Source organism: Sinohyriopsis cumingii, unplaced genomic scaffold, assembly GCF_028554795.1.
Source record: "Sinohyriopsis cumingii isolate HCF-2022 unplaced genomic scaffold, ASM2855479v2 utg002262l, whole genome shotgun sequence".
NCBI classification, from domain to species: Eukaryota; Metazoa; Mollusca; class Bivalvia; order Unionida; family Unionidae; genus Sinohyriopsis; species Sinohyriopsis cumingii.
The window spans coordinates 178,429-300,324 of NW_028316173.1; the positions used below are offsets into that span (position 1 = coordinate 178,429).

At 37.3% G+C, this 121,896-nt stretch overlaps 1 protein-coding gene across 1 annotated transcript; it reads right to left on the minus strand.

The window, feature by feature from the left end:
• Positions 1-33,818: 33,818 nt before the first annotated feature.
• Positions 33,819-121,634, minus strand: LOC149770838 (uncharacterized). Its single transcript, XM_089949056.1, has 14 exons — positions 121,079-121,634; positions 120,463-120,636; positions 89,473-90,966; positions 84,148-84,296; positions 82,466-82,699; positions 58,476-58,697; positions 50,750-50,834; positions 48,408-48,533; positions 47,621-47,686; positions 43,821-44,000; positions 39,765-39,944; positions 34,991-35,157; positions 34,343-34,487; positions 33,819-33,946 (listed from the first exon to the last, which is right to left on the minus strand). Exons 1-14 carry the CDS (start codon positions 121,632-121,634, stop codon positions 33,819-33,821), a joined length of 3,906 nt encoding a protein of 1,301 aa, XP_089805182.1.
• Between the last annotated feature and the right edge of the window lie 262 nt (positions 121,635-121,896).

Genomic DNA, 121,896 nt, shown 5'->3' on the forward strand with positions numbered 1-121,896 from the left:
GAGAGTGTCAGCACGTTCTAGTACCGTATATGAACGGCAACCGAAACATCATTTTTTGGTGATGTGGAGGTGGCCGTGGTAGTATCGGTGCTGGAACGTGCAGGCAGGCGATAGTTGTCTTATCTCGCATTCAGAGGTCCTAGGTTCGATACCAAGCAGAAACCCAGTATGGAGCGAATTATTGATATGCTTGTTTAGCGGTAAGGTTGGAATAGTCCTAGTACTATTAGTGGTAATTAATGTCCTTACATTCGTCAAACATAGGGATCTTGACATACATCCTCGTAATAAAATATATATATATTTATAAGTATATAGTCTTTAGAGTAATTCTCCTTAGGCCAGTGCTTGGAGTAATGCTACATTACTCCCTTATATAGATATAACCTAACTTTGCCAGTGCCAAGGTATCTTAGGACATACGATATATATATCTAAAGTTTCGAGAGTGTCTGCACGTTCTAGTACCGTATATGAACGGCAACCGAAACATCATTTTTTGGTGATGTGGAGGTGGCCGTGGTAGTATCGGTGCTGGAACGTGCAGGCAGGCGATAGTTGTCTTATCTCGCATTCAGAGGTCCTAGGTTCGATACCAAGCAGAAACCCAGTATGGAGCGAATTATTGATATGCTTGTTTAGCGGTAAGGTTGGAATAGTCCTAGTACTATTAGTGGTAATTAATGTCCTTACATTCGTCAACCATAGGGATCTTAATATACATCCTCGTAATAAAATATATATATTTATAAGTATATAGTCTTTAGAGTAATTCTCCTTAGGCCAGTGCTTGGAGTAATGCTACATTACTCCCTTATATAGATATAACCTAACTTTGCCAGTGATAAGGTATCTTAGGACATACGATATATATATCTAAAATTTCGAGAGTGTCTGCACGTTCTAGTACCGTATATGAACGGCAACCGAAACATCATTTTTTGGTGATGTGGAGGTGGCCGTGGTAGTATCGGTGCTGGAACGTGCAGGCAGGCGATAGTTGTCTTATCTCGCATTCAGAGGTCCTAGGTTCGATACCAAGCAGAAACCCAGTATGGAGCGAATTATTGATATGCTTGTTTAGCGGTAAGGTTGGAATAGTCCTAGTACTATTAGTGCTAATTAATGTCCTTACATTCGTCAACCATAGGGATCTTAATATACATCCTCGAAATAAGATATATATATTTATAAGTATATAGTCTTTAGAGTAATTCTCCTTAGGCCAGTGCTTGAAGTAATGCTACATTACTCCATTATATAGATATAACCTAACTTTGCCAGTGCAGAGTGTATGCACGTTCTAGTACCGTATATGAACGCCAACCGAAACATCATTTTTTGCTGATGTGGAGGTGGCCGTGGTAGTATCGGTGCTGGAACGTGCAGGCAGGCGATAGTTGTCTTATCTCGCATTCAGAGGTCCTAGGTTCGATACCAAGCAGAAACCCAGTATGGAGCGAATTATTGATATGCTTGTTTAGCGGTAAGGTTGGAATAGTCCTAGTAGTATTAGTGGTAATTAATGTCCTTACATTCGTCAACCATAGGGATCTTAATATACATCCTCGAAATAAAATATATATATTGATAAGTATATAGTCTTTAGAGTAATTCTCCTTAGGCCAGTGCTTGGAGTAATGCTACATTACTCCCTTATATAGATATAACCTAACTTTGGCAGTGCCAAGGTATCTTAGGACATACGATATATATATCTAAAGTTTCGAGAGTGTCTGCACGTTCTAATACCGTATATGAACGGCAACCGAAACATCATTTTTTGGTGATGTGGAGGTGGCCGTGGTAGTATCGGTGCTGGAACGTGCAGGCAGGCGATAGTTGTCTTATCTCGCATTCAGAGGTCCTAGGTTCGATACCAAGCAGAAACCCAGTATGGAGCGAATTATTGATATGCTTGTTTAGCGGTAAGGTTGGAATAGTCCTAGTACTATTAGTGGTAATTAATGTCCTTACATTCGTCAACCATAGGGATCTTAATATACATCCTCGTAATAAAATATATATATTTATAAGTATATAGTCTTTAGAGTAATTCTCCTTAGGCCAGTGCTTGGAGTAATGCTACATTACTCCCTTATATAGATATAACCTAACTTTGCCAGTGCCAAGGTATCTTAGGACATACGATATATATATCTAAAGTTTCGAGAGTGTCTGCACGTTCTAGTACCGTATATGAACGGCAACCGAAACATCATTTTTTTGGTGATGTGGAGGTGGCCGTGGTAGTATCGGTGCTGGAACGTGCAGGCAGGCGATAGTTGTCTTATCTCGCATTCAGAGGTCCTAGGTTCGATACCAAGCAGAAACCCAGTATGGAGCGAATTATTGATATGCTTGTTTAGCGGTAAGGTTGGAATAGTCCTAGTACTATTAGTGGTAATTAATGTCCTTACATTCGTCAACCATAGGGATCTTAATATACATCCTCGTAATAAAATATATATATTTATAAGTATATAGTCTTTAGAGTAATTCTCCTTAGGCCAGTGCTTGGAGTAATGCTACATTACTCCCTTATATAGATATAACCTAACTTTGCCAGGGCAGAGTGTCTGCACGTTCTAGTACCGTATATGAACGGCAACCGAAACATCATTTTTTGGTGTTGTGGAGGTGGCCGTGGTAGTATCGGTGCTGGAACGTGCAGGCAGGCGATAGTTGTCTTATCTCGCATTCAGAGGTCCTAGGTTCGATACCAAGCAGAAACCCAGTATGGAGCGAATTATTGATATGCTTGTTTAGCGGTAAGGTTGAAATAGTCCTAGTACTATTAGTGGTAATTAATGTCCTTACATTCGTCAACCATAGGGATCTTAATATACATCCTCGAAATAAAATATATATATTTATAAGTATATAGTCTTTAGAGTAATTCTCCTTAGGCCAGTGCTTGGAGTAATGCTACATTACTCCCTTATATAGATATAACCTAACTTTGCCAGTGCCAAGGTATCTTAGGACATACGATATATATATCTAAAGTTTCGAGAGTGTCTGCACGTTCTAGTACCGTATATGAACGGCAACCGAAACATCATTTTTTGATGATGTGGAGGTGGCCGTGGTAGTATCGGTGCTGGAACGTGCAGGCAGGCGATAGTTGTCTTATCTCGCATTCAGAGGTCCTAGGTTCGAAACCAAGCAGAAACCCAGTATGGAGCGAATTATTGATATGCTTGTTTAGCGGTAAGGTTGGAATAGTCCTAGTACTATTAGTGGTAATTAATGTCCTTACATTCGTCAACCATAGGGATCTTGATATACATCCTCGTAATAAAATATATATATATTTATAAGTATATAGTCTTTAGAGTAATTCTCCTTAGGACAGTGCTTGGAGTAATGCTACATTACTCCCTTATATAGATATAACCTAACTTTGCCAGTGCCAAGGTATCTTAGGACATACGATATATATATCTAAAGTTTCGAGAGTGTCTGCACGTTCTAGTACCGTATATGAACGGCAACCGAAACATCATTTTTTTGGTGATGTGGAGGTGGCCGTGGTAGTATCGGTGCTGGAACGTGCATGCAGGCGATAGTTGTCTTATCTCGCATTCAGAGGTCCTAGGTTCGATACCAAGCAGAAACCCAGTATGGAGCGAATTATTGATATGCTTGTTTAGCGGTAAGGTTGGAATAGTCCTAGTACTATTAGTGGTAATTAATGTCCTTACATTCGTCAACCATAGGGATCTTAATATACATCCTCGTAATATAATATATATATTTATAAGTATATAGTCTTTAGAGTAATTCTCCTTAGGCCAGTGCTTGGAGCAATGCTACATTACTCCCTTATATAGATATAACCTAACTTTGCCAGTGCCAAGGTATCTTAGGACATACGATATATATATCTAAAGTTTCGAGAGTGTCTGCACGTTCTAGTACCGTATATGAACGGCAACCGAAACATCATTTTTTTGGTGATGTGGAGGTGGCCGTGGTAGTATCGGTGCTGGAACGTGCATGCAGGCGATAGTTGTCTTATCTCGCATTCAGAGGTCCTAGGTTCGATACCAAGCAGAAACCCAGTATGGAGCGAATTATTGATATGCTTGTTTAGCAGTAAGGTTGGAATAGTCCTAGTACTATTAGTGGTAATTAATGTCCTTACATTCGTCAACCATAGGGATCTTAATATACATCCTCGTAATAAAATTTATATATTTATAAGTATATAGTCTTTAGAGTAATTCTCCTTAGGCCAGTGCTTGGAGTAATGCTACATTACTCCCTTATATAGATATAACCTGACTTTGCCAGGGCAGAGTGTCTGCACGTTCTAGTACCGTATATGAACGGCAACCGAAACATCATTTTTTGGTGATGTGGAGGTGGCCGTGGTAGTATCGGTGCTGGAACGTGCAGGCAGGCGATAGTTGTCTTATCTCGCATTCAGAGGTCCTAGGTTCGATACCAAGCAGAAACCCAGTATGGAGCGAATTATTGATATGCTTGTTTAGCGGTAAGGTTGGAATAGTCCTAGTACTATTAGTGGTAATTAATGTCCTTACATTCGTCAACCATAGGGATCTTAATATACATCCTCGAAATAAAATATATATATTTATAAGTATATAGTCTTTAGAGTAATTCTCCTTAGGCCAGTGCTTGGACTAATGCTACATTACTCCCTTATATAGATATAACCTAACTTTGCCAGTGCCAAGGTATCTTAGGACATACGATATATATATCTAAAGTTTCGAGAGTGTCTGCACGTTCTAGTACCGTATATGAACGGCAACCGAAACATCATTTTTTGGTGATGTGGAGGTGGCCGTGGTAGTATCGGTGCTGGAACGTGCAGGCAGGCGATAGTTGTCTTATCTCGCATTCAGAGGTCCTGGGTTCGATACCAAGCAGAAACCCAGTATGGAGCGAATTATTGATATGCTTGTTTAGCGGTAAGGTTGGAATAGTCCTAGTACTATTAGTGGTAATTAATGTCCTTACATTCGTCAACCATAGGGATCTTGATATACATCTTCGTAATAAAATATATATATATTTATAAGTATATAGTCTTTAGAGTAATTCTCCTTAGGCCAGTGCTTGGAGTAATGCTACATTACTCCCTTATATAGATATAACCTAACTTTGCCAGTGCCAAGGTATCTTAGGACATACGATATATATATCTAAAGTTTCGAGAGTGTCTGCACGTTCTAGTACCGTATATGAACGGCAACCGAAACATCATTTTTTGGTGATGTGGAGGTGGCCGTGGTAGTATCGGTGCTGGAACGTGCAGGCAGGCGATAGTTGTCTTATCTCGCATTCAGAGGTCCTAGGTTCGATACCAAGCAGAAACCCAGTATGGAGCGAATTATTGATATGCTTGTTTAGCGGTAAGGTTGGAATAGTCCTAGTACTATTAATGGTAATTAATGTCCTTACATTCGTCAACCATAGGGATCTTAATATACATCCTCGTAATAAAATATATATATTTATAAGTATATAGTCTTTAGAGTAATTCTCCTTAGGCCAGTGCTTGGAGTAATGCTACATTACTCCCTTATATAGATATAACCTAACTTTGTCAGTGCCAAGGTATCTTAGGACATACGATATATATATCTAAAGTTTCGAGAGTGTCTGCACGTTCTAGTACCGTATATGAACGGCAACCGAAACATCATTTTTTTGGTGATGTGGAGGTGGCCGTGGTAGCATCGGTGCTGGAACGTGCAGGCAGGCGATAGTTGTCTTATCTCGCATTCAGAGGTCCTAGGTTCGATACCAAGCAGAAACCCAGTATGGAGCGAATTATTGATATGCTTGTTTAGCGGTAAGGTTGGAATAGTCCTAGTACTATTAGTGGTAATTAATGTCCTTACATTCGTCAACCATAGGGATCTTAATATACATCCTCGTAATAAAATATATATATTTATAAGTATATAGTCTTTAGAGTAATTCTCCTTAGGCCAGTGCTTGGAGTAATGCTACATTGCTCCCTTATATAGATATAACCTAACTTTGCCAGGGCAGAGTGTCTGCACGTTCTAGTACCGTATATGAACGGCAACCGAAACATCATTTTTTGGTGATGTGGAGGTGGCCGTGGTAGTATCGGTGCTGGAACGTGCAGGCAGGCGATAGTTGTCTTATCTCGCATTCAGAGGTCCTAGGTTCGATACCAAGCAGAAACCCAGTATGGAGCGAATTATTGATATGCTTGTTTATCGGTAAGGTTGGAATAGTCCTAGTACTATTAGTGGTAATTAATGTCCTTACATTCGTCAACCATAGGGATCTTAATATACATCCTCGTAATAAAATATATATATTTATAAGCATATAGTCTTTAGAGTAATTCTCCTTAGGCCAGTGCTTGGAGTAATGCTACATTACTCCCTTATATAGATATAACCTAACTTTGCCAGTGCCAAGGTATCTTAGGACATACGATATATATATCTAAAGTTTCGAGAGTGTCTGCACGTTCTAGTACCGTATATGAACGGCAACCGAAACATCATTTTTTTGGTGATGTGGAGGTGGCCGTGGTAGTATCGGTGCTGGAACGTGCAGGCAGGCGATAGTTGTCTTATCTCGCATTCAGAGGTCCTAGGTTCGATACCAAGCAGAAACCCAGTATGGAGCGAATTATTGATATGCTTGTTTAGCGGTAAGGTTGGAATAGTCCTAGTACTATTAGTGGTAATTAATGTCCTTACATTCGTCAACCATAGGGATCTTAATATACATCCTCGTAATAAAATATATATATTTATAAGTATATAGTCTTTAGAGTAATTCTCCTTAGGCCAGTGCTTGGAGTAATGCTACATTACTCCCTTATATAGATATAACCTAACTTTGCCAGGGCAGAGTGTCTGCACGTTCTAGTACCGTATATGAACGGCAACCGAAACATCATTTTTTGGTGTTGTGGAGGTGGCCGTGGTAGTATCGGTGCTGGAACGTGCAGGCAGGCGATAGTTGTCTTATCTCGCATTCAGAGGTCCTAGGTTCGATACCAAGCAGAAACCCAGTATGGAGCGAATTATTGACATGCTTGTTTAGCGGTAAGGTTGAAATAGTCCTAGTACTATTAGTGGTAATTAATGTCCTTACATTCGTCAACCATAGGGATCTTAATATACATCCTCGTAATAAAATATATATATTTATAAGTATATAGTCTTTAGAGTAATTCTCCTTAGGCCAGTGCTTGGAGTAATGCTACATTACTCCCTTATATAGATATAACCTAACTTTGCCAGTGCCAAGGTATCTTAGGACATACGATATATATATCTAAAGTTTCGAGAGTGTCTGCACGTTCTAGTACCGTATATGAACGGCAACCGAAACATCATTTTTTGGTGATGTGGAGGTGGCCGTGGTAGTATCGGTGCTGGAACGTGCAGGCAGGCGATAGTTGTCTTATCTCGCATTCAGAGGTCCTAGGTTCGATACCAAGCAGAAACCCAGTATGGAGCGAATTATTGATATGCTTGTTTAGCGGTAAGGTTGGAATAATCCTAGTACTATTAGTGGTAATTAATGTCCTTACATTCGTCAACCATAGGGATCTTAATATACATCCTCGTAATAAAATATATATATATATTTATAAGTATATAGTCTTTAGAGTAATTCTCCTTAGGCCAGTGCTTGGAGTAATGCTACATTACTCCCTTATATAGATATAACCTAACTTTGCCAGTGCCAAGGTATCTTAGGACATACGATATATATATCTAAAGTTTCGAGAGTGTCTGCACGTTCTAGTACCGTATATGAACGGCAACCGAAACATCATTTTTTGGTGATGTGGAGGTGGCCGTGGTAGTATCGGTGCTGGAACGTGCAGGCAGGCGATAGTTGTCTTATCTCGCATTCAGAGGTCCTAGGTTCGATACCAAGCAGAAACCCAGTATGGAGCGAATTATTGATACTCTTGTTTAGCGGTAAGGTTGGAATAGTCCTAGTACTATTAGTGGTAATTAATGTCCTTACATTCGTCAACCATAGGGATCTTAATATACATCCTCGTAATAAAATATATATATATATTTATAAGTATATAGTCTTTAGAGTAATTCTCCTTAGGCCAGTGCTTGGAGTAATGCTACATTACTCCCTTATATAGATATAACCTAACTTTGCCAGTGCCAAGGTATCTTAGGACATACGATATATATATCTAAAGTTTCGAGAGTGTCTGCACGTTCTAGTACCGTATATGAACGGCAACCGAAACATCATTTTTTGGTGATGTGGAGGTGGCCGTGGTAGTATCGGTGCTGGAACGTGCAGGCAGACGATAGTTGTCTTATCTCGCATTCAGAGGTCCTAGGTTCGATACCAAGCAGAAACCCAGTATGGAGCGAATTATTGATATGCTTGTTTAGCGGTAAGGTTGGAATAGTCCTAGTACAATTAATGGTAATTAATGTCCTTACATTCGTCAACCATAGGGATCTTAATATACATCCTCGTAATAAAATATATATATTTATAAGTATATAGTCTTTAGAGTAATTCTCCTTAGGCCAGTGCTTGGAGTAATGCTGCATTACTCCCTTATATAGATATAACCTAACTTTGCCAGTGCCAAGGTATCTTAGGACATACGATATATATATCTAAAGTTTCGAGAGTGTCTGCACGTTCTAGTACCGTATATGAACGGCAACCGAAACATCATTTTTTGGTGATGTGGAGGTGGCCGTGGTAGTATGCGTGCTGGAACGTGCAGGCAGGCGATAGTTGTCTTATCTCGCATTCAGAGGTCCTAGGTTCGATACCAAGCAGAAACCCAATATGGAGCGAATTATTGATATGCTTGTTTAGCGGTAAGGTTGGAATAGTGCTAGTACTATTAGTGGTAATTAATGTCCTTACATTCGTCAACCATAGGGATCTTAATATACATCCTCGTAATAAAATATATATATTTATAAGTATATAGTCTTTAGAGTAATTCTCTTTAGGCCAGTGCTTGGAGTAATGCTACATTACTCCCTTATATAGATATAACCTAACTTTGCCAGTGCCAAGGTATCTTAGGACATACGATATATATATCTAAAGTTTCGAGAGTGTCTGCACGTTCTAGTACCGTATATGAACGGCAACCGAAACATCATTTTTTGGTGATGTGGAGGTGGCCGTGGTAATATCGGTGCTGGAATGTGCAGGCAGGCGATAGTTGTCTTATCTCGCATTCGATGCTCATGGAACCGGTTTGATCCGGATGGAGCCCGTCAAACCGGTTATAATCAGTCTAAACCAGTCCATTGTGGACTAAAACCATGAACTCTACTTGGATTAAACCGGTTTGAACCTCATTTGAACCAGGATAAACTGGAATGAACTGGTTGGAACCATATGGAAACGGTTTGATCCGGATGGAACCGGTTTAAACCGTTTCTAACAGGTCAAAACCAGTCGAACTGGACTTAAACCATGAAGTCTGCTTTGATTACTCTACTTGGATTGAACCTGTTTGAACCGTTTTAGAACCATAATAAACTGTTATGATCTGTTCTCAACCAGATGGAACCATTTTGACCCGAATGAGACCAGTTTAAACCGGTTTTAACCGGTCAAAACCAGTCCAATGTTGAATAAATCCGTGAAATCTACTTGCATTAAACGGGTTTAAACCAGTTATGGACCAGGATAAACTGGAATGAACTGGTTTGAACAAGATAGAACCATGTTGATCCGGATGGAGCCCGTCAAAAATGGTTCTAAGAGGTCAAGACCGGTCCAAGTTGAACTAAAACCATGAGATCTACTTGGATTAAACCGGTTTTGAAACCGTTTTCAACCAGGATAAACTGGTATGAAGTAGTTTGAACTAGATGGAACTGGTCTGATCCAGATGGAACCGGTTTAAACTGGTTCTGACCGATCAAAACCAGTCCAGCTGACTAAAACCATGAAACCTCGTTGGGTTAAACCGGTTTGAACCGGTTTTGAACCAGGAAAAATTAAAATGAACTGGTTTGAACCACATGGAACCGGTTTGATCCTGATGGAACCCGTTTAAAACGGTTCTAAGGGGTCAAAACCAGTCCAAGGTGGACTGAAAGCATCAAATCTACTTGGATGAGACCGGTTTGAATCGGTTTTGAACCATGATAAACTGGAATGAACTGCTTTGACCCAGATCGAACCGGCTTGATACGGATGGAACCGGTTTAAACGGGTTGTAACCGGTCAAAAGCGGTCAAAAGTGGACTTAGCCAATCAAATCTACTTGGATTAAACCACTTTGAACCGGTTTTGAACAAGCATAAACTGTAATGATCTCGTTTGAACCACATGGAACCTGTTTCCGGTCAAAACTAGTCCAATGGGTACTAAAACCATGAAAACTACTTGGATTGAACCGGTTTGAATCGGTTTTGAACAAGGATAAACTGGATTAAACTGGATTGAACCAGATAGAACCAGTTTGATAATAATGAAACCGGTTCTAACTAGTCAAAACCAGTCCTAAGTGGACTAAAACCATCTAATCTATTTGGATTAACCCGGTTTGATCCGGTTTTGAACCAGGATAAACTGGAATGAACTGGATTGAACCAGATGGAACTAGGTTGATCCGGATTTAACCGGTTCAAACCGGTTCTAACTAGTCATTACCTTTCCAAAGGGTACTAAAACCATGAAATCTACCTGGATTGAACCGGTTTGAACCGGTTTTGAACCAGGATAAACTGGAATGAACTGGATTGAACCAGATGGAACCAGTTTTATCCGGATGGAACCGGTTTAAACCGGTTCTAAGTAGACAAAACCAGTCAGAAATGAAATTAAGCTATGGCAGAAATAAAATAGGAAAGATCCTCTCGGCCTTGTTATAGAGTTCTTTTTCTCTTGCCCATAACGCAAAATCCTCTTTCTGCTAAGTAATATGGTTTTTATACAGTTGAAAAAGGTAAAAGTGACTTAAATTATAAAATTAACACTCCTGGGAGGCGATAATTCAAACAACATTGCCATATAAATATGTTAAACGAGTATGTTCATAGGGAAAGCCCTGTTAAGCATTCAGTCAATTTAGTTGTATCTATCCCAAACAGTGTGAATGTAAACTTTAGTATACCAAATCTTCATAATTCGGAAATGTTGAACACTCTTGACTAGAAACTTTCACATCTACAGCCACAAGAAAAATGTGAATAAAGCAGATATGAATATGAACAAAAGTTTCCACATCTACCATGACATCGAAATTGTAGATTCTACACGGAATTCGGAGATAACATTGTCTCTGAGTTAAACTTGAGCGTTTCCCACAATATGTCCTGAAAGTGTAACACACGCACAGCTAAACTCACTAACCCTTCACTGAGTCAATCAAAGTATTTAAGAATGGTTTTCAAATCATCTTTTCAGATATCACTGCAGATGCTAACATAATCATAGTTATATAAACGAGATACAATCATGTTTATTGAACACTGTGAAATCGAAGGCGAACCTTTCATATCAAATGGAATCATTTTATAATGATAATAATCCATCAGGAGTTACAAATGCGAACATTTTCTTTGCTCTCTCCATGAGTGGAATTTGCCAAAATTCTTTCAAATGGTCAAACATGGTGACATTGTTTTGCATATCCAGTTTAGTTAATTTAATCATCAAGTCTTGGCATTTGGAAATGAATCTGGTTTGGTGATACTGTTCGCTTTCTGTAGTCTGCACACAAGCGATAGTTATTAACTAATTTCTGCACTGGAAAACATGGTGGATTTCAATTCATTTTACTGGTTCAATGTAATTACTCTCCTGCTAATGTTGAATTTCTTTTTTCATACAACCCTAAATGTTAAGGTTGAGTTTGATGTTGCAGAAATACAACATTGACCTTAGACGCTTGAATGGAAAGCATTTAATTACAGGTGCGCTTTCACATCTATAAAAGAACTATTTTACTTCATGCATATTTTGTGTCAGTCATAGGACATCTACCTACGTTATTTGTATTATAATATTATCGTACATATAAGAAAGCTCTATTGTATAAATATTTTTCATGAACTGAGGTGTTATAAACATCTAATTTGTATTGTGTTGGCTTCTTTCCATGATTATATGCTGTTTATATTTAATTTGCTTTATTAAATTGACCAAATCTCCATCAATGAGGGTGGGAGTTCACCCGCCCGTCACCTTTTGTAAACAACATATTACATTGATATTACTTGTCAATGATAGTTGATTATACATTTTTATTATTATTATTTGTAACTTTTCAGTATGAGACCTGAATTTGTTTACAACTTGGAATCTTCTGGACATGAATTTGGTGGGGAAAATGACCCTCATCCTGGTTCTGTTATTGTGTTTTGTATATTTTGGGAGAGGTAAACTGAAATTCTTCAATCCTTTCTTAACATACGTCTTTTGAGGATTATATTTTAGCTCTGGTCGGTTTTAATTTGATAAGATTTATTTTAATTATTTACTGGAATTAGAAAGTGCACATTATTAATTTTTGGACTTACGCACGTTCCCAAACATATTGTGATTTCATTCAAGGACATTTTGGATTATTATGACACTCCAAGACTGCTTGCACATCAAAACATTCTGGGCTATTGGTACATGAGTGCTTTCAAGATTTGAATTCATTCAATACACCACTGCAATTCATTGGAACTCCATACGTTTCCACTTGTTATAGAACCAGAGCCACATACAGATCAAGACAACTAGAATGATATTTTCTAGACCCACAATGTTTTTGTGTGTAATTCATAGAAACATACTGGAGAATTTTTCCTAGGCACACAAATCCTGTCCACAGCAAAAACCACGGAACCTTTAGCATGTTTTGATAATTAATTTTTAAAACAGCAAGTTGTTTTTAAATTTTCACTTTGTATTATAGAGAAATAAATTGTTTGTGGAATTTTACTAAACTAGTTAGTTTTCACTCTTTTCTGTTACGTAGTTTAAGACCATAAATTTATAACAAATGCAATTAATTTTACATCTAAATGACTGATGTGATAAATTTAATTGGCATGTCATTTTGCTTTGCTGATATTGCAGGTAATGTTCGTACCCAAATGACTTGTATTCAGGCTCCTGTTGTTAAACTCTTTTCAGACATGATGTAAATATAGGAATAGCGTACATGTAGGTCTTAAAGAGATAAAGGAAACAAGCTGCATAACATCTCTTCTTAGATAACCTTACGTTTGGCACATTGTTTAAGCATCTCCACAGAGATATACTGTTCTCCTTATACCATACCAGACTGGACCACTGTGGTGTGTTTCTGAACAAGAGAATCTTTACTTCAGCTGCTTCAGCACAATTAAACCATTTATTGTTAAACACCAATAAATCAATCAATTTGTCATGTTGTATCTTTATTAGATATATCATCTACTTTTGGCATAAAATGTATAACAAATACAACCCATTGGCAAATTCGTTTTGTGAATTTTTGAAAGCTACTAAAGCCCACTCCAAAAATAATAAATTAAAACAGAACAATTTGCTCTGTGAAACTGTCTTAAAACCTTTTTCTCAGAGATCAGTATGGTGTTGGTGGTGGTGCAATAATTTCCTGAAATGAGTGAGAGATGTAAACAATACAAACTTTAGTCTAAGGTAAATCAAAGAGTCTGTTATTATGAATTATTTCCACGACAGAAATGATACAAAATTACCTTGGATGATACAAAAGTGACCCCTTCCCATGATCTAAACGATTTGCAAACATTTTTAAGCTGAACATGACAGTGATGAAGAATGAGAACCATTGCTGGTGTTTTGTAATTTACAGCGGTATCAGATGTGAAACAGTCATTCAAATCAAACTTACATGAATAAAAACCCACACATAGATTAACTCGGACTCTGTCCCATCACCTTTCGCACTGAGTATTTATGTGAAAAGGCGTAAGTTGAAGCCAGAGTAGACGTATATCTGATACTACAAAGAATGAAAAAGTTAAATGAAAGTCCCTCAGTGGGACTGACACTCCTCTGTATAAAAAGAATTTCTAGGAATTTAAGACCATTTCTTTTTTAACTGATGAGTGCTGAAACCAACTGGTATATTTTAATAATAGGGTTTTCAAATTGGACACAATGGCTGCCATATTGGATATAAGATCAAACCCATTTTCATTACTATGATAAACTAGACACCATAAGAAGACTTTTCTTGAAAACCCAATTTTAATATGGCCATCCATTCAAGAAAATTAGTTACAAGACGTTTAATATGTATATTGTGACAACCATATTTGAAGTCAGATTGGCAGCATTTTCATTCAGAATCAACTATATATCATAATCATTCTGGTGAAAACCCCATGTCAATACGACTTTCCATTTAGGAGTATCAATAACAGGAATTTTAAGATTGTTTTAATGGGACCATACTGGATATCAGATTGGTACCATTTCCATTTTGTACCAACTAGACAGCACAAGAAAATTTAAAAAAAAAGTGTTATGACTTTCTATCAAGCAGAAGTAATGGTAAGATTTTTAAGACAGCAGCTTTCATGGCCATACTCGATATCAGATCCACATGGACACAGTATGAAGTCATCCAGTGAAAGAGGAGTAGTAATAACAAGATTTTCAAGATGGTTGCTGTAATGGCCATATTGGTCATCACATCGGCAAAATTTTTATTTAGAACCAACCAGATCCATAAAGTCTTTTAGTGACAACCCCATGTTACTATGACCATCCATTCAAGAGAAGTAACAATAAGATCGTATTTTCAAGATGGCAAATGTGGAGCAAACAATATGCTGTCAGATTGGCAGCATTTTCATTTAGGGTCAGCACACATAATAAAAGTCTATTAGTGAAAACTCCTATGTATATATGACCATCCATTTAGTAGTAATTAGTAATAAGATTTTCAAGGTAGACACAGAAACAGTGATGCTGGGAATTTGAGAAGCACCATTTTCATTTAGGACCAGCTAGACCATGGGATAAGTGTTTCAGGGGAATTCTTTCAAATATTTTAGGAGGCGTAATGACAACAACCTTTTGCGTGTGGACAAATGTATAAAGAATGAATGATGACCATCACATAAGCTCTTCTGGTCTATAACCATTAGACTTATATAGAGAGATAGTGTTACTTGTATAATTTGTGTATATCTTGATCATCATTTCGAAGTGTAGACATTACCAGAAATTGAAATGAATTTAACATGAAACAGGTCTTTTGTCAATGCAAGATGCGATATACAGAAAGTATACACTGTCAGGCTTAGAGGAAATCACATACACAGAGATATGCTGTCAAAATATGACTATTGTACATTTGGTCCAATATGTCAAAATATATGAGATAAAAGCAATAAAATTGTAACTGTTGGCAGAAAGGAAGGTCTTCATTACTATGGTAAAAGTTGAGAAAAATGTACTGGAAACAATAAATATATTCTGATATCATCCACTGACAAATATCCATTCTGAAATATAGCCCCTCCCCCCCTCAAACAAAAAGCTCTGACAACTATCTAGCATGCGACCAGTAGTTGGATAATTCACCCATGAAAGACGATTTTGTGAGTACAAGTAAAATTTTGTAGGTACAAGTAAAATTGTGTAAGTACATGTCAAATTTTGTAACTACAAGTAACATTTTGTAGGTGCAAGTACAATTTTTATGAAGGTGCCAAAGACTTAGACAAAATGATATTTATATCTTTGCTTCAAGACTCTTTGTACAGGCATCATCTTACTGCCATATTGCAATATACATGTTGAATACCCAATTTCAGGGTTTTTTCTTTTGATTTTATTGGACAAAGGTTGCAAAACTTTTATACCCAAATAATTGGACCAAATTTCACTTTCCAAGGAATCTCTCAGAATTTTAGTATGAATATGGCTATTCTCTTTCACTATAAGTGAAAACTGCAAATATATGAATCTAACACATTTGAAGACACTGTACATGCATTATGGGTGTAGACCGATTAGAACAAGTGACCATTGTGTGATTTGGATTTTTAATGTAGCTTTAGTAATTTTCCAGTCATATCACTACGATGTCTGCAGTGTGGCAGTTTATAGTTATGTCTCGCACTGGGGCATCAGGCCGCAGACAAGTAGCATGATGTCCCACCCAGTCACATTATCCTGACACCAGGACGACCAGTCCTAAAACTAACCTCTTAATGCTGAGCGACAAGCGAGGCAGCTGTTAGTACCATTTTTTAGTCTTTGGTATGACTCGGCCGCGGATTGAACCACGACCTCCCGCATCCGAGGCAGACCCTCTTTCTTACCACTAGGTCATCATAACTTTCATTTCAATCCAACATCATTTATAAAATGATGGGCTCAAATTATCTAAGATAGTTACCTAGCTGGCATCTGCCTTTGGCCAATGCAAGAACATCTGGTAAACGAATTTAGATTAATGGTATGCTTCCCCTAGAACCTAACTTTGAATGAGTTCTTCATGTATTATGATAAAAACTACTTCAAGATTACTCTATTTTCTGTATTTCCATCTATATTTGAAGCTGATCAGGACCACTGATGACTTTTATAAGATGTTTTGTCGAATTTGCTCATCTTCCTTTAGGCATTTTATGATGAGATGTCTTGCAATGGTTCCTATCATTTTTTAACAGTGATTATATTGGAAAAGGAGGGGCATCATTTATATAAAACTCAGAGACTTTTCAAGGCAGATTATTTCTGTCAAATCTGGGGGATTTTGTTGAGTAGTTTGGAAAAGTTTTTCTTTACTTATTAAGAGTTATCATATATGATAATGAATTTGATTTCTAAAAACAACAAACGAACAAAATAACTTTGAGGCCAACGAGTTTTTTTTTTGTTAATTGTGCTGGAGTTCTGTTTACTGGTTGTTTTAAAAAATTATCTACAGTTAACTTTTCTTCTAACCGTAGCAATGGCAACATAAATAGTAGATCATATTATTTGTATCCTACTGAAAGGTTTACATACCAATGTACTTTCCGTCAACTTTAATCAAATTTGTTCAGTAGCTTTTAGGAATAAGTTCTTAAAGGTTTTCCTATTTTTAAGACCAACAGCCATATCTAATCGATTGATATAATTTGCGAAAATATGAAAGGTCTTTATGCAAGGAAGAACTCTGCAAGATTTTCCTGCAAGTATTCCAGTGTTCTGCTAAAATAAACTTGAAGATGACAGGGCCAGTGACAAAAAAGTGCACTACAAATAAACACAAAATCAAGCAGCTATTGATCTCAAACAATGTTCTGTGTTAGGTGTTTTGGTGGAAATTGGCCTTACATGAATGAAAGCATCAAGACAAGAAGACAAATTTCATTCATAAATCAATTTTATTTCAAATGCAAAAAAAAATCACAATATCAAAATAAGCATCACGACAGTACACATTTCCATTCTTATTATATCCTAAACATAAAACAAAGACAAGGTGGGTGGGAGTGGGCACTCGTGTTGAAATAAACGTAGAATTTGTAGAAGGTTTTACTTAAGGTTTCGAACCCATTCCCTGCTTCAGACGGGTTGTTGCATCCCATTACAAATAATTAATTTAATTATGAATATCTCATCAATAAGGTGTGAACACTAAGGAGTATTAACAGAGGAATTATTACTGTTAGGATAAGCACATATATATCTTATTCCTGGTGAAATGATTTCACACTAAATGGTGATACAAATATCCGGTTAATAAAAGTTACACAGAATTGTGTTTGTAATATACACGTATGACCCCAGTTCAGACAGATGTTTAACTTCTATTTCTGAATGTCAAATGATCCATACTACCAATTACAAAATGAGTGTCCCCTATGCATAATACAGTACTTTGCATGATTCGAGACGAAGTGGGTACATTTACTGCATACATTCAGATTATATGGAGTTCTTTTGTCCCTTAATTTATACAATGTATGATTGCATGCAAACTTGCTCCAAACATCAACCCATTTGTTTGAAATTACCATAGTCCAGAGTCAGCTACCTTGGTGTTTCCTTGGCAAAGGTACTTTGCTCCAATTACCTCAGCACTAAATAGCCTACATGTGTCGTTGTGCTGTCAAGTACCAAACCCAACTAAACCAAACCATAGTAAGGAATGAAAAGAAGTCTATCAAATAAGAACCTTAATATGAAACCTTGCACTGACACGTAAAATTATCTGAAAATACTGAACTTATGAACTATAATTTTTGGATCATTATCTTTTTATGATTAATTGCTGCAATCTGGACTTATTTTTAGAAAACATAAATTGTGAAACTCTCCACAATAGCAAGTCTCACTGAAGTATGACAGAAAAACCCCACCTCATTAGGCCCATGAAAATACTTTGAATAAACTTAGTCTGAATACTTGTAGTCGTTCAAGTATGATAAAGATCCTGTACCTCATTAGGTCAATGAAAATTCTTCGGATAAACTATATTTTGAAACCATTGTACTAGGACATGAATTTACCTCCAGATGTGGCTATCAGAAACATCCATACTAACATGTCATCAATGAATAGGTCATTTCCAGTCATCCTGATTTGGCCAAGGTCAAAATTACAGTTTTACCCATGAAACAATCTTCATGTCCAAAACTTATATCTCCAACACCTTCTCAACTGATTGAAAAAATATTCTATATCTACACAAAATGGGACTTATGTATACAAAAATACTAACACCACTATACTGGTTAGTGAAATGAAAAAAGTTGCTACTTTAGTACAAAATCATGGTAATCACAATGTAAACAATAAAATATTTCACCATTTGGAATATGCTTGTCTTTCATAAAGGATATAACAAAACACTTATGTGAGACATTTGACACAAGTCTAGATAAAGGATATAACAAAACACTTATGTGAGACAGTTGAAATAAATTTAGATAAAGGATATAACAAAACACTTAGGTGAGAAATTTGACACAAATCAAGATAAAGGATTTAACAAAACACTTATGTGAGACATTTGACACAAATCTAGATAAAGGATATAACCAAACACTTATGTGAGACATTTGACACAAATCTAGATAAAGGATATAACAAAACACTTATGTGAGACATTTGACACAAATCTAGATAAAGGATATAACCAAACACTTATGTGAGACATTTGACACAAATCTAGATAAAGGATATAACAAAATACTTATAGTTGATTCATAAAAACCTAAATCTCAAGCTAATTGTGTTTGGTTAAGACTGGACTTTATCCTGTCCAGGGCTTCAAGCTTACCTTTAACAGCATGAACTTTAAGTTGTCCATTATAACTACCCACTAATTAATAATTTGTCATCTATTTGTTTAAATGAATACAGCAAGAATAACTTAATGAACAATGGGTTAAGTTTTATAGAGACTGGAAAACATTATTCACTCAGATGATTGTTTGTCGATTGCTTAACAAAACTGCCATATACAGATGTTGGTGTCTTTTATTTCATTGAGGTTTTATAACCATTGCCTCATAATTTGAGCAACATATAGCTGTGAGATGGACTTTGTTGAATATCAGTTACTTATATTAATTGATTTATAAGTTCAGGTAAGAATCTTTCTTCAACTACCACATTTTTGGTGCTTTGCTGTGTGTGCAGTGTAATGAGAAACATATGTCAGGTATTGTTTGAACAATGGTTGTACACAATGCGTTGAAAACAAACACCAAGAAGACTTAATGGCTTTATTGCTCGTTGATCAATAATAATAAGGTTAACCCTTATGAGCTGAAATATTTCATAATTAAACTAAGATCAAAGTTCAGTGATTGACTACTGATACATTTGAAATGAACATTCACAAATATAATTTTTAAAGCTTTATTCCTATAAATAAAGATGCAATCATAAGACACCTTAGTCTTCCAGAATACAACACATCTGACCAAATTACCAAACCAAACTCTTATTTTATTTGGAAATAAACTTCACCAAAATAGTAAAATTTGTATTCTAAAATTTTGGGATCCATGCCACGCTAGTGTTATATGCAAACTCATATATGATTTCTTCCCCTAAATGATAATGAACTTTTTACACATTATTTTTCGTACTTTGAAAAAAAGTATTTATGATTCATGTACAAAACAATTTATGAAATGGTGGAGGGGGCATGCCAGAATTGTGTTATATCCGAATTCGTGCTATAACAAAGCAGGCTAAAGCAGGGGTTCGCTGTATCATTTTCAGTAAAGGCATTAGACGAAAAAATGCATCTACGTATCTTTGGATATTGGATATCATCATGAAACTCTAAACAAATTTTATAAGAAATATTTTGGGATGTGTTGCATAGGAAGTTGACGTTTTTTCTTGCTAAGTCAAAGGTGTTATAAAAGGATACATTTATTGATCCCATAACTGCAGGAAATGCAAATATGCAATGTCAAGTCCATGTTAATATAAGAGAACACCAGTATTCTCTTGCATGTCATTTCCTGTTACTATAATAACAATGCCATGAAGCCTGAGCATTAAATTGCTAAAGCAGAATCAATATAACAATATGTTTATATTTTAAGTCATTTTTTTGTTAACACAGACATACCCAAAGACACAGCCATTTAGCAGAATTGTAAATATCTGTAAAAGTGCAACAAAGTTTTCTTTCTATTTATTATTTTGAACCAGACTATGACTTATTGAAAATGAACACTGCAGACATCTTTCACCAACTGTATTTGTCTTACTGATTCACAATCCCTATCAGTCATGGTAAAAATATAATTGGAAAATGGGGAAAATACTAAGATATTATTTCTAAATTTGAAGAAAACTGGTCATGTGTTTCGGAATCATGTATTTGCATCAACAAATTTTAATGAAAAATATCTAAAGACAAAACAATAATGTCTGGCTCATCTGGAGAATTATATATATATATATATATATATATATATATATATATATATATATATATATATATATATATATATATATATATATATATATATATATATATATATATATATCCAGGGGTTTTCTCTTGAATATTATGATCAGTTTGGCTTGTTGTCTCTGTAAATATAGCATAACATTGTTATTAAATTATTCTGCATTGTGTTGGGGATCTGATGGTTTTGTTTTTGACTATATGTCTTAATTTTTGGATCTATATATCCTAGGGTCTAAAATTAAACGTTCAGACTTGTATAGCTGGACCTGTCGGTCTTGTACTTTATACCACCTTAGAATGCTGAGTTGGGGTAAAACATCATTGGAAGAATTTAATTGTTGTACTCAATTACGGCCATGTGTGGCCGGGCCAGGTGGTTGTGCTTTTTCCTCCATTGTACTGACCGATGTCTATGGAAGAGTTATGCAACTGACCGACTCCCAGGATATGTAAATAATCATAAGACTAAAATCTGGAAACATTATTTTGGCTAGTGGCTTTGGAAAATATATCCCAAACAACAATCAATCGGTATCAACTGCCCATTTGCCCAACACCAGTAAACCTAGAGTACATTTGCAATGACCGTTCACACTACTCAACACTGAGGTAAGTATTATAAGATGAAGAGAAGAAGATTGATTCCATAGGTACGTAACCGGAACTCTTGATGCCACGATACAAATATCAGGATTCGATATTTTTGGACTTTATCTCAGGTATTGGGAACGAAAGGGAAACGTTAACCAATATTCCTGTATCAACACCCAGTAGCTATCAAACAGTGCTAAGACCTCTATCGCATCGTTTATCTGTTGTTTACTAACTGTGGCTGAGGTCGGTTCTGGAGAGTGGGGCAGAGAAGACATATCAGCTAATAAAGAACTCGAGACTATATGTCATTCGGTTATGGTATCGCTGTGGCAAATCCGAGCAAATATCGACTGAGAAGAAATCCCCTTCCCCTCGTACGTCAGGTCGCGAAGCGATTGACTCAGGCAATGTAATTACTAAACAGGTCTAGTAAAAATCGACATAGTCTATGTCAGTAAGAAATTAACCCTATAGCAAAATTACAATCAACCAATAATTAGTTAACCCAGGCAATGCAATTAATCTATTTACATACAAAGATTAACAAATGGCATTAGGAAATTTTTTTATAGCACATACACAATAGGCAACATAGCTGTTTCACAGGTCCATATAACATAAATTACAAACACAGAATCTGTTCTTTTATTTGTTATCGTCAAATTCACTCATAAATATTCCCTATATGGATGAGCTCTATATTACTAACTTTACACTTTTTGACTTTCTTCTCTAAAATGGGGTAAGAAATTGAACCAGTGGTACTCTTGTCTCTCGTGTTCTAGAGAAAATACAGAAAACCCTTATTTGTGACATAGAACACGCCTGTAGTATGCCTTTAGGGCATTTAATTTCATACGTGTATAATTGTAAGTGAAAAAAGAACCAGCTCTAAGAAGATATTTATGAAGGACGTTGTGAGGTCATATCACTATATTTGATTTTCAAGCTGTCCTTATTTTGTACGACCAGATCAACCCATGTTTTACAATATATCATAAGAACTGGTTACAATGGAAACCATATGTAATGAAACTATGTTCAAGAGGTGTAGCAATAATATAAAGACAGACATGGTGGATATTTTATGAAGTCAGATTGGCAACATTTGGTGTGGATTCAAGCGCACAGTGTAATAAATGTTCTAATGGGTTTTGTGTCGAAATGATCATCCATTTAAGAGATATAATCACGTCAAGATTTCAATACCCTATTTGAAGACATGTTGAAGACCATTAAACTATATTCCTGATGGATCATCGAAACATTACAATTAGCAGAAGTCTTTTAGTGAAATAATTATGTCTTAGTGGTTGCACATTGAACAAAAAGTGTTTGTAACAATATATTTAGGATGACTAAAATGACGGCAATGTTGGAGTGGACGACTAGCATTATATTTATTTTATTTAGAAGCAACTGTTATCATAAGATGTCTTTTCGTAAAACTCCTTTGGTAATTCTGCAATCGATTCAGCAGAACTAACAAAATATAGATTTTCAAAACGAATGGCAATATTTACATTTATGACATCTAGATATGATTAGAAAATGTTTTAGGAAAACATCTGATGTTGATACAATAAATCCATACACAAAGTGTTTAAAACTCTATCCTACTCCAGAGATGTTTCAAGAATCATTTTACTGGCAAAAGATAAGAAGCCCTATGAAGAGGTTTTTTATTGTTGGGACAACCTTAAGTACACTTTTAATGCGTGCTCCTACTTCGAAGTTAATACTCATCTTCCGGTTTGGCTAGATTTATTGTAGTGTCGAAGTTGTGGTTGGATAAATATATTCCATATATTCTAGCTATATCAAGTAAACGTATCCTTTAATTGATGCAAGAAAGGCATGGTTGCATGCAAATGTTCTCAACATCATTAACTTATTAATCTCTACATTACAATAATTAGGTATGAAATCAAATTAAGCTAACTTATTGACCTCAGTATGAAATATGAATCCTTTGAATTATATAATAAATCAACTAAATCATCCACCACTTTGTAATCTTTGACCACACCATCAGGTTGAGGTTAAGCAGTACATATAGCATTGGACTATCTATATCAAGAGCATATAAAAACAAAAATAAAAACAAATTCAAACAGCTCAGTGCATACAAGTGTTTGCAAAGAGTATGATATATAAGTCGTACTATCCTACTTTTTCATGGGCATGAAACTCATTTGGATAATGGCATTTTGAACACTAGGAAAAGTGTTAGCCTCTATTCACGCATAATACTAGCATGAGTGGTTATTATGTGGCCATGTTCAAATTATGTACTTATCCACATAGCAACTTTATGTTCAGGATTCTGGAGTAATTACTGAATGGTATGATAAATATATTACAAAGAAGCTTTCTCAAAAGGACTTCTGACAAATTACAACATCGATATACTGATTATTTAAATCAACTGACTAGCTTCATCAGTTCAGAATCATGATTAGTACAACAGAAAAATCAGCGCTTTCTGAAATATTATGGTCTTTCACAAGGGCACAATGAGACACTTATGCAATATACAAAACACTCTTTTTCAGAATTTGCCATCAGTCTGGTTAATAGGGATCCAAATAAGTTTGTTTGTGTTGTCTAAGACTGGCCACATAATGTAGACCTATTAAGGTGATACCAGTTTATTCATATCTAACACATATTTATCATATCATGTGATTTGATACCAGTCTATTTATATCTAAAACATATTTCTCATATCATGTGCTTTAAAAATAGGACAAAGCTTTCATTACACTCTAATTTATATTTGAAAACAAAATTCCTGCATCGTCTTTCATAGCTGGGAATACAGTTATTATCGAAATAATAATATTATCACATATTTCCTCCTGTATTGGTTTATCTATAGTTAATTATTGGAAATAAAGATTTAGAGGCAAGTTTTGAAAACTTATAGAACATAAATGATAATGTTGGGTACTCAGATATAAGAAGCGATAACACTTTGACTTCGGGAACAAGATCTTCAGGACCCTTCGAGACTAACTTTTTGACACTGGGTTCAAGATCTGTGGGCAGCTAACATTCCTATCTTGTATATATATATATATATATATATATATATATATATATATATATATATATATATATATATATATATATATATAAATAGTATGTAATGGGGTTCAGTCTAAGAGAACAACGTGCGTTTTATGGCATGCAAGCTTAAAACTGAAAGACTTAAGAGTTTAGCAAATACATACATTAATAATATTAATGTACTGGATTTTGTCTTAGGCCCTTCACATATCAATTGATTCTTTTGATCTACTGAATATGCACATTTATTATATGGTCATTTTATTTCCCTGTTAACGTTTCATTGTCAAAATGGTGCAGTAATTTTCCATACTGCACGGCTTTATGTTGCACGATTCGTGTCTGAAAATAGTATCGGGTATTAGTAACTACTTTGTAAACAAACAATGTACTTTCGTGTAGCAGACGCTTTCAGTTTTGATTTATTAGATTACTTAGTGGATGAACTAAACGAGCTAATTCCTCCATTTGAAAGTAGAGATGATAAAGATAACGATGCGGACGAGTTGACTGAGTCATAAATGAAACTTTCAAACAAGCAAACGAATTAATATTATATGCACAATGTCCACAAGAAAAGTGAGAGATACAGTATTGTAAATACCATTTTGATCGTTGAAACAATTGTTAGGAAAGCTTTTCGTAACCTTTAGCAAATAGAACGGTTCGGACTGCGTCCAGTACATTCAAAAGTCTATAACAAAAACTAGAATAGAAAAGCATAGAAAGGCAAACGGCTATCTCATATCGGTCAGAAACATACCATTTTAGAAGTCAGTCAAATTCTAGGGAAAAATACAAGTGAAGATTTTGATAGAAATCTAAGAGCATTAGAGCCAATAAGCCAAAACGACGAGGAAGTCTTATTTCTGCTGGCTAAATGGACTGTCACACAGCAGCTGAGTTTCAATTTTCTCCGTTAAACGGCTTTGCTGCAATGTTAGGTTATCTATAGAAGCCTGGGCATGTACATAGGTGGGATGACAGGGCCCCTCTAACAAATATCGTGCATGTGACAGGGCACAAACACTTCTTCTTTAGCTGGTAATAAGAATGGCAATAAACATACTCACATTTCTTGAATATCCTCAAAATGTACTTACGTACTTAGTTCTGCAATTCAAATTACATGACACGGCTCATGGGCTCCAAAACTTGTAATGCAATTTCGACTACATTTCTAACAGATAATACATCCTCTTTACTGCATTCAAAACGAAATAAATGTGGTATTCCCTAAGATTCTTTTGATAATTTAAATTAAAGAAATTCATATTTTCCTACATTATCATTTCAGTCAATCAGTGACTGAAAAGAAACAAAGATGTATTTGATTCCTCAAAGTCGATCCTTCCACTGCACAATCCAGATGTTTACTGTATGAAATTGACCTATATATTCAATCCATCACACGCAGTGAAGCTAAACTGAGTTGGATCCACAGGACAATAACATCCATTCATTCCAGATCAAGGGGAAACGTTGTTTTATTGCGCATTTACTCCCAATATGGCTCTACATTTCAAGTTTAAGTAGACCAAAACGAGATCATTTGAAACAAATGTTGATCGCGCGACGAAGTCCAAAGGTCACTGGGGGTGTATTGCTAAACTGTGTAATAATGGATCTACAGTTGTGTATTCATTTTGGAATACAGCATTAATTCTTTATTTCTTGTAGTGTATTTTACATTATTAAGAATTAGCTAGGAAAAGGAAACTAGTATATAATAAATGGTTACAGCATTTTTTTATGGGCAAATATTACTTCCTTTGATCAGACTAAAAATCCATTTCAAAGGTCGAGCAGTATTGTTCAGAAAAATCACCTTTAATTTTTCCTATATATATGCAATAATCTATAAATAGCTTAACTCCTTTGATATATATATATATTGATTCTAATGATGTACTAAATTATGTCCATATGGATATATACTGTGTTTATAATTATGTATTGAATTATATCTGTATGGATATATATTGTGATTCTAATCATGTATTGAATTATCTCTATAGGGATATATTCTGTGATTCTAAAAGACGTAGCGAATTATGTCGATGTGGATATATACTGTAGTTCTAATGATGTATAAAATTATTTTCATAAGGATATATACTGTGATTCTAAAGATGTACTGAAATATGCCCATATTGATATATATTGTGATTCTAATGATGTTTTGAAATATGTCCATATGGATATATAATGTGATTCTAATGATGTATTGAAATATGTCCATATGGATATATACTATGATTCTAATAATGTATTGAAATATGTCCATGCATATATATGCTGTGATTCTAATGATGTACTGAATTATCTCCATATGGATATATATACTGTAATACTAATGAAGTACATATTCTGCCAATATGAACATATATTATGTGATTCTAATGTTGTACTGAATTATATCCATATGGATATATACTGTGATATTAATGAAGTACTCATTATATCCGTATGGATATATACTGTGATTCTAATGATGTAATGAAATAGGTATATATGGATATATACTGTGATACTAATGATGTACTCATTATGTCCATATGGATATATACTGTTATTCTATTGATGTATTGTATTATATCCACAGGGATATATTCTGTGATTCTAATGTTGTACTGAATTATCTCCATATGGATATATACTGTGACGCTAATGATATACTCATTATGTCCATACTGTGATTCTAAAGATGTACGGAGCTATGTCAATGTGGATATATAATGTGATACTAATGATGTGCTCATTATGTCAATATGGATATATACTGTGATTCTAATGATATGTCAATATGGATACATACTGTGATAGTAATGATGTTCTCATTATGTCAATATGGATATATACTGTGATTCTAATGATATGTCAATATGCATACATACTGTGATAGTAATGATGTTCTCATTATGTCAATATGGATATGTACTGTAATTCTAATGATGTATTGAATTATATCCATATAGATATATACTGTGATTCTAATTATGTATTGAATTATGTCCATATGGATTTATACTGTGATTTTAATGATGTTTTCCATTAGGTCCACGTGGATATATACTGTGATTCTAATGATGTATTGAATTATGTCCATATGGACACATACTGTTATACTAATGATGTACTAAATTATGTCTATATGGATATATACCGTGATTCTAATGATGTACTCATTATGCCCATATGGATATATACTGTGATTATAATGATGTACTGAATTATGTCCATATGGACATATACTGTTATTCTAATGATGTACTGAATTATGTCCATATGGATATACACTTTTATTCTAATGATATATTGAATTATAAACATATGGCTATATATACTGTGTATTCTAAGGATGTGTTAAATTATTTCCATATGGATATATACTGTGATTATAATGATGTATTGTATTATGTCCTTATGGATTTATATTGTTTCTAATGATGTTTTGCATTATGTCCTTGCACACACATACTGTGATTCTAGTGATGTACTGTATTACATCCAATCGGATCTATACCACGATTCTAATGATGTACTGAATTATGTAATGTAATGTAATATAAAGACCGTTTCCAAACCTATCATGTAAATTAATGCATAGAGAAAGGTATTACGTAAATTTAATTGATAAACGTTGAAATCTAGTTGGGTGTGCTTTGATTAATAAGGAATTGTGAATTGTCTAGCTAATGTAACAGAGATGAACCTCTACAAATGGTTAAGTAATGAATCTGTTGGAATCATGGAGAAATAATCTGAAGTTTCAATAAAACAGGAATGTTCAAAAATGCATGAATGCTTCAAATTAGACGCTGTCATAAATCATGAACAGGAAAGTGAGTACTTGTTTAAGCAGTTTATCAACTGGCATGATTAACATATAGCTTATCAACATATATGATAAATGTATACTTCACAGATATAATAACTATCCAGTTCAGTAACATATATGATAAGTGTATAGTTCATCAACAATATAATTAATGTACAGTTTATCAACAAATATAATTAATGTCTAGTTCATCAACAAATATAATTAATGTCTAGTTCATCATTAGATATGATACATGTATAGGTTTATCAACATATGTAATTCATTTAGGGTTCATTAACAGATATAATAAATATATAGACTGATCATCGGCAGATGTGGTAAATGTATACCTCATCAACAGTATGATACAAAATTAGGTTGCCATTCATATCACAAACATTGACTTTAAGGTGAAAGACTGACAACCTGTAATTATCAACAGGAATTATGCTGCCATTTTCAAAACAAATATGAATCGCCCACTGTTGGCACTTTCAGTCACTGATTAAGTCACTGAAATTCATTATTTTGCAATACAAATCACTAAACCATACGCTGTGAGTAACATTGTACACAGCAAGAAAACTCAGTCTATATTTATGTTCAGACTCAATACAAAGACATATTAGGTCAGTGACATATATTGCAAAGGACAATGACATAACTTATAGTAATGACATAAGCACTTCAAAGATTTTTTAAAATAAAAACTAAATTTTTTTAAATAAAATTGTTCAATTAATATTTATTTATTTCTTCTTTGATAATGACTTAGGAAACCACAGGAATTCCTGGAAAATATTAGTTAAGTTCGGTAAAAAAGCATTCGAAATTTGTGAAGAATAGAATATAAAAGATTATTTTGTATGTTTTTAATCATATGCACTATAAATTGACAGAGAGAACAAACAGAAAATTACTCTGCAACACTCTTGACAAAAAGGTATTATTTGAAAGATAATCTTTCAACAGGAGTCTTCACTTATAAGAGTAACAATTGATAGCCTCCAACATACATATCTACAGTATACATTTATCAATTCAAGCTACAGGTACTATTTCATTACATAGAAATTTTATTCATATAATATATCTAACATATATACATGGTCAAATAATTTAGTCAGCAGGATTGGAACAACATTTATAGGTATTATTTTAGATTACTAAGACATACGTGTTCAGAGGTAACATAAATATTATAGCATTAATACGGTGAATAAGCACTATTACAGATGTCTGATTTCTTCAACAGCAGAGCAATTGTGTTAACAAAGTACATATATTTTAAACACAAATTGAAACGAGATATCTATTTCAATTTGATCAACATATTTGTTTATTATTGCAGCCTAATATAGTTTCAGACAATCACGGTCCTAGGGGATTACGAACATAATTTACAACATTAAAAACAGAATGTAACCTCTAAAATAAGTTATGGTTTATAAAGCCATTATTTTTGTTCTAAACTAAAAACAAATACACCAATTGTACTCTGTTAGCTTCAATCTACAGCACGTGACAATTTTGTTCAACTTACTAGCTCTGCGTTTCTCAGACGCTGACACACTGGTATGTCAAACTGTGCATTACTATTGGTTACTCCTGGCTCCAAAAGAAGTATGCATCGTACAAAATTTGATCTCATTCTTTCCTTATGTTTTATGGTGAGACAAAGCAGATTCATGTTTTGAATATCAATGTCACAATTTTACATAATCTCTGAGTGTATATACCGCTCTGTAAAATCATTATTTCAGTTCTAGCAAGAAAATGAAACAAAATGTGGATTATTTACTCTGATAGCACGTTTACCTAGTACACCATCATGGGATATTCTTTCTTAATTATTGATTGATGCCTGTATTGATGCCACACTGTTATGTGAAACTTATTGTGATGCTTGGTGACACGTCTCCAAAATAGACATTAACTGTACAAGATAAATACCTTTTCCTCGCCATGTTTTATATTGAGGGGAAAACAGATTCATATTAGAATATATAGTTACAGTCTTTAGCTTGTTAAAGTTATTTTCAATAAACATAATATAATTTGGTATGAAGTATAAGCCTGTATCACGAATATGACACACAATTGAATTGGTTGTATTGTCTCTCGTAGAGTCATAAGTTATGGGTAGTTACTGACGGTCTTTGGCAAATAAAACATATGTAGCTGCTCCAGCAACTGCAATATCCCATCAGAACACTGGCATGGCCAGGAAAATGTGATGATTACTGCTTTCATCATGACTACAGCAAATAAATACAGAGTACGAATCATTAATGGCAAAGTAAGTACCAGCACCATAGATACTACGATAAAGAAGAAAAACGTCAAAGATTTTAAACATTACCTCCAAAATTTACATAACTATAATACTTTAATTGTGCTTATATTTAAGATATTTTAGCAAGGAAATGAAGGCCAATTCACATGGTTAAAGAGTGGCATTACACTATGCCAGTGGTATTTCTGTGGTGCAGTGGTATTGCGCAAATTACATTAATGTTTACTATTTTAAATTATCTTTTCCAGATTCATATTTTTGGATATAATAATATAAACGAAACTGAAACATAATTAATGTGTACAATGAAACATAGTTCCTATCTACAATGAAAGAGACTACTGTGTACAAAGAAAGAGGTCTGTGTAAAATCAAACAGTGTTAATGTGTCAAATAAAACAGAGGTATTGTATACAATGAAAGAGACTACAGTGTACAAAGAAAGAGGTCTGTGTTAAATCAAACAGTGTTACTGTGTCGAATGAAACAGGTATTGTATATAATGAAACTGTGCATAACGAAACAGAGTTACTGTGTAGAATCCAATATGCAAAATATTGTCTGTCTACCATCGCTGCTGGATACAATACAGTAAAGTCACCATGTACAAGCATAGTCACTGTGTAAAATAAACAGTTGCCATGTGAAATGAAACAGAGTTACTGTGTACAATGAAACAGAGTTACTGTGTACAATCAAACATGCAAATTAACAGTAAAGAATATAATCATACTAGCATCTTTGTTACGATTAAATCATTCTTCATTTCACAGACTTAAGATATGCATATATCATATTTATTTATAAACTATACTAGATAATATATTTACAACTCACCATAACAAATGAATCGAAATGGTGCTGTAATATTGTGGCAGTTGATGACCACACACTACCATTAGAAGCATATACAATAGAGACCCTGATTCTTCAAAACAACTAATGGGCAGTAAGGTTTTAGTAGAGATGCTGGTAGGAGAGTAGATTTATCCAGGACACTTACCATTTGCACCAAACCTCCTGTAGAATCCATGGTTCCTTTTCATTTGCCACTCGATTCTTTTGTTGTTCCAAGTGTCTCTTCTTGGCCTATTGCGTCTGGTACAGGAAGTTGTCCTACACTCGGGACAAATGACAATACATAAGTATATCAAGTGTTGTACAGTTATTACAAATGGACCTGAAGCTGTATATTATAAGGGAAAATGTGTCTGATACTTGAAATCTTGACACGTGATAATATTCGTACACTAATAAACGTGTCTGATACTTAAAATATTGACAGGTGATAATATACAGTCATACTAAGAGAATGTGACCCTTAAGATATCAACACATGATAATTGTTAAGTATATTTAATTTTCATTGTTTGCTAGTTAGCTTTTAATTTTTTATTTCATTATATGCTATTCTAATATAAAAGTGTATCTTGTACATAACACGCCCAAAATCAAGTTTATTTCTCCTTGACATAATTTTTGTTTTAGTTTATTCTGTAAACAGTTACTTCGTAGCTAAAATAGTATCTATGTCTATGTTTTTTTTTTATCAGGATCATTATTAATAGAAGTAAATATTTTCATTTGTGTCTGAATCAAGCTTTTTGGAATTCCTCTGCAATTTACATGTTTTACCTGATATTATTCAGTTTATATATTAGAATTATGACAATAGACTTTCTACAAAATTTAATATTTTATTTTGTAAACTTCAAGACCTATTTAAAACGTTATTTGCCATTAGGTAATGGTTTTTGTTTAGAAAATGTCAGTTGTGACCTGAGGTCAAGTTGAGGACTATATAATTTGGTCACTGGAAAGATTATTCATCTGTGCTTAATATCTAACAGAATCAATTTGAATTTTTGTTGTGTTCAGTGTTTATTTGGGCTGGAATTTATTTCTTCAAGTTATTTTATTCAGTTATTATTTTGTCTGGTAAAACTGAGTACTCAATTTAAAAAGTATATCCTTGGACACAGACATATAGTGGGTTTTATAATGAATTCAAACCTATTACCGTGTTTCAATAAAATACTGTTGGCACAGCAGCATTATGAGAGAAACATCAACATCTTTAGCGTTGGATATAATTTGGATTTCTGCTAAAGTTTATTCAGAACTTTAATTTATTAGGACTTCTGTCTGTAATTTTTGGATTATTTTGGAATTTAATTTGCAATACCGTTCTTTCTTATATTCACTTTGGATTCTATGGAAGTAAATCATTTGTTAATTTTTAAAGGTTGTCGCTTTGACCTGTTACTTATTTTAAGAGCATAGACATAATATACAAGAATACTAATCAAATTTATTTTTAAGCTTAAAATATGTACATGTGATAATGTATAAATAAGCTAAGTTTCATGATTTATCTTACTAAGATAGAGAATGGAAACGAAAATTATATGGTACTACTTCAAATATTGACATGTGATGTTTAACTTGAAATTAGAACACACCTTCTAAACATGATATATAAGTATACCAAGTTTATTTCCTTAATCGCAAATGGTTTTAAAGTTATTAAGCATAAAACTGTGGTACATATTGATGAAAAAGGATGAACCATACAAAATAACCATCATGATATTCTATTCTGACTGAGATGTTTATGTCAAAATTAATTATGTAAAATAAAAATTTCTTCCATAAGCACATTAAAGTTTTAAGTTTCATTTTTGTGCAAGACAATGCATTAGCTAAGCAAATCTGTTTTTGCACTTCTCCAGTCCACAAAAGAAAATATACTATACAGATAGAAATTGATCATATTTTCGTCACCCTTTTAAAATGAAGATGTACTCTGTTTACTTTGGAGTTCTATCTCAGCAATGACTGCATATAATGGTCGGCCCCATTATACTCATTTAGGTGCCTGTTGCATAAACTGGGCAAAGCATAATACTAAATATGGCTGCCATGACATTCGTTCAGCGTGTCATCTTTAAACGATTTATCTTAATATAGCTAAACGCTATGTATTTTAAAGAGCTCACAAGTGCTGACCTCGGAAAATCAGCCAAAAGGAACGAAACGATAACCGTTAAAATATGAATCAGCTAGAAGTGATATATTTAAAATAATGTCAGTCAGAGGCGTCAACATGTCGACAGAACCTATTAATGAGTATGTATAACAATCACAGCATTATGAAAATGCCCGACATGGTGAACATGTTGAATGTCATATGTGTAGACAATAAATAAATAGCTCCAATCAGGTACATATGTGGCTTCTAATATTTTATCTGCAATTGATTAGATGGTCATTGTGAAAGACAAAATTAGGTCTCTGGACTAATTGTTTCTACTTTGATGAAGAACTGTATGTCTTCACCCCTCGATATTTTCACATTGGTTGCCTTCGTGGCATTATGGCCCTCAAATGAAGCAATTATTTATCTTGTACGCAAGGTAAAATATGTTCCAATTTCACTTACCATACAAAATTATTTGCCTACACTATGCAGAATATATACAACGGTTGAAAACTCGTACAGCATTTGAAAGGTTCTACTGACAAACATAGAAATACATGATTATGAATACATCGATGCACAAACGCTACCTCATAAAATTTCTCAAACGTATCGCAATAAAAAAGATTTGTGCTTTCACTTTCTCATGCTGTTTCTTGATCTTACCTCGCTCAATTTTACGCAGATATTTCATGATGTTTTCATAGGTGTCTAACACCTCTCTTTGAGTTCCAGACACCTTGATAACACCTTTCGTCCTGTTTATTGACACCATAACTTTTCCCTGACCCATTCCATTCATCTCTGTGATCTAAAATATTATTGATTTATCATACCTATGAACAATGAGGTTAAGCTATACTTAAGCGATGATCCAAGAGAATCAGCATTAATAAAGCATGGGTGAAATAATGAATTAAACCAAACTAAATATTTCGGCAACATATTGTACCTTTCCTCCTTTGGTAAATTCTAAAGCTTTTTAATTATTCATGATTCAATGGTATCAACTTGATTTCATTACAGTATATTTATTTGATGCAAGATTGAGTTATTTCTCTGTGATCCAACATGGCCTTGGCGCGGAAGGGTTAAATATAATCTTACATACTTATGATACACAAGCAAGTAAAAGGAATTTGCAATCCTCAAAATTATTTGGTAAATCTGGGATTATGCATTCAACATGTACCGAAAATAGAGGAATATCAGAGTCCATCTCATAACGAAGGACTCGACATTTATTACCAAGGTTGCAGAAAGTACGACAGTTTTGCGTGACTAAGAACGCGGCAGTTATGAGAACACACCTACCTGCTTATCAAATAGTTTTGCAATTATTTCCCGAGGAGAATTAATCTCTTTTTCTGTGAGTTCATTCTTTACAAAGCCCTCAAGGTCTCCAATAGCTGCTTTGAAATTCACCTCTGAATCTGTGGTTATACTAAACACCAATGACCCATCTACTTGAAGTTCACTCACTGCAAACACAGAGATAGATTTTTTCCATGACAAAATATGTGCATCATATGTCCTTGAGACAATGCAGCTAGAAGTATCATATATAGTCATACCAAATCCTAACTGATGAGAGCCATTCAAATGCAAATGCACCAGGCACATCAAACTTTGACTTGTAAATTGGAGCAGACTGACTTTTCTGAAATATATACTAAACTATATCGATATAGCAAGTTTCTTTTTAAATTAGTCTTATTGTTATTTACCATGTTGTAAGAGAAATGTGATATTTTAATTGTAGAGTATAAAAAAAAATTCTTCACTTTAATACTCCATTGCAGCACTGGAAAAATAAGGAACAGTCAGAAATATGAATATTGACAGTGAAATAAGATGCTCAATTGGGCACGTGGTCACTCAACTTATGAACATTTGCATCATAACCAAATGCATGAGAAATTGAACAAGATATGTATTTTGGAAGAATTCGGGAGAAATTTCATTCAACGCTGGTGACTGCACCAGCATAATTTGTTCATAAATGAAAGATCTTTATTCTAGTATATCGTTTGTTACAGTTGGTGATATTCTTGTTTGGTTATTTCCTTTAGATAACGTTCTCTTTGTGTGTTTCATTTTAGTAATGCAGCCATATTTGATAGCAGATGGGCATCATGTGCAAATATTTGAAATGCCTTAGATGCAGGGTGAATACTGTTCAGTTTGGTAGCATTCTCTTGGACTATTCTTTTGATAAGTTGTCAAAAGATGTTTTCTGTATTTTAGTAACAGAAGGCATAATTGACAGTGGATAAGCGTCACGTATATAGTTTGGAAATCTCCACATGCCGATGTGCTTTCTTTCACATTTAGTAAGATTCTTTTAAGGGTATGCTGCGAAGACGTCATAAATTTTATTTTATCTGTCATAATGACAGCCATATTTTGTGGCAGATCAGCACCTTTTACATACATTTGGCTATGTTAAGCAACTATTTTGAAGACGTTTACATATTCGTTTTTTACTTTTATCAATGGCATCAATATTTGATGACTGAGCAGTGTAATTTGTGTACATTTTTAACAACCTTTTATACCAGACGCCGTGTGTTAAATATCCTAAACTTCAGTCTATTTTATCTCCAGAAAATGTCAAAAAAGGTTTTCATCAAAGTAGACTATTAACATTAGCGGCCATATTTTTTTAGCAAGATCAGTATACTTTGTTGGTGCTAGAGAGCCCTTTATGACCTGACGCATTCTTTCAAAGTTTGTAACATTCATAGAGTAGTTTCTGAAAATAGGTCATTTGAAGCATTTGTATTGTTAATAAGGGTGGCTCTTTCTGCTGGCACATTGGAATTCGTTAAGAAAAACAAATAGTTAACTGTGCCGCTAAAATTACTGTAAGGTCGATAAATTCATGTTTACAGCGTTTTCTTGTAAAACCAAAAGATCAAATGTGTTTCTGTTTATAGTAATTGTGCATCACTTGTATACAATTATAAAGACTTCATGATGCCACACCACTGACTGTACATGTGGGATACAAGGTAAGACCATAAGTGCAAGGGGCCCAGAGTGTCCAAGTGATCACATGAACACACAGTTTCAGATAATTGGCATCTCACCTCTGTCTGCGTGGGTTTGAGTCTCAGGCTCGGCTAATGTTGGTACATGAGAAAACCTTTCAGCAGTTTTTCGTGCTTCAGTGGTCCTTCCCGGGGTTGGCCCGAGTTCTTCTTCCACCATTTATACCGCCATGTATAATCTAATTTATGTGCTGAAAATGTCAATAATAACAAAATTTATTTCACTTTTCTCCATATCGATCTGTAAAGATCATACAGGTTTTGTTTGTCTAGTGACCTTGTACTCATCACTAGAATATTAACATGCCAGCATGGATTAATCTAAACAGATGTTACATCTCTAAACCAAAGCTCTTTAAACATGCATTAACGATTGTGTTTCAACAGCTAAACGTACAGTCTAATTACAAGCAGTAGTAGAAAGAACTAAATGAACCATAAACATGTAATTATAGCAAAATAGAATTTGCATTTTGAAAGAGTCTGTCAGGAGACTGAGAGTGATGAATGGAGCAGAGTGCAATATATCCTGGTAGAGACTGAGCTGAAAAAAATTAAGTACACACATTATGTATTTTACATCTGAATATATTGCCTAGATCATCAAAACTATAGAATTAAACTGCATACATACATTCTATAAAGAACCATTGTATATCAGCGGTTGAGGTATTGAACTCGTGGCCAAAAGTGTGTAAATTCAGTTCTCACCATCAGAGCAACTAGATCAGTTAATATGGTGTGAACTTATCCAAGGCACTTTACTCAACTTGTGTTATAATATAACCATCCTAGTGTTGCTGTGTTATCAATCGCCCAAAATACCAAACCAAACAATAACACACTGCTGTTTTAATCAACATCATGTAAAACCGTGATTTGCCACATCAAACAAATTACTGATACAAGTAAAACAGTGCTACCTCTTTGTAATGGTGGTCATACATGTGAATGACATTATAAGTGAGGGATACTACTACTACTACTAATAATAATAATGAGGACATTGTATAGCACCTAATCTTTAGAAGCTCAAAGCGCTTTACAACATTATACAACACCTATAAGATAGAAAACATATAATGATATGATTACAAAAACAAACACCATGAAATTAGAAAACATTAAAAAAACATGCTGAGAATATTTAAGGTAGGAAGTTCAGTGGGCAGTTCATTCCACGAAATAATATGTAATAGTAAGGGATGTCCCAATAAAGTGATTGCATTATAATTGAGGGGCCATAAGAATAAACTAAACTACAACCAAAAAGGAATAGTACGTGATATAAAATCAAATTATATTTGGTTTTAGCAGCCAAGAACTAATTCCAACAGCCGAGTGAAATCCACATTTTATTTTAGTGGAATGGTGAGCAATTTTTTCAGGTAAATATAATTCTGCCTCTCCCTCATCCCACCCCTTTTTCCTAATGGTAAAAATATATAGTAACAAAAAGTACATAATTATTATGGAATCAAAATGATTTGCCAGCAAGAACGTCTTCTGATAACGACCATGATATATACTAAGTTTTACAGCATTCCATCAAAACCAAAATGTGTAGGTGGTGACCATAAAATTTACCCGGTTTCAGGACTGTCTATCAAGCACTGCAGGACATGTTATCTAACCAGAATGTGCCATACACTACAAAAAGGATCACGGTTCAAAGGCAATAACTGTACAATAAATTGCAGGATCCAAGTTTGTTGAGGTGAACATCTGCAGGCAATGAACATAATATTTACAACGTTTTATGGTAATCCGTCAGCAGCTGCAGACTATTTGATCGTAAACAGATTTGTTATGCACTGCATTCAACTTTGGGACAAGAATACAAATAAAATAAATACAATTTTGCTGTACCATAGTGACTTGTCGATATATGTAACTTCTGGTGATGACCTTAATACATACCATTACAAGATGTGGGACTAGTCGTGCTAAGGTGACTAAGTTTAACACAGCTACAAAACGTTAACTCTTATAAGAGTCTTATGCAGAAGTTCAAGTCGAACACAAAGTGTGGAAGCCAAGAGGTTGGTCAATATGTGCACTAAAGACTAGTTATGATCATAAGTGCCAGTGATCCTATAGTGCAAGACGATGACTCAGATATGCTTAACATGGAAAGTCGACATCTTACTGCTTGAACCAGCGGTGCCATGTAGCACGTTCTTGTTAATTCAAACTAGGAACTCGAGTCCGCTTTTCAAGAATATCTCACATAGCTGGCAATCAAGAAGGATAGTGTTAAGTATAACTGCTTTATTTGTGCTGTACGTAGTGTAATTCCTTTTTCTATAACTGAAGTATATCTGATCACATTCAATCTACCGAGTTTTTCATACACAGATGGGCATTATTTCAGCTGGTTTATGAGTTATGGTAGCCGAGAAATGAAAACGTCAGTAACTGAAAGGTATCTATTCTTGAACAAAATTAATATGGATAATTATGTTTGGTCAGATGCTCTCAAAAATACTTCTCTCACTAAACCCCATAACCCGATTAAGGAAAAAGGAATTATAGTGAGTGCAACAGTGTAATTTCTTTGAGTTTTCTTGCACATCTGGCCTCTAGTTTGACTCCAAAACATGATGTACGTGTCCGCTTGTACAAGCAGTAAGACATCGACCATCCAAATTATGTATATCAAGGTCAATGCCTTAGATTGTGGGGCTAAACTGCTGGCTGGAGTGATGGATCGATGGATGTGATGACGGACTCGAGTATTACTAAATACCTCCAGTTCCGTACAGGTGCGGCTATAAAATCAAAAGGGATCCAAGACCATACAGTGAGGAACCTCTGTGGTGCTAATGTTTTGCATGCAGTATATATCTTCCTCAACTGTTTTATTGCATAAAACATCAAAGTTAGACCCAACTAATAATTATAATACATCTGTGGAAAAATACACTTCTTTCCCACTCCAACAACTTTAACATTATTATTCTTATTAACACAGAAATTAATACAAATGGAAAGAAATTAATCAATGCCAACATTCTAAGTAACAAATGTCATACATCTAGATTCCTTTTGACCAGATATGCAAGCATTGATGGTTTGAACAAAAGCTGTCAACATTTTCTTTTTGAACAGGACCACACGAATCTTCTTCAGACAGACTGGCTGAGAATTGGCATAATCTGTGCATGCAGAATAAATGGCTTGTGCAATCGTCTTGGAAGAAAGACCCTCACCACCTGAAATCAATGTAGTACAATTTCACCAAAATAACTCAGATTTTCTTTGGAGTCTATATTCATTCAATTTAACTAAACTTCATAGATATTGCTATACATTTGATTTTGGTTTCTAACCCTGCCAGAATGGACGAGTAATAAATTGATTTTGACCTAAAAGTGGACATGATTAATAATCTGCTACACGATAAAACAATTCCTCACTACCATTATTGGCAACTGATATTAACTGTGCAAAGAATCAACTTTCCTGTCAAATATAATTTCTGACACAATGTGATGTCAAATACCAATATAATGAAAGCTTTTATATTCCCAACAGGCAGAATAAGACCAGACGTTATTCAACACAAACAAAAAACACTCAATAGCTGTCCCAAACACATAGAATAGAAATATACTCCATACGTGAGCAATTAATGTGTATTGTTGTCTGGTGCTTATATATGCATTTGGCACATATTGTGTTCCTTGAAAGCATAATAACGATGATCAGGGACAAAACTTCAGTATTTTGTCAGGAATTATGTCAATCTGAATTGAATGTTCATCTTATGTTTTTTAATCACAATTCCCTTTCAGATATTTTCACCCATAAGCTACCTTTTAAAGTCTTAAACGATTCGTATTTTCATGCAAATAGCCTTTTACATAAGACCATGTAGAAAACCATTTTATCCCATTACTGACTATGTCTTAAAGTCTCAGAACGAACTAAAATAGTGATTAAATATATTTCATGATCAAAGGTCCATTCATCCACAAATAGCCCAGATTTAACCAGGAATGTCTCCGCCATAATGCTGACCTGGGTGACTATACTTCTTAACTCCAGGACTATTTTATAGTAATACTGTATTATGATGGCTAATGAAATATATAAAGGCTCTATGACAAGATTTATGGCTATCAAGAAAACATTTAACTGGTAAACCATAACATTCTTCAGCAAAAGTGATAATGGTACAGATTCAGCCACCTTTCATGGTTCCGATCATAATTTGCTCAAAATTGTCAGCAAGTTTTTGTTGCATTCAAAGTCGTGCACTTTAGTCTGGAACTTTGATTTGAGGACTTATTTACAAACACTAATATTTTTAAGATTATTGGACTATTCAGTCATCGAATGCTGTTATTACTGTTAACTTGTAGAAACGAAACACTGACCTTCAGAAAGTTTAATATTTAAGTATAAAAAAATGATAACAAGCTGGAACTGAAATCACACAGTAATAATTAATTAATGGCTTTTAGGAATCTATCTATGACTGTTGAACTGTACATTAGGTCCCACATCGCCATTTTAACCGTTCAGAGATAAAAAAAAAAATGTCAAGGAAACAGCAAGTTAATTATTCCATGGAGTTATTTATATGGCTCTTTATTACATACAGAAGAGTGTTCCAAATGTGAAATATGTTGATATGATAGTATAAATAATTTGTTTCTCATTCTAATTCAAATATAAATGTTAAAAGGTAACTTTAAATTTCATCAGTAGAATGTCAAACCTTCTTCTGTACATCATGGTATACTTTCCAGCCATTTGTATTTAAGAATAACTTAAGAGTAACATAAAATCTAATACATGAAAATTTTCCCCGGATTAGAAAAAATCGGGCTGGTATTTGACTGCATATATTTCGTAACCAAGATTTGATGGAAATGTGTGACTTGCAGGGGTCATTTGTTTCATTAGGTTAGAAGCCCCTGCATAATGTTTGAGGATGTAATTTAGACATTTTAATATACAATTTTATAGGCTTGGGCAAGACAAAGGTGCTACTTAAATCAGTGGCTTCACCGTACTAGTTAATGAAAGCAATGTAGTTAAAACCTAAAAATGTGTTATTCAGTGGAAACAAAATCGGAACTTTGACATATCAACGTAAATTTCGAGACTGTTAATTGACATGACAGTTTATATGGCGAAGCTTCTCAATTGTATGTTTATGTATTATGACATGTGTCGATCATTTCATTGCGTAATTTTAAATAAATACCTTCTCCAGTGCATATCATAGTGACGATAATTATTGGAAGAATGAATTTGGTGAACATTATGTATTAGATTCTCAAGATGTTTAAAACAAAAGTAGTACCGACTATTAAGAATACACTGAAGATTGAACGTTTGATACAAATTTTAATTAGAGAAAGAAATGTATCAAGGGACAATGATTGACTTAAGTAAGCGTTCAATGAATATGGCGGGCAGGGTAATGACTGAAACTAATAAAACATGATATTATTGCTAACTATCATGTATCATGTGAAATGATTGACTTCAACAATGCATTTAAAAATATGGTGAGATGGTTTATAAATGAAACCAATTAAACATGACAGTAATTATAAATGTTTGAAGTTATTTAAGAACAGGAACTTACAGTTAAATCTCAATTACGCATGGTCTGAGTACTTTTCTTGTGCTATTAGTACACAACAAGCCAAGAATCTCTCACTGTTTTGTTCCTTGCATGGTCTAAAGAGCATATAAGGAAGGCTCGAATGGTTTGGGAAAAACACTGCTAAGATTGGAAACTTACAATTAACATCAGAGAAAGATTTTGATCTTTAAAGGCAGGCAAAATAGGTAAACAAGACACCTTTAGTTACATGAATACCAAAATTAGAACAAAGTACATACAACAATATCTGCTTATATTTTAGTTGATTTACTATATGGTTTGCTTCTACTAATATGCGCCTGTCTGAGCAAGATATGGTACCAGGTCAACGGTTAATAGCCACCTACAGGTAATAGAGATGTCAACATCATTTCATGAAATGTGATTTCAAATGGCCAGTTTTGTGAAACAAATTACTGTTTATGTTTAATTTAAATTGACAGTACTGAGCAGTTGTAAACCATTACTCAAGAATAATTTTATCAATAAAACTAAAGTATTTGGGGGCAAAGAACAAATGGGAACATTTGGAGATACCGAATAAACAATGGCAACCAAGATTTTGTAGGTCTGCTAGTACAAACCTGCCGTTCAATTTTTGGCAATGTTTTAGGAGATTCGTTCAGAGCTTTGAATGTTCTATTGTCAGGACAATAGTAAGGAATGAGTTTTAAGACTGCAGAAAATTTCTTTATATATATATATATATATATATATATATATATATATATATATATATATATATATATATATATATATATATATATATGTAGTCAGGTGTTCAATCAAATAAGTGGTCCCACATGTCCACACGTACATCATTGGATGAATAATTAACAGTGGTTATACAAATGACAATTGTTTTGTTGACGAAGTTGGTTCAATATAGTTATCATCACATGACCAAACAAGGCTTTTAATTTGGTAAGGACACTGCATACCTGCCTTCATAACAAACAGTATGTAAACAAAATTCAAGTAAGATTTGATAAATTTGTATACTTCTATCTTAATAAAAAAAAATATTGATCTTTCGGTTCATATGTTTACTCTTTTCAATATATTTCAATCTGGTTTAATAAAAACCTCAATATTAAGAACACCTACCAATATAAAAACAACATTTAGGAATTTCTCTTTTGAATTTCACTTTCTGAATCTTTTCTTAAGGACAACTGTTCATAAATTATGCATACTGTTTTGAGAGTCATTCATTAATATATTTTACTGCAAGAATCTGTGATAAAAATAAGGGTAAATAATGGGCATTAAAAATGTAATTAGCTAGGGAAAGGTGATATATAAAAACATTAACAATCTGATAAACAGTGTACTACACCTTCCTTGATATTAACTTACAAGTATCGTCTTGGGAACATAATTACGCACATGTGTACAGGCTTTTATTTTCATATAATGACACAACATTAGGATGTATATCTTTAATTTATTTAATTTTACAAACCTATACCAAGGGCAGGAAAAGATATGGTCTTGACTTGCAATTGGTTAGCATGATGGAGAACTGATCCAATTACATCTTCCCATTCCTTTTTTTTATTTTGGGCTGCTATGTGAATTATCATTTTGCATGGCAAATTTCCCGCCTTTGTGACCACAAATCCATCCTTCTTTAAGACCTGGGCTACAAAACATTGAAGAAATACCAGAAATGTTATGCTTTATTATTGCAGAGGAAAATAGGGTATACAAGACAATTATATAAAAACAGTCTCTATTATTTTTATTTTAAAGAAAAAAGTTCTATTTGTCTCATAATTAAATGAAATCAAAACATTAGTTTTAACATTATTTCTAGAAAGCATCTTGTTCAAAGTAGAGCTATTAGGCTTCAAGGTTCTTAAGCAACATCTTTGATGAAATTCACACTAAGTATAATTAAGAATGGGTACTTCTCAAATAATACACATATCACATATCACAAGGCGATTTAAACTAATAGTATGAAATAATTCAACTGCAATATCCATAACCACAGTCTCAAAAATGACAAAACATTTTGAGACCCAGATTGTCAGAAAACTACAAGTGCAATAATAAATAAAAGCCCATGTCGTGATTTGCAGCATGAAAAGCATGACTGACATCGAATAATGGTACAGTAGGTGACAATCAGAATGCATGGCCTAATCAGGTTTTAGATTTGGATTAGTGTCAGATTGCTTGGTTTGCTTATATTTTTGGCCGTCTTGCGTCCTGACATTTGCCACAGCCGCCGTGACTTGGCAAGCAAACAATATAATATGTGCAACCCATGGATTATTAATAAAAGAAAGTGAAGACTGTTTTACTAGACATTGATTGTATTGGTACATCAAGGTGATTTCAACGGCCAATTTCTACCTGACCCTTAGCAAAATTATATTATTTCATATAAGGACTTGGAAACACCACTTTGAAGCAGATATTCATTGACAAGTAGAATGAATTTTTGTCAATATTAGCATCCACTGACAGCTGATCCGGCACCTCGTCGATAAATTCTGCAACCTGATAACCTCGGTCAGAAAGCATCAAGTATATACAATGGTAAAATCTAATCTTAAACATAAACACCAAAGACGGTTAAGTACCCTGTCAGATAATCGTTGAGTGTTTTTGAACTGAATCTCATCACCTGCGACAAATGATTTTGATACTTTGTAGGTGATATAATCTTTAACAGTACTATGCTTGTTGATACATGATAATAGTGATAAAAAGCCAACATGCCGTTGATTATGTTTTACCATTACCAGTATACTCCACCCATCCCTATATCTGGTTATGATGAACAAGTATGATTCGGACTTGCGCACCTTTCATATGTGACGTTTAGGTTAGAACCATTAGCATCGAGAGACTGAAATACAAGTCGACCATTTGCTAAGATTGTCAAGTTAGTGTTTACTATCATTCTTTGATCAATATCCCTTGAAACTAGATCCATGAAGTTACTATGCTCGGTGGTTCGGGCGCATCTGAGATTTGTTTATCTGTATATTATTTCATCCCACCATTGATGTATCAACATAGTCTTTGATAAACACAACTGACAAACCAGATTCTAAATTAGTTGCTCGCGAGCAGACCACCAAACAACAGTTATGATAAGATATTAGGACAACTGTAATAAACTCACAGCGACGCAAGTGCGATCTCAAGTGTGCGTGATTCCCAAGCGGAAAGAGGCCTAGAAAAGTCATGCTGGACACAGGTTTCTTCGATGAGCTTGTGATAATCGAGGTAACGCTTTGGGTTGTTTGTACAAGAACATGTTGCATCTTAGTATAGATTTCATGTAAAACACGTAGAGTCTCAATCGCATCAGAACTCATTATCGGTGCACGACCTTCGTCGTTTACGTCATTGAAGAATGGTAAACGCTTCATCGATAGTTGAACAGAACACATTGAGGCTTTGCTTCTCGCGGTGTTGCCACTAACTATTCATTGAAATCGTTTACAATTTCGTAACGCAGTTGACCAGTCAATAGCAAAATCACGTAAAGCCAATCCCACTTTAGCCATGGTAAAATCATATTTAACAACAGCTGAGTTCATCCTGAGCCAGCAGAACCAATGATTAGCTCACGAACCGAACTTGGAAATATATAACCATGCGTGGACGGTATAGGCGTTGCCTGTGCGGAAAAGTTAAAAGGGGAAAACATCTTTGATTTTTCTTTTAACGAGGAGGCTTTTAAATTTTTAACATATTCATATCGTTTAATTTTGAGTGATGCCATTGAATACTACATTATATAACACAATCATTCTTTGTATTGTGTGCTTTGTCGTGCAAAAACAAATGCCACACATCCAACTCGAGTTCAGAAACGTAATGGACTAGCTGAGATTACAGGAACATATGTTTTATATGGAGCAAAGATGTTTAAGTCTATCTAAATTAAAGTCGGCAACGATATGTCTGCTGCATTAACAAAGCTTCCAGAAGCATAGTGGCGTGTATATCCCGGTGAAAAACAGATCCTTGTATACTATTACCATGGGCCGGGTACATGACTGGATATAAGCTTTGATTCTAACAACCAATCAAAGCCTGTTTAGGTACTCCAAATATTGTTGATATATAAACTGATAATTAAATGGTAAAAAATATATTTTAACTTATATTTTGCAAAAGGTAAAGTCACTACAAAGAAGCAATCGTAAATTGCTAAATTTTAAATGGCTAATCCTTTCGTTTATATTTCCTTGTATTTATATCAATATCACATTTTATTATATATCATTGTAAGAAAAAATAATTTTTCTGTAAACAGTTTGTTCAGATTTTTCTTTCATTCTTTCTTCCTTGTGTCAAACTGTTCTTTGCCACAACTAACAATCCCATCAATTACCTCTCCTGGCTTCCTTTCATTATTAAATGGATGTAGCATGAAAGGTAACATCTCTGCATTCTACTGGACAATATAAATAGTTATGTGGCTAGTAATACCTTGCCAAAGGTACAAAGAATCCTCATAATTCTTCAAAGTTAAAAGTAGACACTCTTTAAAGGGAAATGCAATTAACAGTACTGGATTGCAATGTAGCTTGACTTTTGATAAAGTTTGTTTGGAAATGTGCATGTCGTTTAGTCCAAAATCATTCTTTTTAGTGGAAACATCAATGCATGTTTCATGATGGGACAGAAAAATGCTCTCAATATTGAAAATTTATAAAGTCACACTGAGTGTGTATACACTATTTCCTGACTAATGCAATGCTATCTCATCTTATGATTTCATCATAGAAGAGTTCATTCTAATTTTACTAAATGCCTTTATGTAATCCAAATAATGTTGTTCTCATGTTTAAAAGACCTATTTAAACCATATTCACTTAACATGTTTCAACCACATGGGCAATATGAGACTGGCAGTTATTTTCAATTTAATGAACGGTTACAATATCAAAGATAAAGATAAGGAAGAAAAGAGATAAGAAGGAGCTGATGATAGAAAGATTTATAATAAGTATATTTGTGAAGATGAAAAAAAAGGTTTTTTAGCAATCTATGGTCAAGGATGTGAATCATTCCAAAAAGTACATAACTATTAATATCCTTATAAAGTTCTTGAAAACAATAAAACTCAATTGTGCATCACTGAATATCAAAACAAGAAAGCTGTACTGTTGGTTTAATTTGCCACTTGTTGTTATTAGAACATAGTATAAATATAAATTGTATTTTTAATGTTAGTCTTTATATATAATTAAATAAAATTTAACTAAATCCGTTTTAACTTGTATATCTTACCTTTGCCCTGGCATTCTTGTTGGATGGAATTGCCACCAGCTTTAAGAATGGCTTTTGACACCTTACCTTTAAAGCAAAGAATTTCAATTAAATTTAGTTTTAATGCTAAATTTATAAGATATAAATTAAGTATAATATTATAAGAAATCCGGAAAGCGTTTAAGTTGGCAAATTTGCTTTGAAACATTTCTTTGTCACAGAGTGTTTAAAACTATAGATAGTACATACTTTCCCATTGTAAACTAATTTAATGCAAGGATTTAAATGTTGGTAAAATATTATGATGTTATTCATATTCTTTATTGTTGCTAGTAATTGTTACATTTTAATATTGAAAATTTAATATTGAACAATTAGTTTATAATTGTACTCAGCAACATACCCAGAAGGGAAATTATTTACAAGGAAGGTATTATCACAGAGCTGAGATAACTTTTTTCCAAAGCCATTTAAGATCATTTGCCACAGATCACTTCCTTAAATGTTTGTAACTTTTTAAAACAATTTTTAATTCAGTCTAGTGCAGCAATATGCAAAATAACGTATGGACTTCTTGCTGTTATATTCCTTTGGCACTTACACTTGTGTAAACTTTAGTATCTGATGATGTTAAATACTACACAGGTACCGTGTTAAACTGTGCCATCCTGTGCTTGGGGCATTTGTTATACAAATGCAAAGTCCAATATTTATCGGAAGCCACTATAAGATATGTTAATATTTGCCATTCAAGGCTACAGCGTTTTGTGTTCTATGAGTTTGATCTAAGTAGACAAAATATACTGACCTTGAGTCAGATTAAAGTCTGGCAGGACACTGTTTACAATAACATCTGTCATCTCCTTGGTGATGTCTCCCTCTAGTATCTCCAAGACAACCGAGTGAGAAAAGTTGTACATGGGCAACTCATGATCTGCAGATATAGAAAAACAAGATCTTTCAGCACATCTTATTAGAAGCAATCCGCCAACATAATCAAATATAAAAAGAACTAAAACCTTCTACGTATAACACATTTTCCCTGTCACCGGATAATGTAAAGGTCACTGCTCCCAATTTATATAATACTGACACTACATTTATTGCTTGCATAGTAAAATTAAAATATTAAATGTAGAAAATTCTAAGCATCGAAGGGCGCCTCTATAAACAATATTTGACAGGTTAATTCAAATACCTGGAAATTAGTTTCTGAGTTCTGCGCTGTAACAATGCATGCTTATAAACACAAATTCTTTGTTTTGAAACATTATGTTTATTCAACAGAGAAAAAATAATAAAACATTTTAAATATATTCTCCTGTATGCACTAATGTTGGCATGAAAATGCAAGGGATATGTAATGACTGAAGTTGCCAATATAATAGACTTTGCACAACTTGTATAAATTGGTTAAAACTAGGAATTTTGGTGAGAACAAGGTTTAATATTGTAGTCATCATATTTAGAAAAATGAATAATGTTTTGTAATTTAGAATCGCATCGAAAGTCTGTATAGTAGTTGGTTCATACCGTATCACTCTTCAAACAGGGTCTTATACCTATAAAACGTATCGTAGAGTAGTATATAAGTAGTATCATCTATATTCTGACAGGGTCTCATACCCATACAAATATAAGACAGTAGTAGTAATTAATACCATCTCAGTATTCTGGCATGGTTTCATGTCCATAAAAATATAGAAACAGAAGTGCAGCCAAAATATGCAAATAGGGATTGTAATTATATAACTCTTATGAAAACGAATGGGAGACTATCCATGTGCCTTACCAGAATATAAATATGAAAAAATGGGAGTATAATTAATATTTATTTCGAGTCATAACTTTGAACTTGTGGCTCGCTTGTGTCTTCCACCAAAATGCTTTTATAAGATGTGGCTTGGGTGTGATTTCAGCCTGTCATCATGAACATATCGCTTGGTTATGTCTTCAGCTAAACTGTTTTTATGAACATGTGACCTGGGGGTGCTTTTAGCTTTACTGCCATCATGAACATATAGCTTGCTTCTGTATTCAGCCAAGCTGCATTTATAAACACATGGCTTGGTTGAATCTTCAACCTATCTGCCTTTATGAACATATGGCTTGGTTTTGTCTTCAGCCTAGCTACTTTCATAAACACCAGGCTTTGTGGTATCTGAAGCTTAGCTGCCTTCATGACTATATGGCTTAGTTCCGTCTTCAGTCTAAATGCCTTCATATAAATGTGGCTTGGATGGGTCCTCTGCATAAATGGTTTCATAAGCATATGATTTGTTTATGCCTTAGGTTCACTGCTTCCTTGAATATGTGGCTTAATTTTGTCTTCAACCTAAATGCCTTCATAAGCCTTATGACCTCGTCATGTCTAAAGCCTAGCTGCGTCCATGAACATGTGGCTTGATTGTGTCTTCAGTCTAATAGCTTTCATCAAAATATAGCGTGGTTGTGTATTCAGCCTTAGCGACTTCATGACAACGTGTCTTTTTAGTCGATGCGCCATCACAAATGTGTGGTTTGGTTGTGTCTTCAGCCTAACGGCTTTCATGAACATGTGACTTGGTTGTTTCTTCGGCCATGCTGCATTCATTAAAATATGGCTTAGTTGTTTAATTTAGCCTAACTGCCTTCATGAACATGTGACCTGTGTCTTCAGTATACTTGCCTTTATGAACATATAGCTTTGTTGTGTCTTCACCCTAACTGCCTTCATGAATATTATGTGGCTTAGTTGTGTTTTCAGACTAACTGCCTTCATGAAAATTTGGCTTCGTTATGTCTTCCGCCTTACATTAAATGATTACTGACCAACAGCCAAATGAAATGAGGTATCATCAGTATATTCTTTGGAAAGCAAGAGACCCTACTCGCGACGACTGTCTCCAAATAAGTAGTATGATATATTTTGTTCATGTATAAAGTATATCACAAGTTTGTTAGCGTTTACTAGCACACTTATATTCATAATACACATGCCCTCTTTTAACCATTAACATCATGTTATAGCGGGTTTCCTTGTACTTGCAAAAAGTATATATCTAACACAGATATGCAATCTTTCCTTCAATAATATCCACGAGGCTCCTGTTCATTTTACATATTAGTAAATATTTTGAGACCTAATAAACTTCAACACGAAATAATTACCCATAGGTATGTATGACGACAATGTGTCACTCCCTTTCTTGCTGGTAGATGGTACTGTATGTACAGCAAACAGAGCAGTAAACGCCTAAAAAATACACATACAGCATGTGAAAAATTCATATGTGTGCTGCCTTCTAACATGTTGTCATGTAAAGACATGTATCGGATGCAAATTATGAAAATGAGATATGGTCTTGAAAGTTTAATATCCTTATAATAATGTATTCTACACCATCATCTCAAAACAATTTCTTTAATTTTTCATGCAGAGGATATTGTAGTCTTATCATACGTTTGCAAATAGTTGTACTGATATAGAGACCTCTAATGTTATGACCACTTTCCATTTTTGTCTTTAGCTGTAATTATTCATGTTCTACAAAATAGTATTTCAAAAACGAAGGGCAGTGTGTACTGAGCCCATAATCAAAGTACTACTGTTAAAAAATTTCCTTGACCACAATGTAAAAATTCAATTTGACAAGAAAACTAAACTAAAGCCATAATACAAATTTTCCATGACTGTGACCATGTCCACAGTATCTTAGGGGACCCGCTTGTCACAGTTATATTGCCATGGGTTAATACTGATGTATCCCACATATGGAATTATATTAAGTTGTCAATCAAATATAGAATTAAAAGATTTTAAACACAACCCGAATACAGATTTTCTATGACTGTAACTTTGTTCTCCATATCAAATGATGAGTAAGCTTATTGTAGAATGAAATGTCATTACTTCCTAATAATTCATTCCAAATATTAAACAATCCATCAGTGGGTTTAGGAGATATACGTAAACAATAATAAAAACTATCAGCAAAACTTAATGCAAGTTTTGTATTTTGTGACTTTGATCTCAAGGTCAAAGAAGCAAGGTGGAATGTTTTAAAATATATTCATTGTGATTTACGTCAAGTATAATGAAAATTTATCAAGTTGAATTTAGGAAAATATTCAAAAGAAAACATCTAGGTTAAACCTTAACAAATTGATGAAAATAATGATAGCTTTACAACTGAAAAGTGACTACTACATCTAGTTTCCAATAATGTGGGCCCCATAAAAAGCTCAGAAAAATAACAGACAATGCAAACTATTTGTAGCTTGACATCGGGAATAACAAACCTATGATATATTTTATATGATACAAATCAATCTTTATATACAGTGTCAGTGTATCATGATTAAACAATCACCAATTCATTCCTTAGTTTTGCATTTAAATTAGTGAAACAAAAATGCAAAGAATCTTTTATAATAGGGATTTTATGCAAAGCTTTCTTGCTATAGGGTTTAACGCCATTTTTCAGCACAAAATAGGCTATACGTGGCGGCCAGTATTAAGGTGGAGGAGGAACCGGGAAAACCCAGGAAAGAACCACCGACCCACGAGAAGCTACCGGCAAGCTTTCTCACATATCAACATTTGCCGAGCCCGAGACTCGAACCCAAGCAGACAGAGGTGAGATGGCAGTGATCCGTGACGGAGAGCGCTTTAGACCACTCGGCCACTCGGGGCCCCTTTATCCAGAGCTAAACTACGTCATGTGTAAACATTTAGGATGTATGTTGTGATATCTAATGATGTAGGTAAAGTTACTGAATTCGTTTTATGCATGAATGATTTCAACATAATTTGTATCAATATACAAAGCAACACTACTTGGTTGAAATATGCGGAAAAAGAATTATCATTGTACATTATGATACACATGCTTTCTATCAGTCGTATATGGATCTGGAACAGCCAGACAGTGGGACTGATTTTCCTGGTCAGTAAATAGTTTCAATGTTTGCTCAATTTAATAACGTTTAATACAGTTAACATATGCCTATCTTATTTTGTGTTTTACTTTATGTTCCGTGTTTCACTATACAGTACTACCCACCTATTTCGACATCACGTACGTGGACAAGCCGCCCATGATGTATTGCTACTACCAAACGTTGTAGTGATTATGTCGACATCAAGAAAAGAGCTCATTTGTTGACCGAAGCCTTAGGCCACATATTCAATAAATTCTTTGTTTACTTTGTATTCTAATCATTTATGTCGCCGAGCTATATGTTCCGACCCATGATGTTTCCACTTTACAATTAGATGCTTGTCGCCGTATTTTAATGTTGTCGTCACATTAACAAACGGGTATGTGTTTAGCACTCAAAGGTTGACCTTTCGCAGAGACTTCAGCAAAGTTATGTGCCCTTCCTCAGAAAAGCAACAATCTTCAACAAAATCACCGCACCCTTCATCAAAGGAAATCAGAAGCAGTCTTGAGTAAAAGATCTTCGGGTCTGCGAATTTCAACGGATGCGGTGGCAGCCACCACAACCAATGTATTTAAGCTGTTTATATTTGAATACTGTTCCCATTTGATTGAGACAAGGGTAGTACTCATTAATTGGACTCATAAATAAACGATTTTTCATCACCGGTCTAAGTTTGTACAAATACCTTTCACATCAAAACCCCATATTAGGCTTCTCTCTCGTATACTGTCACACTTTCGATGTTAAACTAAGTATAAATTGCCTCCACTATTTCCGGCCGATATACAATGCACCGCTTTTACACGTATTGTTTTGTTTGTATTACATTATAAGGGAGGCAACTCATAAAATCCAATAGATGTCACTAGGACAAAGTACTACAATATCTGCTCGATCCGCCAAGGTCAAGATAGAGTTAATATATTGGAACATTGGTGAGCGAAGATGGTGAAAGATTACAAGCATATCTTTACAGTGCGTTATTATCTATCACGCGATACAGATTATGTATTTCGGTGTACAAGTACAACATTTATATATTTTAACTCTAGAATTACTTTGTCCCATGGCATGTATGTCAACCTGGGCTTGATAAAAACACATTTCGTGGGATACCAGTACTTGCTTGCTTTATTTTATTTGTCTGACTTAGCGTGCTTGTAATGTTGCATATTAAACTTATATCGAACTGACTTGCTTTTCTGATAAGATATACACTACAGCGAAGCAACGAAATCTAGTCCCCGTGTTTTTCTAACCTGTTAATTAAGACACTCGAATACGCATAAAACAAAAAGCTCAAATATTATATGTGGATAAAATCATCGTATTATACATTTAGCAGGCTGACAGAGTAATCAAAGTTTAAAAGATCCATACAGTTTTGCTAACCTAATTTTATTTTAATCAAAGTCATAATACATCTAAATCTTTTAAATATGAGCTTGATTTTGAGTTTTGCCTAAACCACTTCGACCATACATGGCCTGCAAATTAGGTATGCAAGAGTTGAAATCACATTTTGTCACGGTAGTGTCCATGATTAGATCACGATTCAGAGAGATACAAAATTAAATTACATTTTGCTGATAAGTGTTACCATATTATTCAGCTATAAATCCTATAACTATGTTTGGTTCTTTTCTCCAGTCCCATCAAATTGGCAGTTTTAAATAAAACAACAAAACAAATAATAATTTTCAACGCTATATCTGAAATTAAAACACTGTCGAGTCACACATCATGCACTATTTACTCTTCTAGCTCTATAGATTCATGTGTAGAGTGTAAGACTCTTCAACTAAAAACAGATTTTTGAGCTGCAGTTTATAACATAAATTATTGTGACCGAACGTATACAAAATTTAATATACAGACAATATTCAATATTGTTTTTCTTTTCTTTTCTGATGCGAGCGCCTTTATAAGGATAGAGACGATTTGCGGTGCACAAAGATCCTCAGTACGAGATAACATTGCATCGTGAACAAGCACGCGACTTACGAAATCTATAAACAGGCATTTTCACGATAAAAACTAGAGCGATAGATAACTTTTGAACAAGGAAGAAACAAAATCCACATTACTGAACCCAATTTTGAATTTCAAAAGCTTAGGCTTTGATTAGTATGTGTGTGGGCGCGTGCGAAAATGCGTGTTGTCATGAAATAAGGTAAAACTATTGCAAAAGAAATATTTCACTTCCAGGAACAACAGGACAAACACCAATATTTTTGGTCAATAAGAGATCTCAGAAGCATCTAGACCTTGTAATCAATCACATTGGCCATCATTTTAAAAAAGTTCATAACACACAATTTATGATGTTATCAGTTAATGTATTATGTTTACAACCAAACTAAACACAGTTGTATGTTGACTTGTAAGTCACATTTATTCTTCATACGTTACTCGCGTATATTTTAGTCAGTTATTTAAAAACTTAAAATCATGTTTTATGCAACTTTATACCAAGGAAATAATCAAAATAAATTATGTAATTTTTAATTTAGTAAAAAGGTTATGAATATATGTAGGTTTAGAACACCCTCCCATTTGTTTGTACCCGCTACAAATTTTATAAATGAAAGTGTCAGCGATATAAAAAAAATGCACAGGACTGAGCCATTCCATTCGATTAATTTCAGTCATTGATTTATTCTTTTCAACCTGATTGTACCCAATGGGTCCCCAACACTGTCGAATTATTGGCGTTTCAACGCAAACGGAAGCTCTCAATGTAACAGAGCAAAAATAATGCTCGTCGTACAGATTTGGTTTCTATAATAGACTATTTAAGTCAAAACTGTGTCGTCCATTATTTGCAATGTCTTGTTTTAATATTTGGGAAACAAATTAAACAAAGAAATCGAATCCTGTAACTCTTTGATATTCTGAAATCGACATTGGTGCAGGTTTGCAACTTGAGGTGCCAGTCAAATTTAATTGTCAAAATCCAACATTTATTAGTAAAGTAATGCTGTGTACACGAACTAAGGAGAACAGTCAGCCAGGGCCATAAATCCATAATATTATGAAATGCTTGTTAAAAATTCAATTCATGGTCTTATCAATAAAGATGTGCACTAACTTTGGTTGAAATCCAAAACTCCTTACTGACGTTATGCTGCACAAACCAAGTTCGAAGACAAATGAAGGCCATAAATCCTCTAAATGCTGTTGTGGAAATCAAACACACTCAGTGTTTTATCAATAACAAGAGAAATGTCAAATTTGGTTGAAAATGAACATTCCTTGGAAAAGCTACAGAAACTAATGAGAAAGAAAAAAACAATCTGATATCAGTACTCCTGTAAAGGATGGTATGGAGTTAAAATGAACTTCTTCAGGGCTTTGTCAAATTAAAGCTATATTTGGTCATAATCCTGCCATCCTTGTTAAAGTGTATGCTGCAATCAATTTCAGGCAGATGGGAGATAACAGGACATTTATTATGCATAGATTGTTAAAGGACGCTGAAAATTGAATCTATTCAAGGTCTTGTCAACATAAAGAAACAAAAGAGTTCTTCAAAGGGATCAAAGCTCTATTGCGTAAGAACAATTTCCAGGAACCCAAGATAAGTCCATTTCTTCTTTTTGACCACCGATTATTTAAATCATCCCTAATTTTATTGAGAAACACAAAAATATAAATGTGGTTACAAATATATAGTTGTTTGTTTTTTTTGAGTTAACATGATTACACATAAAAATGCAGTGCCAATTAATTTTATGTCATGACCTTTGACCTTGAAGCTGTTATAATAAATACGCAATTATTGAAGTTCTTTCAGCCATCCATTCAGGATAAATAGAAAAAGAATGTTCAACAATGCCATAATGGATCTCTGAGGGATATGATTTACATTTAAGACCAACTAGGCATTGTAAAATGTGAGCTAGTGCAAGTCCCATTAAAAGGTGACCCTCTATTCAGGAAGAGAAGCAGTATCCAAGTCGATCAGTGGTGATAACATCACAATAATGCCAAAATCTGATCATTGTCAAAATAAGAAAAAAACTATTTCAAAAAGCTGTTTTCCAGCAATCATGAGTGAAATTGAATACAAGCTGTGACTGATATTGATACACAATAAGTCCATTAATCTATCCTTTAATTCATTATAATTGCTGAGTACTGAAACCATAGTTGATAGTTATGTAAATCCAAAAGAACAATATGAGCCTAAAATCAGAAGGAATATAAAAGACAAGATTTTTTGGATCATTACAGTGATGGCCATATTGGTTGTTAGATCAATACCATTTTCATTTTAGGCCTATTAGCCATAATGCAATATTATTCAGTGAAATCCCTATGTCATTAGTACCATACTTTCGTAAAGAGTAGCCACAAATGCAGAGATTTGACACCAATGTACATTTACCAAACAAAGACAAACAAGATTTTCGACATGACTGCCATGGCAGCAATATTGACTGTATGATCGGTACTGCTTTTCATTTAAGACCAGCTATATCAACTTAGCTACTGCTGCTCCAGTTAAATAAAAGAGCACATGCCATTATATAAGCGCTTCTTGCTATAGCGAGTGGAGCTAAATATGTATTCGATATTTTGATCATATTAGCCTTTGTACCAAGTCTGATCAAAATCAGGTCAGAAATCTTATCCTAAGAAGCTAAGCTATTCATATGTAAGATCCCTTCATAAGTGGTTAGAGCATCCGCCTCTAAAGCAGGAGGTCGGGGATCGCACACCGACCAAGTCATACCAAAGACATAAAAATGGTAATAGCAGGTGCCTTGCCTGACACTCACCATTATGGGGGCAGTGTTAGGACTGGTTGTCCTAGTGTCAGGATAATGTGACTTGGTGGGACATGATGCTACATGTCTGTAGCATGATGTCCCAGTGCTAGACATGCCAATAAAATGTATACATTGTAGCTATATGAATGACAAACTGTTAAATCGGTACTTATAAAGCCAATCAGATGCAAGATCACCTTAATGATAGTCATAAATATTTTTCATTATTTAACTTTACAAATATCATTAGGTTATATCAAACTCAGATAAATATGGCATCTTTAGTGGTAATAAGCACAACTAATTAAATTGAAGGTCACCTCGTTCATAAGCATTGATCATACTTAATATAAATCTTAAAACAGGATTTCAAGCGGGTAAAAATAGATTAAAATATATGGCTTCCATATAGGGATAGTAAACAATTGCTGAGGGACACAAAAACGGAAGAAACAGATGACAATGGACACTTGACCATACCATAATCTGACCGGCCTCGTGGCTTGAAAATGTGGAAGCTATATTGATTAAAGGCTTGTGCATGGATGGGCAGACAGACATATAAAGTATGTGTCCCCTCACTCAAATACAGGCTGCAATAATTTGATATATCCTTTACAACAAACATTCCTAATAGCTCTTATGGTGTCAAGAGAATGAATATTGTATTATATTGTTGGTCATTTATCACGATAATTATGTTTTCATGGAGCTTTTCTTTTCAATAATTGATACAAACTAAGATGACAATATCCACCAAACATGTGTTAGAACAACATTTGTTTACACCTACATGAATATCATTCTGCATATGCAGCTGTAACCTAAATTAGTGTCAGGATTGTGATTTCAGTATTTTGTATATCCAGGAATATTTTATCCTAGATTTCTATCGGAATACAACCTTTCTATTTCTAGAGTTATCATTGCCCCAAAACTCACATTATTGCTTAACGTAATAGTCACATGCAAAAATGAACACTACACACTTCAAATGTATCCATTATCAAAGTGCATAACATTAATTACTATAATATGTTTAGTGTAACTTTATCATATTCACAAGTATAAACATACACATGTAATAAGACAAAAGGATTATAGATTAGTAAGTCTGTAAAATATAAAACATAACTGCAACCACTATTGCATCATAAATGACTTTGATGACCAACCTTAATATTATTTGCATCTGACGGGAACACCACCAAGGCAATATCTTTCAGAGTTGTTTTAGGTGTATTCTTCCTGAAATTCTGAATACACTGCACTAATAGCTTCCCAACTTCATCAGCGGGAAATCCCAGTTTTCCGGTCCCAATGGCTGGAAAGGCCATGGACTGGAAGCCACTCTTATCTGCTTGTTTAAGACACTTTTGGACAAACTTTTTCATCAGCTGAAACAAAATAATTCATAGTTCTAATGGTCCCTCATTTCTATATACTATGCCAAAGACTAATACATTAATTAGTGGCTAGTCATTATGTTTTCCATGATACCATTGATGAATCACATGAATTACTTTCATGTTGTATCTGGGAAACAGCAGAACATGGAATTTTAACGGTAATTAGGCATGGAATTCCTACATTTATCATGTAGAGGACAACGGTAAAATTGTTAGACATCATAGTAATTTTCACGGAGATGGTAGATTATGTCTGCAGAATTTTAATTTGGTCGAGGACATAGTAAATACCGAAAGTTTCATTCTTCTACTATCTATGGAGATGCTACAACTCAAACTCTGGAATAAATTCACCATCTCAGGCTTCAACATATTAGGAATAAATGGACAGATTATGATGTTATGTATAAATGTTTGCCCAATACAATGAAACCTATCAAGTCGGAATATCCCCAGGAATAAAAATACAAATCTGAATGTTGAGGGACTTCTGATAAATTGAATTTCATTATTTGGTCACAAGAGTGACCACTTACTTGCTTTTATATTATTGATATATGTACAACTAAAATGTTTATGGATGCATGTTTGTATATTTATTGATGTGCATATTTGTTATATATATCTATATTTTGTGTAACTGTATTTAGATCATTATATCTATTTTGTTTTTCTCTTTTGGAATATTGATTATAGGGTTATCAGTAAAGACGTGTTTACACTCCTTAATAATACCATTTATCATAAACCTGTTACAATTTTGAGGTTATTTCACACTGGATGTGTCAGTCATGTAGGTTCTGTACGATGTTGGGCATTGTGAAATGTCATGTAGTCAGTAGGAGAACAATGTGTTTAAGGTCTGGTTTTTTTTTCTAAATAAACAGAGAACTGAGCAATTGATTCTTTCATATTTCGGATTCTTATTTCATTTGTTTTTGTGTTAAAATCAGTCTGCTATTGTGTTTCATGTCATGTCTTGATATAATATGAAAGGGGCTGTTTGTTTAGATTATTCATTAGAATTACATCGTGCACATTGAACTATAAATTTATTCCGAGACTCTTGTGACTTTTAATGCGAAGGAGTTCTGGACAATGCCATTTTGATACAACAGGATGGTTGTCGGACCAGTACATTGAAGGATCTGGAATTCAATCAGAACATTCGATTCTTTAGGTTTCTGGAATGTTCAACTAGTGCTATGGAACTGAAAAACAAATACTGTCAAGAACGAACTGCAAAAGATGAAATATGAAAAAGATGATGCAGTGTCTATTAGACTGGGTTACACTAGTAGTGAATAGGGACGATTCAGCCTCAATGGGAATGAGCATTACAGACCCCCCTGGGACTGTTTAGCCTCAATGTAAATTTAACATTAACCATCCTGTGACTGTTTAGCCTCAAGGGAAATTTAACATGGACGAAAAATCGTGGGACTGTTTAGCCTCAAGGGGAATTGAACATGGGAATATGGAAATTTAACATGGACGAAAAATCGTGGGACTGTTTAGCCTCAAGGGGAATTGAACAATGGAAATTGAACATGATTGGACTGTATAGCGTCAAAGGAATTCAACAGGGTGGGACTGTATAGCCTCAAGGGAAATTGAACATGGGATTTTTTTTGTTTAAAAAAAAAATAAAAATAAACAAATGGGGTAGGCAATGGAAAGTCAATCTCTTTTCGAGACCTATGAGTGGCCCTGAAAAGGGCCTTTGGGTTTATGTTAATGTATCCATTAACATAAGGGGCACCGCATTGGTCTTCTTCTTGTCCTTAGGCTGCGTCTCACTGTAGGACCGTAAATCAGGACTCTTTTGAGGCATCCATGTCTTTCTACGTAGATCCTACGTATCCACAGACTGGTGTCTGACTTGTGGACAACTGTCCACTTGGATCGGACATACATTAGCATGTCCGTCCTAAATATCATTGAAGACACAAGGGTGGATGATTCGACTGTGGTCCACATCTTGAGGCGCCGAGAACAGGCGAATCAATGCAGTGAACTGCGCTTATTTATAGGGGTCGGAAGGATCGAAATGGATTGAGTTCATTGACCAATCCAAACACGCGTTACAAAATTCAGTCAGCCCGTATCCAATCCGAAGAGAGCAGTCTGTGACGTCACGTGGTCTATATAGATTCGCTAGCGCCTGTGTGCAGTCAATCTATGCGACAGTGATTCAACATGACGGAAACTCAGAAAACGATTAACTGGGGTGCACCAGCAGTGGAGACCGCCCAAGGGAACCCGGATTTACTTTCAGAAGAGGTAAATTGGGATTTTGTGGATTTTCTTACCTCGCAAGAATTTGTTCCGGAACCTTCGTCTCCTTCTTCATTACCACACGTGGAGAATTTTAGACAGAGACAGAAAGAAGAATTAAAGAAATTTATGCAACGACAAAAGGAAGCGGAACAACAGCAACATCAGCAAGAAGAAGAGGTAAGAAAAAAACAACAAGAAGAAGTAGCAGCAAAGAAACAAGAGGGTGAAAATCAAACGGTCACGGTACTGTTGGACATTTTAGCGGAGTTAAGAAGTCTGAAACAAATGTATCAGACTTCTTTATTACGACCGAAGAGAATACGACCTTCCCGAGCTAAACACGTCAACCCTGTGATTAAGCCTACCGTACCACCCGAAGTGATTTCAAACAAATCATCATCATCAACAGTACGCAGTCCAGAAGTAGGCCTTGGCCGTGGCAAAGGCTTAAGGCAGTTAAAGTTGATTGCTTAAACTCACCCCTACACCAAAAAAGGCCCTTTTCAGGGCCACCCACGTCTCTCGAAAAGAGATACACTTTCAATTGCCAATAACTCAAAAAAAAAAACCATTTTACACCTATAGTACTTGTATATGAGTACGTGAGTGTAGCTTCTTATTTTAAAATCAAAACTCAAACACACTTACCTTATATAATTAATTTATTCTTTTCTCAATAGTTACAATCCAATTCACAATTCACAACAGAACACTTTAAAAAGTTCATATACTTCTTCTATCTCATTGTTTACTCTCTGTTTTTTCAATTTCTTCACCGTCACAGTCTTTTCCTCTTTTTCCTCCTCACTTTCTTCCCTTCTTCTTTTCTTCTCCTGTTTCTTTTTCTTCACCTGTCTGCTTTCTTCCTCTGAAGAATCCCTCTCTTCTTCTGAAGAATCCCTCTCTTCTTCTGACTCCTCTTGTTTCTTTTTTGCAATCTGGAGACCAATGTCCTGTTTCTTGACAATAATAACAGGTATCTTGACTTTTGTCTTTTCTAGCCCCTGATTTTCTTTTTTGATGGTCTGGACACTCTGAAGACCAATGCCGTTTCTTCTGACAGATATAGCAAGTATCTTGACTTTTATCTCGAAAGGAAGGAGAGTAGTCCGTCGGCTGGTCTGAAGAGAATCTTCTAATGACCCCTCGCAAAGCTCTGATGAAACGTTCGATTTGGCTAGTCTCTTCCATTGTTGTGCTCGGTTAGAGAGTGAAATGAATAGTGAAAGGACAAGACACACACCCTTTTATATACGCTGGTCTGCCATGACTATAAATTAGCCCATGGTGTTTAACCTTGAGTCATTTGACGTTTTTCACTCAAGATGAAACGATCCTATTCATTCGAGAAGAAAGAAGAAGAAAGTAAGAGGCAGAAACGTGATCAATCGCCTCGTACCAGGGCTGAAATCTTGGCACAAATTCATGTCAGTGATTTTCAAGAGGACATGAGTGAACCAGAATCCAAACCCTCTAAACAAAGTTCACCCCCCTTAGTCAACCCTGAAAAGTACTATTCCATTCGAGAGACGGAAAAGCGCTCCTCTAGAAAATTTAGAACCACGGCTTACAAATACTCTGAAGTTTAAAGATTTCAAGGCTGAAGTACCGTTAGAGAAAGCAGAAGGGTTCATCACTGGGGTGTGGGATTCTTTGCTCACCGCACTCAAGCGACAATGTCAACCCAAAGAAGACGATCGCTTGAGACTTTCCATACAAAACGACGGTTTGACATCCCCTGTTTGGATCGAGTTTAGCAGACCCGCAGAATTGACTGCTTCCAAAGTCATGGACAAGATTCAACACGTGCAACAATCTAATGACCAGTTTGACATCACCGATGGAAAAGCCACACTGGACATGACTCACGTCTCTCCTCCTCAAGGGACCGGACAACGCAATAAGGTGTTATTGGTGAACGACCTTCGCAGCACCAAAAGAGTCTCGTCCAAATTCACAATTCTCAAGACCAGATGTGTTTAGCCCGAGCCATTGTTGTGGGACGAACCTATGCCAACAAGAACGACACGACAGAATGGAAAAGATCCTGGCAAACTATTCGACAATCGGACCGAGCCAAACAACGAAACGAAGCAGAACTCCTGTTGCAACAAGCCGGACTGTCCAAAGACACACCCTGTGGCATTCCAGAGATGCAAAAATTGCAAGATGTCCTAGCTCCATTCTACACCTTGAAAGTGCACCCTCAAGAAGTGCGCGGACCTCTGTTGTTTCGAGGGAAAGACTTTAAGGCCGGAAAATACATTCATGTCTATTATCACGATGACCATTTCGATACCATTACCAGTATCACTGCATTCCTGGGATACGGTTATTACTGTGAGAAATGTGACCATGGTTATAATAATCGAGAGCAACACAAACATTGCGGATTGAAATGCTCAGGATGTTTGGCCTCTCCACACTGTCTGAGCGAAGGACAAGAAAGAGTACATTGTCCTGCTTGTCTGCGCACGTTTGTCAGCCCTACCTGTTACCAGCAACATCTGAAGACGCAAGGTTCACAGCAGAAATGTGCTTGTCAACTCCTGAGATTGTGCCCTACGTGTGGACAAGGCATATGTACCAACAGTGCCAAGACACACGTATGTTCAGGAAAGAAAAAATGTCACATGTGTCACCACATCGTGGACTTGGAACACCAATGCTACGTGCAAAGATACCAGCCCCCACCAGAGAAAGAGGACGGTCACAAAAAGAAAGGCAATTTCATCATTTTTGATTTCGAATGCATGTAAGAGACCGGTATTCACATTCCTAATTTCTGCGTGGCTCATCGAGCGTGCGAGAAGTGCATTCAAGAACCTATCTTCAGTCATTGCCCTCACTGCAGCAAAATTCCTGGAGGACGTGAAAAAATCTTTCGGGGACCGAACACGCTAGCCGATTTCGCCCGATAGGTCTTAGACCCCAACGACAAGAAGTGGAACCAAGAGGACATCGAACGTTACGGAGATTGTCATCGTCATGCCACGGTGATGGCTCACAATTTCTCCGGATACGATGGACAGTTTCTTCTCAGATACTATACGGAACAAGGCACCGAGCGTCCTAAAGTCACTTTGAACGGAGCCAAAATCATGTTCATGCAAGTGGGACAAGTACAGTTTAAAGATTCGATGAGTTACTTGGCCATGCCTTTCAGCCGAATGCCTAAAACGTTTGGAATGACAGAAATGGCTAAAGGGTACTTTCCACACTTTTTCAATACGGAAGCCAATCAACACGCCATTCTACCCCATTTGCCTGAGGCTCATTATTACAACCCTGACAACATGCGTACCGAACAACGAGAAGCTTTCTACGCTTGGTACCAGGCTCACGCCTCCGACCCTTTCGACTTTCAGGAAGAAATGCTAAAGTATTGTCGTTCTGACGTGGACATTTTACGACGTTGCTGTGGAAAATTTCGAGAACTGTTCATGGAGCACGGAGGGGTCGATCCTTTGAAGGAAGCTTGCACCATTGCCAAAGCGTGTTCCTTAGTGTACCGCCAACTATTCATGCCTGAAAACACCGTAGCTGTCATCAGTCCTCAAACGACCAACTATGTCAAACGTCAATACTCGGTCAAAGCCCTACGCTGGTTACATTACTTGCACGACAAGGAAGACAAGTGGATTCAGGATGTCCGCAACGGAGGGGGCGAAAAGACCATTGGAACGTATTCGGTCGATGGCTGGGACATAGAAAACCCCAAGATCGTGTACGAGTTTAACGGTTGCTTATTTCACGGATGTCCCGTCTGTTATCCTGACTGTGGCACTAAAAATCAGTTTTTACAACGAACCATGGAAGACTTGTACCAGGCCACTTGTCAGCGACGCCTAAAGTTAAAACAGGAAGGATACCAAGTGGTGGAAATGTGGGAACACGAATACGATCACCGTTTGAAAACCGATCCCGAGTTTAAAAGCCTCGAGGAAAGTTACCAGTTCATGGACCCGCTGAACCCGAGGGATAGTTTGTACGGAGGAAGGACCAATGCCACCTGTTTGCTGTACCAAGCCGACGAAGAGAAAGGAGAAGAAATGAAATACTTGGACGTGTGTTCGCTGTATCCCTACGTGTGCAAATATTGTCGCTTTCCTGTAGGGCACCCACAATTGTTCACGGAACACATCGACCTGAAAAACATTCCAGAATACGAAGGTCTGATCAAGTGTAAAGTTTTGCCGCCCACGGACTTGTACCATCCCGTCTTACCTCACCATTGCCAAGGCAAACTGATGTTTCCTTTGTGCCGTACTTGTGCCGAAACGTGTAACCAAGATCAGCTTTGTCAGCACACCCAGGAAGAACGGGCCTTGACGGGAACCTGGGTCAGCGTGGAATTGTTCAAAGCTCTGGACATGGGATACCAACTGTTAGAAGTGTACGAAATTTGCCACTTTCCCAAGACACAACAATACCACAAGGGTGACCCCACGCAGAAAGGCATTTTCGCGTTCTACGTGGATACCTTTTTGAAACTCAAGCAAGAAGCCAGTGGCTATCCGTGCTGGTGTCACACTCAAGAAGACCAAATAAAATTCAAAGAGAAATACTATGAACAAGGAGGCATCTCTTTAGACCACATCGAGAAAAACGAAGGCAGGCGATCGTTTGCCAAAGTGATGTTAAATTGCTTGTGGGGTAAAATGGCACAACGACCGTGTTTACCCAAGACGGAGTATTTGACCGAACCTTCCCGCTTCTTCCAGATGATTCACGACAAAACCAAATTCATGAAACACGTGGACGTCGTTCGCGAGGATTTGATCTTGGTCAATTACGAAGAAGATCTGGACTTTGTACAAGACGATCCTTTTGGAAATGTCATCATTGCGGCTTACGTGACAGCTCATGCTCGCTTAAAATTGTACGAAGCTTTAGAACTGTTAGAAGAACGCGCCCTGTACTTTGACACGGACAGTTGCATTTACATCCATCACCCGAGTCAACATCACCCTGACATCGAAGGAGACCGTTTAGGAGCCTGGACAGACGAGCATCCCGACGACAAGATTCTAAGTTTCGTCAGTGGCGGTCCCAAAAATTACGGCTACGAATACCGGGACCCACAAGGAGAAGTGCACAGGACGTGCAAAGTGAAAGGATTGACTCTGAATTATATTACCAGTCGTGTGGTCAACTTTGGGGTTCTGAAAGAAGCCTTGCAATCCGGAGAGGATGAACACTTTAAAGTGACCACCTATCAACCGAACAAGATTGTACGTTTACCCACTCACCATATCGTCACTCGACCCTTCGAAAAAGTCTATCAAATCGTGTACCAGAAGCGAGTGCCACTTCCCAATCATTTCACTTTACCGTATGGTCTGTATATAAAAAGGAACTCTGGGCAAGATCGATAGTTCATTGTGACTACCAAGACCAAGCGAACAAGATGAATACTTTGAAAGAGACATCGTTCCAGTTTGGGGATTGTAAAAAAGTTGTATCTTCCTCTAGTGTGACTAGTATTGGATGGATAAGACCCAGGCATTGCGACGGAAAATGTCCGGAAGGAAACTGCGATTGTCCATGTGGTTACCATTGTAATTGCGTAACGGAGTTTGCAGACGAGTACGATTGTGAGCCTTGCGATGGGTACGATGCTGTAAGTTGTGACCTTAGCGATGCCGTAAAGCATCATGGGAACTTTGTTCTCACTACCCCTATCATGGAAAGTGATGCTGTGAGTGTCAAACCTGAGAGATGCGAAAGCGATGCCGCTCGTCCTCTTGGACATTTTACTGGGTTTCGTTTTAAAGGGGGATGTTCACCTTCACGTCTACCCCCCTACGGATGTCATCCAGCTCTGAGCAAACTCCTGTCCATGTCACCCAACCCTCATCGAAACGAACCTGTGAAAGACGAATATTCGTTTCCTGTGCGTTTGTCGGAATACTGCGACTTTGAAAATCGTCTTCAATCGTTCAAAGGAAAATGGCCTAAGTATCTGGGAGGACCGACCCCCGAAGAATTAGCCAGAGCCGGATTGTTCTACTTGGGCGAAGGGGATAAAGTCAAGTGCTTCAGTTGCGGTGTGTCACTTCACCACTGGGAACCGCAAGATTCGGTCTACGTAGAACATGCTCGTTGGTCACCGAATTGTCATTACTTACCCTTAGTGGGACCGAGACATTAAAGGAACTTACCATGTCGTTGACGAAGAAGAAACCAGTTTGGCTAGGAGTCAAATGTTGGACATCACCGAGACCAGTATTTAAACTGCATTTCAAAAACGATATTGAATCATTACCTAAAGAACTACAAAAGAAGATTTACAAGGAAGTGTGGCAGGGACTTGCCAGAGTGAAATCTCAATGGGTCACTGTAGAACTTTTGTGTCGAGAAGTTCATAAGAGGAAAGTGAAGAAAGTCAACCAGTGTGTTAGATTTCTTTGGGTCAAGGGTGCATTCATCGTATTGTATTACTCTAGACCGTTTACATCAAAAGAGTTCAGTGACATTCTTGGACGCTACCCTGAATGGCAGTGGTTAGAAATTACTCACTATGTGGATTACTTTTGCTCTAGGAGAAGATTGTGAATTGTACGAACTGACCTATTCATGGATTCTTTGCTAGAGAACATTCGTGGCTTGCCTGTGGAGTTAAGAGAAAGAATTTACCGAGAACTGATCAAAATACAAGTGAAATGCAAACGCAAAGTTATTCATCCGTTTTTAAATTATGCTCTATTCCAAAGTATAAGAAGACTGATTATGAGTGGATATTTCATCAGTCACATAGGTAAACGAGGCTATTGGCCACCACCCAGTGATTCCAAAAACAGCGTATATACTTATGGATACTTTACAAGAGAACATTTTGGGCTTGCCTGTGGAGTTGAGAGAACGCATTTACCGAGAGCTGGTGAAAATACAAGTGAAACGTAAAGAACAATTGCATCCGTTACGTCACCAGATGTTTAATCACTGGTACCTGAATGGTATAAAAGAACTGATTCGTCAGAAATTGTTTCAGTGGTCAGACCTTGTTAGTGAGTTAGTGAATGAACGAAATGTTCATCATTTTGGTTACTTCGAGATTCACCTAGAGCAACGCATTGAGGAAGACGGGTCAAAGGATTACCAACATATTTTACGTGGAATCTGCTTAGTGGAAGAGAAAACTTCTAATCGAAGTTTGAACTGTAGGTTACAGTATTCTAGATTTCCTACTGGAGAATGAAGATGTCTTGGTAGAATGTATGTGTATTGCTTCCGAAAGAAAGAGAGTATAAAAACCAGAATCCATGCCACGGTTTATGTCACAAGTGATTGAACAGATTCCGTGGAAGGAACTCAATGACCATATTCAAACCGTGGATCATTGCCATCAATTATTACAAGAACTGTATCCATTCAATTTGGGTCGACAAGTGGTGTGTGTCTTAGTGACTTGTTTTCTGGGATTTCGTTTACCAGCCGATTCGTTGTGGACTCTTTACGAACAGTATTTACCACCCCATTCAACATGAAAGTGGTGCCTTTAAATGTTCACGAGAGACTCCTTTTGCTCAAAGCCTTACGTTTTCATCTGGATACTTCTCGACCTCTACGGGAAAAAAAGATTCGTCAACTTTTAGCTACCCAAGACGTGTATGACGATGTGTGTGTCGCTTTTGACTTACACCGCCATTGGACAGATGTCCGTACCTGGAAAAATGGGATTTTGAGGCTTGGACCCAAGAAATGGCCCAGTATGCTCGAGAGTTGTGATCCTTCCTTTCAACGTCCAAAGAAAAAAGTTACTTTTCAACCTGTGTTAGTGATGGTGCCAGAAGAACCCGTCACCCAGGACAGGACTGTCGTGGACAGGCCTGAAAAACCCTTTCGGGAGGACACTTGTGTGACCTTACCCCCTATAGAACTGGTCAGAACTTTACCCAAAACATGTTGTACAGACACTTGTGTTTATTCCACGTTAATGATTTTCATGTGCCTTTTATCGTTGTACTTAAGCCTTTGGCTTTTATGTATTTTTGTCTTTCGTATTCATGTTTAAAACATTCAATAAACGTGTTCTGAAAAAAATTATATAAACTCTTGTCTTGTTTCTTTTCGTGTCACAAGTGACATTCCTGACACTATGGCTACTTCTGCTGTCTCTGCTCCCTCTTCCTCCACTGTCAAAGTCATCGACGAACACTTAGATCGTGCCACTTGGGAGGCTTTGTATCTTCGCCATCCCTTTAACATGCTCATTGCTGGACCTAGCGGTTCAGGCTAAACCGAATTCGTCAAACGTTTGATAGAACATAAACATCATTTGATTGATCGACCACCTCAGCGGATCGTGTGGTGTTACAAAGAGTGGCAATCGGCGTACAGCCTCTTGCGAGAAAGTCAAGGCGATTCCATCGTGTTTGTGGAAGGCATTCCTAAAGAAGACGACGGCATCTTCTCTGACTCCCGTCAAACCCATTTGGTCATTTTCGACGACATGTTAGGAGAAGATGAAGAAGAAATTAAACTGTGGTTCACGCGCAAAGGGCATCACCGTAATGCCAGTGTCGTTTACATTACCCAAAATTTGTTTCAACAAAGTAAAGCCCATCGCACCATCAGTCTCAATGCGCATTACGTGGTCTTGTTTAAAAGCCCTCGAGATAAATCGCAAGTGCAAGTCTTAGCCAAACAGTTAGGAACGCCTTGGCTGACTCAGGCGTACAACGATGCCACTCAAACTCCACACGCCTATTTACTCGTCGATTTGAAACCTACGACTCCCGATGATTTGCGATTTCGTACCCACTTGTTTCACCACTGGTGCCAGGCCGGAGGGCCTGTCCTGTACACGTCTCCGTCCTCGACTTAACTTCACTCCACAAAAAAATCTATAAAAACCTCAGACCCTTTTCGTCTGTCTCACACAGTGTGAACATGACGTTCCTTCAATCACATCTCCCCGTCAAATTGATTCGTGCCTTGTATGGCATCAGTCGAGAAAAAATCCACAAACACGAGCTCGTGTCTTAGAAGCTAGTCTCAAAGAAGTCTTACGATGGTTCACGGTGACGGCACGTCAATTATTCCAAGGAATCATTCAGATTCCTCATCAAACCAAAAGCTTTTTTGATCGAAACAAAGTCGCTTTGACCCAACTGGCCGATCTCAGCATCGACACTCAAACCAAAAAACAAATCATTTTGAAACCTGGAGGGAGCGGTACTCTAGGAGGGGTCATCATTCCCTCTCTCTTAAGATGGGATCCTAATGCCTCAAAAGTTCTCCCCAAGAAAAAAGTCAAACGAAGCTCCATGAAGAAAAAGACCCTCCTCTTACCAGACACCACCCCGAAAAAAGAAAAGAAGCCCCCAGAAAAAGAAACAGAGAAAAAGTCGCCAGAAAAAGAAAAGTCCACAAAAGACTAGTCGCAAGAGAGGCACTTCGGCCAGGACGCAACCTTACACTCGCAAACCACGACCTGCCACGGCGGTGACTGCGTCTCCGGCAGCCTCACTTTCATCCACTTCCCCGTTGATGACACCAAGAACTGAAGAGTACTTGGAGACGTTGATCATACAAAGAACTTCTCCGTTGATGACCCCAAGAACTTCTCCAGTGGCAGGACTCTCCAATTTAGTGACAGTGGCTGCTGCTCACAATGTACCTTCTCCCAAAATCAAAGTCCAAGAAAGATCGGGCATGTTACAAAGTTTACTGCATTTGTCCAAGCAAGAACTGGCTCGATTTAGTCCGTTGCGTACCCCTGCACGACGTGTCATGCCTGTCCTCAAGTTGATACGACGTAAAGACAATCAGTGGCGACGTGTTCCAGTATAAAAAAGGTGTGTGACCAAGTAGGGTATCAGTGTTTTGGTGCTCCTGAAGATGTCACCCTCCAGAAAACATCACTCTTCTAAACAACCCCAAGAAAAGAAATGGAAAGGACTGCCTCCTCGTTTAGTCAAACATGTCCAAAGCTTCTCCACCCCTACGAAAAAAACTTATTCAATCGGCCTCCAAAGGGGTCATTGATACTGTGTGCGAATGTTGTTTGAACGTCTTGAAAGGCACGATCCCTTTGTCCAAACACCAGAAACAATGCTTAGGCAAACATCGTCACGTTCTTCGCCAAATGGTTCAAAAGAAAATTCCCCTTCGTCAAAAGAAGAAGATGTTGGTCCAACGTGGAGGTATTTTACCCCTCTTGTTAGGCCCCTTACTGAAAGGAGTCTTGGGAACCATGTTGGGAGGAATGGTGGGAGCAAGATAAAAAGGCCCTCGGAAGTCCCAAGTTCTCAGAATCGACCCCTGACAATCCCATGGAAGAACGAAAACTAGCTTTAGTGCCTTACAAACGATGAATGGAATACCATCGTTGGCAAGAACAACGCACCCCGCATTTACCTCCCAATCCCCATTTGAGCGAGATGTCCCAGTTACACACGAATTGTAGTCCTTGATGGATCGCCAAGATTTGTCCGAAACAGAAAAATCGCAAAAGTACGGTCAACTCTTGCAACGACTGCAACTCTTTCACCAGAAAGCTTTAGACGAAACAGATCTACCTACTCTGAAAGATTTTAAGACCTTGATGAAAAGTCCAGCACCATTACCAGTACCACTACCACCACCACTACCAGTGACCAAGACAGAAAAAGGAGAAGAAAAAGGGGAAGGGTTTCAAACTCCACCAGAAAAAGTATGCAAGTTAAGAACACCACCTACCTCCAGAATTGGATGGGTTAAAAAGATGATGACCACCCCTTCTTCATCACAAGAAAAAAAGAAAGTGAAGACAGAAGTGAAACAAGAAAAATATCCCCTGTTCCGACATCCTCCTCGACACCTATTGCCGGTCGCACACGCAAAGCATTGCAATCCAAGAAAGTACCCCAAGAGAAAAGGAGTAGCATCTTCCAAGAGTGGGTGCCTTATTAACACACAAACAAACAAACAAATGGAAAAAGTGTTAGCCAGCATTTACTACGATCCCTCCCATCCTGCAGGTTACGCAGGAGTTCAAAAATTGTATCGTGCTGCCAAAACCCGACTGAAAAGTCTCCCTTTACCGCAAGTGCAACGATGGTTACAAGAACAAGCTACCTACACTTTACACAAACCCATTCGACGCAAGTTTTCCAGAAGTCGCACCCGAGTGGAAGGCATCGATCATCAATGGCAAGCCGATTTAGCCGATGTCTCTCATTTGGCCAGCTACAATCGCGGCTACAAATTTTTATTTTGTGTCATCGACGTCTTTTCCAAATTTGCCTGGGTCGTGCCCTTGACTTCCAAATCCAGCAACGAATTAGTGCGAGCCCTGCAACGAGTATTGAAACAAAGCGGTCGTCACCCTCTTCGATGGCAAACGGACAAAGGTACCGAATTTCTGAACCAAGCTTTCCAAAAAGAATTAAAGAAACGTGACATTCATTTTTTTACCACCGAGAATCCCGAAACCAAAGCTAGCATCGTGGAACGTTTTCAACGCACTTTGAAAGAACGCATGTGGAAATATTTTACGCATCACCACACTCTGAAGTACATCGACATCTTAGCGCAACTGGTGCAAGCGTACAACCAATCTTACCATCGAAGCATTGGACGTGCCCCACAAGAAGTGACTCCCGAGAACGAAGTGCTGGTGTTTGAGCACCTGTTTGGTGCGTCCCCGACGAGGGCTGTTCCCAAGAAAAGTGGAGAGTTGACCGTAGGAGATTGGGTGCGCATTGCCAAAACCAAACGCACTTTCGACAAAGGTTACTTACCTAACTGGACGACCGAACTGTTTCGCGTCACTGGACGAGTGCATGGCCGTCATCATGCCGTCTATAAATTGGAAGACATGAACGGAGAAGTGCTCAAAGGAACGTTTTATTTGCCCGAGTTACAACGTGTCACCAAAAAAGAAGACGACGTGTACGACATCGAAAGCATTCTCGAACGCAGAACCCGTAAAGTGGGCAAACGACGTGTCAAATAAGTCAAAGTACGTTGGAAAGGATATCCACCCAGTTTTGATTCTTGGATCGACGCTTCGCAAGTCATCGACTATAAAAAGAAGTGACCATCATGCCCTTTCACACAGACGCAGCTACGTCGACCACTCCTTCACCTATTTCTTCTCTGCAAGATTTACAAAAACAACCTTTGTTGGTGTGCTGCGGAGAACGTGTGCCTAAAACGCAAATCGTCTTTTTCTGCCAAATCTTCGTGGTGTATTGTGTCATCGGGGCAGCCATCGCCAATTTGAGTTTGCAACAAGGAGACAAACAATTGTGGACCATTTTATTGAGCAGTTGCATCGGTTACCTCCTTCCCAATCCCTCCCTGAAATTCACCTCGAACGGGAAAGACGGGAACCTTGTGTCCAGTGCCAGTGCCAGTCACCACTCCAACAACAACAACCCTATTTTGGGCGGAGACACGCCTCTGACGTCCAGTAAACCCTCGGACAGCCACAGAACTCTGGAATTATGAGTCACCAAAACCAATTTTACTTAACCTTACCTAGTGACAGTTCCATGGAGGTGTTTCCCAACAACACGTTGTGCTGTTACACGGCCAAATTACCTCAGGCCATCCCATTAGATCACGAAGCCCAATGGGAAGTGGCTTTAGTAGAAATCATTCACCCGACCCAAGTTCTCAATGTCCTTCCCAATCAAAACTTTTTTGATGTGGAAGTTCATGACAAACAATTGCAACAGTACTTGGATACCCATGGCAAATATGACAAGAAAACCCTTAGCACAAAAAATCAAAAGTGGACCACCTATCACTTGTTCATTCCCCCAGGCTATTATTTTAGTGGTCAACATTTGGTGAGCACCATTGCCTCCAGGTTTAATGTCGTGTTTCTGAAAGCTTTGGAAAGTGTCATAAAAAGTGTCACTATGGAATACCACAAAGCAGCTCGTCGCTTCTTGATGAAATTTGACGGAAGTAAAATCGTGTCCATTTTATTTTGTCCTGAATTGTTTGACATGTTAGGCGGAGACATGGAACTGAGGAAAAAAGTAGAACAACAAAAAGGCGAATCAGCAGTTATTTACGACAACGATTATTTTAGCAAGTTTTTTCGTGTCCCGGTAGAACTGAACCAAGGACTGAATTTGATGTTTGTGTACTCCGATGTGGAGGAGTATAACGTGGTGGGACACACCTCTGTACCGTTACTGTGGATTCTGCCACGGTCGCTGACGAGGAAGGTGGAAACACTTACCACGTCCAACGCGAATTTGTACATCCTCACTATTTGCCTGTCAGCAAGTCGTATTTGGACACGGTCAACATTGCTATAAAAGGAGATTTGGGACAAAATGTTCCATTCACCAAAGGGAAAGTCACTGTGAAACTCCATTGTCGAAAACGGTTCTCTCACGATTCGTAAGTCATGTGTCCAGTGTACCGAGGGGTTGCTCGACAGCGAGGACACGGCTTAGGAGATATGTTAAAATCAGCCTTTCGTTCGGTGGCCCCGGTGTTGAAACCGATGGTGACACGCGGATTGCACGCCTTGAAAGATGCGGCACTGACGCAAGGCAAAGAATTTCTCCAAAATGTCATCATCGACAAAGAAAACCCCAAAGAAGCTTTCTTGAGGGCAGGCAAAACTGTCTTGCTGCAAACGGGCAAAGACCTTTTGGGCCGACGAGAAACACCTATAAATGCCCTGCACGCTACCGAGTCAGGCATTCAGCAAGGACAAGGTAGAAAGAGACGACGAAGAAAACATCCTTTCACCAGACTTCACACTTCTAGAAAGGCAAAGAAAAGAAAAACCGTTCGAGACCTAGACGTTTTCGATTATTGAGAAAGAACAAAAAATGATGCACCGAGAGTCTTGCGCTTGTTCCAAGTCGGAACTGGATCTGTTTGCCATGCCACCCACCATGATGACCATGCAAGAATCCCAGTGGGTGGAATTTCACCCCGTCTGCTCTTTGACAGCCTCAGCTCCCATCGAGTTTGAAATCAAAGGACAGCCCGAAGATTACATCGATCTGAATAGCAGTTACTTGTACCTGAAAGTCAAAGTTGTCGATGAGGATAATACGCCCCTAGATGGTGATGAGGTAATAGCTCCCGTCAACAATTTCATGCATTCCTTGTTCAGTGGAGTGGACTTGTACTTAAATAACAAACTAGTCAGTAGCAGCATGGATACTTACCCTGATCGAGCGTACCTGGAAAATCTCTTGACGTACGGAATAGACTCCAAGAACACTCATCTCAATGCCTGTGTGGAATGGGAAGCTGACGATGCAGCCCAGTTTGAAGAATTCGAAATTAATACAACCAAAGAACACAATGCGGGTTTTGTAGAACGAAGAGACAGAATCAAAAGTGGAGATAGTTTAGATCTGATGGATCGTTTGCATTTGGACATGTGGTTACAAGAAAAGTATTTGCTGAACGGAGTGAATCTCCGCCTGAGACTGAATCGTAGTAGTACCGCTTTCCATTTGATAGGTACTAGTGCTTGCAAAACTGTCATCGAGGAAGCCAGGCTCTACGTACGACGCGTGGAAGTGTTACCTAAAGTGGGTAACGACATCAGTCAGACGTTGAGCAGAACGACCGCCAAGTATCCCATACGACGCGTGGAAGTGAAAACCTTCACCATTCCTACGGGGCTGCGATCCATGATCGAAGATCATCTCTTCCAAGGACAGTTAACCAAACGTTTGATCATTGGTATCGTCGAGAATGCAGCCTTCAACGGAGCTTTGGCTAAAAATCCTTTCCACTTTAAACACTTTGACGTGTCCAAGATCGAAGTCAATCGCGATGGCAAGACCTTGTGTACCCGACCTTTCGAACCTAACTTTGACAAGAAGAATTACTTGAGATCGTACTTGTCCTTGTACGAAGCCACCGGTCAGTTAGGACCCAACACCAGTCACGGGATTACGTACGAAGATTACGCAGGAGGCTATGCTTTGTGGGCTTTCGATTTCACTCCAGGCCAAGGCAGCGACGAAGGATATTTCCACCCTATAAAATCTGGCCAGATTCGTGTGGAAATTCAGTTTACTACAAATCTAACAGAGACGGTGAACGTCCTCCTGTATGCCGAATTCGATAATACCATAGAAATCAACAGTTTGAGAGAAGTCATTCTAGACTATTAGAAGCCATGGAAGACTTTATCCCTCTTTACCTAGTGGAGAAACTTTGGAGATGGAATGTGAGGAGACCGTGGAAGGAGAATCCCACGACAAAGACGAAGAAGTTGTAATGATGAAGTCGAGATGGCCAGAACAAGAAGCGCATTGAGTCTCCTGTTTTGCCAAACACTTGGTGAAAAAAATGACGGAATTGATCAAAAAAGAGTGTTATGGATGTCAAAACGATCATCCCAGTCAAATTCAACACGATAAATGCGTGATGCTGAGTCAAGAAGAAAAATTGGACGAGTATCTGGACGAAGCTTGGAGTCTCATCTCGGACTAAGTCGCGTTGCATCAGTGGTATAAAGACTTGCATGAACATTCTTGTCCACCATTAACTACCCAAGAGATCCAACGTATCGAAGCTCTCCTGAATCATAGTGAGGAGACGAAACGAAGAAACGGTTATTTGTCAGACATTTTCAAGCAAAAGGTCAGGATCGAATTGATGTCTTATTATTACCTGTGAAGAAGAAACAAAAAAAAAACATGGATACCTGGGAACTTTATTACCGTTTGAACCACAGTTCGTACACGGCTTCTTGGAATCCTGTCGTTTGTGCTAAAGATGAACTCCCTCATCGCAAACCTCAAGACCATCTAGCTTATGTGATCAACACGGACGACAGTCATCTCCCAGGAACCCACTGGGTAGCTGTCTACTTTCCTCAAGAAGTATGTGTGGAATATTTCGATTCGTACGGATTGCCCCCTTTGGAAGACGGTATCATTGACTTTATGAGAAGAAATGCTCAGACCACCCGATTCAATAATGTGAAATTACAAGGCACGGATTCCTTGGTGTGTGGACAATATTGTGTGTATTTTCTGCATCATCGCAGCCTGGGCTATTCCTTAGAACATTTAGTGACTCATTTCGATCCTCGTTCTTCTTCAAGAAACGATGTGGAAGTAGATAAATGGTTTTGTGAACATTATGCTTATCTTTTGTCTCAAGCTAGGAAACGTAGTGTCCATCAATGGCCTAATGACTTCCAACAGTGGAAACCACAATTTCATTCACAACGTTGTCAACCCTGTTTAAAGTAGAGTGTTAATTGAAAAAAATGTTTGTCACTTGAAAAAAAATGTTTGATGTTATATTGTTGAATTATTATTAAAAATGTTAGAGTTGATGGTTAGTGTTAAGTGATTTTGAATAAAAAAATGTTGTGTTTTGAAAAACAATGCCTTTGTCTTTTGTTTGGCTATAAGAATGTTGATTCATGCTCTTTGATTTCTTACTATCCCTCTCACGACACTCATTGAACGTTGCGGCTCGAAAACCGTAGAGGGATGTTTTCCTTCACGTCCGCGCTTTGTCTTTAAGAACCGGGGTAGTTTCCAGTCTAACCATCCATTGTCGACTCATCCTCCTACGAAGATGTGCTCCAAACTAGCTAAGCTAAACGAAGCCTACGTGAATTTGCATAGGGTCAGACACAGTCTGACACCGATGCCAGAAGAGATAGAGAATGTGAGAATGTTAAAAGTCACTGAAGACCTGATAGAAAAGCTCTTCAGAGAAGAAGTGAAAAGGGAGAAAGAAGAATGGACAGAGAAGTACAGACTTCAGAGACAGCAGCAACAGCAACAACAACAGCAGCAGCAACAGCAGCAGCAGCAGCAGCAACCTGAACCTGACAGAGGCTTTGTCGATTGTCGTATCGACACCAAAGAGTTCTTCTTCTCTTTCCGAAGAAGCAGACCTATCGTCAGAAAGTCTATACTCAGAGGACGACGCATTCTTAGAGACTAAAAGATTGCCATAGCAAACAAAAAAACAGCCCTTTTCAGGGCTACCCAATACTCTAGAAAAGAAATAACAATCGATTTGCCAGTGTGTGTATGTAGAGTAGTGTGAATATAAACACTGACTCTTTTTTTTATAGTGTTTGTGTTTGTAAGCGCTGACGTAGGTTTGTGTGGATAGTAGATTTGGGTTTAATTTTAATGCTTTGCGTCTGTAAATAGTAGATTAAGGGTTTGTTTATTGATGCTTCACGTATGTGGATAGTAGATCATATGAAATGAGAAAAGTAGGGGATGTTTTCCTTCACGTCCGCGCGTTTTAAGTAATGATCTAGGTAATATCAATTTTATGTCTTGGGGGATGTTTCCTTCACGTCCGCACTTTCACTATAAGAACCCACAAAGTTTGATGTTGGAACCATTCTAAGGAATAATTGATACAAAATGACTCAAGTATCAGTTTTATTTAATCTATTGAGGGACATCTATTTTTTGGATAATGGATGTAGAATATGTTGTAGGAAGAATAGAAGAGGAATGGAGGCATGGATATATGAAAGACTTGGTAACCAGTCAAGTTCAAGGCCTAAAGACAGCAAGAGATATCATAGCAGGGATGATAGAAGAAGAAGTCAATAAGTCAAGAGACTTCATTAACCCACCTTACTTCAGAGTGGGAAGTTTGAAGGAAGCACTGGATCATGTCATCCAAGTCCGGTGCTTCCATGAAAAGATATTGTACTGGACAGAGTGGAGGAATGTAAAATGGGGGTTGGACAAGATGACGACAGGGGAAGATCTGATGAGAAAAGTAATGGAGGAAGAAGTAGAGAAGATTAAAGAGAGATGGAGGGAAGAAAGAAAAGATGAGGAAAACAAAAATAAAAAGGAAGAGTTTGAGAGGCTTAACAACAATTGGATGAAGATACAGACGAAGTTTAGAGAGTTGGGCCATCCGGACTGGTTACCGGAGTCAGATATAAAGAAGAAGAAAGGATTATTAGAAAAGATAAGGGGATGTATGAAGAAGTGGAGGAAATAAAAGAAGAAGAAGAAGAAACCCAAAGGCCCTTTTCAGGGCCACTCATAGGTCTCGAAAAGAGATTGACTTTCCATTGCCTACCCCATTTTTTTATTTTTATTTTTTTTAAAAAAAAAAAAAATCCCATGTTCAATTTCCCTTGAGGCTATACAGTCCCACCCTGTTTAAATTCCTTTGACGCTATACAGTCCCATCATGTTCAATTTCCATTGTTCAATTCCCCTTGAGACTAAACAGTTCCACGATTTTTCGTCCATGTTAAATTTTCATATTCCCATGTTAAATTTCCCGTGAGGCTAAACAGTCCCCGGGTGGTTAATGTTAAATTTCCATTGAGGCTAAACAGTCCCAGGGGGGTCTGTAATGCTAATTCCCATTGAGGCTGAATCGTCCATATTCACTACTTACACTACATAAAACTGTAAAAATGTGGAATGGTTCCTGAGCTGCTTTTGTTCATGGTTAGCAACAAACTTTGAATCTAGTCTTACATGAAACATTATGACACAGGAGACCCAACTGAGACTAATCATCTAGCTAATAATGGCCTCACAAAACCAATGAAAACGAATGCGCTGGTTAAGGGTTAAATCCTGTTTAAGAACAAATCAAATAACATTGTAACATGCATATGTATCACATCCTTATGTAAAAAACATGGTTTTTATTGTAACTAATGTAACATGTGCCAATCACTAAATCAGATGTAACCATGCATACTAACCTGCAAAGCATTTAATGTTTCTCTTTTAAATAAGGGATTTATTTTAGATATTGTTTTTATTGTGTTATTAGGACTATTTCTTATATCATATTGGAACATTTAAGAGAAACAATGAAAGGACTGCCTATAGTTACAAAACTTCTACAGTAAAACTGGTTAAACGTACAGACCATCAGTTAACCAGGCAATTTTATAGTCTGATAAACTTAACATCACAGACATTATTGTGTAAAAAAATCAAACAAAACTGACTTTAACATTGACATCTGATCCATTGGAATGTTGAATGAGCAATGCTTGACTCTGAACTGATGATGGGTAGGTGGAGTCTGGGAATTTGTCAGCCATTCTGTGTTAAGCTTCATGGTTTGGAGGTTATTTTTAGCTGTTAAATATCTCTGCATCCCTTTGGTATTTTGCAGTGTTATTTCCTATGTAAAATCTATCATACATTTAAATGGTTTTTTTTTTCTTCATGGAAAATGTCGAGCTTATACTCTTAATGAGCTGAGGGTTCAGGAAAATGAAACTTTACCTGGGATTTGTGATTTCCTACAAATGGCATGGCTGCAAAGTGAAGAAACAAACCACTATCATCTGTAAATTTAGTGTAACTGTCAAAAGCCACGTGAGTATTTTCTCCGTTTATCTCACTTCATTAGAGGTATGGCTAATGCTCTTAACATTTCACATTTATATGTTTTTATATCACAGCTGAGAAAAAATTGGACATAGTACCTTCCATTGTCTATGGTTCTGGTCTGAGGATGTGAAACATGGGAAAGGTGCAGGCAAAGGTTGCTTGCTCTTCAACTCTCTGGAGAGAAAGTTGACATCAAGTTATGTGCACTTTAAATGACATTTACATTTCATCAGACTTAAACTCTAAGGCTCTGATCTGGGACTGTGGAGCATAGAAAAGGCACATAGAAATGATGCTTACTCTACAACTTAAACATGTCGATAAAGTTGACATAGATTTACGTCTTTCGCCCACGTATATTTTAATTGATATTTACTTCTGATCACAATTAGGAATAATATATGCTGGCTGAAGCAGACGACTACTAAAACATTACTGTGAATGTTTAATACAGGAAAATTCTGACATCAGGGGGTTGTGGGTTCAAGCTACAAAGGCAAAATTGTGTTTATTCCCATGCCTTATTTAAAGCACGGCCACATGATCCATTGCACCAACCAGAAGTAGGATGTGTTTTCACATATTCATATGGCCAAAGATACCAAAAGCTGTCAGAAGAATATTTAAACCATCTGTACCCCAACATAAACCAGTAACATTTGATAGAGACCAACTTGTTAGAGAATTACTTTTTAAGCATTTTCTCCATTAAAAAAGGTTTGATATTACAAAAACCTTCATGACATCATAGCTGGGTTTTTTGAGGCACAAATATTATGGCATTTTTTATTGGAATTTTCAGAAAATAGTAAAAACAGGTGAATAGACTAATACATATATTAATACAGCACTAACATTAGAACTTACCTGATTTCCACTCACCATCATCAATAAACTGACACATACATCTGTAAATTAAGAGTCAACAATGCGCAGCACACTGTTCCCAACTACTCTGCACAGTCAGCAAAGGATCAAATTTAGGTTAAAGTGGTGTACTTTTTGGAATGATCGTTTCATACAAACCACAAAAGGTTCCACTCAGTCGTACATAACCATAAAAGTAACATTGCTTGAGAAACTTAACTAACAGAATAGCTCATATTCCCAATGCATAGAAAACTGGTTACAGTGGCCTAGCTTTGCTGTGTGGATACATAGTCAAAGTCATATGACTGTTCACTCATAAATGCTGGCTATTGTGGCCAGGTTTTGCTATGATGATCTAGTACTTAAGAGTAATGGATACACAAGGTCACATAATTGTACACTAAAAACTGTATGACATACTGTTCAGATGCCCACCCTGGATCTACACACCAATGTTCAAGATACTATAAATACAAGTGCGTCAAATATCCAGCTAACGTACATGTAGAGCAAAGCTAAAGACAATGATAACCAAGGAAACAGAGAGGAAAGACAAAAAAGGACAGTGGGGTGGGCAGGTGAGCTTGCCCGTTTTATATTTACTGCATGTTCTGGATGCAATCAAGAAGTTAGCCTCAATGTAACAGGGAAGAGCATCTCAAAATTTCGACCTAATAGATACAGCTAAAGCTTGAATCTAAAATTTTCCACTACAATGTGTAATAAGTACAAATTGTATTAAAATCTAAAAAGGACTTTGAAATGCTTATAATTCCACAACCTGAACCCAAACGACAAATGTCAACCTTGTGAGGTTATAAAGCAAAGCTTAAAGTAATCTTTCACACTTTTTCTCATACTGTGGACATGAATTTCAAGAAATCATATATAACATAATGTAACTAACAATGGTCACATGATAGCAATTAAAATGCATGTTACAGGCTACGGTGAGCATCTATTTTCTGTGGATGATACATTCTTGCATAAAGCAAACTTAAAGTCAGCCATTATTGTATCATGTGACTTTTACTTTCCATTTCGTCCTTTTATAGTATGGTGACGAAGTCTGACATAGATACATAAAGCTATAGTTTTAAACCCATATCATAAAATACTGACATGAATCTTAATTATCTGCTAATCGGTGTTTGCAAAGTTTGTAAAGAATGTCTTTACCAGTAATTTTATCCAAACCCATTCTAAGAAATATTGGCATTATCTGGTACCCACTCAAAAACATATTGGTATTAATTAGTATCCATTCAAAATTAAATATTTGTGTGTAATTAGGGTTTTACATGTTACCTTTAAGGATTTGCCTTTGCCATGATCATATGCTTTTAAGTAGCCATGATAGACCTTCTTGCAGCTAAGGCTGCCTCCACTTGTGACAACAACTTTTCCAGGATCAATTCCATTGGGATACTGTTGCAGACACTCTCTCTGGATAGTATCACCACCATAATTCAGGATATTATTTGAAATTGCCCCAATGCTGAGGTCTAATTTCTGATTGGTTGAATTAACAATTACATCCACCTAAATGTAAAACATCAAACATATTTAGTTATTTATTTATCTTACAATATTCCAAATAATCCATTCATTTATTCATATATTTGTCAATCAACCAATATATCTATCTTCAAACAGAATACTGTGAATTCATTATTTTTCATAGAGTAACAATTTTCATGGGTTGTCATTTTCATGAATTCTGTGTTTGTTACAATATTGAAAAAACATATTAGTAGATAATTTGCGAGGGGGACCACAAGATGTTGACTGCCTATATATATGTGTGTGTGTGTGTGTGTGTGGTTCTTTATAGTGATTTTGCATTGTTTGTTGGATTTTCTCAATGATTATATGATGTGTATATCTCTATTTTTACTTGACCTTTGTTAAGGTCAACAATATAATGGTGTACCTTACCAGTGGCATTTATTTTGTAAATAACATAATACATAACTAATATTTCTCTATGACTGTGGATTAAATAGTCATATCATTATTAACAGTAAATATACTTACTTCAATTAGAGCTAAAGATTAAGTCTTGATTCTGACCTTGGAAACTTCCCAAATGGAAATTTTCCATTACGTTGACAGGGTATTTCCAGAAAAAAGTAATTGCAACCTAGGGCAACTTGAGGGGTATATAATCATGTCAACTTAAGAATTATTCATTGCCTTGCCCTAACGTCTGAAGCAGAATTATTATTATTGCTGAGTTCAGTTTTTAATTTGGTTGGATTTATCTATTCAAATTATTTCACAGGATTAAGAAAATGCTCAATAATATTTATGGACTTGTTGTTGTTGTTGTTGTAGGGTTTAGTGCTATTTTTCAGCACACAATAGGCTATACATGGCATCCAGTATTAATGATGGAGGAAAAACCTGTAAAAACCCCAGAAAGAACAACCGACCCACGTGAAGCTACTGGCAAGCTTTCTCACATACCCACATTGGCTGAATCTGATACTTGAACCCACACAGAGGTGAGATGTTAGTGATCTGTAACGGAGAGCGCTTTAGACCACTCGGCCACTCAGGGTCCCATCTTGGATTTAAACATTAATTTGGAATTATAGTGAATTTCGACAAGTGCATTTTGGATTATATTATTGTGATAGATCAAAATAATGTTAACACATCACCACCATCCAGGCCATTGGCAAATTAGCATGTTCAAGACTACAGGCACTTCGACGCATTCAGTATCAGAATTGATTTGGAATACCACTGAAATTCAATTGGAACTCTATGCTTTTGGACTATTTCGTATTTAATTCACAATACTGTAAGTTCTTGTTAGAGATGTTCACATTGTACTCCAGGGAAATAAAGAATTTCTGTTGCTTAGTATAAGACCATAGGGTCATAACTATATATATATATATATATATATATATATATATATATATATATATATATATATATATATATATATATATATATATATATATATATATACTGCCTACCCTCTGCTTTGCAAGTTCTCCCTGCAGTAAAGAAAACTTGATCCCACAAGCATCAATACTGCTACCACAAATGTCAGATGAGAGTTGCCAGTCAGTTGGCTCATTACTTTCATCAGCATCATCTTCACTTCTGTAGCCCCCACTGGCCCCTATTATGGAAAAAACTAATAAATATTATGCATTTTGTGTGTGTGTGTGAGGTTTTCAACATTCTTGATTATGTCAAACATGTAAAACAGGGTTGATTTTGAACCAAGCATAGAATGCCCAAATCGGATACTGGGAATAAAGGAAACTCCAAATACAGTATGTTTTAATTAACTCATACACAGGTTTTAGCTTCATTGCATTTAAGATACTACAATAGGTATGACAAAGACCTAGGGTGGTATAGCTCGCAAATGGTTTATTTATTTTCTAGAAACAAAGAGGAAAAATAAATTACTCTTACGCAAATTAATAAATGTAAACCTATTATAAATATAGTTTTGTAAAATAAACGTAAAGTAATGAGAGCAATTGTATAATAGGAGACCCCTCCATCCAAAGGACCCAAATAGTTCAGTTCCAAATTGTTCATCTAACTATATGTAGCCTAGGATACGTTCACAGAAAGGAAACCAGGAAGGAATGTGTTGAACTTTAAGTATATTGAAATTTTAGGAAAACAGAAAGAACTGAAGTAACTAAAAGTTAAGAAAACCAGAAAGAACTTTGTTGGGCATTAAGCATATTGGTAATTCCAAACGTATATGATGCCTTCCAAAGTACATGAAAGATGAAACATGGATGTATACCCATCATTAATGTAAAACATTCAAACATCAAAAAATTTATTTTTCTGGCAAGATAATGTATGTGGTAATGAAAATAATCGATTTTGTGAAATACACTTGCATTGTGAAGAATATGTACTGATATGACTGGCATGTTCTTTGCTGGTCAGAAATGGGTCCAGAAGTTTTAGTTGCATTATAGTTTTGCTTGCAAACGTTTTGGTGTTTTACTTTCTAAATGACGAATTATAATTGTTTATGGTTTTTTCTTGGCAAAAGCAGTCGAGTCAGTTCATGTTAATTTACAGTATGAAAACATCCCCATTGACCCGAACCCTAACCTCTAACCCTAACCCTAACCCTTAATGATATAATTGCTTTGATTTCTGTAAATGATCAGCCTGTTAAGGAACCACAGCATGTATTCCATTGTTTAATCTGTTGGAATGGACAAAAAGTATTAACAAAAATAATAATTAAAGGATAACAAGCCTTAATCATATATATATATATATATATATATATATATATATATATATATATATATATATATATATATATATATATATATATATATATATATATATATATATATATAGATATATATATTGATTTTGAACCATGACTATGACCCAGATTGTAATAATGTATGCGACTCTGCTGACTGGAGTAAGTTTGAAAATTGTGACTCTTTCATTAATTTCAACTGAATATATCATATAAATTTTATTCATCAATTCAAATTAGTTCACACCTGAAAATCAAAATTTAAGCCGTATTTGCTTTAACAACAGTTTATTGAATGGCACACAATATACCTCTCACATAATTTCTTGGTATCTGTGTCACTATAATGAATGGCACATTATACATCTGTCACATGTTTTCTTGTCCTCTGTGTAACTATAATGAATGGCACACAATATACCTCTCACATGTGTTCTTTTCCTCTGTGTAACTATAATGAATGGCACACAATATACCTCTGATATGTTTTCTTGTCCTCTTTGTAACTATAATGAATGGCACACTACATACCTCTCACATGTTTTCTTTTCATCTGTGTAACTATAATGAATGGCACACTACATACCTGTCACATGATTTCTTGTCACATTTGTCACTATAATGAATGGCACACTATATACCTCTCACGTGTTTCTTTTCCTCTGTGTCACTATAATGAACGGCACACTACACACCTGTCACATAATTTCTTGTCAAATGTGTCACTATAATGAATGGCACACTATTTATTATAGCATGATTTCTTGTCATTTATGTCAGTACCATCAATATCACATTAAATAACTGTCACATGTGTCTGTACCATGAATAGCACAATATATACCTGTTGCATGTTTTCTAGTCATCGGTGTCAATACCATGAATGGCACACTATATACCTGTTGCATGTTTTCTAGTCATCGGTGTCAATACCATGAATTGCACATTATATAGCTGTCCCATGTTTTATAGTCCTCTTTGTCACTACAATCAGTGGCACATTATATACCTATTGCATATTTTCTAGTCATCTGTGTCAATACCATAAATGGCACACTACCTGTTGCATGTTTTCTAGTTGTCGGTGTCAATGCTATGAATGGCACACTATATACCTGTTGCATGTTTTCTAGTCGTCGGTGTCAATTTGATGAATGGTACAAGCTACACTTTGCCATGTCTTCTACTCCTCTGTGTCAGTACTATCAATGACACATCATATACCTGCCCCACGTTGTGTCAGAATGTGAAGGACCAGGTCGAGTATTCATTATCGATGAAAAAGGCCTCATTGAGATGGAATTTTGGTCAAGTTATGCTGTCTCGAACTTAATTTTACTGTGCAGATCCCTGGATGTACAGATTTATCTTTATTACCCTAAATGCAAGTCATCCATAAAGCTTGGTTGACCAACTTTATCTATAACAACAGGCCTTCTGCACAGATTTTTTTTGAGCATGCTTGACTATCTTTTTGTACCCTCTGACCCTTTAATGGAAACACTTTTCCATGCCCTAAATACAAGCGATCTACAAACACTGATCATGGTACATGGACTAGAACCGAACTTATGTTGTAAAAGCCTTTCTTGACCTTCACCTATGACTGTCTGACCCCAAAATCAACATACATCTTTCATACAAGACATGTAATTCACAATATTGTAATGCTGAATGAAAGTAAAGGGCCTAGAACTGAATTTTGTATGTAAATCCCATTTTTCTTCCTTCAGGCACTGTGAGCCTGACTTTGACCCTTTGAACCCAAACTATCAAAAGGTTTCTTCCTTACCCCAAGCACAAGCAATCTCTAAAACCTGATCTAGGGCTGTGATGTAAAACTTATGCTATTCGGTAAAAACCATTTTTCATTCACAGTGACCTCAAACTCCGGTGTTTTTACCCTTAAGTTACGATTTCTCATCCTTATTCTAAGTGCAAGCTATCCACCACCTTAGTCCAGGTCTAATGTTATTGTGCATAAACCACTGTTCTTCTTTCAGTCACAGTGACTTTGACCTTTAACCTTTTGACTCCTGACTTGATATGATTCTTTCTTGCACAAGTTCTAGTCTCCACAAAGTTTGGCAACTGTAGAATTGGTAGAGAACATGAGTTACCATGTGGAAACAAATTTAGTAGCACATAGAATAATGGACAATTTAAACCATGCCACATTATAACAGGTGAATAACAATGCCTGCAATGATCTTTACGCTTCAACGTGATATGTTGTGGGGATTCCCTCAAATATACAAATGCGTCAAATAAATCACAGCACTAAGACTGCTTCAGAAATTTAATGAGGGTAAATAGCTATTATGTTCCTATCGGTCTAAGGCCAAACTAATTACTTTCAAAATGCAATTGTCATAGTGGAAGTCGTGTATCAGTGATGTTAAAACATATAAGGAACTGTATGACTGTAACTTGTGAAGCATATCTGTAGTCGCCATTGGTGACCATTGACAAATTCTTCTGAAACTTAATAAAAATGATAACTAAGTTAATCAAAGTTTTTTCCCCTGCAACCAGTCGTTTATTCAGTCACATGTTTTCCTGAGTTTATTTTCCAACTTGCAGTTTAATTCTTCACTGACTTAACATTATTTATCTTAATTACAAAAATGTATGTTACCCATTAGTGATAAGATGCTGGGGTGTCTGTGAAGTATGTGGCATTGACCAAAACTGTTCTAAATAAATGTCTGGCAAGAGCTCATGAATCGTCCACTCAGGTATGTATGTATGTATGTATGTATGTATGTGTGTGTGTGTATCTCATTAACAAAACATCTGAAAGACAATTTAACCCATAGAATACATTACACTACTCCCACAATTCAAAATACCCTTATAACTCATGAACATGCTTATTGCACTAAGGCGAGTGTGAATTCCATTTTTTCATCATAAAAAGGCAACCATTAGATTCATATTTACCTAACTTTAAAAAGAAAATAGATGTTTAATATTTTGTTCATTTGATCTTTGAAAACAGTGGTTGATGTGCACCAGCAACATTAAAGTTGCAAATTTTGTAATAGGAATTCATACTTTTTAGCAATATACCAGTAAGTGAAACTCTTGGGCAATGTCTACTGGTTGCAACAGTGAGGAAACGTTATTAGTCCTTGTGCACGATAACACAACAGCTTCATACAATGCATGAAAGTTGCTGATGTCACAGTAACATCTGTATGTAGGATCATCCTAATTGATTTTTAAATTCAAACATGATACTCCTAAGCACATCATGTTTCACCTTTTCTCTTTCTTTCTTGTTCATTTCTCAGTATGAATCAATATGTAATTATCCAGGCCAAAGCATTTGCTGTGTGACAACCGTTTTAGTAGTACAAACAAAATATGTTGTAAGAAGTCTTGTGCTACAAACTGACATTTAAAGTAGCTATGTTGAGGAATTTATCAGGACAAACGTGATGGGCTTAGATCCTGTCAATTAAAAATGTAATGAACAAATCTGTGTCCTGCATGTCAACAACCAGTTTTCAAAGGCTTTCAGCAATTATTGACTTTAATTTACCTCTTCAGATCTAACCTCTATAAATATTAAATCTATTAGATTTGTACATCTGTAAGACAGTGGAAATTAAAGCTTCCATGGCTATCTCTTACCCTTGCCTACACCAAAGTCAATGTTTATCGACTCCACAGTTCACAAGTTCTTCAAGTTGAGATATACCCTTGACACATCTTTCTACTGGATTCTTAACCAGTCTTAAAACCACAATATTAAATCAATACAATTTGCAACATAGAGTCGTATTACAGACAATGCATTTGCCCTTGATATACTTTTAGTATTTGGGTTTATAGTTCTATATTTGAATGATGTGTGGTATCATTTGAACAAATCTGGTGAAGGGTATTCAAGCCTGCCTTCATGCTATAAGTGGATTCATAAGTTATCAGCCTAGAACTTTTGGCATTATGGATATATGAAACCATCCATGGCAAAACTGTAAGAAACATCAAAAATTATTAACAAAAAAACAAACAATAAATTGAAGATAGGTACCTTCTAGTTGCAAGCTAAATGATGTGCTTGAATCTTTCATCTCAATCAAACATTTCCACCTGCCCTCGATTAAACTGAGTTCTTCTTTCCCTCTAGAACACAGGAAGAGTTCTTTAAGTCCAACTCTGCTGACCATTGCATGTTCCTTAGTAATGACATTTTTTGCCATTTCTGCCAATGCAGTTTGAAGTGCTTTGCATCCATCATTTGTGCTAATTATCTTGATGTTTTGCTTGTCTCCATAATCAATAATAAAAAGCTTCACATGTGAACTCTCACATTTTTTCTGCAAAGCTTTTATGTCTTCCATTTTGAATCTTTTGATAAACTTCATCTTCACTAGATTTAATGCCGAAACAAACTCTTTGACAGAATGTTCCTCAAGGTAGTCTTTGATTTTATTAAATACATCTTGAAATATGTCATCCGTAGCAACAACCAAGATGCTCTTCATGCTGGTTTCTATGGCAACCTTTTGTTTGTGTTCTTCTTGTATCATCTCAGCCAGCTGCAACCACTGTTGCCCTTTAACAGTCTGTGCCATCATATCGTCTAGTAATATTTCCTTCTCAACAAGGCATTCCCTGACAATTTGGATTGCCTTTTCTACCTCTCCCTCATTCCATGCAAACATTCGAACCTTGTCTTTACAATCTACATCCCAAAATCCAATGACCTTTTGAGATTTCATCTTCTGCTTGATGTAGTCTGTAACTTCTTTGGCAAATAGTAAATCCTTAGCTGCTTTACACATATGCATACTCCTGCTTGCAAAACTCTGAAGCTTTGCATGCATTTGTACAACTGCTTTCTGTACAATATCAGCCTGACCAACCAATATTACATTCTTCTCTTTCAGGTTCAGATCAAATTGTAAACCAGGATACAGCTTTTTTATTTCTTGCTTAAAATGGAATTCTATTAGCAAATTAATTTCATATGTCTGCATTTGTTTTATTTCTTTAACCTTCTGCTCCTTACACTTTATTTGAGTTATGACCATATCAATCATGTAAAAGACTCTATTCTTTAGCTTTTCCATACTACCTCTTGCACCAGTCAATATAATGCTACACTGATCTTGCTCTATATTCACCACCACATCTTCAGGATTGTCAACACGAGATGCTCGCAGTTCCTTTAACACTCTAGGCCATGCTATCATTATAATGTTAAACTCAGCTACCTCAATACCAGCTGCAAAATTCTTTACCTTGTCCACAACCCTTATACTCCAGTCTTTCAGAAGTGAGCTAGCATTTTTGTCCTCCACCTTTACAGCGCACTCAATTATGACACAGTCCGTTAAAGAGAAAGGCCATTTAGCAACACCATATATATCGGACAAATTCTTTTCAAACATCTGCCTGTGTTTTTTATTTTTCACAAGAAACTTGAGGATATGAGGGTTCAGATCTTTCAACTCAACTGGGTCTGGCAACTTCAACTTGCCCACTGCATCATCTGCTTCATAGTCTAACTTGGAAAATTCCTCTGTAAGAAGAAGAGCTTGTAAACAGTTTTTACCATAATTGCTTTCAAATTGTGACAGGCAATGTAATTATAATTAGAGGAGACAAAATTAATCATACCTGAAAATGAACGTTTTTCTAGTGCAAGGTAAAATTCTATTGATATTGGAATCAAGAGGGTCAAGGAAATTTCTTATAAAAGTAATTTCCCCATTGCATTTATTTCTTTATAATAAGTGCAATTCTTATGAACACACTTGAAAATATAAGTTCAATCCCTGGTAAATTTATTTAAATATTAAGATTTATATCATGCATCTTATGGTCTAGTCTGATTATGTAGCAACAAACTACACAAAAAAATATTTTAATATATATATACATATGGCATGCTTATGTAATAATATGGCTTTCATTGTAGCTAGGGTAACATGTGTCATTAGAGATACTCTTCTTAAATAACAAATTGCCAATCAGATGTAACCATGCCTACTAATCTGCAAGGCATTTTTATTATTTTCTTTCAAATAAATCCATCAGTTCACTATGCTATTATATAGTCCAATAATTCTCTTTCAAAAGAGTAAATCATTTCACTATGCTATTATATAGTCCAATCATTATCTTTCAAATGAATCCATCATTTCACTATGCTATTATATAGTCCAATAATTCTCTTTCAAAAGAGTAAATCATTTCACTATGCTATTATATAGTCCAATCATTATCTTTCAAATGAATCCATCATTTCACTATGCTATTATATAGTCTAATCGTTTCACTATGATATTATATAGTCCAATCATTTCACTATGCTATTATAGAGTCCAATTATTTCACTATGATATAATAATAATAATAATAATAATAATAATAATAATAATAATAATAACAATAATAATAATAATAATAATAATGAGGACTTTGTATAGCATCTAATCTCTAGAAGATGTAAGCGCTTTACAACATTAGAGCCCTCTTGAATGTGATCACTGTGTCTGTGTGTTTAAGTTCAGTGGGCAATTCGTTCCACCTTGTTGGGCCCTGGTATGCAAAAGAATGCTGTCCATATGACTTTGTTTTCATACTTGGAATAATGAATATATGATTGTCAGACGAGGAGCGTAAGTATCTTGCTGGTGTATACACATGGGTGAGGTCGGGTAGGTATATAGTCCATCATTTCACTATGCTATTATATAGTCCATCATTTCACTATGCTATTAAATAGTCCATCATTTCACTATGGTATTATATAGTCCAATCATTTCACTATGATATATACATATATATATAGTCCAATCATTTCACTATGCTATTATACAGTCCATCATTTCACTATGCTATTATATAGTCCATCATTTATATATGCTATTATATAGTCCATCGTTTCACTATGCCATTATATAGTCCAATAAGCACGACAACATTAATCGAACAGAATCAACCTTGAGAGTGGTAACTGATCCACTGGAATGTTGCCTGATGGCTTTGTGACATGTTGGTGGAGCCTGAGAATTTGTCAGTCATTCCGTCGGTATGTTTCATGTTGGAAGTTACTATTTTATGCATACAAATATTTGTGCATCCCTTTGGTATATTTTAATGTTATTTCTTTTGTACAATATATAATACTCATTCATGCATTTTTTCATGGAATATGTAAATCTTAATCTCACAATTAGTTGATACTCCAGGATAATGACAGTTTACCTGGCATTTATGACTGCCTACAAATGGAATAGTTGCACAGTGAAGAAAAAAAGTATCATCTGTAATTGTGGTATAAATGTCACGTAGATCGTTTTCTTAGCTCAGCAAATATTGGACATATGACCTTTCTACTTCTATGATTCTGATCTGGAATTGTTGAGTTTATGAAAGGCACAGGGGAACATTGCTTGCTCTACAAGTCTAACAATGTACTGAAAGTTACCAACAGTTATACTTTAATTAGCATTTACTTTTGATTACTGGTTGGAATACCATATGTTGGCTCAAGGGCATGACTGATGAAATGACAGTGGACCATTAATGCAAGTCAACTTGGGTCCAGGGTTTGTGGGCTTAAGCCCCAACTGCAGAAATGTGTTTCTTTCCGGGCCTTATTTAAAACATAGTTCGATGATTTACGACAACAACAATATCAAGACCATGTTTCTACAGTCTTTTATGGCCAAAGTTAACAAAAACTGTCTTTGTAAAGACTATCTTGCTAAGCATTTACTTTTAATTTTTATTTCATACAAAGTTTTAACGTCATAAATCCCTGCTGACAGCGTATCCGATATTTCATGGCACAATCACAATATATATAAATAGCACTCTCTAACTGACATTTACCTGATTTGTACTCAACAAAAGATCAATGAACATGCATATGCATGCACACTGATCCCAACCAAATATGTAAATAATTATTGAATGATCAACTATAACTTCCAGTCATATGCGTTTTGGAATGATCTTGTCATACAGACCACAAAGCGTCCACGCATAGGTACATAACCATACAAGTTGAATTTCGTTAGACAATGACGGAGCAGCAAAGTTCCAAGTGATGGATGCCTGATATATAGGCTATGGTGATCTACTTTTGATGTGATGATCTAGTATGGATACATAGACAAAATCACATGACTGCACACTCAAAGCTGTTTGATATACAGATCAGACTGTATCCCAACACTAAATTAAAATATGGTATAATTATAGTCTTTAAAAAGCAGCTAACATGAGAAAAACTAAACCAAGGAACAAATGAAGGAGAAAGAAAGACATACAGATATAATAAACAATAAATACCCCTGCAATATTTACTGCGTGCCCTGAAAACAGTCAAAATGTTGGCCCTAAAGTAACAAGAAAAGACATCTTAAAATTTTGACCTACCAGATAAATCAAAAGCTTTACTATAAAATAATTAACGTAAAATATCATAAAGTCAAATTTTGACAGAAAACGTTTCCCATTATTATTAACAAAATTACATGGTGTCCAATATAAATTGACCTTTTTTCCTATTTTAATATGCGAATATTGAAGCCATCTCTGATATTCTTGTGCAGTAAGTATATATTCAGGATGGCCTTTATTATGGTGGTCATGCTGGATTAAGATAGGCACCATTTTCATTTAGGACCAACACGAAAAGAAGTCTTTTAACGAAAACCCCATATCAATATGATCCTCCATTATAAAGGAGAAGAGATAAGAGTGCTACGTTGGCCACCAAGCTAACCATATCATAAAACAGATCTGCATAATTTTATTGACAGCAACTAGACATCATAAGACATATTATGGTGCTGATATGACTTTCCATTTAGAAATAATAATAACACCCTTTCTCTAGATGTCAGCCATGGTGGATGTCAGATTGGTATAATTTTGATATGTGACCAACTAGCCGAGATATGATGACTTCTCATACAAACCATTGTTTTACATTCCAGTCATGACGAATAGTGATAACAAGATTTGTAAAATAGTTATTATGTATGTATACTGTATTAACTTTTAGACAACAGATTCAAATAAAACTATACAAACTAAATATCGGACAGTCAGAGAGCCACACAGATGAACAGATGAACATACGTTATTGCTATAGCGCGCTGTTGAGTCCATTGAGTGTGGCCCTAATGCTATTGGCATATCATGACTTCACTGAGTGTGTTCCCTAATGCTATTGGTGTGGAGTCACTTCATCCAGTGATGTCTAATGTCATTGATATAGAATGACTTCATCGAGTGTTGCCTAATGCCATTGATATTGAATGACTTCATCGAGGGTGTCCCTAACGATATTGGTGTGGAGTGAATTCATCGTATGCTGTCTTATGTTATTAGAATATAATGACTTCATCGAGTGTGTTCCCTAATGCTGTTGGTGTGGAGTCACTTCATCGAGTGATGTCTAATGCTATTGATATAGAGTGACTTCATCGAGTGTTGCCTGATGCTACTGACATATAATGACTTCATCGAGTGAGAACGTAATGCTATTGGTGTGGAGTGACTTCATCGAATGTTTCCAAATACTACTGACATATAATCACTTCATCGTGTTCCCTAATGCTATTGGTGTGGAGTGATTTTATCGAGTGTTGCCTAATGCTAATGACATTGAATGACTTCATCGAGTGTGACCCTCATTCCATTGGTGTGGAGTGACTTCATCGAGTGCTGCCTTATATCCTATTGGTATAGAGTGACTTCATCAAGTGTTGCCTAATGCTAATGACATTGTATGTCTTTATCGAGTGTGTTCCCTAATGCTATTGGCGTGGAGTGACTTCATCGAGTGTTGACTTATGCTATTGGCATATAATGACTTCACTGAGTTTTGGCTAGTGCTATTGATATAGAATGACTTCATATAGTATGTTCCCTAACGCTATTGGTGTGAAGTGACTTCGTCTAGTGTTGCCTAATGCTATTGGCATAGAATGACTTCATCGAGTGTGACCCTAATCCAATTGATAGAGAATTTTAATTCACATGATGGAATACATACCTTTATTCTAGTATAGTTATCCATCCCCATCACAAGAAAATTGAATACAAACAAAACAAAATTAATATAACAGATGTGCAAACTGACATTTTCACAGTTGTGCATTATCTGAAAAACTATCTAAGGAATCAATGAGTGTTTCATGATCATAACTTCTTGCGCATTTCCAGTAGAAAAGAAAATCAACTGTGCTTGAATGTTTGTTTGCAGTGTAAACTGAATTCTATGTCAAAATAATAATACCCTTATTTATTTTTACTTTTAATATTAAAAACTAAATTAGCAAGGATTTAAACGAGCAAAACACATTTCTGCAAAGTGGTTGCTCTGTCTTCTCTTGAAAATTAAAATAAACTTCACTAAGAGATTTCTTTTGGAATCCATAAAATGGAGGTAAGAGAAATTCAGCTGAGCCCCTTAGATGCAGTGTTTTTAAAGGTTTAGAATCATGTATGTGTCTCTCTAGAAACCATCTGGGTATTGTGGTATAAAACGAGAAGGATCAAAATGCTATAAAATACAGTCTATTCAGCAAGTGATGGGAGGGGACAATGAAAGAAAGTGAATGCGAGACATAGATGCAATGTAGTCAATATTCATTTTAATGGCAATTGTTTATTTTGAATTCAGCAATTATTCAATTTGTTGCCCATATTACGTCGGCCATAAATTATTAAAAAGGCTTCAATATCTACCTGCATTAAATGACAAATATATTCAGATATCATTTTCATATTTCATAAAAACAATTTTAAAAGGATGTAACTCATTCTGTATAAAAATGTACTATGAGAGCTGATTTGCATTTTGTAGTAGTTTTTGCATTGGTATGGGTTCAACAGGAGAGAAGAACCTAATGATGCACGAGTATTAAGTAGCTGAAACAAGCATGACAAAGTTAATTTATTCTGAAAGCCATTCTAGCAGATTGCATTTTGTGAAAGAAAAGTGATTGCAGTATTAATAATCTATCTAAATGTATAAGATGGTGGATGTTCAAAGAAAGCTATCAACACCAGATGAAAGGAGACACAAAGATGTACACCCATCAAGTAGATGGCATGGTATGATTGCAGCTGAGAATCTTTCTAAATCTACTGAAACCAACCACTATATGAAAATATATGCTTGGAGTGTTGCTATGATTCTAATACAGTCAATACAACTACTGAACAACTCATATGTTTCCTTAATACTTGTAAAGTTTTCTTATCGACCAAGTAAAATCTCACTGAACCATTATTATGTGCTAGTATTTTAAGTTCTTATTGAGACCTTTCATTTTTACTCCTTTTAATTTGATCCACATGGACATCTGATGAGTCTTCCTTGTAACTTTCGTATCACTTCATTGAAATTACTCTTCAGTTAATATGGGGCTGATATGAGACCAAGGTACATCTCCATTCATGTAAAAATCATCTCATTTTAGTCTTTAGCTTAGTCATATCTTCTTAGTATATTTCTTTCTGTTGCTTCTTTAACGTATTTCAAAATGTAATGTAGGACATCGCAGACTATGATGTTTAGGGCTTATAATAGAAGAGTCTCAGACGTTATCTCCATTGCCTAGTAAGGTGCATTAGATACAAGAAGAAAAACGTCCTGAGACCAAAACGTAGGTGCAATCTTTTCTAGGTTCAATGGGTTTCTATAGAAAATATATCTCTAATATTGCTGCTATTGCCGTACAGCTCACTGACTTGACCAAGAAGGGTCAACTGAATAAAGTTGTTTTGGAGGAAAGCCGAAAAAGAGCTTTCGAGGCGTTGAAAACTAGTCTGACAGTTTATCCAATTTTAAGACTGCTGGATCTGGAAAAGCCATTTATTTTAAGGGTATATGCTTCTGGCATCGGTGTAAGTGCAGTATTGTTGCATGTACATGCAAATGAAAACTTTCCTGTTGCCTATGCCAACATAAAACTATTACCTTGTGAAAGGAAAGTATTGCATCATTGAAAAGGAGTCTCTAGCAGTGGTATGGAGTGTTTCAGAATTCTACATGTACTTGTCTGGAATCAATTTTATGATGGTAACAGACCACCAGCCATGTGTTTATATGAATAAGTCAAAAATGGCAGGTTCCATATTTATGAGATTATTATTAGTAATCCAACCTTTCAGAATGAGAATTCAAGGTAGAAAAAACAAGGATGCAGATTATTTTAGCCAACTGGATAAGCACTGAGTTAGTTTTCTTTAAAAATAAATAGGCTCATCATTTAAGATGATAAGTAAATAACAGAGAATGATTTATAAGTTTGTTTGGTAGTAATGCTGACATTGTGTATTTCCAGAAAATTCTGGTAAATTTTCTTCCCTAGGAGGAATGTGTGTCACTAACTGACTTAAAATTATTCACTTGTTTTATTTATGCATTAAATAAGTTTATATTTTCAATATCATAAATGCCTGAAAAATTATTTTCTAAAGTCGACTGTGGTAAAAGGCATTATACAAAGTTAACAGTAGAGTAAAAACTCGTGCAAGCAGTATGACCGTGCTAGGAGAATAATAGTTATCACCAGGTGAGAAGTTCATGCACTTCAGAATACCTGCAAAAGTGTCTGCATAAAAAGACCATATGCGATGCAAAACTTTGGCAGTCACACGTACAAGTACTATGGACAGGAGCTAAAACCTGGATATTTAGAGCGCACAGATTAAGGTATGAAAATTCATTATTTATTTTAACATTTTGAATAATATCGGGGAAAAATGTTGCATACAGTTGTGAATTATAAGCTTAGCAGCGCAAAGTTTTCTTTTTTTCTTTTCTTTGTTTAATAGAATAGGAGTTGTATATTGGAGATTCTATTTTATTCATTACAGCTCATACTCGTATATTGTTTTAAACCAATTACGTATTTATTAAGTCATTTTACAGACTATTGTTTATCAAATATATTTATTTTAATTCATATTCAAGTATTCGATGCTAGTAGTGAAGTGGGGCACCCTACGTACAATGGAAATTCCACTCAAAACACCCCTGGGTCACTCTACGTACAATGGAAATTTAACATGGCGAAAAATCGTGGGTCACTCTACGTACAAGGGGAATTTAACATGGGAATAAATCGTGGGTCACTCTACGTACAAGGGGAATTTAACATGGGAATAAATCGTGGGTCAATCTAGCGTCAAGGGAAATTGAATATAGGATTTTTTTTAAAAAATAAAAAAAAATAAAAAATTTTTTTTAAAAAAGGGGTAGGCAATTCAAAGGCTATCTCTTTTCGAGAAATATGGCTGGCCCTGAAAAGGGCCTTTGGGTTTTATGTTAATGTATTCATTAACATAAATGGCACCGCATTGGTCTTCTTCTTGTCCTTAGGCTGCGTCTTACTGTTGGTCCGTACATCAGCACTCTTTTCAGGCATCCTTGTCTTTCGACGTAGATCCTACGTATCCACAGGCTGGTGTTTGTCCTGTGGACAACGGTCCACTTCGATCAGACATACATGAGCAAGTCTGTCCGAAACATCATGGAAGACACAAGGGTGGATGACTCAACTGTAGTCCACATCTTGAAGCGACGAGAACAGGTGAATCAATGCATTGAACGGCACTTATTTATAGGCGGAGGAAGGATTGAAACGGATTGAGTTCATTTACCAATCCGAACACGCGTTACAGAATTCAGTCAGCTCGCATCCAATCCGAAGAGAGCAGTCTGTGACGTCACGTAGTCAATATAGATTCGCTAGCGCTTGTGTGCAGTCAATCTATGCGACAGTGATTCAACATGACGGAAACTCAGAAAACGATCCAGTGGGGTGCACCAGCAGGGGAGACTGCCCAAGGGAACCCGGACTTACTTTCAGAAGAGGTGAATTGGGATTTTGTGGATTTTCTCTCCTCGCAAGAATTTGTTCCGGAACCTTCGTTACTTTCTTCATTACCGCAAGTGGAGAATTTTAGACAGAGACAGAAAGAAGAATTGGAGAAATTTATACAACGACAAAAGGAAGCGGAACAGACTTTTCTCCTACAGCAACAGCAACAAGAAGAAGAGGTAAGAAAAAAACAACAGCAACAACAGCAAGAAGAAGTAGCAGCAAAGAAACAAGAGGGTGAAAATCAAACGGTCACGGTACTGTTGGACATTTTAGCGGAGTTAAGAAGTCTGAAACAAATGTATCAGACTTCTTTATCACGACCGAAGAGAATACGACCTTCCCGAGCCAAACATGTCAACCCTGTGACTAAGCCTACCGTACCACCCTTAGTGATTTCAACCCAATCATTATCATCAACATTACGCAGTCCAGAAGTAGGCCTTGGCCGTGGCAAAGGCTTAAGGCAGTTAAAATTGATTGCTTAAACTCACCCCTACACCATGAAGAAAAAAGGCCCTTTTCAGGGCCACCCACATTTCTCGAAAAGAAATACAATTTCAATTTGCCAATAACTCAAAAAAAACTCACCCATGTTACCCTTTTAATACGTGTCTGTGTATGAGTGCGTGAGTGTAGCTTCTTATTTTAAAATCACAACTCAAAGACACTTACCTTATATCATTCATTTATTCTTTTCTCCATTTTTTACAATCCAATTCACAATTTATAACACAACACTTTAATAAAAAGTTCATTAATTTCTTCTTTTCTCCTTGTTTAGTCTCTCTGTTTTTTGAATTTCTTCACCGTCACACTCTTTTCCTCTTCTTCCTCCTCGCTTTCTTCCCTTCTTCTTTTTTTCTCCTGTTTCTTTTTCTTCACCTGTCTTCTTTCTTCCTCAGAAGAATCCCTCTCTTCCTCTGAAGAATCCCTCTCTTCTTCTGAAGAATTCCTCTCTTCTTCTGACTCCTCTTGTTTCTTTTTTGGGCAATCTGGAGACCAATGTCCTTTTTCTTTACAATAATAACAGGTATCTTGACTTTTGTCTCTTTTATCCCCTGTTTTTTTTCTTTTTTGACGGTCTGGACACTCTGAAGACCAATGCCCTTTCTTCTGACAGATATAGCAAGTATCTTGACTTTTATCTCTAAAGGAAGGAGAGTAGTCCGTAGGCTGGTCTGAAGAGAATTTTCTAATGACCCCTCGCAAAGCTCTGACGAAACGTTCCATCTGGTCAGTCTCTTCCATCGTTGTGCTCGGCTCGAGAGTGAAATGAATAGTGAAAGGACAAGACACACACCCTTTTATATACGCTGGTCTGCTATGACTATAAAGTAGTTTATGGTGTTTGAACTTGAGTCATTTGACTTTTTGCTTTCAAGATGAAACGATCCCATTCATTCGAGAAGAAAGAAGAAGAAAGTAAGAGGCAGAAACGTGATCTATCGCCTCGTACCAGGGCTGAGATCTTGGCACAAATTCATGCCAGTGATTTTGAAGAGGACATGAGTGAACCAGAATCCGAACCCTCTAAACCAAGTTCATCACCCTTAGTTAACCCTGAAAATTACTATTCCATTCGAGAGACGGAAAAGCGCTCCTCTAGAAAATTTAGAACCACGGCTTACAAATACACGGTGAAGTTTAAAGATTTCAAGGCTGAAGTGCCGTTAGAGAAAGCAGAAGGGTTCATCACCGAGGTGTGGGATTCTTTGCTCACTGCACTCAAGCGACAATGTCAACCCAAAGAAGACGATCGCTTGAGACTTTCCATACAACACGATGGTTTGAAATCCCCTGTTTGGATCGAGTTTAGCACCCCTGCAGAATTAACTGCTTCCAAAGTCATGGACAAGATTCAACACGTACAACAATCTAATGATCAGTTTGACATCAATGATGGTAAAGCCACACTGGACATGACCCACGTCTCTCCTCCTCAAGGGACTGGACGCAAAAAGATGTTATTGGTGGACGACCTTCGCAACACCAAAACGAGTCTCGTCCGAATTAACAACCCTCATGACCAGATGTGTTTAGCCCGTGCCATCGTGGTGGGACGAACCTATGCCAACAAGAACGACACGGTAGAATGGAAAAGAACCTGGAACACTATTCAACGTTCCGACCGAGCCAAACAACGAAACGAAGCAGAACTCCTGTTACAACAAGCCGGACTGCCCAAAGACACACCTTGTGGCATTCCCGAGATGCAAAAATTGCAAGATGTCCTAGCTCCACGATACACCTTGAAAGTGCACCCTCAAGAAATGCGCGGGCCTCTATTGTTTCGAGGCCAAGATTTTAAGGACGGAAAATACATTCACCTTTATCATCACGATGACCATTTCGATACCATTACCAGTATCACTGGATTCCTGAGATATGTTTATTATTGTGAGAAATGTGACTATGGTTATAATAATCGAGAGCAACACAAACATTGTGGATGGAAATGCTCAGGATGTTTGGCCTCTCCACCCTGTCTGAGCGAAGAACCAGTGCCTTGTTCCACTTGTCTGCGCACGTTTGTCAGCCCTACCTGTTACCAACAACATTTGAAGACGCAAGGTTCACAGAAGAAATGCGCTTGTCAACTCCTGAGATTGTGCCCTACGTGTGGACAAGGCATACTTACCAATAATGCCAAGGCACACGTATGTCGAGGAAAGAAAAAATGTCACATTTGTCACCACATCGTGGACTTGGAACACCAATGCTACGTGCAAAAATACCAACCCTCACCAGAGAAAGAGGACGGTCACAAGAAGAAAGGCAATTTCATCTTTTTCGATTTCGAATGCATGCAAGAGACCGGCATTCACATTCCTAATTTTTGCGTGGCTCATCGAGCGTGCGAGAAGTGCATTCAAGAACCTATCTTCAGTCATTGCCCTCACTGCAGCAAGATTCCTGGAGGACGTGAAAAAATCTTTCGGGGACCGAACACGTTAGCCGATTTTGCTCGATGGGTCTTAGACCCCATCGACAAGACGTGGAGCCAAGAGGACATCGAACGTTACGGAGATTGTCATCGTCATGCCACGGTGATGGCTCACAATTTCTCCGGATACGATGGACAGTTTCTTTTGAGGTACTATACGGAACAAGGCACCGAGCGTCCTAAAGTGACTTTGAACGGAGCCAAAATCATTTTCATGCAAGTGGGACAAGTACAGTTTAAAGATTCGATGAGCTATTTGGCCATGCCTTTGAGTCGAATGCCTAAAACGTTTGGAATGACAGAAATGGCTAAAGGGTACTTTCCACACTTTTTCAATACGGAAGCCAATCAACACGCCGTTCTACCCCATTTACCTGAGGCTCACTATTACGACCCCGACAACATGCGTACCGAACAACGAGAAGCTTTCTACGCTTGGTACCAGGCTCACGCTTCGGACCCTTTCGACTTTCAGGAAGAAATGCTAAAGTATTGTCGTTCCGACGTGGACATTTTACGGCGTTGCTGTGGAAAATTTCGAGAACTGTTCATGGAACACGGAGGGGTCGATCCTTTGAAAGAAGCTTGCACCATTGCCAAAGCGTGTTCCTTAGTGTATCGACAACGATTCATGCCTGAAAACACCGTGGCTGTCATCAGTCCTCAAACGACCCACTTTGTCAAACGTCAGTACTCGGTCAAAGCCCTACGTTGGTTACATTACTTGTGCGACAAGGAAGACAAGTGGATTCAGCATGCCCGCAACGGAGGGGGCGAAAAGACCATCGGAACATATTCGGTCGATGGCTGGGACTTAGAAAACCCCAAGATCGTGTACGAGTTTAACGGTTGCTTATTTCACGGATGTCCCGTCTGTTACCCTGACCGTGGTACTAAAAATCAGTTTTTGCAACGAACCATGGAAGACTTGTACCAGGACACTTGTCAGCGACGCCTAAAGTTAGAACAGGAAGGATACCAAGTGGTGGAAATGTGGGAACACGAGTACGATCACCGTATGAAAACCGATCCCGAGTTTAAACGTCTCGTGGAAAGTTACCAGTTCATGGACCCGCTGAACCCGAGGGATAGTTTGTACGGAGGAAGGACCAATGCCACCTGTTTGCTGTACCAAGCCGACGAAGAGAAAGGAGAAGAAATCAAATACTTGGACGTGTGTTCGCTGTATCCCTACGTGTGCAAATATTGTCGCTTTCCCGTAGGGCACCCGCAATTGCTGACGGAACACATCGACCTGAAAAACATTCGACAATACGAAGGCTTGATCAAGTGCAAAGTTTTGCCTCCCACGAACCTATACCATCCCGTCTTACCTCACCATTGTCAAGGCAAACTGATGTTTCCCTTGTGCCGTACTTGTGCCGAAACGTGCAACCAAGACCAGCCTTGTCAGCACAGCCAGGAAGAACAGGCCTTGACGGGAACCTGGGTCAGCGTGGAATTGTTCAAAGCTCTGGACATGGGATACCAACTGTTAGAAGTGTACGAAATTTGCCACTTTCCCAAGACACAACAGTACCGCAAGGGTGACCCCACGCAGAAAGGCATTTTCGCAGACTACGTGGATGCCTTTTTGAAACTGAAGCAAGAAGCCAGCGGCTATCCTTCCTGGTGTCACACTCCCCAAGACCAAATAAAATTCAAAGAGAAATATTACGAACAAGAAGGTATCACTTTAGACCACATCGAGAAAAACGAAGGCAGGCGATCGTTTGCCAAAGTGATGTTAAATTGCTTGTGGGGTAAAATGGCACAACGACCGTGTTTACCCAAGACGGAATATTTGACAGAACCTTCCCGCTACTTCCAGATGATTCACGACAAAACCAAATACATGAAACACGTGGACGTCGTTCGAGAGAATTTGATCTTGGTCAATTACGAAGAAGATCTGGACTTTGTACAAGACGACCCTTTTGGAAATGTCATCATTGCGGCTTACGTGACAGCCCATGCTCGCTTAAAATTGTACGAAGCTTTAGAACTGTTAGAAGAACGCGTCCTGTACTTTGACACGGACAGTTGCATTTACATCCATCACCCGATTCAACATCACCCTAACATCGAAGGAGACCGTTTAGGAGCCTGGACAGACGAGCATCCCGACGACAAGATTCTAAGTTTCGTCAGTGGCGGTCCCAAAAATTACGGCTACGAATACCGGGACAAACAAGGAGAAGTGCACACGACGTGCAAAGTGAAAGGACTGACTCTGAATTATCGTACCAGTCGAGTGGTCAACTTTGGGGTATTGAAAGAAGCCTTGCAATCGGGAGAGGATGGAAACTTTAAAGTGACCACTCACCAACCGAACAAGATTGTACGTTTACCCACTCACCACATCGTCAGTCGGCCCTTGGAAAAAGTCTATCAAATCGTGTACCAGAAGCGAGTTCGACTTCCCAATCATTTCACCTTACCGTATGGACACGTTGGTATAAAACATTGGTTGTAAGAGGATAGTTACCCCACCAGAAAGATGACTTCGCCACAGCAAGAATCGAGTGAGAAACCCGATGAGAACTCCAAGTTCAAACCCTACCATTTTCCAGTCTTCTTACCTGACTATTGTGATTGTGCCCGTCGATTGGACACGTTTCAGAAATGGCCTACGGATAGGGAAGGATTACCTTCTTCGCATGTTTTAGCTAGAACAGGATTTGTCTACTTGGGACCTGAGTCAGGATTGGGATACGAGGTACAGTGTTTCGCTTGCGGACTGAAGTTACGAATGGATCTATGTATCTATAAAGATTCAGCTATTCTGGAGCATACTCGATGGTCTCCGCACTGCCCTTACCTTTCTATGGCCTTTCCACCCATTACACTACGGTACAATGTTGACGGTACCTTAGAGACGGTACCTTCCAGAACAGGACATAAAAAACGTAAAAAAGGAAAGATGTACAAGTTGGAGACTGCATTGAGACTAGTATAAAAAGGGGGCTATGGTCATGATCGATAGTTCATTGTGACTACCAAGACCGAGCGAACAAGATGAATACTTTGAAAAAGACATCGTTTCAGTTTGGGGATTGTAAAAAAGTTGTATCTTCCTCTAGTTTGACTAATACTGGATGGATAAGACCCATGCATTGCGACGGAAAATGTCCGGAAGGAAACTGCGATTGTCCATGTGGTTACCATTGTAATTGCGTAACGGAGTTTGCAGACGAGTGCGATTGTGAGCCTTGCGATGGGACCGATGCTGTACGTTGTGACCTGAGCGATGCCGTAAAGCATCATGGGAACTTTAGTGCTCCTACCCCTGTCATGGAAAGTGATGCTGTGCGTGTCAGACCTGTGGGATGCGAAAGTGATGCTGCTCGTCCTCTTGGACATTTTACTGGGTTTCGTTTTAAAGGGGAATGTCCACCTTCACGTCTACCCCCTTACGGATGTCATCCAGCCCTGAGCAAACTCCTGTTCCTGTCACCCAACCCTCATCGAAACGAACCTGTGAAAGACGAATATTCGTTCCCTGTGCGTTTGTCGGAATACTGCGACTTTGAAAATCGTCTTCAATCGTTCAAAGGAAAATGGCCAAAGTATCTGGGAGGACCGACCCCCGAAGAATTAGCCAGAGCCGGATTTTTCTACTTGGGCGAAGGAGATAAAGTCAAGTGCTTCAGTTGCGGTGTGTCACTTCACCACTGGGAACCGCAAGATTCGGCCTACGTAGAACATGCTCGATGGTCACCGAATTGTCATTACTTACCTTTAGTGGGACCGAGACATTGAAGTAACTTCTTACCATAATCATCTGTTCATGGATACTTTACAAGAGAACATTTGTGCTTTGCCTGTGGAGTTGAGAGAACGCATTTACCGAGAGCTGGTCAAAATACAAGTGAAACGTAAAGAACAATTGCATCCGATACGTCACCGGTGTTTGAACCACTGGTACCTTCAGGCTATACAAGGACTGATTCAATTGAAAGTGTTCCATTGGACAGACATTGATCAACGATCTCCTGGTTATAAAAAGGATTGGTTTGGTATGGACGATTCTATCTACTACATTGTAAACGTATTGCATCGAATTCCAGAGGAAGAGTTAACGAATTACCAACATCTTGAACACAATGTCAACTTGGTGAAAGAGGAAACTTCTGAACGAATTGTAATGTGTAGATTAGTGACTCAACGATTTAAATTCGACACTGAAGTGAAACCATGTTTGTGCAAAGAGTACATTTCTTGTGTCAGACCAAAGAGGATTTAGTATGACCTATTCATGGATACTTTACAAGAGAACATTCGTGCTTTGCCTGAGGAGTTGAGAGAAAGGATTTACCGAGAGCTGGTGAAAATACAAGTGAAACGTAAAGAACAATTGCATCCGTTACGTCACCAGATCTTTAACCACTGGTACCTGAATGGTATAAGAGAACTGATTCGTCAGAAATTCTTTCAATGGTCAGACATTGTTCAACACTTTGAGGTCGCTAATGATCGACATGTTCATAATTATGGTTACTTCGAGATTCACCTAGTGCAACGCATTGAGGAAGACAAGTTAAAGGATTACAAACATATTTTACGTGGAATCTACTTAGAGGAAGAGGAAACACCTAAACGAACTCTGACGTTTCGGTTACAGTATGCAAGATTTAGATTCCCTACTGGAGAACGAAGATCTCTGGCTAGAAAGTACGTCTATTGCATCCGAAAAAAAGAGAATATAAAAACAGGCTGCCATGCCACGGTTTATGTCACATGTCATCCAACAGATTCCGTGGAAGGAACTCAATGACCATATTCAAACCGTGGATCATTACCATCAATTATTACAAGAACTGTATCCATTCAATTTTGGACGACAAGTGGTGTGTGTCTTAGTGACTTGTTTTCTGGGATTTCGTTTACCAGCCGATTCTTTGTGGACTCTTTACGATCAGTACTTACCACCTCCATGGCCTTAAATGGTCACGAAAAACTCCTTTTGTTCAAAGCCTTGCGTTTTCATCTGGATACTTCTCGACCTCAACAGGAAAAAAAGATTCGTCAACTTTTAGCGACCCAAGACGTGTATGACGATGTGTGTGTAGCTTGTGACTTACACCCTCATTGGACAGATGTTCGTGATTGGAAAAAGGGGGGTTTTGAGGCTTGGACCCAAGAAGTGGCCCAGTATGCACGAGAGTTGTTCAAGGAAAAAAGTTACTTTTCAACCTGTGTTAGTGACGGTGCCAGAAGAACCCGTCACCGAGAACAACCACTCGCTTCAGGACAGGACTGTCATGGACATGCCTGAAAGGTCATTTCGGGAGGACACTTGTGTGACAATACCTCATGTAGAGACTGTAAGAACATTACACACTGTCCCTAGGACATCTTGGTTAACCAAAACATGTTGTACAGACACTTGTTTATATTCCACTTTGATCGCTTTGCTGTGTTTTATATTCCTGTACATCACTATTTGGGTTGTATGTATTTTTGTCTTTCGTGTTCATATTTGAAACATTCAATAAACGTGTTCTGAAAAAGTATATAAACTCTTGTCTTGTTTGTTTTTTCGTGTCACAAGTGACATTTCTCATGCCATGGCTACCTCTGCTGTCTCTGCTCCCTCTTCCTCTACTGTCAAAGTCATCGACGAACACTTAGATCGTGCCAGTTGGGAGGCTTTGTATCTTCGCCATCCCTTTAACATGCTCATTGCTGGACCTAGCGGTTCAGGCAAAACCGAATTCGTCAAACGTTTGATCGAACATAAACATCATTTGATCGATCGACCCCCTCAACGGATCGTGTGGTGTTACAAAGAGTGGCAATCGGCGTACAACCTCTTGCGAGAAAGTCAAGGCGATTCCATCGTGTTTGTGGAAGGCATTCCTAAAGAAGACGATGGCATCGTCTCTGACTCCCGTCTAACCCATTTGGTCATTTTCGACGACATGTTAGGAGAAGACGAAGAAGAAATTAAATTGTGGTTCACGCGCAAAGGGCATCACCGTAATGCCAGTGTCGTTTACATCACCCAAAATTTGTTTCAACAAAGTAAAGCCCATCGCACCATCAGTCTCAATGCGCATTACGTGGTCTTGTTTAAAAGCCCTCGAGATAAATCGCAAGTGCAAGTCTTAGCCAAACAGTTAGGAACGCCTTGGCTGACTCAGGCGTACGACGATGCCACTCAAACGCCACACGCCTATTTACTCGTCGATTTGAAACCTACGACTCCCGAGGATTTGCGATTTCGTACCCACTTGTTTCACCACTGGTGCCAAGACGGAGGGCCTGTCCTGTACACGTCTCCGTCCTCGACTTCATTTCACTCCTCCCATGAAAAAAATCTATAAAAACCTCAGACCCTTTTTCGTCTGTCTCACACAGTGTGAACATGACGTCCCTTCAGTCACATCTTCCCGTCAAATTGATTCGTGCCTTGTATGGCATCAGCCGAGAAAAAGATCCACAAACACGAGCTCGTGTCTTAGAAGCTAGTCTCAAAGAAGTCTTACGATGGTTCACGGTGACGGCACGTCAATTACTCCAAGGAATCATTCAGATTCCTCATCAAACCCAACGCTTTTTCGATCGAAACAAAGTCGCTTTGGTCCAACTGGCCGATCCCCGCATCGACACTCAAACCAAAAAACAAATCATTTTGAAACCTGGAGGGAGCGGTACTCTAGGAGGGGTCATCATTCGCTCACTCTTAAGATGGGATCCTAATGCCCCCAAAGTTATCCCCAAGACAAAAGTCCAACGAAGCCCCAAGAAGAAAAAGAAAAAGACCAAGTCCCCAAGAAGAATAACTTCTCCAGTGGCAGGACCCTCCTCTTACCAGACACCACCACCATCACCCCGGAAAAAGAAAAGAAGCCCCCAGAAAAAGAAACAGAAAAAAAGTCCCCAGAAAAAGAAAAGTCCACAGAAGAAGAAGAAAACTAGTCGCAAGAGAGGCACTTCGGCCAGGACGCAACCTTACACTCGCAAGCCACGACCTGCCACAGCGTCTCCGGCAGCCTCACGTTTGTCCACTTCTCCGTTGATGTCACCAGGAACTGAAGAGTACTTGGAGACGTTGATCACACCAAGAACTTCTCCGTTGATGACCCCCAAAAGAACTTCCCCAGTGGCAGGACCTTCCAATTTAGCGGCAGTGGCTGCTGCTCACAAAGTACCTTCTCCCAAAATCAAAGTCCATGAAAGATCGGGCATGTTACAAAGTTTACTGGATTTGTCCAAGCAAGAACTGGCTCGATTTAGTCCGTTACGTACCCCTGCACGACGTGTCATGCCTGTCCTCAAACTGATAAAACGTAAAGACAATCAGTGGCGACGAGTTCCAGTATAAAAAGACCTGTGACCAAGTCGGGGGTATCAGTGAACTTGTAAAAGATGTCACCTCCAAGAAGCCACAAAAGAAAGAGACAAAGGCAGACGCGTCATCCGACAAAGCGCTTAGCCAAGCATCGACGTTACCCTAAAAAAAGACACAGTCGTTCCAAGAAAAAGAGGCGTCAACAAAGGGGAGGATTCCTTGGCGATTTTCGGAAAAACATTGTCACCTTTATGACAAAGCGATAGTCCCAGAAAAAAAAGATAAAAGGGTGTGCGTTAAGTCATCGACGTTAGTGTCTGTTCGGTGAATGTCCCGGAACCCACAAGCAAAAATGTCACCCTCCAGAAAACCCCAAGGAAAAAAAAGGAAAGGACTGCCACCACGTTTAGCCAAACATGGGGACCTGTTATCTGTCCTGTCCAAAGCTTCTCCACCCCTACGAAAAAAACTCATTCAAACGGCCTCCAAAGAGGTCATCGATACCGTGTGCGAATGTTGTTTGAACGTTTTGAAAGGCACGATCCCTTTGTCCAAACACCAGAAACAATGCTTAAGCAAGCATCGTCACGTTCTTCGTCAAATGGTTCGAAAAAAAATTCCCATTCGTCAAAAAAAGAAGATGTTGGTCCAACGTGGAGGCATTTTACCTCTCTTGTTAGGCCCCATACTAAAAGGAGTCTTGGGAACCATGTTGGGAGGACTGATGGGAGCAAGATAAAAAGGCCCTCGGAAGTCCCAAGATCTCAGAATCGACCCCTGACAACCCCATGGAAGGACGAAAACTAGCTTTAGTGCCTTACAAACGATGGATGGAATACCATCGGTGGCAAGAACAACGCACCCCGCATTTACCTCCCAATCCCAATTTGAGCGAAATGTCCCAGTTACAACACGAATTGCAGTCCTTGATGGATCGCCAAGATTTGTCCGAAACAGAAAAATCGCAAAAGTACGGTCAACTCTTGCAACGATTGCAACTCTTTCACCAGAAAGCTTTAGACGAAACAGCTCTACCCACTCTGAAAGATTTTAAGACCTTGATGAAAAGTCCAGCACCATCACCAGTACCAGTACCAGTACCAGTACCAGTGGTCAAGACAGAAAAAGGAGAAGAAGAAGAGGAAGGGTTTCTAACTCCACCAGAAAAAGTACGCAAGTTAACAACACCACCTACCTCCAGAATTGGATGGATTAAAAAGATGATGGCCACCCCTTCTTCATCACAAGAGAAAAAGAAAGTGAAGACAGAAGTGAAGACAGAAGTGAAACAAGAACCGATATCCCCTGCTCAGACATCCTCCTCCTCTTCGACACCTATTGCTGGCCGCACACGCAAAGCCTTGCAATCCAAGAAAATACCCCAAGAGAAAAAGAGTAGCCTCTTCCAAGAGTGGGTGCCTTATTAACACATCAACCAACACAAAAAATGGAAAAAGTCTTAGCCAGCATTTACTACGATCCCTCCCATCCTGCAGGTTACGCAGGAGTTCAAAAATTGTATCGTGCTGCCAAAACTCGACTGAAAAGTCTCCGTTTACCTCAAGTGCAACGATGGTTACAAGAACAAGCTACCTACACTTTACACAAACCCATTCGACGCAAGTTTGCCAGAAGTCGCACCCGAGTGGAAGGCATCGATCATCAATGGCAAGCCGATTTAGCCGATGTCTCTCATTTGGCCAGCTACAATCGTGGTTACAAATATTTGTTTTGTGTCATCGACGTCTTTTCCAAATTTGCCTGGGTCGTGCCCTTGACTTCCAAATCCAGCAGCGAGTTAGTGCGAGCCCTGCAACGGGTGTTGAAACAAAGCGGTCGTCGCCCTCTTCGATGGCAAACGGACAAAGGCACCGAATTTCTGAACCAAGCTTTCCAAAAAGAATTAAAGAAACGTGACATTCATTTTTTTACCACCGAGAATCCCGAAACCAAAGCCAGCATCGTGGAACGTTTTCAACGCACTTTGAAAGAACGCATGTGGAAATATTTTACGCATCACCACACTCTGAAGTACATCGACATCTTACCGCACCTGGTGCAAGCGTACAACCAATCTTACCATCGAAGCATCGGACGTGCCCCGCAAGACGTGACTCCCGACAACGAAGTGCTAGTGTTCGAGCGCCTGTTCGGTACGTCCCCGACGAGGGCTGTCCCCAAGAAAAGTGGAGAGTTGACCGTAGGAGATTGGGTACGCATTGGCAAAACCAAACGCACTTTCGACAAAGGTTACTTACCTAACTGGACGACCGAACTGTTTCGCGTCACTGGACGAGTACATGGTCGTCATCCTGCCGTCTATAAATTGGAAGACATGAACGGAGAAGTACTCAAAGGAACGTTTTATTTGCCCGAGTTACAACGTGTCACCAAAAAAGAAGACGACGTGTACGACATCGAAAGCATTCTCGAACGCAGAACCCGTAAAGTGGGCAAACGACGTGTCAAAGAAGTCAAAGTACGTTGGAAAGGATATCCACCCAGTTTTGATTCTTGGATCGACGCTTCGCAAGTCATCGACTATAAAAAGAAGAAGTGACCATCATGCCCTTTCACACAGCAGACGCAGCTACGTCGACCACTCCTTCTTCCCCTAGTTCTTCTGTGCAAGATTTACAAAAACAACCCTTGTGGGTGTGGTGTGGAGAACGTGTGCCTAAAACGCAAATCGCCTTTTTCTGCCAAATCTTCGTGGTGTATTGTGTCATCGGGGCAGCCATTGCCAATTTGAGTTTGCAACAAGGAGACAAACAATTGTGGACCATTTTATTGAGCAGCTGCATCGGTTACCTGCTTCCTAATCCTTCCCTGAAATTCTCCTCGAACGGGAACGTTGTGTCCAGTGCCAGTGCCAGTCACCACTCCAACAACCACAACCAGAACCCCATTTTGGGCGGAGACACGCCTCTGACATCCAGTAACCCCTCGGACAGCCACAGAACTCTGGAATTATGAGTCACCAAAACCAATTTTACTTAACCTTACCCAGTGACAGTTCCATGGAGGTGTTTCCCCACAACACGTTGTGCTGTTACACGGCCAAATTACCTCAGGCCATCCCCTTAGATCACGAAGCCCATTGGGAAGTGGCTTTAGTGGAAATCATTCACCCAACCCAAGTCCTCAATGTCCTTCCCAATCAAAATTTTTTTCATGTGGAAGTTCATGACGAGTCATTGCAACAGGAGTTGAATAAGAAAGTCATGTATGACAATAAAATCTATAATGAGAAAACTCAAAAATGGACCTACCACTTTTTCATTCCCCCAGGTTATTATTTCAGTGGTCAACATTTGGTCAACGTCATATCTGCCAAGTTTAATGGCGTGTTTGGGAAAGCTTTGGAGCATGCCAAAATAAGTGTCACCATGGAGTACCACAAAGTAGCTCGTCGCTTCTCGATGAGATTTGAGCGGAGTAAAATCATGTCCATTTTATTTTGTCCTGAATTGTTTGACATGTTGGGCGGAGACATGAACCTGAGAATGAGCATACTCAAGAACAACGAATTACCCATCGTTTACGACAACGAGTCTTTTAGCAAGTTGTTTCGTACCCCAGTAGAACTGAACCAAGGACTGAATTTGATGTTCGTGTACTCCGATGCGGTGGAGTATAACGTGGTGGGACACACCTCCGTACCGTTACTGCGTGTCATTCCTTTCAAAGTGGATTCTGCCGCAAACGCTGACGAGGAAGGTGGAAACACTTACCACGTTCACCGCGAATTTGTCCATCCTCACTATTTGCCAGTCAGCAAGTCGTATTTGGACACGGTCAACATTACTATAAAAGGAGATTTGGGACAAAATATTCCATTCACCAAAGGAAAAGTCACGGTGAAACTCCATTTTCGAAAACGGTTCTCTCACGATTCGTAAGCAAGTCATGTATCCAGTGTACCAAGGGGTTGCACGACAGCGAGGACACGGTTTAGGAGACATGTTAAAATCGGCCTTTCGTTCGGTGGCCCCGTTGTTGAAACCGATGGTGACACGCGGATTGCACGCCTTGAAAGATGCGGCACTGACGCAAGGCAAAGAATTTCTCCAAAATGTCATCATCGACAAACAAAACCCTAAAGAAGCCTTCATGAGGGCAGGCAAAAATGTCCTGCTGCAAACGGGTAAAGACATTTTGGGCCGACGAGACACACCTATAAATGCCCTGCACGTTACCGAGTCAGGCATTCAGCAAGGACAAGGCAGAAAGAGACGACGAAGAAAACACCCTTTCACCAGACTTCAAGCTAGAAAAGCCAAGAAAAGAAGAACCGTTCGAGACTTAGACGTTTTCGATTATTGAGACACAGAAAAAATGATGCACCGAGAGTCATGTGCTTGTTCCAAGACGGAACTGGATATGTTTGCCATGCCCCCCACCATGATGACGATGCAAGAATCCCAGTGGGTGGAATTTCATCCCGTCTCCTCTTTGACGGATTCCGCTCCCATCGAGTTCGAAATCAAAGGACAACCCGAAGATTACATCGATCTGAATAGCAGTTACCTGTATTTGAAAGTCAAAGTGATCAAAACTGACAACACCAATCCTGGAGCCAATGATAGGGTAGCGCCCGTCAACAATTTCATGCATTCCTTGTTCAGCGAAGTGGACTTGTACTTGAATAACAAACTGGTCAGCAGCAGCATGGATACTTACCCATATCGTGCCTACTTGGAAAATCTCTTGACGTACGGAAAAGAAGCCAAGAATACTCATCTGGATGCTTGCGTGGTATGGAAACCTGACACGGCAGGTGCAGGCACGTTTAGCGACACAGCCCTGACAGAAGATGACAATCCTCACAATGTGGGGTTTAACACACGTAGAACTAAAATTTTGCAAGGACGTAGTTTAGAACTGATGGATCGTTTGCATTTGGACATGTGGTTACAAGAAAAGTATTTACTGAACGGAGTTGATATTCGCCTGAGACTGAATCGTAGCACTGCCGCTTTCCATTTGATGGCCCATGCCAACGAATACAAAACTGTTATCCAAGAAGCCAGACTTTACGTACGCCGTGTGGAAGTGTTACCTAAAGTGGGAAACGACATCAGTCAGACGTTGAGCAGAACGACCGCCAAGTATCCCATAAGACGTGTGGAAGTGAAAACGTTCACCATTCCTGTTGGACAGCGATCCATGATCGAAGATCATCTGTTCCAAGGACAGTTACCCAAGCGTTTGATCGTTGGTATCGTCAGGAATTCAGCTTTCAATGGACTTCATAACGAAAATCCTTTTGAGTTTCGACACTCTAGCGTGTCCAAAATCGAAGTCAGTCGTGACGGCAAGACCTTGTGTACACGACCCTTTGAGCCTAACTTTGCCCAGAACAATTACTTGAGATCGTACTTGTCCCTGTACGAAGCCACCGGACAGTTAGGAACCAATACCAGTCACGGTATTACGTACGAAGATTATGCAGGAGGCTATGCTTTGTGGGCCTTTGATTTCACTCCAGACCAAGGCAGCGACGAGGGACATTTCCACCCTATAAAATCTGGCCAGATTCGTGTGGAAATTCAGTTTGCAAATCGAGACCCTGCTGATCCAACGTTGAACGTGATCCTGTATGCAGAATTTGACAATACGATAGAAATCAACAGTTTGAGAGAAGTCATTCTAGATTACTAGAAGCCATGGAAGACTGTTATCCCTCTTTACCTAGTGAAGAAACTTTGGACATGAAATGTGAGGAGACCGTGGAAGGAGAATCCCAAGACAAAGACGAAGAAATTGTCATGATGAAGTCGAGATGGCCAGAACAAGAAGCCCATTTAGTCTCCTGTTTTGCCAAACACTTGGTCGACAAAATGACGGAATTGATCAAGAAAAATTGTTATGGATGTCAAAACGATCATCCCAGTCAAATTCAACACGATAAATGCCTGATGTTGAGTCAAGAAGAAAAATTGGACGAGTATCTGGACGAAGCTTGGAGTCTCATCTCAAACAAAGACGTGTTGCACCAGTGGTATAAAGACTTGCGTGAACATTCTTGTCCACCATTAACCACTCAAGAGATCCATCGTATCGAAGCTCTCCTGAATCAGAGTGAGGAAACAGAACGAATAACCGTTTATTCGTCAGACATTTTCAAGCAAAAAGTCAGGATCGAATTGACGACTTATTATTACCTGTGAAGAAGAAAAAAACACAAATCAATGGATACCTGGGAACTTTATTACCTTTTGAACCATAGTTCGTATACGGCTTCTTGGAATCCTGTCGTCTGTGCTAAAGATGAACTCCCTCATCGCAAACCTAAAGACCATCAAGCTTACGTGATCAACACGGACGAAAGTCATCTCCCAGGAACCCACTGGGTAGCCGTCTACTTTCCTCAAGAAGGATGTGTGGAATATTTCGATTCGTACGGATTGCCCCCTTTGGAAGACGATATCATCGACTTTATGAGAAGAAATGCTCAAACCACCCGATTCAATAACGTGAAATTACAAGGCACAGATTCCTTGGTGTGTGGACAGTACTGTGTGTATTTTCTGCATCATCGCAGCCTGGGCTATTCCTTAGAACATTTAGTGACTCATTTTGATCCTCGTTCTTCTGCTAGAAACGATGTGAAAGTAGATCGATGGTTTTGTGACCATTATGCTTATCTTTTGTCTCAAGCTAGGAAACGTAGTGTCCATCAATGGCCTAATGATTTCCAACAGTGGAAATCACAGTTTCATTCACAACGTTGTCAGCCTTGTTTAAAGTAGATAGTATTTGAAGAAAAAATGTTTGTGATTTGAAAAAAATTGTTAGATGTTATAGTGTTGGATTAATGTTAAAAAATGTTAGAGTTGTTGTTTAGTGTTAAGTGATTTTTGAATAAAAATGTTGTGTTTTGAAAAAAAATGCCTTTGTGGTTTGTTTAGCTATAAGAATATTGGATTGATGCTCTTTCATTTCTTACTATCCCTCTCATGAACGTTGCAGCTCGAAAACCGTGTGGGGGATGTTTTCCTTCACGTCCGCGCTTTAACTTTAAGAACCGGGTTGTTCCCAGTCTAGCCATCCATTGTCGACTCATCCTCCTAAGAAGATGTGCTCCAAACTAGCTAAGCTCAACGAAGCCTACGTGAATTTGCATAGGGTCAGACACAGTCTGATACCGAAGCCAGAAGAAATAGAGAATGTGAGAATGTTAAAAATCACTGAAGACCTGATAGAAGAGCTCTTCAGAGAAGAAATGAACAAGGAGAAAGAAGAATGGACAGAGAAGTACAGACTTCAGAGACAGCAGCAACAGCAGCAACAACAGCAACAACAGCAACAGCAGCAACCTGAAGCTGACAGAGGCTTTGTCGATTGTCGTATCGACACCAAAGAGTTCTTCTTCTCTTTCCGAAGAAGCAGACCTATCGCCAGAAAGTCTATCCTCAGAGGACATCGCATTCTTAGAAACTAAAAAAGAATGCCATAGCAAAAAAAAACCAACAAAAAAACAGCCCTTTTCAGGGCTACCCAATACTCTAGAAAAGAAGTAATGATCCATTTGCCAATGTGTGTAGGTAGAGTAGTGTGAAAATAAACACTAACTCTTTCTTAAAAATTTTGAGGGTATGTGTTGGTGTGTTTGTGTTAGTAAGTGATAAAGTAGGTTGGTGTGGATAGTAGATTAAAATGATGTTTGTTTTTTTGGGCTGATTGAGGTGTAGATTTGGAGTTAGATTGGATTGCTTTGAGTATGTGGATAGTCAATTGAAGTGATGGGTAGCATAAAAAAGTGAGCGAGTGTTTCTTTTAGGTCCGCGCGTTGTTGTTGTTTTTTGGTCATGATCTAGGTAAGATCAATTTTATGTTATTAGGGATGTTTTCCATCACGTCCGCGCTTTCACTATAAATTGAAACTCGTTCGGCAGTCCAGCTACCCTTGTTGATTGATCAACACCAAAAAATGAACACGAGACTTGAGAAACTGTTGGAGCTTCATGTGCATCTGGAATATGCCAGGCGCATATTAAATGAACTGGCCGCGGAAGCCATTGTCGAGGAGGGAAGGATAAGAGAGGAGGAAAGAAGAAACAAAGAAGAGGAGGAGAGAAGATATAAAGAAGAAGAAAGAAGATATAAAGAGGAAAGAAGAAACAAAGAAGAGGAGGAGGAAAAGGAGAGAAGAAATTTCAAAATCCCAGAGAGCGAAAATTGGGATTCTGAAGCGACATATCCTGCCTCTGCTCTCTCCCCCCAAAAGGTAAAAAGTAACTGGGGGATAAGATGTGTATGTGGCGCCAGGCCTGGAAAGTGCCACCATTAACCAGGTGTCCATGAAGTTCCAAACAAAAACAGCCCTTTTCAGGGCTACCCAATACTCTGGAAAAGAAATAACTATTAATTTGCCAATGTGTGTAGGTAGAGTAGTGTGTATATAAATACTAACTCTTATTTTAGATAGTGTGAGGGTATGAGTTTGTGTGTTTGTGTGTTTGTGTTTGTAAGAGCTCAGGTATGTTAGTGTGAATAGTAGATTATGGGTTTCTTAGCGTATGTGAAGAGTATAGTTAGGGTTTTATTATATGAAATGAGAAAGTAGGGGGATGTTTTCCTTCACGTTCGCGCGATGTTGGGTCATCATCTAGGTAAGATCCATTTTATGTTTTAGGGGGATGTTTTCCTTCACGTTCGCGCTTTTCGTATAAGAAGCCACAGTGCTCGTTGTTCAAACCATTCTGCAAAGAATACAAAGAAGATGGCTTCTAACCAAATGGACAAAATGGAAAAATTGCAAAACGTCCTCGACAATTTAGGAATGATAGAGCAAATGTTGGTTAACCTAAACGAGGATCACTATTCATATAGTCCCCATCGAGTGAAGATGGAGATAAACAATTTACGAAAAATGAAGGTAATCATCAGTGATCTGTTGAAAGAAATAAAGGAGGAGAAGGAGGATGAAGAGGAAAAGATAAGAATAAGAACATGGAACGAAAAAATTGAAAAAGAAGAGGAAAATGAGAAGAGGAAGAAAGAAGAGGAGGAGGAGGAAGAGAAGAAAGAAGAGAAGGAGAAAAAAAAGAAGAGAAAGAGTGTTGGAGATAAAATAAGAAGTTGGTGGAGGAAAAGAAGAAATTAGAAGCAGAAGAAAACCCAAAGGCCCTTTTCAGGGCCCCCATATATCTCGAAAAGAGATAGTCTTTGAATTGCCTACCCCTTTTTTAAAAAAATTTTTTTATTTTTTTTATTTTTTAAAAAAAATCCTATATTCAATTTCCCTTGACGCTAGATTGACCCACGATTTATTCCCATGTTAAATTCCCCTTGTACGTAGAGTGACCCACGATTTATTCCCATGTTAAATTCCCCTTGTACGTAGAGTGACCCACGATTTTTCGCCATGTTAAATTTCCATTGTACGTAGAGTGACCCAGGGGTGTTTTGAGTGGAATTTCCATTGTACGTAGGGTGCCCCACTTCACTACTGATGCTAGTACGTTGAATACAATACGCTTTAATGTTATAATCTTCTTGTATGGATTGGCTGCAACGTAAATATTTCATATTTTCGTTGTCTTGCATTCATAAAATGTTAGGTTCGTTTTCATTTGGTGTAGATAGATAAAAGTAATTATAGACATGACATAAAAAAATCACTGGAATAAAACAGAGCACAAGGGCACTGTATATGTCACTCAATGTAACGTACACATTATCCCTATAATATTATTCAAAACGACTTTCGTTTTGTAGCAGCTTCCATCCCTGGAAAGATAAGACTGAGTTAAGGCTGCTAACGGGAGATAGTGCTAGCCAGGAAATCCTGCCACAAGGGCGGAAAAACCTGGTACGTCCTAAGTACGTCGAGACATGGGAGATCCAGTCACAAGAAGTATCCTATAATTCACTCGAATAGAGAAGACTTTGGAAGGCACACGTTTAGTGAAGGAGCCATTTGGAAGGCGAACCTATGCAGAAAAGAAGCTAATGAAAGCGTATATACTCAGTGAATAATTCAGGGCAGACGTACCGGTTAATTAAATGCCCTAAAGAACTTGAAGAATAGGCAATATTTAAGACAATTTAACTGCAGTTATTTGTTTTCGTTTACTATTGTGCAATTGTTTTTATTCATCATAATAATCTACTTAAATCCTCTTAATGTTTGTGCCTGTTTTTGTTCTCCATAAGTCGCATTATAACCATCATTCGTCCATAAGTCTCATTATAACCATCATTCGTCTATAAGTCGCATTATAACCATCATTCGTCCATAAGTCGCATTAGAACCATCATTCGTCTATAAGTCGCATTATAACCATCATTCGTTCATAAGTCGCATTATAACCATCATTCTTTACTGTGATACCAAATATGGTTTAAGTATAATGCAACATTTCTATGGTAACGTATGCCATAAAAACCAACGTTAGGAAGAGATGGCAACTATGATTAGGATCCAATAATTCATACTAAAGTTGTCTTGTGGACACCAAATTGTGAATGTATGGACCTGTCAGTGCAAACGTATGGATAGCCATGTGATGACTATTACTATATCGATTTCATCGAGTACAATCCAAATTATCTAAATGTTTACCTCGCATGAACGTAATAACTTTAGAACATTCTAGTATAGTTACACTCAACACCTGCATAAGTAAATTTGAAACAAATGTATTCCGTACGTGTATAACCTAACATTTTAACAGGTTTGCAAAATAAATTGAATACATTTTTATCCAATGAATCGCTTGAAGTGTTTCATAACCATGATTCTTTGTGCATGCACTTCCCCAAAAGAAAAAAAAACTGCTGCACTGGAATACATTTTTGCATTGTAAACTTAACTGTATGCCAAACGGGCATATTATCGTTGCTTTTCAATTTCTTTTTGTGATTCATGGACAAATTCGTTTTTGTAATAAAAGAACAATAAACCTTCAATGCCACATGACTGCCCTGTATTCAGTCGGTTACCAGCATCGGCTTCACTAAATTGTCTGTTTTCCACTCCAGGGGTTGGAGGTAAGGGAAATGCAGCTGAGGTAACTGGACGTGGTTTCAATGGTTTAAGGTCATGTCTTGTCCGTACATGAATTGGAGTCAGGTAACCTAAAAACATGTACATAATAAAGCAAGTCAAATTTACAAGTACAATACCGGACTATATGAGCACAGTAATTGTGTAACATAAAAAAAGAATGGAAAATATCAAACGAACTTTAAAAACGTGAGAGGAGAGAAAATTAAGAGACATAAGCGGGAGGGATGCAAACCTAGTACATTATTCATTAAGACCTCTACTGTGAATATGACATTCATAAATTAATAAATTTGCTTCATTTAACTGCGTCGTAAATAATTAGAATTGGTTTCAAAGTCTACTTGCACCAATTAAAAGGAATAATCGTTTTTTAATTTTACTCTTAATACAATTCTTAAATTATTCTTTAAAAAGTCTTCATTTATTCTGTATAAAATGTGCTAATAGAGCTGACTCTCTTTGAATTAGTTTTCCATCGGTATGGGTGAATTATGAGAAGGACCTACTTACACGCCTCCTCATCTAAATCGTCTATTTCATTAATTCTTTCATAGCATACACTATCCGATGAGAAATGCCTCTCAGGATCAACCCCTGTCTTGTGAGAACTTGTGCTCAGATCACTTTCAGTGGAATCCACTTGGGCACCTGGTGAGGCTTCCTTGTCACTTTTAAATCCCCCTTTTGCACCAAGTCCGCTGTCATGAGAATTATTTGGGGATTCTCGGAGATTCTCTTTATCAGTATGGTCATTGTTTTCCACAGGGTCTTTCTTGCATTGGTCTTTATCTTCGGTTAATATGGAGTATATTTGATCCTGATCAAGCTCTAGATAATCTGCCGAACGACTCTCGCATGCATCAGTTTCAATCTTTTCTCTACTGGAATCTGGTTCCAGTCCACTTTGGTTTTGATAGACTATGCTTTGATTAAGTTCAGAAAATTGTGAGCAGCGCCTCAGAAAAATAGGACCTTTCCTTGCTGGTGTGGTCCTCAAGGTGATACTGTGTTCAGCATCAGAATCTGGAAATTTTGTCGGGATTTTATTGTCTTCTGTATCTTCCATTTTTAAAAGGAGTGTAATCTACTAATCTGAGTGAATGGCGGTACTGTACTTCTGGCCTGGCCTCGTCATAGCCCTATAAACAAGAAACCATACTATGGAGTATTTTACCAAACAATGCGGGTTCTAAATAAATTCACAAGTAGTACATAAGCATTGTACAAGACACAAAACAGTTAAGTATTATGGTACATTCTTGACAGTTCAAATACTTATGCTACTATGTCTTCAGATAAAACACTGGCAGTCTCAGTGTAAAAGTATC

Excerpts from the sequence above, each read along its gene's own strand:
- LOC149770838 (XM_089949056.1), bottom strand. The coding sequence starts at position 121,634 with ATGGAAGATACAGAAGACAATAAAATCCCGACAAAATTTCCAGATTCT. Across the intron at positions 90,967-120,462 it reads GCAGTCATGTGGCATTGAAG|AGGAATTTTCCAAGTTAGAC; the intron begins GTTTATTGTTCT and ends TTCTTCTTACAG. Across the intron at positions 39,945-43,820 it reads TTTTCCTGCCCTTGGTATAG|GTGGTGAGGGTCTTTCTTCC; the intron begins GTTTGTAAAATT and ends CATTGATTTCAG.